The 144,179-nt window shown below is 42.9% G+C and overlaps 1 protein-coding gene across 1 annotated transcript; it reads right to left on the bottom strand.

Moving 5' to 3' along the window:
- Positions 1 to 51,960: 51,960 nt before the first annotated feature.
- On the bottom strand, positions 51,961 to 123,350 carry LOC147417846 (ER lumen protein-retaining receptor-like). Its single transcript, XM_086506972.1, has 6 exons — positions 123,004 to 123,350; positions 81,413 to 81,678; positions 81,197 to 81,312; positions 81,045 to 81,118; positions 52,895 to 52,958; positions 51,961 to 52,464 (listed from the first exon to the last, which is right to left on the bottom strand). The coding sequence occupies exons 1-6, from the start codon at positions 123,092 to 123,094 to the stop codon at positions 52,428 to 52,430; spliced, it is 648 nt and encodes a 215-aa protein (XP_086363098.1). The 5' UTR covers positions 123,095 to 123,350; the 3' UTR covers positions 51,961 to 52,427.
- Positions 123,351 to 144,179: the final 20,829 nt, after the last annotated feature.

Genomic DNA, 144,179 nt, shown 5'->3' with positions numbered 1-144,179 from the left:
TCAAGGGCCTCCCCATCTGGCTGCATGAATATGTTGACTCCATAGCTGCAATGTTGGGCCAGGTTCTTTTCAGTCCTCCAAAACTATAGAAACGAGTCGGAGCGGGCTTAGACATAAAGTGTGCATTTTGTGGAATATGATTGAGGGTATTTGGATTTGATTATGGGAAGTTTTGGCGCTTTTCGACAAGAGTTGGCATTTTATTTGTTTTTGAATGCCTACTACAAATGCCACATAATTGGACACTATTCTAGGGATTGTCATGAGGTGGAATTTGCTGACAATTCATTGATCATGAAAACATGGAGGCGTGTTCTTAGAGAGGTCAGGCCCTCGGGGTCTGACCTAGTCCAGATGTTAAGTAAACATGCTCTTGCTTTCAAACAGGAGGTTGTAGAGACATGTTGCCTGATAGTGGAAATGCAAGAGAAGCCAGTCACGTCAATTAGACCCCCTAGTGGTGAGATGAGCATAGACGCTGGGCTTGTCACCTGAGATGTATGATAAACTAGAGGCATCCATTAATCCACTTTAGAGACACTGAATGTTGCTTGTCAGCTTGACTTGAATACAATTAGAACTCAAGACTTAAAACTTGATCTCATCAGTCATGTAGCTCAAGTGTTATAAAATCTAATATCTAACCAACCCAAATGATTTTCTCATATTAAACTGATCATCTAATATGGTATAATAAACGAGAACCAGGATTAGAATATAGACATGTGCTTACAGATCTATAACAACATGGGGCCAATGGTAAAGGGGTCCAAATGAGAGATGGTCTGTCAAAGAGCAAGGCTAACTAATGGAGCTTAAAAGACCTTAGGGTTAGATTCATTAAAGACCTCCAATGGTTAGTGTTAAAAGTCCATTGACCTTAGGCAAGCTAGGGCTGCGCTTGAGGTGGGAACCGGACCTAAGCTTGAGGTGCGTGTCGTGCTTGATGACTAAGGTGCTTGAGGTGCTTGTCATGCTTGATGAGGAAGGTTCTTGAGAAGCTTCCCATGCATGGGGGGTAAGCTGCTTGAGTCAAAAAGAGACCCTTCAAAGGAGGGGGAAAGACCCAAAGTTAGAGGAATCTTTGACTTAACCTCCCACTCACCCAAAGGGCACCTCTTTTTCTCAAGGGGCACATGGACAAATGACAAACTCTCCCTATGCTTAGCCACATGATGTGCTTGAATGCTATTGGCTGGGCTAAAGAGGGGCCCAATGAGCTTCTAGTTCCATTCAAAAAATATCTAGATATTTTCAGGCTCTCTCTCTCAAAGGCATACGGATGACACTTGTCCAAAGATACCCATGTGCTTGAAATGCATGTTGCATGTGATTGGCTAGGGGGAGAGGGGTCCAATAAGCTTGAAGCTTGAGCAAAAAGGGGGGGGCCTCGCCCAAAGCAAGCAAGGGGTATTCTTGGGGGGTATATACCTCTCACACACTCACGTTTTTGGTACATTCTCACTTGGTGAAAGTAGAGGAACTCCACCTCCTTCTCCAAGCTTGTTGAGAAGTGAGTGCCTACACCAACACTCTTGGCTATGGAATGCAAATCCAACCAAAATCCATGCTTCAATGCTTAAGCTTTCCATCTTCTCCATCTTCATTACTATGCTATTATGAATGCTAGCAAGAAGAGGATGATAAGTGAGGAGCTATTTATTTCTCCTATGCAATGTTTCTTCTTCCTCTCCCTACCCTCATTCCATGCTAGCTCTCTCCACCTTCGGAGGTGTTTGAGGCCTTGGCACTGAGGCTTGGGATAGTTAATGCTTTCTACAAGTTTATGTTATGCTTGTGATGCATGAATCTTTCCATCTTCATTGCATCACTTAAGTCGCAAGGAACACAAAGATTGTATTGTACCAATTCTCTCTTGATGGGAGAAACTATTATACAAATGTGTATTGGAGGGGGGACCGGCTCCGTATGAATCCGGTCCTCAGCTGTTGTCATGTTCTCTAAACTCTCTCTCTTGAAAAAGTATTGTTCATGCCAAGTTAATTGAGTACCATGTTTATGTTGCTATCATCAATTAAGTTCACCTTATATGCTCACAATAGTGCTTTATCTAATTCCCTAATTCTGCTACTCTCAAAGTTCATAGGCCATTTCTATTAGATTGGTATCAAAGCATTTGATTTCTCTTTTCTTACTTAAGGAGAGAGGTCCTTAAGTATCCTATGAATGGTTGATTTGGTAAATATATTAGGGTAAGTGGGACTGGGATCTATTATCGGTTTTGTTGAGCCCATTATGTGGGATACGGTGCACACGTCGAGAGCTTTGGTCTTAGTAATGGAGTCTTTTTAGACTTGCCTACGACTTTATCCTTATTGATCCATAAGAATTCTAAAAGGAGCTATCCCTTGGCAACCTTGCCATGTTAGACCCACTCCATTACTCTCTATAACTAACCAACTCGAGCCGTGGGTGTAAATGCTTAAATATTGATTTTCAAAGGCTAAGAGGAGTAGCAACTAAGGTTTTGAATTGACAAAGCATACACTAAGTAAACACAGAAATTTTGTTAACATGGCTAACAATAACCAAGAGAGTAGAATGAACATTGATAACTTTGATTTTGCACATGAAGGTGCTAATGATGACGCCTCCATGTTTTTTAATTATCTTGTTACTAGGAGCTATGGGAAACCCCTCTTTGCAAGCTTATTGGCAACCCCTCTTTTAGGGGTCTCATCCCTCAAGAGGCCTCCTAATCTCTCTCCCTCTTGGAGAGGAAAGGAAATCCCATAAGCTTGCCAACATGAAGTTCCCTGAAACAAGAATCTACTTCACCTACTACAGGGGAAAGATATGTATATAGATGCTAATGAATCTGGTCGTACTATACCACTTGTAAATCCTATGCTCTTAATGAATCAATGAAGAGCTCAGCTTTTTTTTACATGATTTTTGTCAAAGAGTCCCTAAAATTCCTAATGTTTCATAAAATGTAAATGGTAGGAATCAAGAAGAGTTAGACTTGTCTAACTTTATAAAATGATTCCAAGATGTGTTCATCGATGATATCCCTATGGACTTACCTCCAAAACGAGGGGATGATGACTATCAAATTGAGCTCCTATCAGGAAGCTCATCGCCTAACAAGCCTCCGCATCGAGTTTCCCAAGCTCAACAACAGGAGATTATGAGGCAAGTACAAAAATTGATAGACAAAGGGATGGTGAGGCCTAGCTCCTCTCCCTTTTGTTCTCCAGACCTTTTAGTGCAAAAGAAAGATGGTACATACCGCATGTGTGTGGACTATCGCGCACTAAACCATATCACTATCAAAAACAAATTTCCGTATCTCGGGTAGAAGAACTGTTTGATAAGCTACAGGGCTCTACCTACTTCAGTAGGATTGACCTTAAAATTTGCTACCATTAAATAAGGATAGTGAATGAAGATATCCTAAAGACCACGTTTTGTACAATGTGTGGTCTTTATGAATATCTAGTCATGCCTTTTGGCTTGATTAATGCACCAGCCACGTTCGATCGATTAATGGAGAAAATTTTTAGACCCTGCTGCAAATTAACTGGAGTGTTCTTTGATGATATCATCATCTACTCCAAGTCCTTGGAGGAACACAAGCAACATCTCCAAGTGATTTTTCAAGCATTGAGGGAGAACAAGCTTTTTCTCAATCAAAAGAAAAGCAATTTTTTCCTTCAAGAGATTCAATACTTAGGTCATATTATCTCTCAAGATGGCATTCGTATGGATCCATCAAAGTTGGAGGTAATAAAAGCATGGCCTAATCCAAGGAATCTACATGAGCTAAAAATCTTTATTGGTATGTGTGCATACTATAGATGCTTCACAACAAAATTCTCTCAAATAGCACAACCATTACATGACTTAACAAAGAAGAACGTTAAGTATTCATGGACCGCTAAGGAGAAAAATGCTTTTGACAAGCTCAAAGAGAAGCTTACCTCCCACCATTCTTTATGCTTTAGGATCTCTCAAAGCCATTTGAGGTCCAATGTGATGCTTGTGGTGATTGCCTTGGAGTAGTCTTGCTTCAATAAGGGCATGCCTTAGCATATGAGAGCCGAAGGCTCAATACGTATGAATGGGTCTTAGGAATTTATGAGAAAGAGCTTTTAGCTGTTCTACATGCCTTATACGCATGGAAGCACTATCTATTGGGGACTCCATTCATTTTACGAACTGACCATCAAAGTCTCAAGTACTTCATGACGCAAACAAAGCTTTTCGACAAACAAATGAGGTGGGCAAATTTTCTTTCTCAATTTAATTATCATATTGCTCACATTGCTAGTAGGCACAATCAAGTGGCCGATGCACTATCATGACGACCAAAAGTTAATGATGTATCTATAGCAACTCACAATGATCTATCTTCTATGATAGATAAGTATGTTATTGATCCTGAATAATGTTGACTTTAAAGACATAATGTCAGTCCTTGGTCTGAGGAAGAAAGAGGAACCATTCACCTTGTAGGATGGTTATCTTCTCCATGGAAATAGGCTATGTGTTACCCACTCCCTTTGTGAGAAATTCATGTATGAATCCCATGCTCCTCCCTATGCCAAGCATAGAGGCATTCAACCTACTCTTTGAGGAGTAGAGACGTAATTTTATTGGCCTACCATGAAAGTGGACATACAAGAGTATGTTTCAAAATGTGTGGTATGCCAAAAGACCAAGTATGATAGAGGGAAGCAACCTGGATTACTCCAGTCATTGCCAGGTTTAGCAAGCAAGAACACTTTATTCCTCTCAAAAAGACAATTAACGCACACCAAATGACAACTCTCTTCATATCCTAGATTTTCAAACACCATGGATTGCCAACATCCATCGTGTCAGATAGAGATTCTAGAATGACCAGAATTTTTGAAAAGGTCTCTTTGAAAATCTAGGTACAAGATTGAATTTCTCTTCGGCCTATCACCCAAAAATGAATGGCCAAAGTGAGATAGCCAATCTTACGATTCTTGACCTACTAAAGACCTATGTTATAGAAGTAGATCAACGCTCACAATGGAAAAAGTACTTACCTCTTGTAGAGTATGCATACAATAATACTATCAGTACTTCTACGACAAAATCACCTTTTGAAATCATAGAGGAAAGACCTAAAAGTCCCTTTCTACTTAAAGTACATGGGAAGATCTTCACTGCCGATGAGTATAGCCATGACCTGCAAGAATCTTTTCAAAGGATTAAGGAGGCTATATCCGTCTCTTAACAAAGGCAAAAAGTTGCTACTGATAAGCACATAAGGGCCTTAACATTCAAAGAAAATGATTGGGTCTTACTTAAATCTCCCAAGGCTTGATTGAGGTAAACGATGGGAAAAAATCCTACGGGCCATCAAAAGTTATGCTAAACTAGCAAAAAGATACTATGGTCCTTTTCAAATTTTGAAGCCAATCAATGAAGTGGCTTATCAACTCAAGTTGCCCAACCATTGGCTCATACACAATGCTTTTCATGTGAGCCTACTTAAGCCCTACAAAGGAGAGCCACCAAGTGAACCAATTATTGAAGACACTCCCAAAATCGAAGACCAAGAAGAAGTGCTACAACCCAAAGCTAGCCTTCGGCATGAAGACAAGGTACTAAGACATGGTAAGATTATCCGATGGTATCTTATTAAGTTCAAAAATTATCCTTTTGAAGATGCTAGATGGATGCAAGGAATCCAACTTAAGGATAGTATGAACCTTGTCAATGCTTACAATGCTACATTAGAGTAAGCAAATATACATGTTTCTTTTAAATGATCAACGTTTTTTTTCTTATAAGACTAATTCTCTTTTTATTGTTCAAAAGTTTAAGTAGTATCAATACTTAGAGTCATGTTTGTGATGAAAACATCTCTCAAGCACCAAATAGAATTTGTCACTATGTTTGGGAGAATGATATAGACTAAAGAGCAGGCATGCTTGCGGCAACTGTCTCCCAAGCACCAAATGGATTAGTCATCCATCTTGGAATGATGTCGTAGTGTACAAAGGAATTCTCTACCCGCTAAGAAAAAATTGACTAATGACTAAGGCTTTATCTCTTCTACCTCATAGTCGAGGACGACTATGATTTCACGAGAGAGGTAATATCCTAAAATCTAATATCTACCCAACCTAAATGATTTTCTCATATTAAACTGATCATTTAATATGGGATAATAAACGAGAACAAGGGTGATAATATAGACATGTGCTTATGGATCTATCTCAACACGAGGCAAATGGTAAAGGGGTCCAAATGAGAGGTGGCTTGTCAAAGCGCAAGGCTAACTAATGGATCTTAAAAGACCTTAAGCTTAGATTCATTAAAGACCTCCAATGGTTAGTGTTAAAAGTCCTTTGACCTTAGGCAAGTTAGGGCTGAGCTTGAGGTGGGAACCGGACCTAAGCTTGAGGTGCTTGTCGTGCTTACTGACTAAGGTGCTTGAGGTGCTTGATGACTAAGGTGCTTGAGGTGCTTGTCATGCTTGATGAGGAATGTGCTTTGAGAAGATTCCCATGCATGGGGGATAAGGTGCTTGAGTAAAAAAGAGACCCTAGAAAGGAGGGGAAAAGCCCCAAAGTTAGGGGAATCTTTGACTTAACCTGCCACTCATCCAAAGGGAACCCCCTTTTCTTAAGGGGCACATGGACACATGTCAAACTCTCCCTATGCTTAGCCACATGATGTGCTTGAATGCTATTGGCTAGGCTAAAGAGGGGTCCAATGAGCTTCTAGTTCCATTCAACAAATATCTAGATATTTTTAGGCTCTCTCTCTCAAAGAGATAAAGAGGACACTTGTCCAAAGACTACCCATGTGCTTGAAAATGCATGTTGCATGTGATTGGCTAGGGGGAGAGGGGTCCAATAAGCTTGAAGCTTGAGAAAAAAAGGGGGGGGGGGGGGGGGGGGGGGGAGGGGGGGGGTTCCCAAAGCAAGCAAGGGGTATTCTTGGGGGTTATACACCTCTCACACACTCACTTTTTTGGTACATTCTCACTTGGTGAAAGTAGAGGAACTCCACCTCCTTCTCCAAGCTTGTTCATAAGTGAGAGCCTACACCAACACTCTTGGCTATGAAATGCAAATCCAACCAAGAGCCATGCTTCAATGCTTAAGCTTGCCATCTTCTCCATCTTCATGACTATGCTATTATGAATGCTAGCAAGAAGAGTGATGATAAGTGAATGGAATGTTTCTTCTTCCTCTTCCCTACCCTCATTCCCCGCTAGCTCTCTCCACCTTCAAAGGTGTTTGAGGCCTTGGGACTGAGGCTTGGGATAGTTAATGCTTTCTACAAGTTTATGTTATGTTTGTGATGCATGAATCGTTCCATCTTCATTGATTCACTTAGGAACACAAAGATTGTATTGTACCAAGTCTCTCTTGATGGGAGAAACTATCATACAAATGCAAGTTAAGTGGACCATTTTATTTATTGTATCCATTTTACATTTAACTTGGCGCCAATGTTTAAGTTGTGAGCCAATGGTTCCAACACAAAAGGAGCCAATGGAAGAGGATAACCTGAATGGGAACTCTGGGGGAGAGTTCCTGGAGGTAGAAGAATTTGTCCCCCTTTCCCAATGATGGATACTCTCTCTATTCATTCGTGGAATATGAAGGGACTAAAAACCCGGAAGAAGGGCACTCTCTTCTGGGAGGAAGTGAAGAAAGATAAGGCACTCAATTGCTGGGCCATCCAAGAACACCATTTGGATGCCCGATGCAAGAGAAAACAGGCTGTAGGAAAAAAACTTATCTTCTATGGAGAAGGAAGCAACAGTTTAAGTGGTGTCTTGTCCATTGCTGACAAAGATTTAGAGCCAAAGGTGGTTCTTAACCACCCCTCCGGAAGAGTCCTTGGTGTTAGAATCAGATGGGATAATCAAACTATCACCATTGTAAATGTGTACGGCCCCTGAACGCAAAGGATAGAGCTAAACTGTGGATGCAGCTCAGGGATACTCCGATCAAAGGGGAGTGGTTGATGGCTGGAGATTTCAATATGGTTGAGAAAATCAAGGACAGAACAGGCTCCGCGAGTCTATTGGCTGGCTCAAAAAAGTCTAAATGGCTGAGCTTATGTGAGAAGTGGGCTATGATTGACTTGTGGGAAGTGGGCCCATGAACAGCATGCCTGGATTCACCTACACAAGCCTTTAGTATGCCCGCACTACCTCCCGGCGGGATAGATGCTACTCCTCTCATCAATCCGACTCGATCTCATCGACATTAGAGATGAAGGTAATCTCAACAAAAAGCCTCTCTGATCACATGCCATTACACATACAACTCAAGAAAGAAAAGGGGTGGGGGGGGCAATCCCCGAGAGGGGAGAAAAAGCTTCTGGTTATTACACGGACACACTTGTTCAAAGACCCTCTCTTCAGAAGCATCACCAAAAAAGCGTTGGGAAAGCTCAAGAAAGATGTGGGGATGAATAAACCTAGTGCTTGGAATGTATTTGTTCGGAGTGTACAAAAAGCTGTAAAAACTTCGGGTCCTCATGTAAAAAAAGCTAATGAGGCACATTTCAAACATCTCACAGAGGAGGTAGCACAATTAGCCTCTAGGAAGGTTGCCGGAATGGCTACCAAAGATGAGCACAAGCGATGGCTTGAAGCTAAATCTCATCTGGCCAACGAACAGCTGGAGGAAATCAAGAAGGAGATATTGCTATCTAGGGAAACTTTCCTGCCAACCAGAGCCTTCTAACCAAGCACATTTTTTTAGGGCTCTGAAGGTGAGGAAAAGTTGAGGCTGCGTGCAAGTGCTCGATGATGAGAAAGGGAGTACAATTCAAAACCAAGGTGAGATGGCTGCACTTATGATCAAGTATCTCAGCCAAATTATCGACCAGCCAGAGACCCAATCTTAGGAAGTGGAAGAAGCCCGGGCGTCTTTACTTGGAAGTGTTGAAAAGAAAGTTCCCCAGGAGGAAGCCAACCGCATGGAAAAGGCCTTCTCTGAGGAAGAATGCTCAGTGGCACTAAAAGCTCTTGGCAATGAAAAGTCCCCCGGCTAGGATGGACTGACGGCTGAATTTTTCAGGGAATTTTGGGATGATCTCAAGGGTCCAGTCACACGGATGGCCAATCTAGCTGTTTTCGAAGAGTCGTTGGATGCAAGTGTTAAGAGAGGGCTTATCAAGCCCATCCCCAAACACATTTGCTACTCTCAACTTAAACATTGGCGTCCCATTACGATGATGTCAGTAGCATACAAAATTATTTCCAAGGAGATAGCTCTCAGACTTGCCCCCCTTCTGAGTCGGCGGATCATCTCTCCCCATCAACACGGGTTCATTAAAGGGAGATCTATATATGACAATATCTTGGCAACAATGGTAGGAATAGAGTATGCATCCTTCTCCAAGCAAGAGTGCATCTTGTTGCAGCTCGACCTCGACAAAGCCTGTGATAGGATAGAATGGTCCTATATAGAAGAAGTCATGGGAGCTTTGGGCTTTGGGCCCCGCCTGTGTCGCCTCATACGCACACTAGGCGGTGGCAGCCAATCAGAGCTCTTGTTTAATGACAGAATTGTGGGATCTTTTGAGTTTAAAAGGTCTATTAAGCAAGGATGTCCCATGGCCCCCTTGGTGTTCGCCATCGGGTCGCATCCTCTCATTACAATGCTCGAAGCCAGTGCTGCACGGGGAGAGATTCAAGGTCTGGCATTGTCGGGAAACGACCAGCTACTAGTCAAAATGTTTGCAGATGATTCGCTCCTATTCTTGAAGGTGTGCCCTCAAGTTGTCAGGAGAGCTCTGGAGATTGTGTAAACATTTGCCTTGGCCTCGAGATCCAAGTGCAACATAGAGAATTCAAGACTAATCTCCCTGTCAGAGAACGACTCTTTTGACCCTACAGTCTGGTCACGAGATATTATCTCAAAAGGGAGTATATTTAGACACCTGGGAGCCCCCATAGGGATGGACGTAACCCACAGTCAAAGATTTCAATGGGTCATTGAAAAAATAAGCGCCAAAATGAGAAGGTGGGAGTTTGTTCTCCTACCCTTCCAAAGCCGGATTAGAGTGATCAATGTCCCGTATCTTGCTTTCCTCAGCCCCGTGCTCAAGATGGCTAAGTGTAACTGGAAAGAATTCTTAAAACCAGTGAAAAGGTTTGTTTGAAAGAACAACACGAAATCCTCCCGGCCATGGCAGTGGGCTAGATGGGAGGTAGTTGCTTGCCTGGTAGACCAAGGAGGGCTTGACATTCTTAACCCTATGTCTCATGCTGAGGCCCTTTGTGCCAAATTTATGGTCTCATTGGCTAAACAGGACCAAGCTTGGGCTATCATGACCAAGGAAATGCTTGATGCAGCAAAACGGGATCAAAGGGGGAAAGTGGAAGGGGGTTGTGATGCACAACAAACTTCTTGCCCCAAAATGTCTTATCTTAGATCTGGTGGACTCTCAGAGGAGCTGATGAGGAAGTGCAAAAGTGCTACTGAGGTTCTGGAATGGGGGGAAGTAACCAGATACTTTAAGAACTCCATATTACATTGGTCCCCTTGGCTCTCTAAAATATTGGGGCCGCCGCAAAGCCCTTACTGGATAGAAATGGCCAGGAAGGTGAATAATAAGGGGCTCCTTTGACTAGATTCTGGGATGGCAACAGGAAGTGCTGGAAAACTGCTGACTCTTTAGCCATCCATTTTCACTTGGATGGCTTTGAGATCTTACTAGTCTATAAGGTGATTAAAGATCTTGATAAGGTGGTGATGCCAATTTGTGAATCCAACTTTGAATGGGACGCTTGGAGATGGCCCGGGAGTAGCCTCTTTTGGAAACCACACTCTAAAGGCATTTACCATGCATTAATGCACGAGGCTAATTGGTGTAGCCCACTCAACGAATTATGGAAAAGGCACTGGACAGAAAAGCGATGGGAGGGAGTCATGGAGAACATCTGGAAGCCAAGATGGCCTCAGTATATGAAGATATTCCTGTGGGGGTTGCTCTGCCGGGCGTAAAGATACAAGAAAGAGGTATCGGGTCCGATTGTTGCTCGGGGTGCAGAATAGCCAATGAAGACCTAGTCCACCTTTTCATGGGATGCCAGGCAATCAGGGGTATGGCTGGGAACATATGCAAGTGGATTCAAAGGACATGGAAAATTAAGTTCTTCAAGAATGATATGTTCTTTGGTAGTAACAGGATGGGAAGTCCTGCTCTTCTAGTCTGCACTCAAGTAATCAGGTACTACTTCTTGCACCATATTTGGCAAGCAAGGAACCGCCGCGTGTTTGAGGGGGATCTAGCTATGGCAAGCTTTCGTGAAATCACGCAAGAGAGCAGATTGATGATCCACATGATCGGATGCAAACAAGCCTCAGAGGCCTGGTCTAAAACATATACATAACATCTTGTAATAAGTAAAGCCGGGGAGTAGGAGTGGTTTCTCTGCCAAGCAGATTACTTGTAATCCGTTGACCCTCAAGACTCGGTCTGAGCTTGAGGATTGGTGTATACTTTTGTTCTTAATAGTATCCACTCACAATTGTGAGTTTTGCAAAAAAAAAAAGAAACATTTAACAAGCTCTCTCAAAACCTTACAAGTTATTTTCAAATATTATAACTACACTGTGTAGAAATCCATATTTGATTCGTATTGTGAATTCGTATTTCATTAGTAAACACCAAAATTCTTGAGTAGAATTGTTTAATCTTTTTTGTGAACAATGCCTTGTACATTTCAATCAAGCAAATTCTCGAAATGTCAACTTCAAACATTTTGTGGTAATTTGAAGATCTCAATTTTGTTTCACATATATGTTCAATAATGAAATCCCACGCAGCCTTAATTTTTAATGTTATTGCTATTTTACCATCTAGGGTAAAGGGGCCAATATAAGACCACCTAAGAGAGGGAGCTAGATCTCCGGTCTCTGAACTCAATTATAGACGGTCAATAGCTCATTTGATTCACCTTGTCGAGAGCTTTCCAAAAAAATTGATCTCAACTTTTTTGACGATCGGAGCAAAAAATTACAATTCCATTTGTGCATTCCCGTGTAATAAAAATGAGTGTGGAAAAGAAGACACCCCAATCCCAAAAGAAAGACATGGGTGCCAACAAAGCTTAAAGTCACCCATTGCACAATGAAAAGGTTTTACAAATAAAGTGAACGTTGAGAATCCTTTTGAATTGCACAAAGTGGATCCAGCTTTGTTTTATTATGGGGGTGTCATTGTCGTCTCTTTTGGGGGGCGGGGGGGTTGGTGGTTTTTTATTGGCCCCCTTACCCTAAAGTAAGGTAAGTACGGTTGCCTTAAAAAGAACTACATCTCCCATCCATTTATAGACCAACAAACACAAAAATGAAAGATAATGCAACAACTTCAGGTAGCTTGAATGGACTGCTTAACCACAATCTTTAAACAACAAACTTCTCGTTCTCTATATCTCAATTCTGGAACAACAAACTCCTAATTATTACTCTCAACATGGGGCTCTAATAATTGGCAACATGGATCTTAAACAATTGCTAGTTAAAGTTTTCATGTGCTCCTAGTACCTACCCTCAACCCCCATTTTGTAAGCACTTCATTTCTAAATGCAGGTCACATGCCTTTGTATGAACTTGTCCATCGCTTGGAAAAAAGGTCAAGATGTACATAAAAAGTTTTCTTTTGTTTTTGCAATACTATCTCCAGTACCAAATGGCGTGGCATGTGCTTACACTATGATTTTTGAGCAGCTTGTGACACTCTCCTCCCTCCCTTTCCCCCAAGGTGACAACATGTGCAAACATTCTCTATGCATCGATAAGGTAGTGTCAAATATATTCTTAGATGCTTCATAATTAAACAAGGTCATCTCCAAAGGTATGATAAGGCAACTCTAGCTAGCTATCAATAGTGAGTGACATTTCGTATAGAAAATGGAGGAGATGACATGTGAAACCTCTCAAAAGATAATGCCTCTTATTTCTCTACCTATCATTTTTTGAAAAAAAAGAGGTATTTTGTCTCTTTTGATCACTTTTTTATCAATAAAAATAAAAAAGTGTTTCCATAATTGTAACTTGAACTTACACACAATACGACCCCAAGTCATTGCTACACTCAAATTTTGCTTAGTAATGTGAACATAGCTCAACATAATGCTCACAACTCTCCCCATTTTTATACTAGCCCACTCACTCTTTCCAAGATCCCTTATGAATTTATCTATGAATTTATCTAAACCCTTTCAGACTTCTATGTTAGAGGATCCAAAAGACCATGACATTAGCCACATGTAAACAAGGTGAGATTTCACGATGGCTTTCCAAAAAGGAAATCAAGATATGAGGGAAATAAAAATACGATATATATATATATATATATAGAGAGAGAGAGAGAGAGAGAGAGAGAGAGAGAGTCACAATCGCTTGTTCTTGTGAAAAAAAGCTCTTTACTCTTTAAAATCTTTAAAAATAAAAAGGTACACAAAAAAAGCAACGTAGTCCCATCCTAAGAAAAAAGAACAAGTATAAATTGTGTGTTCATGTTGAAAATAATATAAGATAAGCAAGTACAAAAAAAATAAACAAGGCAAAGTCTTCTTTTAAAAAGCCAAAAACTATATGAGCTTGGTCTACTAACATAGCTAGGTGAACATGAGATTGAGAGTGAAGGAAAGCAACCATCCAACATTCTCATTGACTCTCCAATCTCTCTCTCTCTCTCTCTCTCTCTCTCTCTCTCTCTCTCTATAAATATGTGTGTGTGTGTGTGTGTGTGTGTGTGTGTGTGTGAGAGAGAGAGAGAGAGAGAGAGAGAGGAAGTGAAAACTTAATGACCTTGCAAAATCAGAGATAGTGTTGTAACACGTGGTGGGTGGAACCAAACCTATTCCAAATTCATAAAATTTAAAGCTAAATATGCTCGCAAGAAGAAAATGGGAGCGGTCCCATCATCATCTCATCACTCCAATACCTAAAGTGAAGTAGGAGATCCATGAATTTGGAGCATGAATTTACATACAAAGAAATCATACTTTAAAAGTGACACCCCACCCTTTATCTTCATATCCATATCCTTACTAATGCTTTGATGATGAATGATGAGAGAGTGAGACATTGAATCAAGATAGCCTTAATCATACTATGGTAATGGTTGAAGAGTTCAAACATCAAATTAAATAGTGAAGTTATGACAACTTACAACAATCCAAATTACCACATTGCTATCAATTGCTAAAGCATGTTAATCTCTAAGAGATGATCTATTGAACTTAAATGCTTGAGCCTATGTTCCCATCTATCCTTCACACCTGAGCAATGATCAAAGTTAGCTCCCATTCCATTTGATATGAGACATGGTATTGGGGTTTTCTCCATTTTTGCAAGCTATACCCCATGCAAGTTCTATAGGCTTAGCTTCATACCCTACTTGAGTGCTTGGCTTTTATCACCTTTTAACTTTCTTTTCTCACATTTTTAACCTTCTAGCTACTTCAAGCATGCTCAATTGTCACCCTCGTCTCCATAATCCTCATGCATCGGCTAAAGCCACTAATCATATATACATAAAGCATTTGACATGCTTCATTTAGTCCCATAGGTCATATTATAACCTTTGAGGACTCTCTCTCTCTCTCTCTCTCTCTCTTATGTGTGTGTGTGTGTGTGTGTATGTGTGCCTATGTTTGTATGTATACACACATGTATATCTTTTGATCATCTCTCTTTGCTCCGTGGGAGATGGGAGAAACCTTATATATATTTTTATACTTTTCACTCTAGTTCGCTATATGGGAGCAATCTCTCTCTCTCTCTCTCTCTCTCTCACACACACACACACACACACACACACACATTTTTTTTTGCCTCTATGGGAGCTCAGAGCAACCCTCCCCCTCTCATCCTCTCTCTCTCTCTCTCTCTCTCTCTCTCTTCCATTTTCAGTAATAGTGTTACCATATACATGTGGTAATGATGTGTGTGAACACTCTTAGGACTGTCGGGGCATTTTTCCCTCTCTAGGAGGTTTTTTTCCTTGTGCATTATATATACACCCATTCATTCTAGGGCTATCTATCTTTCCATTGCACACTAGGTAATATACACTTTTTTGTATGCCTTAAGCATCCTTCATCTTCTCCAAGATGTGTGTGTTTTCTTGCAACCCTAATTCCAACAATTGGTGTCAGAGCAGGTCACATCCCTCTCGGGCTAGCTTAGTTGCCAGCAGCTCCAGCACACGCTGCTCACTTTCTCCGATTTCAATGAGCTTTGGTGAGCGGTTGCAGGTCAACAAAAATTTTGGGTGAGCTCATAGAGCTTAGTCTGCTCAGATTTATGATTCGGGCTCATTCCGACCTCTGTTTCCACCACAGCCAGGTCTACAAAGGAAATTTTGTCATTTTGTGCAAATTTTTTGTCAGTGTCAATTACTTCATAACAGGTCCCATACAATCTACTGCGGGTTGTGTTATGTAGCACATGCTAGTCTTACTCAGTTTCTCCTCATTTTGAGCAGTTTTCACATCAGGTGTGAAGGAATTTTCCATGGCTGACAACAACACATATGTGTTCAAGATGTTTGCTGCCGCTGAGAACAGATTGGATGGCAACAATTACCCTATGTGGACTTACATGATGCAACATGTTCTTGTGTCAAAGGGCGTCTAGAATATTATGCAGGGCATTGATGTATGTCGTGGTTCTAAGGATGTAGGCGATGTTGAGGATGTGGCAGGTCTTGTTGCAAGGATTGCTGCTGTTAGAGTTATTTTGCCTACGGCAGAACAAGCTCGTTGGGATATAAAGGATGCGCAGGCTCATGTGTTGATTGCATTGTCTGTGAAGCACACCATTACTTCTCACATTCATTCAACAAAATGTGCAAAACAGGCTTCGGATATTCTAGCTTGTCTTTATGCAAGTAGCATGCGCAATGAGGCATTGCTGCGTAAAGAGCTAGAATCAAAGATTATGCATGAAGAAAATGATATGGACACTTTCCTTGCTGATGTCAAGGATATCAATGAAAAACTTATTTATGCAGGTGAAGTCATTTCAGACAGTTCCCTTGTGCAGACTGTTCTTGATGCCTTGCCAGATTCTTACCAGACTTTTGCAACTAGTACTTGGAGAGTTATAACCCAACAAAATCTTGAAGTTGTCAAGTTTGATGCATTATGCACATTGCTGTTGCAAGAGTCACTTTCCAGAAAAAAACAAGACTAGACAGCGTGCAGTTGAACAGGCTTTTATTGCTTCTCAAAGAAAGGGCGGTAACAACAATGCAACCACTTCTTATGGTTCTTGTGAAAGTGGAAAATCACATGTTCCTAATGTGTCTGCTGGCAGTCATTCGTCTAGAAATCTTCGTGATAAGGGCAAATTAAAAAGAAGATGTTTTGCCTTTATTGTAAAGCTAATGATCACTTACTCAAGGAGTGTCCTAAGTTGAAGGCCAAACATGCAAAGAAGAAAGAGGGTGGTTCCATTGCAAATGCTGGTTCCACTACAAATGCAGCTATTTTGAGTTTTCTATGAAAAGAGATTGTGATGCTGATGTTGATGCAGAATGGGCTTTTAGTGCAGAGTGTACCTATAATCTTGCTTTCCATGATGCATGCATGTAAGTTGCTACAGATTCACATGTGTGGTATTTTGATAGTGGTGCTACAAAGCACATTACCTCACATCGTGATTTGTTCACCTCTCTTGAGTTTGTCCCTCATGGAAATTCAGTTACCTGTGCCAACAATGCCACTTATTCGGTTCAGGGAGTTGGTGGAAAGATCGTGCTTACTGCTGCAAATGGTAGTACTTTCACACTTGTTGATGCACTTTATCTACCTCAGATCAAGAAGAATCTTTTTTCTATATCTGCACTTGCTAGACTTGGTCTTGTTGTCAAATTTGTAGATGACAGATGTACAATAGATGATCTCAATTTTGGTGATGAAATCGTTGCATCTCGCCTTTTGTGCTGTGGGTTGTATAAGCGAGGTATAACCTTACTTTGTATGACAAGTGTGGACAAAATTTTGCAAATGCAGTTGCAGTTTCAAAGGCCGTTTCAGATGCAAAACTGTGGCATGCACATTTTGGGCATTTGAATTTTGCCAGTTTGCTGCATTTGCAGAAATCTGATATGGTTGTTTCTTTGCCACCTCTTGAAGCACCTGTCAAACATGTTTGTGAAGGTTGTATTTTAAGTAAAATGCAGCGTGCTAAGTTTCCAAAGGATGGGTCAGTTCGTGCTACATGCAGATTGCAACTTGTGCATAGTGATGTTTGTGGGCCTACGCAAACTCTGTCCTTGGGAAATTACTTGTACTTCATGACTTTCATTGATGACTACTCTAGGCATGCATGGGTATATCCGTTGAAAGCTAAGTCCAAAGTGTTCATGTGCTTCAAAAAATTTCTGGCTATGGAGGAAAATGTCTCGAAATGTACTATGGGCACCCTCCGTTCTGATCGAGGAGGGGAGTATATGTCTCATGAATTTATTGCATTTTTGGCTAGTTATGGGATTAAACGCCAATGACAGTGCCGTATACGCCTCAACAAAATGGTGTTGCTGAGAGGAAAAATAGGTCTCTTACGGAAATGGCAAGATGTATGGTCAAGAGTCAAGCTTTATCACATTCGTTTTGGCTCGAGGCTGTCATGTGTGCCACTTATGTACTCAATAGCTGTCCTACAAAAACGTTGTAGTCTATGACTCCATATGAAGCATGGCATGATAGAAAGCCACCTATTGAGCACATGCATGTTTTGGCTGTTTGGCTTATGGTTTAGTGCCACAAGCGCAACGTAAAAAATTGGATGATAAGGCTGTCAAATGTATTTTTGTTGATTATAGTGATGAAAGCAAAGGTTACAGGTTGTACCATCCGTAAACAAAGCATATTTTGGTCTCACATGATGTTGTGTTTGTGGAAGATTCTGTTCAGCCTTTGATGTCATGTACTAGAGACAATAATGTAAGCTCACAAGACATTTATGACACTTTGTTGCCTCTTTTCAGTGGTGGAAGTACGAATGTAAATTCCAATGAGGCAAATGTACAACCTATGGAGGTTTCTGAAAATGTTACAGATCAGCCTATTACTAATGCAAATGTACATGATGTACTTGATGAGAAAAGGGCTGAAATGAGCAGGCTAAAGGTATACCTAAATGGATGGTGCATACTTTGTGTGACAATAAATTGGATGCACCTTTGTCTAGTCATACTTGTTCAGGTTCTTGCCATGCATCTTATGCATGAGATTGTTATGCTTTGGCTATGTCTAGCTTACATGATGTTGAGGAACCTCTGTCTTTTGACGAAGAACATAATTTACAAAATTGGATAGCTGCCATGAGATCAAAATATGATTCACTTATAGAAAATGACACATGGACTTTATGTGATTTGCCTCTTGGTAAAAAGGCCATTGGTACGAAGTGGGTTTACAAGTTGAAACGCAAGCCAGATGGTAAGATTGATCGCTATAAGGCTCGACTTGTTGCAAAGGGTTATGCACAACAAAAGGCATAGATTATTAAGAGACTTTTGCTCCCACTTGTCATATGACTACTCTGCGTTTTCTATGTGCATTGGCAGCTCATTTTGGTTGGGATGTACATCAATCAGACATTGTTATTGATTTCTTGAATGGTGACATATTTGAGGAAGTTTATGTAACACAGCCTCGCGGTTTTGTTAAGAAAGGACAAGAGGATAAGGTGTGCAAATGTAACAAAGATTTGTATGGGTTGAAGCAATCTCCTCGTGCTTGGTATGAGAAGGCTGACACTCATTTGGTCAAACAGGGCTTTTGTAACAGTCCAACAGAAAGCACATTGTATGTCAAGCGTGAGGGTGATGAACTACTCATTCTTGTTCTTTATGTGGATGATTTGATGATCATTGGTCCCAATGAGGCACATATTTCTGAATTTAAGGCTGATTTGAATGCTACTTTCAAGATGAAATATTTGGGCATGTTGCATCATTACTTGGGCATACAGTTTAAGTAGTGTGATGGTGGTATTGCCTTGTGTCAGAAAAGTTACATAGAGACATTGCTATGTAAGTTTGGACTTGAGGATTGCAAACCTATTGCCACTCCCATGGAAACAGGTTTGAAGTTAAGTCTACATGATGCTGGTGATCCTGCTAATGTCACTCTTTACCAAAGTGTTGTTGGTTATCTCATTTATGTATGCAACACGAGGCGAGATATTCAGTTTTAGTCCCACATGTCAGAAATTTTATGCATAGCCTAGGGTCTAAGCATTGGCAAGTTGTCAAGAGGATTTTTTGCTATCCTTGAGTGACACTTTACATATTGGCTTGTTTAATCCCAAGGGGGGATCATTGTCACCAGACTTCCCAGGGGATTCACCATGGAAAACTTATCGCACCACGTAAGTGCAGGGGAGGGGTGTTTTTTTACAAGTTACATAAGCGTATAAGTTAGGGACATGCTCCCAATATCTTATCTCCCAAGGTTAAAAATAAGGGAGGGGGTATCATATTTATGGGGGGGGTGGAGAAGTGAGAAAAGGGAAAAATGAGAGGAAGTTTTTGTGTTTCAAAATCATGGATTCCCAAACAAGTCTTCCCTTGAACTTGTGAGTCAATAGCTACAAAGATACATGCAAGAACTAACCCTACTTTGTATCAATTGCTTGTTTTGTGATTATAGTTCATTTGTTGAGGGATGAAAGCTATGAAGAATTTGTATAGATGAAAATTTACATGGAGAACCAAACACAACTTGATAACCATGTTTTTCGAGTAATTTAGAGGGTTCAGAATTGGACAAGTAGCTAGAGTGTAAGTTGAACAAGCACATAGTTTGAAATTCAAACTAAGACACATTGAGGGTAAATCTAGTTATCAACATAAGTGGTTCCTTAGTACGTTGCCATCTACTATGCTACACACTCTTTGACTAGTTTTACTCAGTTATACAATGTGAGACCTAAATTTTATATGTAAGATAGGGTGATGATAGTTTCTGCATTGATTGTCATATAAGTGTAGAAAGGGGGGTCATATTCCCTAAGATGAGTAGTATATAGGGGTTTTATCAAAGTTGTCCACTCGCAGGTGGCGTCCCGTTCTGTATATAGAGTGAATCCCCCGGGCCAGACTTATATGTTTTTTCGGACTCAGATTGGACTGGTTGTTTTGACACGCGAGTGTCCATAAGTGGTTTTTGTTTCATGCTTGGCAGTTCATGTATATCATGGTTGAGCAAGAAGCAACCTATTGTGGCCACTTTTAGTTGTGAGGCTGAGTACACGGCAGTCTTCACAGCTACGGTTGAGTGTGTATGGCTCAGACACCTTATGGTTGATTTGGGTGTTGGACAGGACACTGCCAACACTATCTACACTGACAATCAATGTATTGACAGTTGCGAGGAACCTAGTTTTTCATGCTCGCACAAAGCACATTGAGGTGCGTTACCACTATGTCAAAGAGAGGCTCTCAGTAGGAGAGATCAGCTTGGCTTATGTGTCAACATAGGACAACCTTGCAGATCTTTTCACAAAGGCATTGTCTCGTGAGAAGTTTGAAGCTTTCCCCAAAGCTTTGGGCTTACTCCCCTTTGTGGACTGATCATGCCCTCAGGGCATGGAACTTCCCTTTACTCATGTGCCAATTCTCGTTCACCGCATCACTCCAGGGGGGATTTGTTACCATATACATGCGGTAGTGATGTGCACACTTAGGACTGCCGGGGCATTTTTTTCCCTCTCTAGGAGGTTTTTCCCCCGTGCATTGTATATACGCCCATTCTTCTAGGGCTATCTATCTTTCCATTGCGTACTAAATAATATACTCTCTGTTCTGTGCCTTGAGCTTCCTTCATCTTCTCCAAGCTGTGTGTGTTTTCCTGCAACCCTAATTCCAACAAACAGATCTTGAGTTCAACTTGTCAAATATATCTTTATTAAGATCCTTTGGGATTTTCCTACAACATTAAAAATTCTCCTCATGTGTGTGTGTGTGTGTGTGTGTGTGTGTGAGAGAGAGAGAGAGAGAGAGAGAGAGAGAGAGAGAGAGAGAGAGAGATGTATATATACATATATAGAGACATGTGAACCAAAAAGCTTTCTATCATCCAAAATCCACATTCGAGACTTCAAAGTACATGATTATTGATCCTTGTTATTTGCCCTTGCGATAGCCTTTGTTGGAGCTAGCGGTTGTGAGAACTACGGTGGAAAGTATGCTGCAGAATGAGAGCAGGTCAATGTTGAAGGCTCAGCAAGAGCGTGTGCATATAGTAGACCAAGCGCCAATGGTAGCACGGTGCCTAAGGTTTCAAAGGCACCACTGAATCATTGAGGGTGCCGCATTAGGGGAGAAACAAATCTCTCTCTTCCCACGTCTCTCAAGGAACCATGCGCAAGAAGATCTTGCACCAATTTTTAGTGTCAATGTGGCTCTCAAGCTCCTACATGGCCTAATGACATGGCTTGGATGCTAGAATCCAAGGATTGGCTGGTGAGGACTTCTCCCCAATGCTTGCATGCAAAAGTAGCCATCTGGAGATGGGCCCTTCCTTTTTAATATAGGTATAGATTTCTCAAAATATTTTAGGTAATGTTATGATAAGTATGTATAAATTTACACTTAACCTATAATTTGTTTTTATCATTGATGTGTGTGTGTGCGTGTGTGTGTGTGTGTGTGTGTGTGTGTGTGAGAGAGAGAGAGAGAGAGAGAGAGAGAGAGAGTTTGGCTCTAATTTTAAAAATAAGCATAGTTTTTAAACACAAAACCTCAGTGATGGTGAGGCAACACCTAACCATCGACCCGCACAGAAATGCGATAATCGATCTTAGGGTGTCAAGAGCAAGAGGCTCATCGAAGGGTGGAGAAAATGCAGCTTGAGTAGGTAGTTATGCAGAGCCATACAAGAGGGATAAGAGATATAGTATGTGAGGGCGTAACCCATACAAAGAGGTGGGCATGAGGCCTTCTGAAGAAGTAGAGATTAATTTGTATGGTCACCCACACACATGCATGCAGACACACACACTCCCCACCAAAATTCATAGATCTAGCCCATCCATAGATATGCACATCACACTAAAGGGGTACACTATTGCAAGGCTAGAGTTTATGGTGATGGGAGTGTTTGTCGGAGTCGAATGCGTTCAAAATGCCTAGCACTGGAGTAGAGGAGGAGGTAGGGGGCAAGTAGCCCCCCCCCCCCCCCCCCCCCCCCCCCACCAGAAAAAAAGAAAAAAAAAACCCTTACTTTCCCATGCACACACATACAACCATGCACATATGAGGGATTGCCACTTGGCCACCTTGCATAATTCCACATTTTTTTCCCATTTATACATTCATCAACATCACGACCTAGGGCCATATGGTTCAAAAACCACACAGAGATAGAGGCATGGGCCACGTCCACAAACACCCCATGTAAACACAACACATTCTTGGTTGGCCCTCCATTACACGCAATCAAAGCATTCTAAATAGAAACACCCAGCTCATAACTGAAAAAGAAATTCAAGTTGGTAATGTCTAGGCCTTGTCGAGAGCTCTTGCATTGATGCACCACATCACCTACACCACCAATAGCCCTTTTCTCTTTGCGCTCCTATTCCTCGACTCCACTCACTCTGACTTCCACACGCCTAAGACCCCACATTATTGCTTTTGATCCTTGTATAATCACGCCCATCAAATTAAAATCTCATACAGATGAATTCTCATCTCTCCATACTGATGATGGCTTGGAGAGAGTGGAGTACGGAGGTAAGAGGGAGTAGGCAGAACAACAAGCAGTCGAGGGCATAGGCAAAATTGCAAGCAAGGGAGCAGGTTACAGGGGGAACTGGAGGTGGGGGCCGGGGCTTTAAAAAAACTTACACTATCCTGCACCCTTTGCAAAGGCTAGCAGCCCGTACAACAAGAGTCTTGCCCTTTGCAAGGTGACATCCTGCACGTCAAGACTCTCGCCCTTTGTAGTTAGTGCGCTCTCACAGGCCAAGGTGAGTACTGCGCAATGGTGGCGAGTGACTCCTATTGTTGCACCAAGTTGTATATAGGCCCATGTAGGCTGGCAAGGCAAAGGGCCATCTCGTGCTACAAGCATTTGCAGCCACGTGGAGATGACCCTTGTGTTCTTAAATAGTGTGTGTGTGTGTGTGTGTGTGTGTGTGCGCGTGTGTGTATATATATACACACACGCACACACACACATACATTAGAAATACTCCTCATGGGTGTGTGTGTGTGTGTGTGTGTGGAGAGAGAGAGAGAGAGAGAGAGAGAGAGAGAGAGAGAGAGAGATGTTGCAAGCTATGATTTTGGTAGAAGTGCCTATTATTTTGAGGATGCTATCATACTCTCTACATTTATCTTACCATGCATGTCATTTAGGTTTTTGTTTTTTAAATTTGCCCATGTGTTTAGCTATACTGAGTTGTCACTAGTCCAGTTTGTTGCTTCAATGCCCTCAAAATTCTAGAGAGAGAGAGAGAGAGAGAGAGAGAGAGAGAGAGAGAGAGAGAGAGAGAGAGAGAGATGTGTGGGTGGATGGGTGCACACACACACACACACACACACACACACACACACACACACACACAGATAGAATTAAAAATTCCTTTTATTGCTCAAATGTAGTAGAATGGTGATCCAAATAACCTTCTAAGGAAGATGTACAGAGTCCAAGACTTGGAGATAGAACTATCATCTTCTTTCTCTCTCTCTCTCTCTCTCTCTCTCTCTCTCTCTCTCTCTCTCTCTCTCTCTCTCTCTCTCTCTCTATCTGTGTGTGTGTGTGTGCATATAGTCGATTCACTTTTTCATCGCAAGTAAAACACGTCTATCATCTTTTACAAAAAAGCGAGGATACTGCAACATAAATAGTTGTCCAAAATCAACCCCTCTTTTGATCTCTCTCTCTCTCTCTCTCTCTCTCTCTCTCTCTCTATCTTCTTTTCATTGATTAGTTCCTCTCTAACCTCTCTCATACACACACAAACACATACACAAACCATACCTCTACAATCGTCTTCTTGTTGATCGATGCCCTTCTAATCTCTCTCTCTCTCTCTCTCTCTCTCTCTCTCTCACACACACACACACACACACACACACACACACACACACACACACACACACACACACATCCATGTTGAAAATGGCCTTTCTATGATCCTAGAGGAAATTCACACAAGTGGATGGGCTCTTGCTAAAGCTTGCAATGGATTTCCCACGAACCTCCTCTGTTTGCCAATTCTCTCTCTCTCTCTCTCTCTCTCTCTCTCTCTCTCTCTCTCTCTCTCTCTCTCCACACACACACACACACACACACACACACACACACACGACATACTTTAGGTGCATCTAGAGTTGACCCTTGGATGGACCAACTTTGCCATGAATAGGTAGGCCTCCGTCTCTTCATAGAAACATATTCAATATTTGAGTGTTTGATAGTGTCTCTATTGTGCGCATGCATGTAAGTACACGCATGCACTATAATAGCTTACAAATTGGGGAAGAAGGGGCAGCAGTGGAGGTGTCCAATATTCAACAATATTTTATGCACTTTTAGAAAGAGTATAGAAGTGTCTCTTTATAGTTATTTTCTTAAATTATAAAATATAAACTTGCATAAGGTTTTTTTAAATATGAATAATATTGGTCTCAAAAAAATCTCCTCGAAACAAAAAGATAAATATATCTTTACTAATCAAATTTACTAAAAACAAAACCAAACTTTATTAAATAATAAAATCAAACCAAATATATCTTAGAAATCAAATTTTCATAAAATAATGTATCTTTAGAAATCCAATTTTCATTAAATAACAAAATTTCCATCAAAATTGTCTTTTTTTGGTTATGTAAAGATAGAAATAGAGAGAGGGAGGGATAGAGATAGAAAGAAAGAGGGAATAGAGAATAGAGAGGGTAGAGAACAAAATAGAGGGAGATATAGAGAGGGAGAGAAAGAGGAAAGGGAGAGATAGAGATAGAGAGAATGAGAGAGGGAGCGATAGAGATGGAGAGAATCTGCGTTGGAACATAAGCCAAGCTAATCTCTCCTGTTGAGAGACTCTCCCTGACATAGTGGTAATGCACCTCAATGTGCTTTGTGCGATCATGAAAAATTGGGTTCCTTGCAACTGCCAATGCGCTCTAACTGTCAGTGTAGATAGTGTTGGCAGTGTCCTGTCCAACACCCAAATCATCCATAAGGCATCTGAGCCATACACACTCAACCGTAGCTATAAAGATTACCATGTACTCAGCCACACAACTAGAAGTGGCCACAGTAGGTTGCTTCTTGCTCAACCATGATATACATGAACTGCCAAGCATGAAAAAAAAACCACTTGTGGACACTCACGTGTCAAAACAACTAGCTCAATTTGAGTTCGAAAAAGCATGTAAGTCTGGCAGCAATGATCCCCCCTTGGGATAAAACAAGCCAAGATGTAAAGGGCCACTCAAGTAGCGGAAAATCCTCTTGATAGCCTACCAATGCTTAGACTCTGCGCTATGCATAAATTTGCTGACCTATGAGACTGCAAATTGAATATCCGGCCTCGTGTTGCATACATAAATGAGGCAACCAACAATAGTTTGGTAAAGAGTGACATAAGTAGGATCACCAACATCATGAAGACTCAGTTTCAAACCTATTTCCATGGGAGTGGCAATAGGTTTGCAATCCTCAAGTCCGAACTTACATAGCAATGTCTCTATGTAACTTTTCTGACACAAGGCAATACCACCATCACACTGCTTATATTGTATACCCAAGTAATGATGCAGCCCCAATATTTCATCTTGAAAGTAGCATTCAAATTAGCCTTAAATTTAGCGATATTTCTCTCATTTGGACGAGTGATCAGCAAATCATCCACATAAAGAACCACAGTGAGATAAGTACATCACCCTCACGCTTTACATACAATGTGCTTTCTGTTGGACTCTTATAAAAGCCTTGTTTGATCAAATGAATGTCAGCCTTCTCATACCAAGCATGAGGAGATTGCTTCAACCCATACAAATATTTCTTACATTTGCACACTTTATCCTCTTGTCCTTTCTTGACAAAATCGCGAGGTTGCATTACATAAACTTCCTCAAACATGTCACCATTTAAGAAAGTAGTAACAATGTCGGATTGATGTACATCCCAACCAATATGAGCTGCCAATGGACATAGAAAACGCACAGTAGTCATACGAAAAGTGGGAGCAAAAGACTCTTCATGATCTATGCCTTTTTTATGTGCATAACCTTTTGCAACAAGTTGAGCCTTATGGCAATCAATCTCACCATCCGGCTTGCATTTCAACTTGTAAACCCACTTTGTACCAATGGCCTTTTTGCCAGGAGGCAAATCACATAAAGTCCATGTGTCATTTTCTATAAGTGCATCATATTTTGATTGCATGGTAGCCATCCAATTTTTTTTAAATTTTGTGCTTCATCAAAAGATAGAGGTTCCTCAACATCATGTAAGTAAGACACAACCAAAGCATAACAATCTCATGCATAAGATGCATGGCAAGAACCTGAATGAGTACAACTAGACAAAGGTGCATCCAATTTACTGTCACACCAAGTATGCACCAACCATTTAGGCATACCTCTAGCCTGCTCATTCTCAACCCTTTCTTCATCAAGTACATCATGTACATCTGCATTAATAATAGGCTGATCTGCAACAATTTTAGAGACCCTCATAGAATGTACATTTTCTTTATTCGAATTTACATTTGCACTTCCACCATTGAAAAGAGGCAACAAAGTGTCATAAATGTCCTATGAGTGGACATTACTGTCTCTAGTAAATAACAGCAAGGGCTGAACAAAATCTTCCACAAACACAACATCCCGTAAGACCAAGATACGCTTTGTTTGCGGATGATACAACCTGTAACCTTTGCTTTCAGCACTATAACCAACAAAAATACATTTTACAGCCTTATCATCCAATTTTCTACGCTGTGTTTGTGGCACCAAAGCATATGCTAAACAACCAAAATAGCCTAAGAATCCACAACTATATTTGCAAAATTCTGGCCACACTTGTCATACAAAGTGAGCTTATACAGCCCATGGAATAAAATGCCGGATGCAGCAATTTCATCACCAAAATTGAGATAATGTATTGTACATCTGTCATCCACAAATTTGACTACAAGACCAAGTCTAGCAAGTGCAGATACGGACAAAAGATTCTTCTTGATCCCAGGTACATAAAGTGCATCAACAACTATGAAAGAACTACCGTTTATAGCAGTAAGCATAATCTTTCCAACTCCTTGACCCAGATAAGAGGCATTGTTGGCACAAGTAACTGAATTTCCATGAGGGACAGATTCAAGAGAGGTGAACAAATCACGACATAAGGTAATGTGCTTTGTAGCACCACTGTCAAAATACCACACATGTAAATCTTCAAAAATTGACATGCGTGCATCATGGACAGTAGGATTATAAGTGCACTCTGCACTAAAAGCTCATTCTGCATCAACATCAGCATCACAATCTCCTTTCACCCACAAAAGACTCAACAATAGCTGCATTTGTAGTGAAACCAACATTAGTAAAACAGAACTAGCCTCTTTGGCCTTCAACTTAGGACACTTCTTGATCAAGTGGTCATTAGCTTTGCAATAATGGCAACACATGTTCTTTTTGCCCTTATCACCATAATTTCCATACGACTTGCTGCCAATAGAAGCATTAGGAATAGGTGATTTTCCACTCGCGAAGAACCATAAGAAGTGGTTGCATTGCTGGTATCACCTTTTCTTTGAGAAACAATAAAGGCATGTTCAAATGCACGATGTCTAGTCCTGTTTTTTTAAAAAAGAGACTCTTGCAACAGCAATGTGCATAATGCATCAAACTTGACAACTTCAGGATCTCCTTGGGTCATAAGTCTCCAAGTAGTAGCAAAAGTCTGGTAAGAATCTGGCAAGGCATCAAGAACATGCACAAGGGAACTGTCTGAAATGACTTCTCCTACAGAAATAAGTTTCTCATTCATATCCTTGACACCAGCAAGGAAAGTGTCCATGTCATCTTCCTCATGCATAATCCTTGACTCCAGCTCTTTACGCAACAATGTAATTTTTGCCTCATTGCAACTTGCATAAACACCAACCAGAATATCCCAAGCTTGTTTTGAGGATTTTGTTGAACAAATGTGAGGAGTAATAGTGTGCTTCACAGAAAACACAATCAATGCATGAGCTTGTGCATCTTTTACGTCCCAACGAGCTTGTTCTGTCGTAGGTTAAACAACTCTAACAACAACAATCCTTGCAGCGAGACCTGCAACATCCGCAACATCACCTGTATCCTCAAAACCAGGACGTACATCAATGCCCTACATAACGTTCCAAACGCCCTTCGACACAAGAACATGTTGCATCATATAAGCCCACATAGGGTAACTGTCCTCATCCAATCTGTCCTCAACAACAAACATCTTGAACACATCTATGTTGTTGTCAGCCGGTAAATGTTGCACCTGATGTGAAAACTGCTCGAAAAGAGGAGAAGGAAAGAGAAAACAACATGTGATATATAGCACAAAACGGAGAAGACCATAAGGGACCTAATTGTGCAAAAAATGACACTGACAAAATTTTTGCACAAAATGACGAAATAGCTTGTGCAGTTTTTGCCTGTATAGTGAAAACGAAGGCTGAAACGAGTCCGAATTAGAAATCTGAGTAGAGTTGAACTCTTTAAACCCCCCTGAATATTTGTCGACCTGCGAATGCTCGCCAAAGCTCACTAAAATCGAAGAAAGTGAGCAGGTGTGTGTTGGAGCTACTGGTGACTAAGCCCAGGAGGATGCAACCTGCTCTGATACCAATTATTGGAATTAGGGTTGCAGGAAAACGCACAAAGCTTGGAGAAGATGAAGGAAGCTCAAGGCACACAATAGAGAGGGTATTACTTAGTGTGCAATGGAAAGATGGTTAGCCCTAGAATGATGGGCATATATACAATGCACGGGGGGAAAAAACCTCCTAGTGAGGGGAAAAAAATGCCCCGGTGGTCCTAAGTGTGTTCACACACATCACATATGATAACAGAGTCCTCTAGATCTTGTTCATAGCAACTTGTGCGGACCTATGTCAGTCAAGCCTCTAGGGGGAGCATTATAATTCCTAACATTCATAGATGACTCTACTAGAAAGGTATGGGTTTATCTCTTGAAGCAAAAGAACGACGTCTTTAGTGTATTTCAGAAGTTCTTAGCATTAGTAGAGAACCAACCGGGTAGAAATCTTAAATCTTTGCACAGTGACAAGGGAGGCGAGTACATCTCCTCCGAGTTCAAGAACTTTTGTAGTAAAAGAGGCATTAGAAGACAATTTACCACTCCTTACACACCCGCCCAAAACGGTGTGGCTAAGAGAATGATAGAACCATTCAAGAACGGGTCACTTCTATGTTGTCAACGGCCAACTCAAGAAATTTGGGGAGAAGCTGTTACGATGGCTTATTGCTTAATCAATCGGTCACCTAGTACACCTTTGAAGTACAAGGTTCCGCAAGAGATATGGACAGGCAAAGACCTCTATTGCGTCCACCTTTGCCTTAGCTACATTTCTCTTTGCCTCTAGTTTCTCTTGTTCCACCATCTCCACATTGACGAGACGGGCTTTCAAATCTATGACAACATTCCTCCAGCTTTGGATTTGTTTATTTAAATTAGAAACCTCTTCTTGGGCCACCTCAAGTTGTTGCTTTCTATAGTTAACTTCTTCTTGGGCCACCACAGGTTCTTTCTCTCACCTCCAATTGGTTCTCAAGTTTCTGCACCTTTGCCTCTTCTGCATCCACCTTTGTCTTTGCTGCACCCAACTCTTCCTCCGCCTTCCGTTCTTCTCGTTCCACCCTTGCCTCCAATTCCTCTTTTCTCTCTAATTTCATGAGGGGAACTCTCAAATCAAAGATGACGTTCTCATCTTTGGATTTCATTCTTTGTGTCAGAGAGCTTTTTCCCAACCAACATATCATTAAATTTTTTTTAGAAAGTAGGTCCTAAATCCCCAAACTCCAATAAATTTGGAGTTGATTTGTAGAAGTTACGGCCTCCCCACCGAAGTTGAAATGTGGAGAGAGATTCCATTTATAAGACGGAGTTGTCACATCAAAAAATAGAATCTTCTAGAATATAAAGAATCTAATGGCATGCTATATACCAATGGATAGATCTCGATGAGTACATTCTAAATCCAAAAGATTCGACAAGTTTTGATTTCATTTGTAAAATTTTTACCGTGCCCTCATTTTGAACAAGAGGGAGAAAGTCAAAGTCCTTATAAAGCGATAGAGCCGTTACCCTAGATGGTGTGTTTACCATGATTACTCAAGAGTGAAAAAAAGGTGCACAAATGTTGAACCACACCACTTGGCAAAATTCTATTGGACATAAAGAGCTAAAGACATGGGGACATCACCGTTGGTGAAGAACTAGTGTGCCTTGATTGGTTTACTTGTGTGTGTGTGTGTGTGTGTGTGTGTCTCTCTCTCTTTTCAAAGCTATTTAGAAAATTATACTTACTTGGAACCTGCATAAAGGAGATAAGTGATGTGATGATGTTTTCAACTCGAATGTTTTGATGTTAGGCAACAGTTTTCAAATCTTCATACTCAAGACAAAGGGAAGATAGGAGTTAGAATATAACAAGAAGAAATAGATTTGCATTATTTTTGTTTTGCAATATGCAATTCGCTACACGTATTTTTTGGAAATTTCCAATTGCACCACACATATTCTGGTCTACAAGATACACTTTTTTTTTTTTTGCAAAACTCACAATCGTGAGTGAATCTATACTATAGATGAAGGCGGTAGGAATTCAGGCGGCCACGTGGCAAAAGCTGAATCAACTGGTGAGTGTTCTCTGAGTCTCTCAAGTCAGCCCGGCTACGAGAGAGAGAGAGAGAGAGAGAGAGAGAGAGAGAGAGAGAGAGAGAGAGAGACTTTGACGATGAGGTTTGCAGACCAGCGCTGGGTTGGGCAAGCTTGCGTGCGGGGGAAGTTGAAGAGCCGAGGAGGCGTTGGAAGCCGACCTGAACGTACGTACGTGTGTGTGTGTGTGTGTGTGTGTGTGTGTGTGAGAGAGAGAGAGAGAGAGAGAGAGAGAGAGAGAGGTCTACAAGCCATGTAACGATCAGGTTGCTGCCTTACTGCATGTTTGAGTGTAGCTCCCTCTCGATCAGACACACACACACACACACACACATGTTATCCCAATCAAGACTGATTGTTGTAGTCGACACCATTCTAGCCGCATATTTTTCCAGTTCTTTCATGCCAACACAGCTCTCAGCTCCACCCTGAATCTCTCTCTCTCTCTCTCTCTCTCTCTCTCTCTCTCTCTCACACACACACACACACACACACACACACACACACACACACACATGTTGCACCATTTTACAGAAGGTCACTCTCTCACTGTCCTCGCGATGCCTTCATGCTGGCTCCTTCTCTATGTCTCTTCTTTTTTGTTTGCAGCTTAAGAAAGCAGTTAAAGATTCATTTATTTTGGCCATTATATAGCATGTAGCTATTTTCCTTCGACACAAATCTAGATTCTCATTGCCTTTCAAGTTGATGGCATGCTGTTTATAGTGAAAATTGTCTTGATATGGTAAAGCTACTAATTGTCATTGAGCTCTACTATTGGAAGGTCCTTGGCACTGAGCTTTGCCATTCGTGATTAGTGCAATCTTAATCAGGTGTTTGTAAGAAGTTGAGATGAGCTTTGCATACTCACCTCTACAAACGGGCCAAGCTTGATGTTGGGGTCATTGTCATATTGGTAGGACACATTTTGAAATTTCCAAGGGAGGTCTTCTCCTTTTGGCTCTAATAAATTGGAGAAAAAAAATTATGCAGCTCCCTAAGAAAAAGAGATGCACATATCCCTTGAATGTGTGTGTGTGTGTGTGTGTGTGGGCCCGGGGGGGGGGGGGGGGGGGGGGGGGGGGCGTTGCATTATATTCCCTTAGTCTCCATAACTGTCCATCTAATACATCTATATTATCATATTATGAGAGAGAGAGAGAGAGAGAGAGAGAGAGAGAGTCGAAGCATGAAGAGAAATAGTGCAAAAGCTGCTTGCTTAGAATAGCAAGAGTTGCGCCACCTAGGTGGCCTAATGCTATCTATTTTTATTTAGTCTATAATGAAGAGGAGTATTCAGGCAGTCCCATGTGGCAATAAATAGGAAACTCTAGCCAAGAGGCAACGGCTTGAGCCGAAAATTGACGAAGAAGCGTCGGATTATCACTAGCTCAAAATCAGCGAGGGCTAGCCCATGCATCGTGCCGCTTATAGGTGAGAAAGCGGGGGATGAGGTAGAGAGAGAGAGAGAGAGAGAGAGAGAGAGAGAGAGAGAGAGAGAGAGAGAGAGAGAGAGAGACCACTATTGGAAGAAGCAAAGATGACAATACTTTGCTCTGCTTCCCTTTTTTTAATTGAATTGAGTTTAGTGTTGACACGCAAACATTGAGCAAAGAAGCTATTGTTGGCATGAAGAAGATGGAGTGCATAAGCAAAGAGGACATGTCACATAGCTAAATGGTCTCTCTCTCTCTCTCTCTCTCTCTCTCTCTCTCTCTCTCTCTCTCTCTAGCCCAATTGTTCCCCTCTATCTCTACCTAGCCCTTTCAATCGTCACTCTAGCAAACTACCATTTTCTCGAGCATTTCTCAATGTACTCCTTGCATATAGTCACTCATATCTACTAGATGCACACCAAATAAACTTTGGTAGCACTTTGGTCCATAGTCCCCCACCTAGCTGGGACTCTACAGGTGCCATTATAGGAGCTCTTTTGCCACCGTTGGAATTTTAATCGTAGAACGCACTTATTGAAGGACCTATGTTTTAGTGTGAGTGTTTCTATGTGTGTTCATGAGTTCGAGTTGGTTATGTAGGCTTTGGAGATGAATTGCTTCATTATTTTCAAATATAATTGCCTTTTTTGAAGGATAATTTGTGACAAATTACATGCTAAGTACTCAAAAACAGATCTCAATTGTCGAAAAAGAATAATGATTAGAAAATCTTGATCAGTCCAGTCAAAATAGATACAAGGGTGTTTTGGGGATTTTTTAAATTTCAGGGGTATTTTGGAAATTTCTACAAATTAGAGTAAATTTTTTAATAATATATTAACTTCTTCAAGAGGCCAAAATGACCTATGAGGAACAAACTGGTAAATCTGCTATCATGTTTGGGTACGAAAGAAATATAAAATGAAACAAGAAGTGCTACTAGCTGTGTGTGTGTGTGTGTGTGTGAGAGAGAGAGAGAGAGAGAGAGGGGGGGGGGGGGGGGGGGGGGGGGGGCAAAGAGCAGCAACACAGAGCGCACGAGACAAGAGACAGATTGCACTAAGAGAGAGAGAGAGAGAGAGAGAGAGAGAGAGAGAGAGAGAGAGAGCAAGCTAGATCATCATCATCCTCAACATCATCATTACCCATAGGTTTCCTCTCTCCCCCTCCCTCTCTCTCTCTCTCTCTCTCTATTGTAATCGTTCTAAAAAAATTTAATGGTTTTAGAGAAAAATAATGTTTTTAGTAGATTTGTGATCTTTTCTGATGGTTTTGAAGAGAGGGAGGACCAATTAAGAGAGAGAGAAGTTGGTACCCTCCCGGGCTACGTGGGAGAAACTAAATCAAACGACGAGTGTGCTCTAAGTTTGACAAGTTAGCCTGGCGGGACAGTGAGTGCGACACACACACACACACACAGTGAGTTCCACTGAACGCAACAAGTCGTGACTACAGATGCGTGCACACACTTATAGGGTCCATGTTCGTGATCTATATGAAGCAAGTTGTGAACTGGGTTGCTGCTTGGAGGATATCCAGTTTGGACTTTGTAGAAGTTGTATACATGTTCCAAATTGTGAACTGGGTAGCAGGACAACGGGATCATGTCTCTCTTAGAGAGATAGGGTATCAACGGCCCATAAATGCACTACCTTCCTTTGGATTTGAAGCAGAGAATTGGAAAGTGAGAATGTATGTTGTTGATGATACTCCAAGGTGGCTTGGACGAAGTGTGCGATACATTGGGCCCTGGGTGTTATGAGTGTGAACCCGTGTCTATCGCAAGCTTCGTTTTAAACCTAAATGATGCCTTCTACAATGGGTTTGGTTTGATGGTGATCTCTGTTTGGGCTTGGGATTCCTTTATGTTTTATCCCTTATGTTTCTAATGATTACTCTCTTATCAAGAAGCCTCTTTTTTGTTACAGAACTATTGGCTCCTATTTGGAATGAAAACCATGTTATGCTCTTTTTGTGTGTGTGTGTGTGTGTGTGTGTGTGTGTGCCATGAAAAGAACTAATTAAGATCATACAAGCACAACTTATGAATACCACGTGTGTCATTAATTTAGTTTGTGTCATAGTAAGAGCGAGACCCGCCCGTAGGCGGGTCGCGCAAGCTAGTTGTATTATAATCATCGAAAGAAATACAGAATGGCCTCAAGCTCAAACCGAACCTTGAGGTTTGGAAGATAACCAACTTGTCTACAAGATACAAACTTTACATATTTTTGGATTCTCTCCACACTTTAGCCTACATGCAATGATGCATGTTATTAATATGATTCGATTTTGGCAACCGGATCATAGGTATTTTGTGTTGATGCATTATATTTGACATGCATGGGATGCCCACCCCATGAGGATGTCTTTTTTGTTATGCACAAAGAGATTAACAAGGTCAATTAGCAAAGCATAAGTATCCGTCGCAACATGTAAGGCATACACAAGTGTGCATGAATACACATGTTTTCAAGTTATGAATCTTTGCATGAGAGAGCTTAGGAAATTCTGCATAAGGATGCACACAATATAATGTATTTTGCCTATATCACTTTTCTATTATGTTTTGGGACAGGGATATTTTCTTCTATGTATTGACGTTGCCTCTATGGATGACCAATGACTCAAGTATGATTGAGTCTCATCATTTTTATATTCACGCATTTTATCATTTTCTTTTTGGTATGAGCCATAGCAAACCAATTAGTTGGCATTTATTTTTTCCTATTTCTTATTGGTTGATAGTCGAACATTGTTCTGCTATACTCTACGAGATACATCCAAAGACATACCAAATATTTAGCCATACATGGTGATTTACGATGAGGACAAGGGTCTTGGCTCTCGGGTTATCAATCTTTACAAACTCTTTTGTTTGCAAAAGAGAACATGGATGCTAAAAAGTAGTCTTGCCAAATCTTTTCGTAAGGTTCTCCTTAAGACCTTTCCTTATTAACATTAGTTAACTAGGAAGTGGAACAAAGAGCTAAATTTGGATTACCTCATTGAGAAAGAAATGACAAATTTATTTAGTACAATGAACTGGGCTTGTATTAGACAAGTGTCTTCTTCAATGACTTGCTTGTTATATTAAAAAACATGTGACACATCTTTTGGTAAGGTTTTTCTAACACTAGGGTTTTGTGATCATGAGCCACTTTTGTCGTCGTAAGCAACTTTTTTTGTAAATTCTTGTTCTCATATATCACAAAAAACCTCATCAAAACCTTTCAGGGATTTGTTCTCAAGACCTATAGAAAGTTGAAAAAAATAGAAATACAAAATTTCATATAAAAATTATTATTTTTTAAGAGCCATCATTTAGGTACAATCGAACAAAAATAACTCAAATTTTTTGATATCCCATGTAGACCCTTTGAAAACCTTCAAAGCACATTGAAACTTTTTTGAAAAATACATGGATATGTATACAAGGAGAACATATGCATATACTATTTTCAAAAAAAAAAAAAACTACTGACTTGGTTTAGGCCTCAAAAGCATGTATGATGTTAAATTTAAAAGCCAGTTTGTGGCTTCTTACTATTTTTAGGAAAACATTTTTTAAAATCTACACTTTTTTGGGATAAATGATATACTAGAATTTCCCCCCATGTCATAGACCTCAATGGTGTCCTATGATCATGCTTTATTGAAAAATAGACCGTTGTAGAGCCAATTTTATACAATGGGGTGCCAAGACACAATTGTGGCTCAAGCCACTTTAGTGGCTCAAACACAAACCTAGTGTTAAGACTTTCACTCACGGAAAGTTAGTTAACTAGTTGGTGGTAGATTGAAGTGCAAATTTTCATTGTCTATTAAACACCCAGAATGGAAACTTTCTTGTCCATCTACATGAACAAGTTTGGCGTGGTCTCAGCCTAGTCATGTAAAGGTTCTTGAGAAAAAATTGAACCTAAGCCTTGCCTTGGATAAAACTAATTTGTACTTTTTTTCAAAAAGAATATAATGTTTTTTTTGTTTAAAAAAAGATATAAATTCTAAAGTAATTAAGAAACATTTTTTGTTTCAATATGGTAATAATTAAATAACAAAAGAGATCAAGTGCGTACAATGTGAAAGGGGGGGAATGACATCCTCATGGTATCATTCTATGGACAAGTGGAGTTGATAAATCTACTAAATTGATTTTTATCAAATAGATAGTCTTTGTCTCTTAAATGTAGAAAAAAAGGGCCATTTTTCACTCTAAGGTTATACTTTTAAATAGTTAGGACATTAAGCGAGTTTTCCATAGTTTCAAAAATATTTTTTGTGGGCAATACCTAGCTTATTATTATTGAGCGATAGATATATATATATATATGTATATATATATATATACATATATATATATATACATATATATATATATGTATATATATATATATATGTATGTATATATATATATATATATACATAGTTTCTCTATATATAGTACTTAGATTCCCTCTCTATATATACTCATTCAGTGTTTAAAAAAACCGGGGTCCATTGTATTTTAACCGACTGAAATCCTAAAATCCCGGTTAGGTTTTGAGCTTGTTTTGAAGAAAACCGAGCAATTTGTGTAATTACCGGCAAAAGCTTCAAATTTCAACCTAAAAACCGGAAGAATTTCAAGTTTGCCCTTATTTTCTTTGGTTAGGAAAAATGTTTTTTTCTACCTCTGTTCATTTAGTATGAATATTCTATACACGTTGGGGTTGCACTTTGTGTATCGTGTCTCTTTCTTTCTTTTCAATCATTTTCTTTACTTTATACCTCAAAAAGGTTATCTTTTCACATAATCCCCACCCTAAAAAAAATATGCAATTTATCAAAACCTAAAATGTCAAACAAGTTTTTAGCCCACTAGAAAAATATGCAATTTATCAAAACGTAAAATGTCAAACAATTCTGCTTAAACTTTGTATTTCAAAATTTGAAGAGCCAGTCTTAAGGCTTTGGGATGTTCTAGAGCTTATCGTTTCAAAACATTTGTTGATTTCAAATTGATGATTATTTTTCCTATATTTGAAGGAAAATAATCAAAAGAAAAGTACTCGTGTCTCTATAAACTTCTGTATATTGAATTAGTTCTTGATTATATTTTGCTATAGCCTCTTGTTGTTTATATTTTATGCAGAGGATTAGGTCTCCCCAATCTCAAAAAAATAAAAATATTTGTGCAATACTCTTCCAGATTCCAACTCAAATTGAGATGGTTGTTAAATATGGAAGGTTAGGAGTTTTGAGCGCCACCATCCATAGCAATGTGCTCACCACCGTACTTCTCTCTTGCGTTTCCATCTCTTGAGGCTTGTGTGTGTGTGTGGCGTTTCCCAGCACCTAATGGTAATCTACTAATGAATCTCGTAGTAAAGCCCCTCGATCAGTGAAGCGCTCGTAAAAGAGATTTTATTTATGTCTCTCCATCACAAGCGGAATCACCATCGAATCCCTCATGCAAAAGGTGGATTACACTATGTGCATCCATGCAGTAGTTTAAACGTTATGTAGTAGTATGGCCTTAATCTAAGGTAGAACATGAACGAGAACGGGTATGCATGTGGCACAGCTAGGAGGGGGGACATCTAGTGGTCGTCAACCAATTGAGAGGCAACGAAGGGCGTGAAGGGTAGGCGGCAAGACGACGGGGAGGAGCAGTTGCAAGGTGGCAAGTGGGGGGGGGGGGGGGGGGGGAGGAATGGGTGGCCGAACAAGTACCAAAGAGTTGAAGGAATCTTTGAGTTAGGAACACCTTTTAATTTTTTTGAAGCAGTTAGGAACAACTTTTAATACAGAGAGTTAAATCATGATGACCAGGGCTAGAAAAATACCTTTTTCCTAATCGATCAAAATAAGGGAAAACTCGAAATTCTTTCGATTTTCAAGTAAAAATTTGAAGCTTTTGTCGATAATTACACTAAAAGTTGTGTAAATTTACCGGTTTTCTTAAAGGCAAGCTCAAAATCTAACCGGGATTTTATCATTTCACCCGGTTAAACTACACTAGACCCCGGTTTTTTTTCTAGCATTGATGATGACATAAGCAAGAACTTCCTACTATAAACTCACTTTCAAAATTTCCTATTTATAATAAATTCACTAATTTTACTATTTGTTGTTCGTATGAGACTTGGTTGACATATATATAAGAGAATGACTTGCATAAGAGTAATGATCTTTTTATAATTTACCTTTTCATTGATTTTGTTGAATCTACTAAACTTTCTATTTGGTTCTCATGCATCGTACAAAATTTTCCTTTCATGCATGAGTTTGAATTAAATAGAAGTATTTGGAAAATGGATATTATTTATTATATTCATTTCTCTAATATTTTAATTTATTTTTGTGCATCATGCATATGGATGAATTGATTTGAGACCTGCATGATACTTGTGTATCGTACAAGTCTCATATGCTATAAAATTCTTTTGTCAATATGTTAAATAACGCAACATTGTATAAGATAAGAATTATTAATGTTTGTGGAAGCTAAAAATAATGTATAAGATAAGAATTATTAGCTAAAAATAGTAAAATGTGTTGCATTTTCAAAACTACACACCATGAAAATGTCGTTTTTTTTTCGGTTTATGAAACATTAGTTTAAGTTCAATTTTTTTTACAGATATCGATATATTGTTTCAAAACGTTTGACACGAACATGATGAAGACATGATACAGGCATCATGAAGATTTCTAAACTAAATTTCATGATAGTTAAGGAGAATTATTTAGTTTCAAGAAATTGTGCATGACAAAGATTGTCGAGTGAGCATATATTCTTGATGTTTATGGCACTACAACAAAAAAAGGTGTCATCGACGTATATATCGACGTTTAACGTCGTTATTTGCGTCGTTATCTGCGTCCTTGTAAAACTGACGGAATCTACGTCGATATATGTGTGGAAAGGCTTTATTTGCGACGCAGATAGCGACGTAGATATAGACGCATATATAGACGTGGTTATAGACGCAGATAGCGACGTAGATTCCGATGGATGTATAGACGCAGATATAGACGCATATATCGATGACCATAACAAAAAAAATAAATTCTTGGGCAGAGGACAGGTAGCCTGGCCTGTGCCCAGTGAAAAGATGGACACAGCCACCACAGCCAGACTTCCTGTCCTCTGCCCAAGAAAGCGAGCAACACCAAAATCAACCGTACACCCGCAGAAATTTCGGCAGAGTTCCCTTTGTTTTTACATAAACTTTTCAAAAAAAAAAACCATATCATGTATACGCCTCCTACATGCTATCCATGTAGGATCTCACATGAGATTTAAGGCCAATGAAAAAAATCAAATGAACTTTGTGCAAAACCATAACCGTACCAACTTAAAAGCATAACCATAACGAACTTAATTTGTGCAAAACCATAACCAAATCAAAACCATAACCGGCCATAACCACTTTGATCAAAACCATAATGCAGATAACCATAACCATAAACAAAATTAACAATAACCATAAGCATAACCAGAAAGTTAAACATAACCATAAACAAAACCTGAACCATAACTATGTCTATACAAGAATAGGAGAAATAACCATGTCTATACAATGACAATGACAATAACCATAACCATAAGGAAAACAATAACTGTCTGAACAATAACCATAACCATATATGTCTATACAAAAAAAAGACACAGAAGCGTGTTTGTGTCTCACAAAGCATATATATATGAAATCTGGTCCACTGATGATTAGGCGTCACAACCTGCACATAGGACAACTCACAAAATTAATATTGATATTACTTCGCATATACTTACTTAATTAAATCAACTCACACATATTAACGTCTCACCTCAAGCGATCAGCGAGACTGTAAGGCCTCCCAGTCTACAAGCTCTCCTGACACATCAAGATCATTCAATACTTCATAGATACCTCTGCGATATCCATCTGACTCCTCCTGGCGTGTCGGGGCTCGATGCATCGCAAGATTCTGCGTTTATACAAAAATCAAAGTAATAAGAATATATGATTCATCGCGTTTTAAAAAACACCATAGGTAAGATTAGATTAGAAACTCACAAACTCATAGCGAAAGTGTCGAGCCTCCGCTGCCAAGATGAGATGTTCCCCTGGTCATCTGTCGTATCTGCGCGGCCTCACGCTGCTGTCTGAACAGCGTGTCCGCTATCCGCTCATCCTCCCTGATCTGCAAGCCACGTCTCGTGTGGGATGCCCAAAGGCTTCGGCGAGCCGGTCCTGAAAGCCTTCCGAGATGCATCTCGTTGATGTTTCATAGTGTCCCGTGAAACACCCTTGATCCACCTCCTCGGAACAACGTTTGAACCCGGAGCAGGCTGGTACTCTCTCACGATGGTCTCCACTATGTAACTGACTTTGTCCTCATCCTGCTCAAGCCAAGACGTTAGAATGCTGATCGAAAACTGCGGCTCCGCGAGTTGGTGAATCCGTTGTCTCATCTCAGCCCCGACTCTGTCCATGTCAACAGAACCATCTGTCCGTATAGTATAGAGCTTGGAGGCACTAGGATCGTGTGCCCCCAAGGTGTCCGAGGTGCGCATGAGGTGTGTCGAGAGGTGTGCCTGGGTAGGACGGGGGTCGTGAGCGAGGAGGGATCGAAGCGTCTATGGACCCTCCTCCACAACAACCACCACCTCCACCTGACGATCGCCGAGATCGGCGAGTGCGCATGTGCTGCGGAGATGAGGACGTACCCGCCTCAGCCCCACCCCTAGGTTTCGAAGCGGCCATGATGGGAGAAGCAGGCGTCGTACCCGTAGGCGTCCCCCCCCCCCCCCCCCATAAGTGTCCCCCCCCCAGGCGTCGGACCCTCGGGTGTGAAGCCCGGAGGCGTAGTACCCGTGCCTCTGGCTACCTAGTACTGAGAAGCCTCTGCCATCTGATCAGGCATCATCCGTGTGACGAAGCCCATGAATGCATCTGCACTCATAGAAGCGGGATCTGGAAACTGGTCTACCATACTAAAGTCCTGCACAAAGAAAGTAAAATAATGCGTCAGAACACAGTTGTTTAAATTAACTTTAAGCTTAATTTTAAATCAACGTCTTCACACAAACACTTACAGGCCTAGGTCTCGACGAGTGAGGCATCATCGATAAGATCTTGCACCGTATCATCGTCTATCTCTAATTGCAAACATAACTCTGTCCCAACTCGTTTTGGCAGATTGTCTTTATCCATTGCATCTTCATCTACAAGTGTCAATTCTGCCTCGTCTGCGTCATCCCTCGTATATTTGTCACTTCCTCAGCTTCATCTATCTGTTGTAGTCCAAGCCAACTGAGGTCAATAGTTGCTTTGTGTCTAGCTTGGAGGGGGGCATTTCATTGCCAGCCGGGAAAAGTTGCTCCCGCAACAACCTGTTTAAGCCACATTAAATTAAAAAGCTCTCCAAGAACGTCACCGTTGCAATCGGAAAATCTCTTTTGTAAATTACGTACCTAAACAAAGCAGTGACGCTTGCATCTGACCACCCGTACATTGACTGAAGATTCAAAAACGTCAAAGAAGTACGAAGCGTCGATATTTTGGCGCCTTCAAAAATTGATTGACGTGCCAACTTCCTCAACATGTCTTCAGGAGATAAACGCACAGCTTCTGGTGCTGCTTCGTTAGCGTTCTCCTCTCTTCTCTGGAAGAAGGCATCCAACATCTCCTCCGTGTCGTCGTCTTCTATCTGTAAGTCCTTTTCTGCTTCCATCCTTTGCTCTATATTGGTCGAACCTTCACAAATAATCCTTTTTCTCTCTCTCTCAAATGTAGGTGCTATGTTGCGAAAATCAATGCCCGTTCCGTAGGAGTCGTATCGTAGATTTTGTACGGTTTCTTAAAGCAAACTCTCCGTACTTGTGCACATACTCATTACATATCCTACGCTTGCGCAGGATTTGATACTTGCAGAGCGTGCCCGAGCATGCAATCTTTTCCTCCATGTTAGTTGATGACGTTGCCATCTACAATGATTATGAATGTTGTTTTAATATATATACTCCTCACAATGTAAACTACCTCGCATTCTCTAGTCTTGCCCAATCTTCGTACACCTCGGTCCAGAGGTGTACGGAGATCAGGACCACCGGGTCAAAATCTCGTCTTTATTGGTAAAATCCTATATGGGTAGACACATGCGTGCACTCCCAGGTGTACATGGCAAAAACTATACAGTTAAATGGTTTTCACATATAAAGTGATTGAACATTATCACTACTAGTACGGCCGACCGCCAGCGGCCTCTCTCTCTCCCCCTCTCTCCCTCTTTATCACATGCAAAGAGGTTTTTTTTAGTTTTGAACTTTAGTCTTCATGTCGCAGATTGTGACACGTGTAAAGGGCTCCCCCTTCCACCATATTATGTTAGTAGATGGACTGAAACATGATAGTTTTCTTGATATGAGCTTTGAAAGGCCCAAACTTTATAAATTTTTATTCATAACTCAAAATCGGCATGGAAACTAGGACTTGGGCTTTTATTTTTTATTTTCTATTTACTCATATAATAAATAAACTTTACAAAGTGGAAAAATCAATTTCTTCAAGAAGTTATTAGCAATTTATGATATTTTTGATATAATAGCTTTGGTTCTCTATCAAATTTTCACTTGAAACTTCTCACCAATTTCTTGCCTAAAGAAAAGGTATCTAAATTTTCCACTTTATAAGCTAACTAGAAAGTGTACCGAGATACTTTAGTGTTCAATTACTAAACTAGTGGTTTTTGACATTGTTGGAAATTTGTATGCACTCAAAAACCTTAAGAACAAGTAATTGCAATATTTCAAGATCTTTTTTTTTTTGTTGCAAAACTCACAATTGTGAGTAGATAGTATTAAGAACATCAGAAATATACACCAACCTCAAGCTCAGACCGAGCCTTGAGGGTCAAAGGATTACAAGTTTTCTGCTTGACAGAGAAACTACAACTACTCCTAGGCTTTACTTATTCAAGATGTCATCATGACATGTATTGTTCTAGACCAGTCCTCTAAGGCTTGTTTGCCTTCGATCCTGTGGATTGTCACTCTGCTCTCTTGTATGATTTCACAAAAGCTTGCCACAGCCAGATCTTTAAGTAGGTTGGAGATGTAGCTAACGACATCGAGTTTTTATTACTTGGTAAGCCTAATGAGTTTTTTTTTTTAGCTTTCTTGAACCTGGACGTGGCCGCTTGGCACGATCTCACCCATTTCAGTTGACCCAAATCGCACGGCTAAGGGCGCTTAACCTTGATTACTTCGTTAGCCTAGGAGCCTCTTTTGAAAATCTGGAAGCACCTTCGTCCACGTGGCTGGAATTTTGTAACGGCTTCATCCATTTTATTGACTTTTGCAAGATTTTTTAATCCCAGGCAGTGCTTGCTTTTTAGCGCTAGCTTTATTAATTGCAAGAGGCAGTCGAAATTGAAGCATGTCGTCCGTCACTACCAAGCATGTCGTGCTTGGTATTGTCCTACTCGTTATGAATGCCAAATGTGGTGCAGTTGAGAACACAAAAAGTGCTTAAGGAGCTTCCTGTCCGAAATGTTGCTTCTTGGAATACACTGATTGCGAGATGTGCACAACAAGAGAAGGAAAAAAATTTCTAAGCCATTATCAACTGATGCAAAGCAAGTGTATCTCTCCAAATTCAGTCGCCTATACTTTTGCCTTGAAGGCTATGCTTACATCTTAAAGGTATGTGGCTCTATGCAAGGGCTCGAGGAGCTTCTTGTCCGGAGTGTGGATTCTTGAATGCACTAATTGCAAGATTCTCACAAGGGGGCAGGGTCAGAAAGCTCTAATCTGCTTTTAGCAGAGGCAAAGCGAGGGCGTCTCTCCAGTTGTTTTAGTTGGATGCGAATTGAGGTTTCTCGCTAATGAGGTCTCTTGGAGTGCTCTTATAAGAGGATATGCCCAGCAAGGGGTTGTCCGAGGAAGCTCAGAATTGTTTTTGTTGGGATGAAACACGAAGGCAACTCCCCACAACAACTGTCTTTATCAGTGTGCTCATTGCATGGATTGTTGCTTAGTGGCTCTCAAAAACATGTTATGCTTGCCAATTCTTCGGCTCATATGTATGTTTTGGTGCTCATATGTATGATGTGGTGCCCTTGGTCAACATGTATGTCAAATGTGGGACTCCTTGGAGTCCTTGGCTGTTTCTATAGATGCAAAGTGAGGGCACCTCTCCAGATGCAATCACCTATGCTTTCGTCTTGAAGGCATGTGACACTGCCTTGATGTCTAAAATGTCGTCTCTTCAAGTGCATTTGATTGCGGGATATGCCCAATAGTGACAAGACCAGGGACTTTTGGCTGGGTCGCTATTTTCAAGATGCAAAGCAAGGACATTTCTCCTGATGTAATCACCGATGCTTGCATCTTGAAATCATGTGGCACCACATAGGAGCAAAGATCACGTATGCGAAATGTGTTGTTCTTGGGAAAGCACCAAAGAGTGCTTGAGGAGCTTTCTGACCTGAATGTCAACTCTTAGAATGCACTAATTGCGGGATATGCTTAACATAGAACACTCTCGGTTGTTTTCAGTGGATATGAAGTGAGCGTCTCTCTCCAGGTGTGCAATCACCTATGCTTGCATCTTGAATGCATGTGGCATGTGGTTCTATGCAAGGTGCTGAATTGGGCATAGAAATTCACAATTATATTGTTATTCAGAAGTTGTTGAAAGAAGAAGCCGTGCTTGGTTTTGTCTTGGTCGATATGTGTGCCACTCAGCAGATACAAAGCGAGGGTCTCTCTCCAGATGCAATCACCTATCCAGGATGCTGAAGGCATGAGGATCTATGCAAGGTGCTGGCAGGGCACATAAATTCACAATTATATTGCTAATCAGAGGCTGTTGAAAATAGAAGTCGTGCTTGGCACTGTCTTGGTCGATATGTATGTCAAATGTGGTGCGCTTGAGAAAGCACAAAAAGTGCTTGAGGAGCTTCCTATCCAAAATGTCGCCTCTTGGAATGCATTGTTTGCAGGATGTGTTCACGAGAGCATGGCTAAAAAGCTCTAGGCTATTTTCAGCAGATGCAAAACGAGGACCTCTCTCCGGGTGCAATCACCTACACATGCCTCTTGAAGGCATGTGGCTCTACTCAAGATGTTGATATTGCTGTTCGGAATGTCGCCTCTTGTAAGGCACTGATTGTGGGAATATATTGTTATAGTCAGAGGCTGTTGAAAAAAGATTTCGTGCTTGGCACTGCCTTGGTTGATATGTATGCCAAATGTGGTGTGCTTGAGAAAGCACAAAAAGTGCAAGAGGAGCTTCCTGTTCGGAATGTCACCTCTTCCAAGGAATGCACTAATTGCGGGATTGCGCAACAAGAGCAGAGCCAGAAATCTCGAAGTCCAATTAACTACACAGGCATCTTGAAGGCATGTTGCTCTATGCAGGATGCTGATATGGGCACAAAAATTACATTGTCAAAAAATATGTCGTGCTTGACATTGTCTTGGTCGATATGTATGCCTAATGTTGTGTGCTTGAGGAAGCAAAAACATTGCTTCAAGAGCTTCGTGTTTGGAATGCCAGCACTGATTGTGGGAAGTGTGCAATGAGAGCTGGGCTCGAAAGCTCTAGGCTGTTTTCAGCAGATGCGAAGCGAGGGCCTCACACACAACAAGAGCAGGGTCAGAAAGCTCTCGGCTGTTTTCAGCGGATTCAAAGCGACGGCCTCTCTCCAGCTGCAATCACATACGCATGCATCTTGATGGTATGTGGCTATACGCAAGATGCCAATATGGGCTTTAAAATTCACTCTGATATTGTTAGTCAAGGGTTGTTGCAAAAAATTGTCTTGCTTGGCAATGCCTTGGTCGATACGTATGCTAAATGTGGTGCACTTCAAAAAGCACAAAACGTGCTTGAGAAGCTTCCAGTCCTGAACGCCTCTCTTGGAGTCCATTGACTGCGGGATACGCGCGACAGGAGCAAGATAGAAACCCTCTCAATTGTTTTCAACGGATGCAAAAAGCTCTGGGGTGTTTTAACCAAATACGAAGGGAAAGTCGACCCCGCCTCCAGTATGCACCTACTGTGCTCAAAACCAGTATGCACCTACGCACTCAAAATGGTCCTCTACCACTGTAAAAAAGAGCCCCTCTTGGCGCTTCCATACCAAAGCTTCGTAACGCAACTTTAGACTTTGTAATGTCCACTCCGCCTCCACTATCATGTTTGTTTTGAGCAGTGCTGTTATACGGCAGCTTAAATGCAACCTGCGTGCTTCGAGGATAGTCAATCTATCATACTGTGAGTAACCACTACCTTTTCTTGATTCTTGACACTGAGAACGCAGTTACTGAACTCACGGAAAATGGCACGCTGTCGTGGGAATGGCACGTTCCCTCGTATTATAAAAATTGGGAAGGATTGTGCAAACTCTCCCATACAAGGAGACTTGCATGTTTTCTTTTTTTTCGAATTATAAAAATGGGACAACAAACAATTAATAACAGTAACATCTTGTATGATTACAAATATCGAGCTTGATAAAACTCTAACCCTCCTTGTGGTTTTTTGCGAGGTAAACCTCTGAAAGATAAGGTCGATTTGCTCTAGATTGTCTTTGAGCAGATACAATGTGAGTGTGTTTCGCCAAATGCAGCGACATACATTTATGCATTGTAGCTTGTGCCACAATCAAAGCTACGAGGTTGATTCATGATGAGATTCTAAGGCAGCGGCTTTTGCAAAGCCATATTGTGCTGGGTGATGTGCTCATGGACATGTAAATTTGAAATGTCATCTCCTGGACAATGTCACTCGTGGATGGGAAGGAAAGATATGTCTTCAAATTCAAATCGCCTATACTTGCACCTTCTAACCTTGTTGCCTTACGCAAGAAATCAACATGGTTGAGAGAATTCATGACGAGATCACCGTATGAAGCAGCTTTGGGTGGAGTCTACAAAAACTACTATCCACAAATCAATCAAGAACCATTGCATGCCAAGCTTGCATGCGTGAAAGGTATCAAGCTCTCTCTCTCTCTCTCTCTCTCTCTCCCCCCGAGTGTCTCTCTCTCCATCATAGCTTTTCCCTTCTAGGTTCTAATTACCTCGTTAGTACATAGCGAGATTCAAAAATTTTGTTTTCTCTTACCCTCGGACTAACTTCAATTCAATACAAATGCAGCTAACGAAGCACTCTAGGAAATCGACGGTGAAAAGCAGCGCATGCATACTGCAGAAGCCGACGACGACGACCCGTCGACCTCGTTTCGAAAGCATGCACAGAGCTGGAAGCCAACATCGGCTGTTCTGAAAAATTTCTGGTCATCGTCGACCTCTCCCACCATGAAACTAGTAAGAAAAAAACCATAGCGATGACAGTGACAAGAGAGGGCCGGAGCACGAGACTCTGAGTACGAGCTCTCAATAACACCATGCTTGTCCTGCCTTATGGTGAGCGATGAGGACGTGGTGATTGATGAGCAGGTGGGTTTCTCACCCGCAGCTCAACATCCAGAGTCTCGTGCTCCCAATAACACCATGCTTGCCCGATGAGGACGTGGTGATGAGCAGGTGGGTTTCCATCCGCAACTGCTTATCCGCAACATCGCAGGCTATCAGGCTATGCTCAAAAGTGTCAACGCCAACAAGCTTAATTAGAATGATTTCAACAAATGCAACGTGAGGGAATTCTTCCTTGTGCTGCAATTGGAGCTATCAACACTTGGAAAGCAAATACATGATGAGATTTTGAGGCAAGGGCTCGTGCAACATCATACTATGGTTGTAATGCTCTTGTGGGCATGTATCATGCGAAGTGTGGTACAGCCAGCAAGCCCTAGGATGTTTTCAACAAATGCGAAGCACAAAAAGGGCTTGAAGAGCTTTCTGTCCGGAATGTCATCTCTTAGAACACACTGACTGCGGGATATGCTCAACAACAACAATGGCAGGACCAGAAGGCTCTGGGCTGTTTTCAACAAATGGAAAGCGAGGACATTTCTATCTCCAGATGCAATCACATATGCTTGCATCTTGGAGCCATGTGATACTATGCAGAACATAGAGAATGCCAAACATATAATCAACCATCTCCGTCATGCTTGACATTGCCTTGGTAGACATGTATGCCAAATGTGGCAAAGCCAAGAAGCCCCCTAGCTATCCATAGCAAATACGAAGCGAGGGCATATCTCCAGATGCAATCACCTACACTTCCGTCTTGAAGGCATGTGGCACTGCCTTGGTCGGCATGTATGTCCGGAATGTCATCTCTTGAAATGCATTGATTGCGGGATATGCCCAATAAGGACTAGGCACAAAACTCTAGCTCGTAGTTTTTAGGATGCAAAGCGAGGACACTTCTCGCACTACGTACGACTCCAATATGAGCAACGATGATATTTTTTGACAAGAGCTGCATGCTCTGCACTGCCCTGATATGTATACTAGTTTTGGTGTGCTTGAGGAGCTTTCTGTCTTGAATGTCGTCTCTTGGGGAACAGACTGATTGCGGGATATGCTCTCGGGCAAGAAAGCTTTGGACTGTTTTCAACAAATGCCGAGCTAAGATATTTCTCCATATGCCAAATGTGACACGGCCAACAAGCACTAGGATCTTTTCAGGAAAGGTGAAGCACCAAAAGGGCTTGAGGAGCTTTTTGCCTGGAATATCATCTCTTGGAACACATTGACTATGAGATTTGCTCATTATTACAATAAACCCTACACTGTCTATGATGTAGAACATAAAGTTAGCTTTGCTTCTCTTTAAGTTTAATCTATATCTTGCATCTTTTGTTTTTTCTTTTTACTCATCTTTTTTGTGTGACAGAAAGGACATATATTCACAACATTGGAGGTTTCAATTGCACAACCACGACTCCAGGTCGACAACACTGCAAACGGTCCATTTTTTATATCTAATTCCCCATGTCTATGTGTTTGCTTAGTCGGTGCAAGGCACGGCTTTTATTTCTTATACTTTTTGGAAAGACCACAGTGTCAACTCTCCACTATACTTTTGTATGGTACTTCTACATGACACGAACTCTATAATTAGCACTTTCACTTAGTGTCTAACTGCAAGACAAAATGTTTAACTATTCTTATTGCTTTTATGTAGCTTTTATCTTTCTAATTACATAATTGGACGGCACCCATACACGGTTACCAGGTCGGTAGTACAACTCAATTTTTATGGTGTGTTGATGCTTTCTGTATTTTTTGAGTTTGACGCTTTAGAATGTTTCAATAAATACAACATGAGGAAAATCTTCCTTGAACTTCAATTGGAGATATCAACAAAGAAAATCACATACATGGTGAGAGGCAAGGACTGCTACAACATCATACTATGCTTGGTGGACATGTATGTGGTGTGGTATGCCAGCAAGCTGCCCTAGGATGTCTTCAGCAAATGCGAAGCACAAAAAGGGGTTGAGGAGCTTTCTGTCTACAATGTCATCTATTGGAACACACTGACTGCCAACAACGGTAGGACCAGAAAGCTCTGGGCTAAGTGAAGCGAGAACATTTCTCCATATGCAATCACCAATTCTTGCATCTTGAAGCCATGTGGTCTTGTGCAGAATGTAGAGAATGGCAAATATATAATCAACAATCTACATCATGCTTGACACTACCTTGGTGAAAATGTATGCCAAATGTGGTAGGGCCAAGGTGCCATGGGCTATCCTTAGCAGATACGAAGCAGCACATATCTCCATATGCAATCACCTACGCTTTCGTCTTAAAGGCATGTGGCACTACCTTGGTCGACATGTATGTACGATGTCATCTCTTGAAATGCATTGATTGAGGGATATGCCCGACAAGGATTGGCGATGAAACATTGGCTAGTTGTTTTTAGGATGTGAAGCAAGGGCGCTTCTCGCACTACGTAGGAATCCAATATGAGCAACGGTGATAGTTTTAGACGAGTTGCGTGCTTGGCACTGCCCTAATTGACATGTATGCCACATGTGGTGTGCTTTGAGGAGCTTTCTGTCTAGAATGTTGTTTCTTAGAACATACTGATTGCAAGATATGCTCAACAGTGGGGCAGGGAAAAAATCTTTGGGTTGTTTTCACGAGCAAGGATATTTTTCCAGATGCAACCACCTATGCTTGCATCTTGAAGGCATGTGATACTATGCAAAACGCCAATATGGGAAACATAATTCAAGATGATATTTTTAGTCAGTGGCTATTAAAACAAAACGTCTTGCTTGGCACTATGTGTATGTCAGATGTGTACTTCAGAAAGCCCAAAGAGTTCTTTAGAAGCACCCTATCCAAAATCTTAAGTCTTAGAATGCATTGATTGTGGGGTATGTTGAACAAGGATGGGGCACTTCTACATGATGTGTATTGTATATTTGGCATTATCACTTTGCGCCTAGCTCCAAGATAAAATGTTTAACTATTCGCATTGCTTTTATGAAGCTTAATCAAACATTGTCCTCTTACTTGCACAATTGGAGGACATTCGTACATTTTTACCAAGTTGATAGTGTAGTTCAAATTTTATGGTTTGTTGATGCTTTTGTATTTTTTGAGTTTGTTAATGCTTCCTTACATTTAGTTTACTTCACTAGTACATGACCAATCTTACTCATCAAATTTATATAAACAGACAAGCAATTCTTTTCTCACAATTCGGTGACTGATTTAGAGTAATAAACACACATCCAATTCTTTTTATTAAATTTACCAATGCCATGAAATTGAACCATTTTATAACAACTATAGAGATAATTAATCACCATATATGCAATTCTTTTATAAAAATTCGCCAATGCACTTTGTACTTGGTTCACTCTAAAAATAGACGATATGTTAACACATGAATTGTCTTTATATAGGTAATTAAATTGCCAAAAGTAATACCCTTTGGGACTACAATGGAAGCCACTCAGTTAGTTCATTCTCCGAGTCATTTTGTACAATGGCCTTTAATAGTCTAGAAGCCAAGTGTGCATGCTACGCTTAATTCACTTGGAGATCAATGGACAACCAAAACACACCAACCATACAACAAAAAACTACTCCCTGTTAGCCATATTATATAATGTATGATGTGATGTCAATAAGAATCGGATAGAGGAAGTAGTATAAGACAATTTGTGGAAATCAGGAGTTGATACTTCAATAATAGGTGAAATAGTCCAAACTGAAAGCTTCTTAAGGTTGTGGAAGCATCTTCTTAAGGTGGATCAGAATGTCTATCCCTTACTATTCCACTTATGTTTAGTGACCTGTGGAGCGCAGTTGCATGCGTGCACACAGATTTTGACCTCTTAGGAACAACCTCAAAGATCTATCTGGCGAGTCTTAATTCACACCTGATACTCCAAACGAAATTGGGATAACCAATCTACCACACTTGGGTGGTAGAAAGGTTTCCTTGTCTTACACACATACAAGAGAGATTTTCAAGTCGTGGGAGCAATCCCAAGAGACCTCAAAGATCTAGCCGCACAGTTTTGAGCTCAAGACCTGATATTAGACAAAAATACGATGTATTTCCAAAAGGTAAACTGAAATGAACTGTCACCTTACACCCTACAACTTGCTCCATCTCAACCTAGCTACTTCAGGCTACAAATTCAAACCACCTTATTAAGAGGTGGTCTGCATGTGCTATCTAGACAATCAGGCAAGCACAATCATTGGGCCAAGGTAAAGACCTGCAATTTGAAATTACCCTAAAAAACGATGTAGTTCCAAGATTATCTGCCTCCAACCCATTTGGAAGCTTTACGAGGCTGCTCAGTTAGTGCTCCTAAGATGAATGATTTAGCTCAAACATTTCCGATTTGAGGAAAGCGAAAACAAAAATAAATAGTGATCCTAATGCTCAAGTAAATTTTCTGAGGAGCTGATTGCCGTAGAAGTCATCCTGAAAAGAAATAATTGGAAACTCAACTTCTCAACAACCTGATTCAGTGGACCTTGCAAGGCCTTCACACAAGCATGAAGCGTGCTTTCTTTTCAAATATAAGAACATGCTACTTTTTGCAAGACCGTGCAAGAGATCCTAAAACATTCTCCAAGAGTGCTTGATTTCCTCCCGTGGATGCGTATTGAGAGTGGACTGAAACATCCCTTGCCATACAAATTTTTGCGCCATGCGGCCTCAAGCTGGAAGCTGCAACTTTTCACTGTTTCTCCAGCTGTGCGAAAAACAAACAAAAACATTAATCCCAATGTCTTCAATTTCATTACAAGTAAATGCTACCCGTCCCAACAAGCATAGTACCATAGTCTGTAGTACTTCAAAGCCTTCATATTTTTGAAGCCAGACCAACCCAAATTACCATGCTCTTGTTAAGAAAATGCATGATCCAGAAAGTTCTTCACTATTTAAAGCTCTTCACATGCAATGTGCAAGCATTGAAGGTGTTTGGCATGACTCCAAATGTTTGCACAAGCTTAACCCCTATACATTGTACACCAGCTCAACTTGGTCGCCATCACACATGACAACAAACAGTATAGCAAATTGTTTCTTTCCTCCCAATCTGTTTAAGTTTTTCCTTGATTTTTCAATATGCAGCACAGCGATGACAGGAAAGCAACGATTAACAAAGTAAAGCTGAGTACCTTTTCAAATAATAATAGAAAAAATCTGCATAAAGTGCTGTTTGCACGAGACCAGATATCCAGGCTGCAGTGAAAAAATGATCTCTCTCTCTCTCTCTCTCTCTCTCTCTCTCTCTCTCTCTCTCTCTCTCTCTCTCTCTCTCTCTCTCTCTCTCTCTCTCTCTCTCTCTCTCTGTGTGTGTGTGTGTGTGTGTGTGTGTGTGTCTGTGTGTGTGTGCGCGTGCGTGCGCGCGCGCACAAAAGAAGGGGGGCTTGGTACCCTTATGTAAAAGAATTACACGGCCAAAGGCACTCCAGCAGCCCGTATGCACACAAAATATAACAGATCTGGTAGTGAAAAACCCCCTGACACCACAAACCTTAGGGGGAAAAATACCACTGATACAAAGTTACACAAGATGGGTGATACTACAAAAGCTAGGAGTAGGGGAGTAAGGGAAGAAAGTAGCAAAGAGTTGAAGCAGCAAACTTCGACGAGGAGGGTACTCGAGCTTCCAACACCCGCAAGAGTTTTCTTGCGGTGGCACTTGCGCCAAGGAAGGACCCCACCACTCGACAAGAAGCAAGGATTCCAGATTTGGAGGCCAAGGTTCAAGAACTTATCGAGGGGAATGAAAAACTAAAGGAGTACTTGCGTAAACTTGAAGAAAGAAAGGAATCAGAGAGCCACGCTAAACTTGCTGAAGTAGACAAAGCCAAGGTTTCCCTCACTGAGAGTGTCATGACCATAGAGAAAGGAGCCCATGAGGCATCACATAAGAAGATTAGCACCGAGATACAAGCATCCCTACAAGAATGCCAACTTCAAGAATATCTTGGGCTTTGAAGGTCAAAATTGGGGGGCTTGACTCACCATGGTACACTGATGAAGACACTTTAGAAGGAGCAATCATCAAGCTTAACGACATTCTTCAACCAATTAACATCAAGCCTGAAACTGTGTCCTGGATCAACGACACACACAAGCATGTGCCACCCAAGCAATGTATCCTCACTTTCAAGGATAAAGAAGAGCGGACGAACTCAAGAAGATGCATGAAGCTTGCAAGCAAGAAAAATGGGCAGTCTATCGAGGTGGGAAAGCCATCATCCAAGAATTCTGAAATCCCAAACCAGCTCTCTCCTCACTTGACCCCCCTTAGGTTTTCTTTTCTTTTCTTTTACCTTCTCGATGGACTCTCGATCCTAAACTGATATGTATCTGACGCATTCACTTAGAAGAAGCCATTGTAATGTTTTGTTTTCGGTCTTATGGATCATATCTGACCTCCGTGGACGATAATTCTCTCTCTCTCTCTCTCTCTCTCTCTCTCTCTCTCTCTCTCTCTCTCTCTTTCTGGGCTTCTCGCTCTCTTTCAATTCAAGTTCATCCGGGAGCTATCACCGCTCCGAATCCCCACTTAGCATGTCCCATCATTTGTTGAATGGACTCTGACTTCTTCTCAAGATAGTAGTCTCGAATTTTTGTGGAGAGTCCACAACAAAACCTCTCAATTTGTTCCTTAAAACTGATCTATTGAGAGAAGAGGTCGGAAGAGAAGTATCGCAAAATCTTTCGCAATAATCATCCAAAGTGTCACCCCTGATCATCCGAAGATGGTTCCAATCGATTCTCACAACTCGTTCATACTCTTGAGTGAGCCATGAAGAAATAAAAAGTTTCTTGAATTTCAGTCACTTTGTTGGCGCTTGTTTCCTTAACAAGAGAGTGGACCACCATGTCCGTGCATTGCCTTTCAAAAAGGACGTTGCCCGTCTGATCTTGGAGTGCTCTGTATAGCGGCCTCCAGAAAATGCTATTTTAAACTGTTGGATAAAGGCTACGGCCTTAGGAGCATCTCGAAGTCATGAAAAGGTTTCAAACTTTACCGCTTGTACACCTTTAAATTCCTTGGCCTTCTTGCCCTTGTCGTCAAGAAAATCATACTAGCTCTGTAAAAGTGCTTCCTTTTTTAATAAAACGTATAATCCGCTCGTCGTTTCTTGCCCTTTCTGTCCTCATCACTCGAGTCAAAAAAGGATGAGCTATCCGAGCTGTCACAAGAAGATGAGGTCGAACTGGACAATGCTTTGAAGCGTACACGCTTCTTCTGTTTCTTGCTTTCTCAGAAGAGGATTTTCGGCCCAAGTAACCAAGGAAGTCAGCTCCCTTGTTACGTTTCTTCAATTGCTTTTCCTTTGACCCAAATAGTTGGTTGATTTGTTATTCAATAATGTCTCGAGTTCATCTTCAGTAAGCATCCGTGGGACCGGAGGTTTCTTGATTGCCGGTTTTATTGGTGACTCGATGGCTTTCTACCAATGAGTATGCATTTCATCGATCGGGTGCAGGGTCAAATTTGGCATACTGTGGATCCTTCGCAAACTAAAGCATCTGCTTTGCGCACTCGTCAACCTGCTGTTGACGTTGCATCTCCATGAGTTCATACTATGAAGGCCAAGGTGGCCCGTACTCGTTCCCTGCCAATCCACTTGAATTTTCCCTACCGCCTCTCGCTTCGAAGATGGTTGATGGAGTAGTTTGATTCTTTTCGGAATCCACATGTAATCTGGGATTCTTTATGGCTTTATGCCCTGTAAGACAGAGCGATGAAGACGGGAGAGCGCTCGATGCGCGATGAAGGGTGGAGTGGCTAATAGGTCCGGAGTCGGGTCACGAAGATTCTTCAATAACAACTACCCAAGTGCCCTGTTTGCTCTTTGATAGGACCGGTATGCTTTGAGAAAAGCACACGCCTGATGCTCTGATACCACTGTAACAAACTTGAGCACCCCAAGTCTAGAATCTGTTGCGAGAGAGAGATTCACTGAAAATAATTCACAACTTTAAATCACAGTTCAATTCGAGACGACAGACTGGTGTAGTTCCGTGCCCAGAGGTATGGGCCCCAAAACCTGGCGCCCCTTCCAATATTTCTTGATTTTATTAAATCTTGAGCAAAGTACAACTCCCGTCGAGGTCCTCTGCTCTCACACTCTGCGTCCAGATGCTTTGAGAAGTAAGGCCCCTAAGGGTCCTTTTATTCTTACAAGGGATGCAAAAAGCAAAGCCCCAAAAGCAGTTAAACTTAAAAGCAAATAGTGCCTAAAGCAATTTGTTCCATAAGCAATATAATTAATCCCAAAAATCTGCCCAAAAAAAAAGCATCAAGGCAATTTGCGGAAATTCGTACAACAACAGCCACGTCAGCATGTCAAAGCGATATGCAGAGATCCGTACTGTTGTCCGTACGGTTTCAGCCACGTCAGCACATGTCCATACTGCCACATCTGCACATTTGCTCGTACAGTTTCTGCCCGCCGGTGGTCATGCCACGTCACCATTTTGTGACAATCCCCTGTTAAAACCTCCTGTAGAGCAGCTCACAAAAGCGAACGGACTGTGAAACCCCTAGGTCGTGCCTCCAAAATCATTCGCATCCATTCGAACATGATGAACTCCAAAAAAAGAATGCAAATCTACGACACAACTCAATTGTAAGAGATGCAAGGGGGACCCACTCGCTGTCCACCTCAAAAGCCAAGGAAGGTATCAAAATGCACATCTCTCTACCCAAACCAACTTCCCTAAGGCCACTCTGAATTGACTCTTAAACAAATCTCTCTCTCTCTCTCTCTCTCTCTCTCTCTCTCTCTCTCTCTCTATATATATATATATATATATATATATATATATATATATATATATATATATATATATATATATATATATATATATATATATATATAGAGAGAGAGAGAGAGAGGAGAAGTCTATACAAGCACTTGAATCGAACGTATTACCACGTTTGTTCTAGAATAAGAAGTCGATGGTTTCTGGAAGCCTCAGCTTCCTATTTCTAGGGCAAAACCCTATTCCAAGGAACTTATGTTCCTTATTCCGAATCCTCAAGAACCAAGGTTCTCGCCTCTGGATCTCACCATCTAGACTCAGGGCATGGCATCCCTGCAACTCTTTCCCGACTCGGATTACAGAGTCCTCTTCCTGCAGAATAACTCTGCTTTCTTGGACGCGGAGTCCGTCCTTGAAAATCTCAACTTCTGGATCCCAACTTGAGAGACTACCTCTCTCCGATCCGTGGATCTACTCCCAAGCTCAGGGTGTGAAACCCTTGGGCTGATCTAGCTCTGGTTCCTCAGAGCGCTTTTCTCCTACAAAGGCTCATGCCTTCCTCTGCTCCTACTCCCTCGCAAAGAGGAAGTACACCTGCAAACAAAAACTTAGAGATCAGAACGAGAAAAATGTTACCTTCAAAGCCTCGATGCTCGAAACGCAACTTAGTTCTCCAAAAAGCAACTTCCCGAAGAGTTCTTGTTGCAGAGAATCCTCGTTTCGAATCCTGCACACAGAAGGGATGTGCTCTCGGGTTCCTTCTCGTAGGCTGAAAACAGAGAAAAACAGCAGCTTGTCGCAATGGATTTGATCTTCATAGGCACTTCTTCACGATGGTACCCGCCTACATGGTCTTGGTGACATCTATTCCAAGCCAATTTAGCAACATCATGCATCTCTTGCATAGGGAAGGGGGCTAGTAACTTATGCCACATAACCTCTGTAACCACTAGTTGCACGTGAGACCAAACCTCTTTTCTCGCACTCAAAATATCATCACTCAGCTGATCAGCAGTAAACAAATGCTCAAAATGATATATAGCTATGTCAAGGATCTCATCAAGATCTGTATGTAATTTGTTTGCAGAATTATGTAAGGCTCTAATGGAAGTCCCCTTGGGACGTTCCCGGAAGTGTGCAAAGAAATCCTTATTCATCCTAATCCTATATCATGTCGAGGCCGAAGCATGATAGGCAAATTCAGATTTCTTAGTTTGAATGTGACCAAGTGTCTCCCTGGTGTCAACCTCGCGCTCTCCTAGGAACTCATCTCCTAGAAATTCCTAGAGTTAGTGGCGAATGCAACTGAAACGGTCCTATAACTCTCTCTCCCTACAGAACAAGCCTCGTCGCCTCTGTGCAGATGTCTATCTACAAGCCTCAAAAGACGCTGTGAGCGGGATGAAAACACACACAGCGCCTCTATAACGACCCGACACACACTCTTGGGAAGATACACACACACACTATGGGGCACCACTCGGCTTAGACAACACACCTGGCCGAGACAGGGAACACACCTCTGGAGTGAGAGGAGAGAGACTATCCAATTGCCCACTCCACACAGACACACACATACACACACACACACCCAAAAAACTCAGCTCAAAAGAGGAGAATTTCTAATGTTTAGATACAAATGAGCTTGGGCCAACACCAATGGGGCAAACAGCTCACACAATATGGGTAAAAGATACCAGATACAATCACAAACTAGAGCAGAAACTTCTCTCATAGGAGAAACTTACACAGAAAAAAAGCAGGAAAAGAGTGAGGAATTTGGCAAAATGGACAGCGCCATCGCGTCCGGAACGGCCCAAAACCCTAGTCTACAATGTCAAAGTGCTCAAATCCGACCTCGGATGAGCAGTTTACGGCCAAAACAGGCTCCAAAATGAGCAAAAACACAGCTGCGGCTGTTCCTCCTCTCTTCTCCACGTTTTTTCTGGTCTTCTCTCTGTTTTTTCAGTTCCCACACTTAGATTTATTAGTTGGGCACCCTTGGCCTTTTAGATGACCTCAAACGGACCCCGAACAGGCCAAAAACTGACCTCGCAGTGCATAGTTGTCACCTTTTTGCATCATTCGCACACCTAGCACTCAGCTTTTTTCCAATAATGCGTCCCGCCACCACGTGAAGTGGCCCCAAAAAGTGGTCCTAATGATGACCTTTCTGCATAAGTATCACAAGAAAACACCCACGTCGTGTCTGTACTTCTCCGCGTGCAAGTATTGACCTTGTTCGCCCTCCTGACGCCACTAGATGCCATCTGACGCACCTGCTGACCTCACGTCGTCGGCCCGCGGATAGCTTCCTCGAGAAGTTTTACGCGCTACCAACTCCTCCTTATTGTAGAAAAACACAATGGTACTAGTAACGATGAAAATCGATGCACTATGTACATGGTGTCCTACCTGTACACATGTGGGCCCCACGTAACCACCTGGCTCTAGAAAATGGGCAATACTTTATTTGATGCACCATGCATGGGTATGTACATATGCGCAATCCCTTGCTCCAAAAAACTCCTGACATAATTTGCCCATCCCCTAGCCTGCTAGATCATTCATGATCAGCAGCAGCAAAGAGAGATATGAGACTCGCCGCATCACAAGTCTCCTCATCCTTCACCAACATTTCTTGCTCCACCGACAACTCATCTTGTTCCACCATCATCAATCTAGCATGATACAATTTAAGACGCAATCCATTTACCCTTGACTTATGTAGAACACCATCCAGGTTAGCCAGTTGATATGTGCCATTTGGAAAACACTCTACTACCTTGAAAGGGCCTTCCCACTTAATTTGAAACTTCTTTTGGAAGGTGTTGTCCAGCTTACTGTTGTAGCGCAAAACCAAGTCATGTTGCTTGATACCCTTACTTTTGACCTTTTCATTTAGCTTTGTCAAAGCCTTATCCTGCCTCTGCCCATAATGCTCCAAAGCGCTCATCCTATCCAACTGGACCTCTTGTAACTGCAAGAGCCTCTCTTTGAATGCATCACTAGGCGGCCCAAGCAACTTCTCTAACATCTTGACCGCAGGCAACTCTACCTCCACAGGCAATAGTGCTTCCTTTCCATACACCAAATGAAATGGAGTAAACCCTGTACCTGTCTTCACCGAAGTACGGTAAGCCCATAATGCACTAGGCAATTCCAAATCCCAATTCTTTCCTTGGTGCTCTGTCACTTTCGAAAGAATCTGTACCAACTCACCATTGAATCTTTCATTCAAGCCATTACACTGCGGGTAATAAGGAGTGGTATGCTGGTGCCTAATCTTCATCTTTGCACATAAAAAATCTAGCAGTTTAGCTCTAAAGCCAGGCCCCTTATCTGAAAGTAACTCCAGTGGCACCCCAAACTTGCAACATATTTCATCATACACAAATTTTGCCACATCCTTTGCAGTGATCTGTTTTACTGCTATAGCCTCTGCCCATCTAGAGAGATAGTCCACTGCCGTCAAGATATAGCTTTTGCCCCTGCTTGTGATAGGTAACGGGCCTATTGCATCAATCCCCCACTTTTCAAACACATCAAACGCCATAATGGTTTTTCGTAGCTCTGGCTTCAATACTCTCTTCCCAAATGCTTGACACCTATTGCAAGACCTACACCAATGGTGAACATCCTTGTGCAAACTAGGCCATACATACCCCTCTTGCAAAATCTTATGCAAGGTGATCTTTAGAGCAAAATGGCCACCACATGCGCCTTCGTGATTCTCTTCCAACACTCTGTAAAGCTCCTCCCGCCAAGGTACACGTCTCAACACGAGATCAGCCCCTTTCATGTATAAGACATCACCAATCAATTTGTACCTGTATGCTCTACGCACAAAGCCATACTTCTTAGACTTCTGAATCTCCTTTGGAATGATTCCTGTTAGCAAAAACTCCTCTTCTTGAGCCAAACTTTCCCGGCCATGATAAAGAGGTAAAGTGGTCCTCAACACAAATAGCTCCCCAATCATGCCTTGAGCTGCTTCATGTGCCTCTCCATTTAGAGCACGTTCAATGTGTCTGATACTCCATGCTTCAAACTTTTTTAACAGGCCTTTAATTCTGAAGCACATTTCCTTCAATGAGGTGTTCTTGCTCTTCCACACACCCAACACTTGCTTCACCACTAACAAGGCATCTCCTTTTATGCTCAACCTTCGAACCCCATGCTTCAAACAAATGTGTAATCCGGCTTCCAATGTAGCATATTCAGCCTCATTGTTACTATGAGCATCCAATTTGAACCCTCTCTTGCATACTAGCTTCCCCTCTTGCATACTAGCTTCCCCTCTGGATCATAAAGTGCTATACCCCCTGAAGCTGCATCATGGCTCTTTCTGTATGAACCATCAAAGAACAACACATGTGCATTGCTGATCTGTGGCACTTCTTCAACTACCTTTCTCACCACCTCTTCCTTAACAATAAGGGGATTCTCCTTGTAGGTCAACAAATCAGCTAGGGTAGCCCTTGTACTATCTTCCACTAGAAAAGAGAACTCAAACTCTTGCAGCTCAATTACCCATTTCTTCACCACATTTGACATGTTAATACCATTAATTAACTGTGGCAAAAAGGCATAACTCGTCAAGAAAACAAAAGGCCGTGGTAGCAAGTAATGACGAAATCGTCGACAAGCAAATATTACACTAGCCATCACTAGCTCTACTTCCGATAACTTTCTCTCCGCTACCAACTTCACTCGGCTTGCACAATACACTGGCCTCATATAATGGCTGCCCTTCCCCTTTTGCAATAGCATGGCTCCAATGGCATCATCCCCTACTGATGGATTTACATAAAAAACTTTCTCCCAATCAGGAGCCTGCATGGCTGACAACCCCCCTAACACCTCTTTCACCTCTTGAAACACTTCTTCACACTTGTCATCCCATTGCAATGGATCATACTTTGCCACTTGTTGTAATGGATAAAGAAGCTGCGAAGACAATGGAATAAACCGTGCCATGTACTTCACTTTGTGTATAAAGGTTGCCAATTGCTTCGTACTCATAGGTGATGGAAGAAGAATAATAGACTTCACCTTATCTGGATCAGCCTCAATGCCATTTTCTGACACCATATGGCCCAATAACTTCACCCTTGGCTGTGCTAGATGACATTTCTTTGGATTTAGTTGTCCTCCACATTCATCATATCGAGCCAATACCATCTGCAACTTCTCATGATGCTCAGCCCTACTGCTATAGACACAGAAGTCGTCCATAAAAGCCTTAACACAACTACCAATGAATGGTTCCAGCACCCAATTTGCTCTTTCTTGATAGAAAGATGGTCCATTTGACAACCCAAACGGCAACACTGTGTAGCAATAGCAGCCCCATGGCGTAATAAAAGTTGTCTTTGTGCGGTCTTTAAGAGCAATCTTCAATTGAAAATAGCCTGAAAAACCATCACACACACTGTACCTCTCATAACCTGCCACTGAATCCAAGATCTGATCGATGAATGGAAGAGGATATGGGTTCTTCTTTGTGGCTGCGTTTAAGGGCTTAAAATCTACACAAATCCTCCACTTCCCATCCTTCTTTGGACTGACTACTACTGGACTCACCCATTCTGTGGTCTCCACTGGAACTATGAACCCTGCCTTCAATAACTTGTCCACCTCTACCCGCAAGGCTTCCATTTGCTCTTGACCCATCCTTCTTAGCCTTTGCCGCACTGGCTTAGCACCTTCATTCAGCTCTATATGCATCTCTTCACCCTTGAACCCTCTGATCTCTTCATATGAAGTAATGAACAAATCAGGAAAACTAGCCAGCATATGCAAATATATATCCTTCTCCATAGCTGAGAGGTCTCCACTAATCATTTGCGTCATTAATTCCTGCTTCTTTGACAACTCAACTTTGGTTTGCATCAGCCCTTCAATCACTTCATAAGGCCCTTCACTTTCATCTTCAACTTCCTTCGCAAATGCGACTAAACCAATCTCCTGGATTTCTTTATCCATCAAAAGAAATGCAACATCAACATCCTCATCACTGCTGGTAGTGCTATCACTGTCCTCATCTGTCACCGTGGAAGAGTCTTCATCACTAGACTCATCCTCATCTTCATAAATCTCCTCTAATCGTTTCCTTGTGTCCATATTATAAAGCTTCTTGGTACCTGTCTTTCCATAGAGGCTAATTGTACCATGTCGCCAATCTTGAACAGCTCCCACTGCACGTAACCATGGTCTGCCCAGTATAATAGGATATGCTCCCAACCCTGCTGGCATCACATGAAAATCAACCACTGCCTTTGCATCATATGCCTCCACTTCTAAGCTCTTTACAACACCCAAGCATTTTACTTTTTGATGGTTTGCCAATCTGATCCGAAAACCTGACACCCCAGCCACTGTGAGACCCATCTTCTCAACGCATGAGTGTGTTATGACGCATATTTGGGCTCCGCCATCCACATAACCTTGTCCCAAATTTTTCCTTTTATGCCACACATCTACTATTGGACAAATGTCTGGTAGCTCGTCCATTGCCAACACCTTCACTGAACCTCTCTCTGGCTCTTTCTCCATTGGGTTAACCATCCTCTTCCACTGTCGCTTTAGCTTAGGCACCATCTCTATAAGCTGCCCAAAAGTAACATCTGCCTTCCTGCTCGTCAGATCCTCCTTCAAGTCATAGCTTAATTGCCCATCCCCTAGTGGAAAATCTGAAACATGAAACTTTCGACGAGCTCTCCTTTTCCTCTTGGCCTTGACATCCTCGCCTTCATGGCTCTTTCCTTTCTTCTTACTAGGACCTGGGGCACTTCTTCCTTCCTTATCCTCTGTGGTCCTCTTCCCAATAGGCATCACTAATGTATCCTCTAGCTTTGATGCCTTCTCCAAGGTGACTACACTTAGCACTTTTGTCTTTCCCTTTTCCTCCTGGGTCAGTCCACTGGTTCCTTCGTCTCCCTTAATTTCGATGCCATAATCATTTGATCTAGTTAGCACCTGTCTTGGCAATGGATACATGTCTCCCCCCATCCTTGGTGGCTTATCACATTGCGGGCTGATGTGACCCAACTCTCCACAATTATAACATGTGGGCGTCTGCCTCCAAAACCTACTATTACTTTGTCCAGCACCATTCCTAGGTCTTTCTTCACCTCCTGGCTGATTTGCAAACCGCCCTCGACCTCGATTATTTCCCACTTGACCTAGCATGTTTAGGCTGAGATTCTTCATCAGATCAACCACTTGCCTCATGTCTTGCCTTAGGCCATCATCTTGCACTGCTGTAGTGACCACTGCTGGCATAACCTGAGTAGTAACAGGAACCACTGGTTCATGATGAACCCCTGACATGCGCCCTTGTAAAGACTCTATAGGCTGAAATTCAGACCTCATTGGCAAAGACTCCACCCCTAACTGGCTCATTTTCCTCAGCTTCCACTCTTTGTTCCTTGCTACCTCTAGTGCATCTTCATATGTCCTAGGCTTCTTTAGCTCTACTCTCCAACGTATATTCTCCCAAAGACCAGCCAAGAACCTGTCCTTCTTCATCATGTCAGGCGGGGGTACCTGTGGTGCTAAAGCCTTGCACATTCGCTCCCATGCCAATGAAAACTTACGTATGTACGCATCTACTGGCTCACCTTCCTTTTGCACCAAAGCCTGTACTTCTTGCCACACTTTGTCAGGGTCTTCTATCTTCACAAACTCCACTTCCAATCCATGCCTTAGATTGTCCCAACTCAATCTTATAGGTGGATCAGCCATACGCAACTCCTCTTCAAATGCTTTGGACCAAGCTCGTGCATCACTCTTCAAACAAATTTGGAGAAGGCGTAACATTTGCGTAGGGTCATGAATCTGGTTGCTAATGCAGGCAACCTCCATCTTTTCCAAAAATTCTTCCACATCTTCATCACTTCTTCCATGAAACTCGGGATAAGAGAAAGCCATGGCTACCCAAATTATGATGCTTTGAGAACCCCTTCGAACACACGTGCAAGAACCCAAAACTTTTCACTTCCCAATCCCCAGAAACTTCAATGGAGCTCAACTTTAGATAAGGACAAACACATGCACATCAAATGAGTTTTCATAGTTGATCATCGGAATGACAACAGGCAAAGGACATTCCAGGATCTCTCTCAATCTTCTTGGCCCAAACATAAAGACTATGCGCTGCTGGAAAAAGATCTTCCTGGACACATGAACATTAATCTGAATTCTTTGCGTTAAATGAAAAGGAGTGAACTGAGGGCCATTTTGATCATCCATTAAAGCCAACCATGAAGCTCCCAAGAAGGCACACCTGACTCAACCTCTGATTTTGCCAAAATTTCAGCAGCATAACAGCATAAATGGCTCAAAATACCAAAAAACCAGCCATCATAACTTGGGAAAATTTCGACAGAGTTTCCCCAGAAGTAGAGCAGTAGGAACCCAAAATATAGACTGTCTATGTATGCATAAACTGTCAACAATAGAACCCGAGCATCAAGTAGGACTCACTAGTACATAGCCTATGGCGAGGTCACGAAAAGGGTGCTCCAGCTACCTGTATCACCGAAAGGATCTCCACATTTGAGAATCCCCCAGCTCAATAAAAACCTCACGCTATCGACCCTCACACGAAAGCTAATGCAAATCGCGTATAGTCAAGTCTCAGAAATGACTATCTTCCAGACCAAGTCTCAAAAATGGCTGGGACTGCCAAATAAAACCATATATGGCTCCACAAAGGCGTACAATGGCAGTTTCCACAAGTAACGTACAATCCAACAGACAATGCGCTCAAATAGGCGCCAAGTGATGCATTCCCACAACAACTGCAAGTGACATCACTGCTAGTATATCACTGTACTCCAGCTACCTGTACCTGTGTGAATCACCTGTACTTGTACCTGTCCCTGTTCCTGTAACCTGTAACCTGTAACCTGTAACCTGCAACCTGTAATCTGCAACCTGTAATCCCGAAGCTCGAAGCTCGAAGCAGAAGGTACTCGAAGAAGATCCTCCGTGGGGGCACCAAAAGAATGTGAGCGGGATGAAAACACACACAGCGCCTCTATAACGACCCGACACACACTCTTGGGAAGATACACACACACACTATGGGGCACCACTCGGCTTAGACAACACACCTGGCCGAGACAGGGAACACACCTCTGGAGTGAGAGGAGAGAGACTATCCAATTGCCCACTCCACACAGACACACACATACACACACACACACCCAAAAAACTCAGCTCAAAAGAGGAGAATTTCTAATGTTTAGATACAAATGAGCTTGGGCCAACACCAATGGGGCAAACAGCTCACACAATATGGGTAAAAGATACCAGATACAATCACAAACTAGAGCAGAAACTTCTCTCATAGGAGAAACTTACACAGAAAAAAAGCAGGAAAAGAGTGAGGAATTTGGCAAAATGGACAGCGCCATCGCGTCCGGAACGGCCCAAAACCCTAGTCTACAATGTCAAAGTGCTCAAATCCGACCTCGGATGAGCAGTTTACGGCCAAAACAGGCTCCAAAATGAGCAAAAACACAGCTGCGGCTGTTCCTCCTCTCTTCTCCACGTTTTTTCTGGTCTTCTCTCTGTTTTTTCAGTTCCCACACTTAGATTTATTAGTTGGGCACCCTTGGCCTTTTAGATGACCTCAAACGGACCCCGAACAGGCCAAAAACTGACCTCGCAGTGCATAGTTGTCACCTTTTTGCATCATTCGCACACCTAGCACTCAGCTTTTTTCCAATAATGCGTCCCGCCACCACGTGAAGTGGCCCCAAAAAGTGGTCCTAATGATGACCTTTCTGCATAAGTATCACAAGAAAACACCCACGTCGTGTCTGTACTTCTCCGCGTGCAAGTATTGACCTTGTTCGCCCTCCTGACGCCACTAGATGCCATCTGACGCACCTGCTGACCTCACGTCGTCGGCCCGCGGATAGCTTCCTCGAGAAGTTTTACGCGCTACCAACTCCTCCTTATTGTAGAAAAACACAATGGTACTAGTAACGATGAAAATCGATGCACTATGTACATGGTGTCCTACCTGTACACATGTGGGCCCCACGTAACCACCTGGCTCTAGAAAATGGGCAATACTTTATTTGATGCACCATGCATGGGTATGTACATATGCGCAATCCCTTGCTCCAAAAAACTCCTGACAACGCCATGATGCATGTAACCAAATGGGATGCAGGGTCAACAAAACTAGTGCGTGTCCAAACATCTTGAATCAACTGAGACAATGAAGCATCATGTAACACTAGGTCAGGTATGTGCAATCCTCGTCTAGGCATCGAGGAGGTCTCAAATGCAAAGAAATCGGGGCATGATCAGAGAGCATTGTGCCAGGCCAAATTGTAAGTGTCCTACCATGAGATGCTCCACAAGGGCCCACATAAAATCTATCTAGTCGCTCGAGTAGACGATCGGACTACCTTCTAAACCCCACAAAAACTGCAATGTCTGTGGAGTGCGAGCCGGAGATGAAGTATGGCAAGCCTCTCTACCAGAAACTGCAAAAAGGAATTTGTCCCAAGCATCTCTCTCACATAGTGCTACATATATGGCTCGCCAGTCCTCAGTGGCCTCTACATCATTGAAATCACTACCAACAACCCATGAATCCAGAGTAGGCAATACATTTACAATTTGCTACCAAAACTCGGCTCTCTCATGAGTTGAAGTGAGGGCTTAGATGCACATCACACCCACCAGGTTCTTTAGAGTAATCCAAATCGCTCTACCATGTACTAAAGTACCATGGTCATGTACACAATGTCCCCAACGGGGTCCCATAGAAATGCATACACCACTGCTAGAATATTGTTGTCCAATCGTAGTTTCCCAAAATGTATGAGAATCCCCGAGTAACAACTTGCCACAACTACAATAACTGTCTATACATAACATGTGGTCCTGCACAAGGAGTATACCTTCATAAGTTCAGAATAGTCTGAACTCACGAATTATAAGAGGGAATAAAGCACTCATAAAACTAAAAAAGAAAGGGACGCAAGAAAAGAAAAGAAAAAAGAAAATGAAAAACAAAAACAAACAAACTAAATCACTTTGTTTGCTACGAAACAAAACTAGATAAAACAAAACATTATTAACTTAAAAATGTTTTTAGAAAAGGCATGCGTAAAATAAGTTGACGCAACTTACTTAGCTTAAAACACGTACTCAATTTTAAGCAAAAAAGGATAAGACATCTTCAAAACTTAATCCTAGAAATCAAACTTCACACAACAACTTCTAAAGGAACACATTTTTAAGTCCTCGGGTAAGCTAAATACAAAATCAAAAAATGAATGCTACTACAAACCTACGAAGAGCAAAGATCCAAACTTGACAATATATGACCTCAACTTCACTGCTTGTCCAAAAGGAAGAATAAGATTATCACCTTTATCATGCATAGCTTGGATAACAGCTATGACATCCCTACTCACGTCATTAGTGCCAAGAGTAGGTGAGAAGGTTTGTATAGAGGTCATTCATGCTTTGAACGTACTCTACAAAACCAACGAGCTGAGTTTCTATCACCCTCCGGAGGTAATGGGCATACTCAGCCACGATAAAGGCTAGCATTTGTCAAGCTATAGTAAAAATACTAGCAACGCTAGAGATCAAAACAACAACATAAGGTGTTATTAAGTCAAACAGTAAGTGGGCTTTTTAGCTCCCCACTTCTATTGAATTTACTACTGATTATCTTGAACATTCCAAAGAAAGACACATTAAAAATAAACTTACTACGATGCAAAAATGAATGAACGTTTTTCATGATTCTTTTGAATGAATATCCTTTTTCAACTAGTAAAGAAATAAGATGGCAAGATTGAACAACAAAAGCAGATTTACTCTATAGAACAAAGACAAGAAAATCTATATAGTTGAGAGCAAATGACGCCGTACTTAGCTAAAAGAGAAATGTTTGAAGATATGTGAGGCATACGGATAATATTTAGATTGGCATATTCTGGTTCAAGGTGCTTATCATATTCTAATCCCAAGGTAGTCAGAAAAATCTTAAGGTCTAAAAAGACACAACAATCACTATTTGTGGTACAGTTAAGTTCACAAAACTCCTTAGGATAGATTCCTCCGCCTACAGAACTCGAAGTCAAGTACATAAAATCTTGAAAAGAAGGAACGTCAAGAACAAAAAGATCATTTGCAAATCGTCTTACATTGCATAACTTGTGCAAAAATATTGGGCAAGTGTTAGCAAGGACAAGACGCTCCATAAAATCAAACTCATAAGTAAAAAGATAGAAATTAGCAAGAAAAACAGCACAATTGGTGCCCATAGGGATACCAATTATTTGCTTGAAAAGAGTGTTGCCGATGGTTATATATAAATTGTCCAAAAGAAAATCTAACCAAGATATGATGTCAATGTCATCTACGATCCTGGTGAATCTCTTTCTTCCTTTGTCTACATCTACATTCTTACTTTTCAGCCATAAGAAGTCAAAGTTCAAGGCTGACTTTTCTACTAGCAATGCCTTGTACCTATCCTTCTCAAGCTTGTACGCAAAAACTTTTGAAATAAGACACTTGACTCTAAATTTAAGGTCCTCCAAATTTAGCTTCGTGTATAGCGTTGTAAAGTCAAAAAGTTTGAAGACATAAAGGAGAAGATTTCTCCTTAAGGCTTCTTGAAGATTCCAAAAACTTTATAACAGGAATCACACCTACTGAATCATTTAAAATCCAACTTGAATCGGTAGGTACGTCTGTTTTCTTTAGCATATTTTTCCACAATTCATTTACGCTAGGTAAAATGGCTTTGAAACAATAACTAAGCCATTTGGAAACCTCGGTCAAAGAGGTGTTACAAGAAGCACCTATAAATCTAGGCTTTATAGGGTTCTTGTGGAACTTCCAAACGGTATATAAAAAAGGTAATTTAGGCTAGCACTTGAAACCAAAAGACTTACAAAAGTCTTGATGTTTCAAGATAACCTCTTGCACCGAAAGATCACAATCATTGTAAGTCTGAGAGTTTACTTCACCTAACAAGCATTCTACATAGAACTTTTTGCACTAACAACAAAGTTATTAGAGCACTTATCTCCGTAAGAGATTACAAAATCAAGATGACATTTCCTAAGAGCATCGCGATCAGAAGAAGATAAGGTATTCCTTCTTGAAGAAACGTTCCTAGAGCAAGATGCTAATTTCAAAGACGCTTTCTTGAGGACTCCAGACTTCCAATGGATAAAAACACCTTGAACTCCTAAAGACTCCTCAAACTTTACTACGAAACTAGAAATTCCTTTCTCTATGGCTTTGAGTAGGCAAGAGTCATTTGAGGAAGGGAGTCTACATTTAGTACCTCTTGAGAAAAGGTCTTTCAAGGAATCCAAAGGAAGAATAGAACAATTGGCAGTAACTACATGACCCAAAGCTCCATTTATGTAAGAAGAAAAGATAGTTTTATTACAAGTGTGAGGATTCTAGGTACTAATCCTTAATTAAGTACTTAAACTCATGATTAAGACTTAAGAAACTTGAACTGTACTCGAGACAAGACTTAGAAGACTCTTTGTTTGATTGATCGAATGATTGTTAAAAACTGAGTACAATAGGCTCCTTATATAGGAGATGAAGAGACACAAATGAAAAGACACATCTCTTGGTGAAGAGACATGACTTTAGATGTAAAGACACATCCTTTCGGCAAAGAGCTGCACCCATTGGGCGAAGAGTCCTGGGCGAAGAGTCCCACCCGTAGAGCGAAGGGGTGTGACCAATCGTCGAAGGAGTGTGGCTTTTGGCGAAGAGGCGCGTCTCTTGGGCGAAGGGGTGTGACCATCCAAGTGAAGGGGTCCTCCTTGGCATGGCACTTTGCGTATCTGCAACTAGGAGTAGATGTATTGCCGTTAACATAGTCACAATCGTGACATTCCCTCCCATTTAAAATGAGAGCTCGTGTCAAAGAAATGACTTCTGATGTTGATAGAACTCTGGAAAAGCATTGAATCTTCAAAAATCTTCAATCTTTGAGTTATCGGAAACCTTTGTCTTGAACCTTTGCTTCTTGTGAAACCTTTTTGCTTTAACTGCTGCTAAATCCCATGTCATTGCATTATTCAAAGACTTTTTAGAGGAATCTGGCATAATCAGGTTGACTGCAACAAGAGATTGATCTTCAAAATTCTTCATGTGATGTAAGATTTCTGATTCAAAATCTTCCAGTAACTGCGAACTATTTGGGGAAGAGGAAATCTTCTCAAGGTACTCTTCAGATGGGGTGACTTCAACTTTAGTAATCACTGGAGAGGACTTTGGCTTGAGACTGTAATCATCTTCCAAGAATGAATCCCAAAATTCTTCAGAATCATCTCAGGAACTGTCACTTCATGACTTGCAATTGGCATATCATCGTCATCCAGTAAAGAATCAAAGAAAGCATAGTCGTCTTCAGACTCGGAATCTGCAACTATATATTTATTTTTGTCTTCATCAATTGATTCAGGAGAAGTTGATGAATTCAAAAATTCATCAATAATAATATCTGCATCTGCATTGGGGATCATATTCGTTTCATAATCCACTGTATCATGTTGTTTGACTTGTACACGTGAGGCTCGAATCACTCTTTCCACATGAGAAAGCCCGTGTAAAGTCAATTCACGTCCCTCTGTGAACAAATTGATAGTATGTCCTCGAAAGCTAATTGCTGGATCATATTGGAATAGTCAATGCTGACCAAGAATCATGTCGTAATAAGATAAAGGCATGACTTCAAAATCCAGTTGATCTGCATAAGTTTGAATCTTGAACTGCAACTGTCGAACTGTCTGACCACAAGTCAAAATTGATCCATCTGCTAATTCCACATCATATAAGTGAGATGTCTTCTGAGTTGGTAAGCCAAGCTATTGAACTATCTAAGTGCTGACGAAATTATTCGAGCATCCGCTGTCCACCAAAATATTGATGGAGCGACCATTGAGTGTTCTAAAAGGCTCAAGACTTGCTTTGAGAGAGGCTCCGAAACTGAAGAATTGTACTGAGCATGCTTCATAAGAATAGTCGTATCCTTTGAGATACGAATCGTATTGACCATAAATTTTCCTTTATCCTTAGCAGAATCTGGTTGTTCAAAATTTAATGATGTTTCCGCGTTGGAATTTCTTTCGAATTAGACGGATTTGGTCTCTTTGGACATTGATACCATCTATGGTCACAGCTGCAAATTGTACATAATCCTTCCTTCTTTGAAGTCGAAGATCCATTTGACGAAGAGCCTTGCTGAGTATTGGAATGCAGATCTTGAGAAAAATCACGTCCTTTACCACGATCAAATGGAGGAACATGTGAAGAAGATCTGCTTTCAGATTGTCGATCTTGAGAATAGAACCTTGAAGTTGAATAAGGTTGCATTGCTTGCTGTCTGAACTCAGACTGATGTTGCTGACTTTGGCTATAGCTGTCTCTGCGAGCGCGCTGTGAAAAGCGAGCGCTGTTTGAAGATCTATCACCAGGGAGAAAATTCCGTGTAGGGTGCCGATTATCGCCAAGACGCTCCACAGGCAATTGCAGCATCCAAGGTGGTAGGGTTGTATTTGTGCACATCGTCCTTCAGATTGGGTTCGAGTTCGTCGATAAAGCTGTGAAGTTTATCAAAGGGACTAAGAGTCTCTATCTCTAGAGTTAGCCTTTGGAACTCTGTGATGTACGTGGCCAAGGAACTTGTCTGGCTCAGGCGGCGAAGAAAGGACCGGGTATGAAAATCCGCATTGGCAGGTTCGAACGCCTTGCGAATAGCACGCCGGAATTTATCCCAAGAAGGTGTGTGTTTACCATCAGCAACCCGTCGTTGCCACCAAAGAAATGTTGTGTCTTTGAGTAGAGAACTTGCAAGTGCAACTTTTTTACTCTCGACTAAGTCCGTGTTCAATAAGTAAATCTCCATTTTAAACAGCCATTGGTCCAGCACGCGCTTGTCGCTGCGACCAGTGTATGGTTCCGGCAATTTAACATCAAGCTTCTTCTTCTGTGCAGCATTAAAAATTTTGTAAAGTAATTGAAGTTCGCGATTGTCTACCTCTTCAGTTGGGTCTGGTTCGTTTGGTTCGTCCACTGAAGCTTCAGAAGAATGTGTTGAAGATGCTGCATTAGTAGTTCGAGAAACAGCAGGTCGACTTCGAGAAGTGTTTTCCGTGTGCATCTCATCTAAGCGAGTGTGAAGTGGTACGAGGCTTATGGAAAGTGTGGCCATCTGCTCCTTGATAAGAGTAAGGGCATCGTCAGATTGACCACCTCCGTCCTGAGAATTTGGCATGGTTACGCCTCAAAAGGAACTCGAACAGGTGCAAGTTGTAGGTTGGGAACAGGTTCTGGGACGGGTTCTGGACAGTCCGGAATAATAATAATCTCTGGTGTGGGTACGGCCAATTGTGCAGGCTCTGGAGTATCCAAAATAAGAATTATCTCTAGTACCGGGAGCGGGTGCGCCGGCAAAATTGCGTCGGGAATCTCGTCTATGTACGAGAGATAGGGGACTGGAACATCGAAAGCATCGTCGGCCATGATGGCGAAGAATCCCGCGCGCACACCAGGCGAAGGCCAGACTGTGTAGCGCAGAGAATTGGCAGAAGAGGGGGCGGCAGAAGTTGCTCACGCTAGTGGCGATTTCTCATGGCGCTGGCTGTTTCGCTGGCCTGTAGTCTTTTTTTTTTATAAAATATTTGGTACCCAATGGGTGCCCACTTAATTATTTGGGCGGCCGGCCAATGCCCTTTAAAATTTTGACGGGTGGCCCTATTATATAACTTCAGCGCTGGCTATTAAAAACGTACGCTGGCTGGGCAGGAATTTCAACGCAGCTTTGCTTATTGCCTTGCGTAGCGTTTTTTTAAGAAGGGTTGCCATCGTTGGCTGGCTGTGCTGAGTATGCCCCTTGAGACGGGTGCCCTTTGGGTGAGTTGTACCATGCGGAGGGTCACCAACGAAGAGACACTGGCGAAGGGGTGCAAAGCAGCCCGCATAAATTTCAGCCCATCGGAGCAGGAAGTCCGCCAAGGGGTGCTCACGGGTACTCAAAGGTACACCTTATCACTTGAAAAGGCACACACTTTTGCTCTTATCCATGCAGCAGCACGCGAATCACGTATGCACACAGCCATGCTACTGTTTCTGGTTGACTGTATTATATATTTTTATACGAGAACATAAGTAATTTATGTTACCTCATGTCGAGATGTGTGCGTAGGCCACCATTCTTCCGATTCCATACAACACTGGGAAAGGGGGGGTAGAGTGTAGCGTCAAGGGTGAGAGGCTCACTACCGTAGGGTCTCGGGAAAAATTTTGCTCTGATACCACTGTGAGGATTCTAGGTACTAATCCTTAATTAAGTACTTAAACTCATGATTAAGACTTAAGAAACTTGAACCGTACTCGAGACAAGACTTAGAAGACTCTGTGTTTGATTGATCGAATGATTGTTAAAAACTGAGTACAATAGGCTCCTTATATAGGAGACGAAGAGACACAAATGAAAAGACACATCTCTTGGTGAAGAGACATGACTTTAGATGTAAAGACACATCCTTTCGGCAAAGAGCTGCAACCATTGGGCGAAGAGTCCCACCCATAGAGCGAAGGGGTGTGACCAGTCGTCGAAGGAGTGTGGCTTTTGGCGAAGAGTATGTCTCTTGGGCGAAGGGGTGTGACCATCCAAGCGCAGGGATCCTCCTTGGCATGGCACTTTGCGTATCTGCAACTAGGAGTAGATGTATTGCTGTTAACATAGTCACAATCGTGACAACAAGGGCAATCAATACTTGAGATTGCTAGCCTTTCTTGCTTTTATAGATTACGTCCGATGTCACTATAGTTGAACGCTTTTTGTCCTAAAGTTTTCACATATTTGAAAGCTACAACGGGATGGTTCCATACCTTTCTCACACGAGGGAGAGCATCCAAAGCTTCTTGAGATCTCAAAATAGAGCTTAATCCAATCTTGTCTAAGTCAGGTGAGGTAAAGATTATCAACAAATCTTTCTTTCCAACCAAGGGGTTTTTCAGATTAGGACACTTGGACTTCAGAAATTTGCCTAAATAGTAGTCGAAGTTGAGTACTATGAGACTCTCTTAGCTCCAAAATCTTCATAAGAGTAGTTCTCAAGGGTATACAAGAGCTTAAATAGGATCCTTATATTATACCTTTCAAATAATTTCTAAGAAAAAAAACCCAACTCCATGGCTCTAGATAGGTAAATCAATCTCCGTTTGAAATCCCTATAAGCAAAAATTCTATGGTTAGAAGGGTCATCACTCTCAATTCTAGAGATTGAAGCCCTAGGGAGACCTTGAACTTGTTGGGGTATAGGTGTCTGTGCCTTGCCCGACCGCCCAGAGTCTGGGCGCCCACTGACTTCTATACCTTATACATAGCATAAGTGTATAGGGGGCTGCTCACTCTTTGAGTCTCCCCACCCATATCTGTGTGTCGTGTCTCCTTCTCTCTCTCTCACTCTCCATCTGTGGTGCTCCCCGATCCCCTTCAATTGGTATCAGAGCTATGGTGACCGCGGAGAGCACGACGGCTTTGAGAGCTTCGAGGCGATAGCTCGCTCGCTCTCGACGGTAGAGAGATTAAGAAAGCTTGGAAGCTTTGTGAGAATGCAATGGGAGCTTGTGAGCTCAGTTGAGAGTGATGTATGCTCTTGTGGAAGCTCAGAAAAGAGTGGAAGATTGTGTGTAAGTGAAGGTGCTGCCCTAAAACTGTGTGCGCAGCAACACTGTTTTCAGATTCGTTTTTCTCCTTGTAGAATGCAGATCTGAGAATTCTGTCCGCCATGCCCATCCGTTTCGACGTGGTCTACAACTTTGCAGAAGAAACTTTTTGCAAATTCCTCACCGTTTTGCTGATATTCAGCTCAGACTGACTGTATACAGAAATTCCAGATTTTCTGTTGTCGCATTGTGTGCGAGTTTGATGCACTTTTGGAAGCACGGGAGATGCTTGAAGTTGAGTGCATAAATTCCGAGCTGAAGATGCAATTGCAGCTTGTGTTAAGCTTGTGGTTTGAGGGTTTTTTGGTAGACTTGGGCAACGAAGTACGGAGGCGTTTACACACCACCGAGGCGGTCTCTTGAGAGACGCAGTTTTTTGGAGCACACAGGTGGAGCTTCTTTCACTGGTTTTCACAGAATACTTTGACAGTGATTTTGTGCTTGGATTCATGGTCTTTGCGGATGGTTTGCATATGGTTATGGCGCATGGTTGATGCCCATTATACATGCATTTTGGCGAGCACTTTCAAGTGCCGGTGAGCTCTCTTGAGAGCATTGTTTTCGCATTGATCAAGTTTCCGGATTGCAAATCTTTTGGCGCTTGCTTATGCGCGGTCACTCCGTTGATGTACGTTGAGTGCGGATTGCCATTGTATGTGAAAATGTGGAGCCATTTTGGCATTTCTACTCATTGGCATTGAGTAGTGTTATGGTTTATGGTAGAGATTGTACTTGAGTTTTTTGCTCAGTTTTTAGGGAAAATTCTGTCAGATTTTTCCGAGATTCTCGCCATAGTTTGTGATCGAGTGTTTACTCTCACTTTGACAGGTTTTGTCAGTTTGAACACAGTTTTGTGTTTTTTGTATCCACTCTCGCAAGAGTGGGGAGTTGTGTATCTTTCTTTGCTTGAGACAGTGGTTTGCTCTCAGGTGGGAGAGTCTTGTGATCTCGAGCATTGTTTGCCATAGTTTTGCAGAGCTTATGCATGTATGTTGAATGTAGTTTGATGCGCATTGATTGCTCATTGTATTGAGCTTGCAGGACAATGGTTATTTTGTGTTGATAGCCATTGTACGTCGAAACTCCGGCGAAATTTTCCCAGGAGTTTTATGCGTATTATTTATGCGATCTAGGTAGAGATTGCGGGTTGCACTCAGCATTTGCGTGCGGTGTTCTCTGCAGGTGGGAGATTTGTGCGTGTGTATGCATCGATATCGCACAGTGTGGGCTTGGTGATTAGCTCACCGATTGTAGTGTGATACTAGAGCATGCGAGGCTTGTATTGACATTGCGGGAGCTCTATTTTGGAGTGTGTCTCACAGGTTTTACATTGTGTTTCTGGCCATATTGGTAGACAGTTTCCAAGTGTTGTTGGTGAGGTGGTTTTGCTTTCTAGTTTGCTACATTGTGCTCATGGCAGAGACAGGTGATCGATCAGATTGTGACCTCTCACATATGCGCGTGTTTGATGGGTCAGACTTTGCGGCATGGAGAGAGTGTAAGCTTGACGCATTGACACAGCGAGGGTTGCATGGACCATTGAGTGGTGATGCAGGTAGACCTTCAAACATGTCTGACGATCAGTGGCAGGAGCTAGAGGAGATGGCACTATCTACGCTCTCTTTGCACCTTGCGGAATCTGTATATGCTCTTGTTATGTATGAGACTACTTCGAGAGCACTTTGGCACAGATTACATGATATGTATGATAGATCTGAGTCATCACGGACTCGTGTGAGACATGTACATTCACGAGCACGCCGACAGGTGACATGTTGGTATTGTGGTCATTCTGGACACGTTAGACGGCGTTGTTTTCGTCGTATGCGACATCGTAGGAGACATGGCAGTCTCAGAGATGTATGTAGTGATGCCATGGACTCAGTTGCTTTGACAGTTGAGGCACATGTAGTGTCGGAGTATACTAGTGACGGGGATGTCACTTTTACCTCGAGCTATGCACGAGATGCTATACATGTGGATAGTGCACTCCCTTCGCAGTGGTTGCTAGACGCAGATGCTATGTTTCATGTCACGCAGCATCGTGCATGGTTTTGTAGCTATTCTAGCGAGATGCTTGGCAGTGTACGTTTGACCGATGGATCGGTGTATGCGATAGCAGGTGCAGGAGATGTGAGACTGTCATTACCGAGTGGTGCATCTTACTTGTTACGACATGTGCGCTATGTACCAGATTTGATAGAGAGTTTGATCTCGATTGGTCAGCTTAGAGATTGTGGATGTCAGATTTCGCTACGAGAGCGAGATTTTGTGATGCATTTGGGTTCGCTAGTGATTGCGAGAGGTGCCAGGAGTGGTACAGGTTACCCATTGCATGTGGATCACGCGAGAGACGGTGTTGTCTCTGTGATCACGCAGCCAGGTAGAGAGCGAGAGAGCAGGCGAGTCTCTTTTGCTCATGGGTTGCAGAGTAGTGAGCTCGTTGTGCACACAGTTGGGGCACGACTTGAGCCGTCACACAGAGAGGTGACAGAGTCATACATGCATGCTTTGCTAGTGACTGAGCAAAGCAGAGAGTCAGTTGTGCGAGATACTTCTATGCAAGATAGACAGGTAGAGCGGTCTTGCTCTAGTGAGTCACGACAGGAGGACGTTGTGCAAGAGTCTATGCATACGGAGTTAGAGCATGAGAGCTCTAGCGAGTCACAACAGATTGAGTGGTCATGTTTGCAGTGGATGATTGCAGAGGAGACTGAGATGTCAGCGATTATGCAGTCATTCCTTTCTATGCTCGACACTGAGCATGGGGATATAGTTGTGCAGGATATGTCTTCCAACGGACACCTAGAGCAGCTGGTTTGCTCTGAGGTTGCACGACAGGTTGATGCGTCTTTTGTGGACAGTCAGGAGATGCATGTGGCTGACACGCCTTGTCAGTCAGAGATGCCTATTGCCAGGGATATATATGTTGATGCATGCTCTGTAGAGCTAGCAGGGCCCGCTAGCATTGCATCGGCATTCGGTGGTCTCATGTATGAGATGCTGATCTTGAGACCGGATATCGCAGCTGCAGTGGGAGCATTTGCAGTTGGGGTTGTCAGTCGTTTGTTGACTGATGATGGCATAGTGCACGAGGGAGATATGCAGGTATTGCGTACATACTTGCAGTACGTGTGCGGTACGTCTGGTGGTGTATGGACTTACACGGGAGCAGGTCAGCCGGATGCACACGATCACAGCCAACCAGTGGGCATCGGTTGAGAGCGGTTTTCTCTCACCTTTTGTAGTCTTTAGACTAGGTTCCCTTGCTTAAAGGCACAGTCGCCTTTAAGTGGGAGGTTGTTGGGGTATAGGTGTCTGTGCCTTACCCGACCGCCCAGAGTCTGGGCGCCCACTGACTTCTATACCTTATATATAGCATAAGTGTATAGGGGGCTGCTCACTCTTTGAGTCTCCCCACCCATATCTGTGTGTCGTGTCTCCTTCTCTCTCTCTCACTCTCCGTCTGTGGTACTCCCCAATCCCCTTCAGAACTCTACTAGAAATAGTGTTGTGCAAGACAATTGGATTGATTTTAGGGATAGAAGGTGGATCTGAACAAGAACCTTTAGGAATCCAAGTTCTTTTAAACTGACTTGAAGGGAGAACTAACTCGGGTTTGGGATGCCTTCACCAAAGCATAGGTTTCTTATGATTGTCATATTTTTACGTAAAGAAGACTTTCCTTCCAAGTTGAAACCTTTAGGGAAAAAAGTATGCAAAGTTCTCATCCAAAACAACTCTCGAGGCCACGCTGAATAACCTCTCATTCTACATGAGAACGCAAATCTCTACTAAGTAAATTATGTTTGGGACCACCGATGCTAGTGTGATGCAAGCCATTGACATTCCAAGTAACAATGTGTAAATCCAAGTGTCAACCAATAATGAGTCTAGAACCTCAAAGACATACATCAATTAAGTCAATGGCTACAAGACTAATGCCGAGCTCTCTTAATCCCTAGCCGAAGCCTTGGAACAAGAGCCAAAGGAAGCGCATCCTCATCATGTGGTATTGGTCGCAAAAGCTGGCCTGGGGCAAAGGAGCCAGCAACTGTAAACCAAGAGCCAAAGTAGTCAGAAGGGCATCCTAGTGTAGAGACTATTGCCAACTCCGACCATACTCGCATGGTACGAGGGATCGGGATAGTATGGTCCACCAACATAACCAATGGTAAACAATAGCAGTCCTTTGTGTGTAGCTCCTACGCTTTGTGCCAATTTGTCTCTAGCAATGAATGATGAAACGCAGCCTGCGCAAATCGGGATAGCCTACAAGGTGTGTCGAATAACAAACTCCATCATTGAAACCGCTGTACATGTCTCCATGCCAGCAAGGTAGGGAGGAGAGCATGGGACTCTGCCAACTACCTAGGAGAGAGCGTGCCTTTTGTGCACGCCGTAAAATGTACAAGAGAACCAATAACGGACCAGTGCTATCACCGTTCTACTCAGCTCTAGAAAACTGCCAAGCTGGCGGCACAGAAGCTATGAAGAATCGAGAAACAGGAGGGGGTGGTGCGGCGCATAGAAGAGGTGGGGAGGGTGGTGTACCACGTGGGGGTGGGTGTCATGGGATGGAGCTGCGGTGTCCGGGGATGGGGGCAGAATGGGAGAAGGGGCTGGTGAAGATGGCAGAGGTGGGAAGTAAGTCTCCACAGCTAAATGTGAGGTAGCTTTGGGCGGATGGCGCGACGTAGAGGGTATGTCTGGTATCAGCTAAATCGGCGAAGTAGTTGAAACCTGTGAGATTGTCGGGGAGACAAGGTGGTGGGTGTGGCACTGCACCGGGCGGCACCCGCCGAAAAGTATGGCGACAAGGGGCCTTTTGCCAACCCTCTGCTACGTCCTGAGGTGGGGGATTCTGTGGCTTAGGGCGATGAGGAGGGTGGGAAGGCCAGTCTCTCACCATGTGCCCAAACTGATGGCATTTGAGACACTGGTCCGGACCTGTTCTATGGTGGGATCACGAAGTCGTACTGTATCGGGGAAATGGGAGTCTCCCAGTGCGTAAACCTGTATCCGTGGTGTGGCAAGCGTGAAGGGGAGAGGGCCAAGGCCCACCATGCGCCCAACCAATGTTCAGCCCAGGTACACGGACCTGCTCTATGATGGGATCACGAAGTCGTACTGTATCCGGGAAATGGGTGTCTCCTAGTGCGTAAACCTGTATCCGTGGTGTGGCAAGCGTGAAGGGGAGAGGGCCGAGGCCCACCATGCACCCAACCAATGTCTAGTGGCCGCCTCGATACTCGCTAGGTCCTCCATGATCAAGTCATATGTCTAGGTGAAGGGTGCATGGACAGTCGTCCTGACGCCTGATGCAGGTGTGGTGGCCGCCATGGAGCAAGAACTGACCAAAGGGTAGAAGTCGAAGAAGTCGACCCACTCTCTCTCTCTGGAAAAGCAGAGAAAGTGTCGTGAGACCATGGCCTCCAAAGCGAAGAAGCCGATGAATCGACTTGAACACTCAAAACCAGACACGGTAGCTATGAGCTCAACCGAGGGCACCTCTGGTAACAAGGTAGAACCGTGGTGTAGAGGAGTGCAAGTTTCACACAAAAGGATAAGCTAATTAATTATGTTGAACCACCCTTTAAACATCAAATGCAAGCAAATAAATTGCTCCAAATTCCAACAATCTCAGCACGTTGTTCAATGCTAGTGGCGGGTTCTGCAGAAGTGCCCAACAGGTGCTCAATGTAGGCTAGTGCGTGACACTCAGAATATTATAAAAGGTCAGCCAAAAGCAAACAATTTTGAAAAGAATTGTATACTTACTAATCCATCTCCGGTAATGACTCTCCGTAAAATAGCGATATATCCAATTCAAGAGGTAAAAGCCTCTATACGCCCTGGAACCTCCAAAACCGTCAGCTAAAGCAAGCATTAGAATTGACAATTCAACAATGAGATACAGTCTATATGGTTACCCAAGGAAAAAGACATAGTGTCCCGTCATATTGTCTACATTCTTTGTTCTTTGAAGTAATACAAGTTGTGGGAGGATAGCAACCGCTTCAAGGTACAAAGAGAATGTCCATAGCACCTGCAATAAATCAGAAACTGTAAGTCCACTGGAAGTAGCTGTCATAAAGGACTTAATGCTTGGAAAAAGAAAACCTCATTGTAAAGCATTGTGATTGTACCTCACGGAATGTGGACTTATCATGTACAAGTAAAGCCAATACGAGGCATGGCAATATCAAAAAATAGTGCCGGAATGTGTCTTGCTCCTTGTCGTAAGACCGTTGAACCACTTTGTGGTACCTCATATACCATACGATTGAGAACGAGCTCCACAAAAAGAAAAGCTTCATCATTGTGTTGTATAACGATATGAAGTCGGTGAAAATGTCCAGATAACGGGTGGCAAAAACTATTGCATAAAGCTCCTGAGTCTTCAAAGAAATACCTGTAGTAGATACTTTGATTGAATATGCACATTCTACCAACCAGTAACGACATGAGATCATATTTTCTAGCAAAATGATGTCACAATCTATAGAAGCAAGTTTTAAGTATTCTGTTGCAATCAGCATGTACAACTAGATCCAGTGCCTTTGGAGGAAAGGTCCTTGACACTTGGTCCTCACTACAACAAAACCCAAAACAATGTCCCACAAGATTCCTTGGAGTAATCAAGAAATTCCAGAGAACTAGACTTTACAATGTGAAGGCTCTCATTCTAGAGTGCGATATTCCAGGATGGTCTCTATGAGGCCATTCAACAGAAAAGAGCTGCTAGCAAAAACCTACTTTCAACGTTCAGGAAAGGTGAACATTCTCTTGTGGATTGAAAAAGGCAAGAAATAAGAATGTAAAATGTCAAGAGCATGTATTTTAGCATAAGGCAAGAGATATCACGCTGTAGTACTTCCAATAAGCTTACAACTACCCATTTAGTATGGTCGTACAATGGACAACTAAATGACACAATTTTAACCTTATAAAGCACTTGCAAAACTCGTCAAATATGCACACTGTTATGGTTATTTTACCATTTACACATGTGCTTGATTGTTTTCTCCCAATTGATTGCTTTTTTTCCTGATTATTTCTTATGCCTTTATTATAGTGTACATAAGCCATAACCCTTGTATGTACAAACTCTAACAATACTTTCTTTTCCCACACACCATAATCTATTCAATTTGAAATAAGATTCACCCATACTTGCCCACCCAACACCTATTGTACTTGTATAGGATCCAACTATACCATAAGATCTTAGAACCCTGTCGGTGGAAAGTTAGGTAGTGTCCGGTACGTAATCTATATGTAAGTTACGTACTTTTGTACTGATAAAATAAAATGGTATGTATCACTACATACCATTTTTTAAAACAACCAATTCATACAAGAGCTATACACATTGCATAGGATGTGATTCCAGGTTTCACACTTTTAAAACCCCCACTTTACCACATATAAAACACCAAACCCCCTGCCAAGCACTGTATGGCAGAAAGGGTTACTATGTTGTTTGATTCTGGAAGTTCTCATGATGTCATAAGTGAATCTCTTGTGAAATGTGTACGTCTTCAGAATTCTCCTATCCCCACCCTCCTGGTGCAGCGGTTCGAGGCATGGACGCTTCGATCTCGCAAGAATATAATGATGTCAAATTGGTCATTCAACAAACCCAGTTGACTCGTCGCTTTGTAGTCTCTAAACTTGCACGATGTGATATCATTTTGGGCATTAAGTGGTTTCGCATGTTTAAGCCCATTGTCGATTGGGAGAAGTTTGCGCTTCTCATCAATGGCAATGTGTCGCAACCCATCCTCATTCGAGGCGAGAGCGGCATTCCCTCTCTCCCTCTCATCTCTCATGTCCAGGCTAAAAGAAAGCTACGTCGAGGAACCCAAGCGGCAGTCATCTATGTCAACGCCACATCAAGGAGCTTGGGTATTCCTGACAGGTATGGTGAGTTGTTTGCCAAGTTTGAGCACTTGTTTCTCCAAGATGATCTTCCCCCTACACTCCCTCCCAAGCGACCTCAGAATCATGTCATCAACCTAGTGGACGGAGCACAACCTGTAAGTAAGTTTCCATATCGTTTGAACAAGGCTAATGAGGTGTCACGTGCACATCTAACCCTATGTGCATGTGGACAAGCTGTCTCAGGTTCAGGTTAGCCTAGGAAGTGTTCTGGCACCTTTGTGAGCCTGTGCGCAGGCCGTGCATGTCCAGGCACTTAGATTAGTTGCATATCCTCTAATTACACACAGGATAATCATTAGCATGGCATTCAGTACCCATCATGAGCATTTTACAAAGCATAGAACCCTTCATCCCAAAATACACATTTTTCACTTATTTATTTAAGTGACTTTTGTTGGAAAAGTAAGTAGGGAAAATTGCTACTACGGAGAAACCCAGTGGTCACTCAATAGAAGCAAAAGAAGCAACAGAAGGAGCTCAGGCAACTTGCAGTGCATCTTCTCAGCAAGACCGGCAGAAACCATCAGCGTTTTCAGCCTTCAGTACCCATCGTTTTTTGCACCAGCAAATTAGCCTTGGCGTTTTTGCAATTCAGCAGATCAGCCCTAGCGTTTTCTAAACTTGCGGATTAGACCAACGTTTTCAGTTTTCAGCATTCCGCTTCAGTAAAGCCAGCCAGCATTTTCAGTTTTCAGCCCTCTGCATCAGCAGATCAGCCCTTAGCCTCGCAAATCTCCACCTCAGTAGCAGATCCTCGCCGGGTCGCAGAATTCAGCCAGCGTTTTCCAAATCAGCCAGCGTTTCAGAATTAAGCAGATCAGTCCTTTCATTTCCAGATTTCAGCCCGTCTGTAACAAACTGCTGACGTGTCAAAGCCTAAAGAAGGGAGCCAACTTATAGATGCCGGCCGAGGGGCCTAAACCCTAAGAAGAGCAAGTAATAAAAGAAGTCCTACAAACTTATGGGGACCCCGTCCGATGGGACCCCAAGTGACATAAAGGATTAAAATAAAGCAGGACCCGCACACACACAAATACTGATGACGTGGCAGATTTCCGAAAATTGCGTTGGCATAATGACGTGGCAGGCTGTACTGATTTCCGCGTTTTGCACTGGCTGATGACGTGGTAGTTGTACGGATTTCCGTGATTTACGCTGGCAGCTTTTTGGTATTTTTTTTGCACCAGATGCTTTTGAGTTAAAAGGCTTTTCATGAAAAACTGCTTTTCAGGAGGTTAGGGCTCATTCTCTCGCATGCTTCCTGGAGAAGGTGCAAAGTCTTGAGTACCGGCTTGTACTAGGTTGATGCAATATAAAGAAATACCAAAAGGGGCACCAAGGTTTGGGGCCAATACTCTCTGGGGTGGAATTCTGCCACTCCGTGTCGCGTGTCGTCTCTCTCTATTTCAGTTCAGTTGTTATTGAAGTGCTAAAAGTCTATTCAGTCTGTTCTTTTCTATTGGCACGTGGTGCCCGTCTTGTGACACCATCCTCGTCGTCGTCGTCATAGTCGTCGACATCATCGGCAAGTCAATTGCATCTAGACCATTGTACCAGATTTGTCCAATCTATAGTATAGACCTCTCTCGCCATAGAGAGAGGGGCCCTTGGAGGAGGGTTTGAGAACCGTCTGGTGTCGTATTCTTCTCTCTCTTTCTCTCACTCTCAGCACTTTTATTCACAGTAGCGTTCACTTTGTTTGTGATCATTGCACTCTCTCTCTAAAGGAACGGAAGGCTCTCCCTTCCGTAAGTAAAAGGAACCCTTGAGCTCTCTTTGGAGCACTCATCTTGACCAATGGCAACTTTCACTTCCGCTGCACCTTACGTTGGTATCAGAGCTTTTTGGCAGTGTTCTGTATCACTCAAGGAAAGAACCATAAGAAATTTTTTGCTTGTTTCGGTCGCACGTAACCCAAGTCCACTTGGGCGTGTCGATTCCTAATTGTGTTTTTGAAGAGTAACAGGTAATCCAAGAAAGAAGGGCTTGTCGAGCCTCCCCTTGTTCCTCTTTTCACTCATTGAGAGCGGACCGTGCACTTAGCGGCCGGCCAATCGACGTGAGGTGGAAAAAAGCAACTTTGGTGTGAGCGCAAGACCGCCAAGGGGTGCCCCCGTAGGGAAGAGTCGAGCTCAGGTAAGAGAAAAGCCTTCTCAAACACCGATTGCAAGCTAAAGAACTAAGAACCTCAAGAACTCAAGAACTCAAGAACTCAAGAACTCAAGAACCCAAGTTCCTCACAAACTTAAGTACCCAAGATCTCAGTGTATGGTCATCACCCAAAGCGGAATGGATACTTTGTGTGAAGGTGATGAGAGTGGAGTTGGTGAAGAAGAAGTTTCTACACCGGGATGATTGTTTCCCGATCCTCCCCCATCCCCATCTATGCCACGGATTGCACCAAATCCTATGGAAGCTTTGGTCAAGTCGGTGATGGACATGATGCTACAACAAGAGGCGCAACGCGCCGCCATGGAGCAAACACACGAAGTTTAATGCATAGCGGCCGAAGAAAGGTGAGCGGCTACGGAGTTAGAGCGTGAGGCACAGAGAGACTAACGCATGCAAGAGTTGGTTCTACAGGTACTCACCTCGAGATCCGAGCCAGTCAAGGATGTGGGCAGTTCATCAGGTAGCGAAGTTACAGATGCGGACTCCAACAATCCAGTCACTGAGAAGTTGACGTTCAGTAAGTATGACGGTACGATGGATGCTAATGTTATTCATTCTTGGTTGCATCAATTAAATGCTTACTTTACAACAACTAAGAAAACAGGGAATAGCAAGGTTTTAACCACAGCCATGTATCTTGCCGGTGATGCCATTAATTGATATCAAGCGACTTCCAAAACAAGCTCAAGGCGCGGTTTATGCCACCTTAGTACCTAGCCCGGTTGAAAGAAGATTTGCGCAGTCTCAAGAAAAATGGTATCCCAGTTATATCTGTCTCTGACCGTGTTTTGCAGCTCGGCACCCAATTACGCAAATCGGATGATTAACGCAAAGAGGCATTTCTTTTCGGGTTGGACGAGTATATCAAGTTTGATGTTGAAGTACTCAACCCTATGGATCTCAACAAGGCGGTAGGGATTGCTCTCGCACATGAGATGAAGCACATAAAGGAAAGCCTAAGAAGAACAAGTCTTCTCACAGTACCTCTTAGACTCCTCAGAACCCACATACCGGTAAGAACGGTAAGAATGGTGACTCTTCTAGCCCATCTTCCTCTAATCCTACGCAAAAGAACTCTCAAAATGAATCTCACGATACCTCTCAGACTCCTCAGAACCCACATAACGGTGAGAACGGTAAGAATGGTAACTCTTCTCGCTCATCTTCCTCTAATCCTTCGGAAAAGAACTCTCAAAATGAATCTAAGGGTAAAGCCAAAACACCTGTTCAACCTAAGCTCACCCCAGATGACAAAGCTACACAAGGAATTATAGGAGGATTGTAAGGTGCAGCGGAATGAATGTTGAACTTTGCTCAAGATGAGTGCTCCGAACTGTGCTCAAGGTTCCTTTTACTTACGGAAGGGAGAGCCTTCCGTTCCTTTAGTGAGAGAGTGCAATGGACACAAACAAGTGATTGGACACTGTGCGTGAAGGTACATGAGACTGAGAGATAGAGAAGAGAATACGACACCAGAGACGTAAAACCCTCCTTCGAAGGCCCCACTCTCTATGGCGAGAGTGGTCTACTATTGATTGCACAATCTGATACAATGATGCTGATGCCAATCTAATGGCTATGTCGAGGCCGACGATGATGGCGACGGGATCGAGACTATGGCTGAAAACTGAATGCTTCGACGCTGACTATGGCTGGATTCTGCTGCTTCCAAAACGCTGTTGTACTGCTGTCCAAATACGCTACCTTCAAACTCTGTTGTACTGCTGAATTTGCCATGCTGAAAACGCAGGTTTGGCAATGCAAAAACACTGATTAGCTGGATTCAAAAACGCTGGCTAGGCTGCTTGAAAAACGCCAATGGCTGTGGTTTAAAAACGCTAAGTTTGCTGGGTCTTCCCTGCTGCATTGTGCTGCTGCAACCACTGCTGAAAACGCTGGTTCAAGAGCCTGAAAATGCTGGTTCAAGGACCTGAAAACGCTGGCTTTTTAGGGCTGAAAACGCTGATCTTGCTGGGCACCTGCTTGCTGAAAACGCCAGGCTAAGGGCTGATCCAAACGCTGATATGCTGCTGAAATTCACCAAGGGTTGAGGGGAAAACGCTAGCATGAAGGGGAGGTTGTCTTGCTGAGAGGGGTTCTTGTTCTTGTTGAGACTTGTCCTGTTGAGCACTGCTCCTACTACCTCCTCTGCCATAAGTGCTAGCTTTGGTTTGCTTATATATTATCTTAGCAACATTGCCCTACCTAGTTCTCAACAAAAGTCACTTAATAAGTAAGTGAAAAATGTCAAAAATAGGGAAAATAGGTTTAATGCACTGGAAAATTCCCCTGATGGATTCTGATGGGAATGTTAATGATCATGTTGTGTGCAACCGGAGGATATGCATCTAATCTAAGTGACTGGTCATGCACGGTTTGCGAACAGACTCACAAAAGTGCCAGATCACTTCCTATTCTAGACTGACTTGACGGAACTGAATCCCGGTCATGTTGTAGCTTGTCCGCGGACACATAGGGTTGGATGTGTCACGTGACATCCCCTCCCTTTCAAAGTGAGGTACTGGTACCGAATTGTATGGCGTCGAGGGAGATCGCCAACAACATCCGGAATCCTCGAAAGGACTCTTTTCTGAGATGGTGCGATACTTGAACTTCATAAAGGTCAACAAAGTCTTCTTCTTTGGGCCGTCAACTTCAATGCTTCCACTTCGTCGAGAGTCATACGTCTACCTTCTTCAAGAATCACCGAGACTGAAAATTCATGAAACCACTTCCAACACAAAAACATGAGCATACCCATTCCATGTAAAGTGACTGGAAAAAATCTCGTCTTCCTCAAAGACTGTGCATGCAATGTAGATGAACATAGAGACGGAGTGCCAAACCGTTCATCAAACACATGCAAACAATGAGATCGAATCTTGTGTTTCTGATCTAAATCAATCAACTATGGCAAAACAAAATGGAAATGCCGATGCTTGATGCTCAATCTTTCTTGTGTTCTTTCGGATACTGTGTCATGCCAAGGAAGAGACATGGAATGTAAATTCCTTGAATGCATACATTTCAACTTTTCATGAGAAATCCGCATACATCAGTGCTCATTCATGAGTGAAACGTGCTCAACGCAATATGTCATGCCTAGGAAAAGGGATCACATAAAGACGCTGATTGAAATACAGGACACGATCACGAATGAAAACACTCGAACAATGCGTGCGGACTAATCATTCAAATACATAGTACTTCTTGTGGGGGTTCTTTGGACCTAGGCTCGAGAGCCAAGATCGGTTCTTCCTGAGGGGGCTCTTTGGACCTTGACTTGAGAGCGAAGATCGGTTCTTCGTGATTGATCGAATCTGCAATGAGGTTAGCTTCACTAGAGAAAGTATCAACTAACATATCATCCTTGGGAACAATCCCGTCTTGATCACACAAATCATCATGCTTGTGAGAAATCACATCTTCATCATGCAAATTATCACGCTTGTCATCGTCATAAAAATCATCATGCTATCATTATCAATCAATTCATCATGCTTATCATCATGCAAATCCTGTGTGTCATGCTTTGGAGAAGACGAGACTGAGAGAGTCTCCTTTTCCTGATTCTGTGCAAACTACGCCTGCACAATAGAAAAGAGTCGCAAGAACTCTTTCATGTGTTGGTCGCTCTTTTCTTTTCTTGCTTTGTTCTCGCGATCAAATTCTGCTTGTCTTTCCAGGCGTGCTTGCTCGTGCTCACGCTCTATGGCTTCCATTCTTGCTTCGTATTCACGATCTATGGCTACCCTTCTTTCTGCGGATTCACGATCTATGCTGCCATTCTTTCTGTGTTTCTTGCTTTGCGTTCTAACTCCCTGTTCATCATCCTCTTGTCGAAAGCCTCCATAGGAGTTTGTGCAATCCTTGTCGTAGAGGGGGAGGGTCGGAAAAACCTACTGGTGGGGAAAATTCTTCGTCACCTCTCTCATGCTCATCACCTCCAAGCGAAGTATCCATTCCGCTTCGAGTGATGACCATCCAATGAAGTCGTGGGTTCTGAAGTTCACGAGGAACTTGGGTTCTTGGGGGTCTTGAGGGTCTTGAGGTTCTTCTTTCGCTTGCAATCTGTGTTAGAGAAGGATCTTCTCTTCACCCGAGTTCTACTCTTTTCCGCGGGCGCACCCCTTAGCACTTGCGCTCACACCAAGGTTGCTTTTTCCCAACTCACATCGATTGGCCGGCCGCTAAGTGCACGGTCCGCTCTTAATGAGTGAAAAGAGACACGAGAGGAGGCTGGACAAGCCCTTCTTTCTTGGGTTTCCTCTCACTCTTCAAAAACACAATTAGGAATCGACACGCCCAAGTAGACTTGGGTTACGTGCGACCGCAACAAGCAAAAAAAATTATGTGGTTCTTGTGGTTCTTTCCTTGAGTGATACAGAACACTGTCAAAGCTTTGATACCAATGTAAGGTGCAGCAGAATGAATGTTGAACTTTGCTCAAGATGAGTGCTTCGAACTGTGCTCAAGGTTCCTTTTACTTACGGAAGGGAGAGCCTTCCATTCCTTTGGTGAGAGAGTGCAATGGACACAAACAAAGTGATTGGACACTGTGCGTGAAGGTACATGATACTGAGAGATAGAGAAGAGAATACGACACCAGAGATGTTGTAAAACCCTCCTCCGAAGGCCCCACTCTCGATGGCGAGAGTGGTCTACTATTGATTGCACAATCTGATACAATGATGCTGATGCCAATCTAATGGCTATGTCGAGGCCGACCATGATGGCGATGGGACCGAGACTATGGTTGAAAACTGAATGCTTTGACGTTGATTATGGCTGGATTCTGTTGCTTCCAAAACGCTGTGTACTGCTGTCCAAATACGCTAAGGTTGGCTGATTTCTGCTGCCTTCAAACTCTGTTGTACTGCTGAATTTGCCTTGCTAAAAACGCAGGTTTGGCAATGCAAAAACGTTGATTGGCTGGATTCAAAAATGCTGGCTGGGCTGCTTGAAAAACGCCAATGGCTGTGGTTTAAAAACGCTAAGTTTGTTGGGTCTTCCCAGCTGAATTGTGCTGCTACAACCACTGCTGAAAACGCTGGTTCAAAGGCCTGAAAACGTTGGTTCAAGGACCTGAAAACGCTGGCTTTTTAGGGCTGAAAACGCTGATCTTGCTGGGCACTTGCTTGCTGAAGAGCCTTGTTGAAAACGCCAAGCTAAGGGCTGATCCAAACGCTGATATGCTGCTGAAATTCACCAAGGGCTGAGGGAAAAACGCTAGCATGAAGGGGAGGTTGTCTTGCTGAGAGGGGTTCTTGTTCTTGTTGAGACTTGGCTTGTTGAGCACTGCTCCTACTGCCTCCTCTGCCAGAAAGTGCTAGCTTTGGTTTTCTTATATATTATCTTTAGCAAAATTGCCCTACCTAGTTCCCAACAAAAGTCACTTAATAAATAAGTGAAAAATGTCAAAAATAGGGAAAATAGATTTAATGCACTCGAAAATTCCCTTGATGGATTCTAATGGATTCTGATGGGAATACTGATGATCATGCTCTATGCAACCGGAGGATATGCATCTAATCTAAGTGACTGGTCATGCACGGTCTGCGAACAGACTCACAAAAGTGTCAAATCACCTCCTATTCTAGACTGACTTGACGGAACTGAACCCTAGTCATGCTGTAGCTTGTCCACGGACGCATAGGGTTGGATGTGTCACGTGACAAGGATACATAACGCCAGAAGAACAAATCATTTATGCTAAAGAAGGTCGATGTTATCAATGTCACGTCAAGGGTCATATAAAGAAGGCATGTCCTAAAACAGCACCACCTAAAGAACCCAAAGCACCGGCAACTACCACAAGCACTTTAGTAAACCACTCTGATTCTCCGCATGTCTCTGACACACATTAATGAGTCTCTCTTTAAATTTTATGGTCATGTGAAGGGTCAGTGTTTTGTCATATTGTTTGATTCAGGCAGTATGCATGACGTGATTGGTGACTCTCTTGTAGAGAGAGCCCGCCTAGAGGTTAGCTCGACGACAACTCTCGAGGTGTCGGGCTTCGCTCCCAATATGGACTCTCTCATTACGCAAGAGTGCCTTTGTGTTATTCACTGTTCAGCAAGCTTCCTCCATAGAAAATTTGTTGTGTCTCCTCTCTCAGGATATGATATGATTCTGGACATTAGATGGTTTCGTGAGCATAACCCTCTCATTGATTGGGCAGACAATACGCTCACTCTAAATGCCAAAAGTGACTGTCCCATGATCGTTCGTGGTGAGGGTCTTCATTCTTTATCTCTCATTTCTCATGTGCAGGCCAAGCGTGAATTACAACGAGGAGCACAAGCGGCATTCATCTATGCCTCTCCAGTTACTCAAAGGTCCAGCCTCCAGACAAGTATTCAGCGTTGTTTACCAAGTATGAGCACCTCTTTTTGCAGGATGATCTTCCATCCCATCTCCCTCCCGAGCCGCCGAAGGACCATCGCATCGAACTCACGGAAGGGGCACAGTCAGTCAGTAAGCTCCCTACCGTTTGAACAAGACTCAAGAAGAAGAGTTAGAACGGCAACTCAAGGAGTTGGTGTCCAAAGGATTCATACGCCCTAGTGTAAGTCCTTTTGCTGCTCCTATCTTATTTGTCCGCAAGAAGGATGGTTCATCTCGTTTGTGTGTTGATTACAGGGCTTTGAACAAGATGACCGTCAAGAATAAGTTTCCAATACCTCGCATTGAGTATATCCTCGATAGGCTCAATGGGGCAAAGGTTTTCAGCAAGGTCGATCTCAAAAGTGGATACCATCAAGTAAGGGTATTCAAAGGCGATATCTACAAGACTGCCTTTCGCACAGATCGAGCAATGGGAGTATGTGCTTATGCCTTTTGGGTTGACAAGTGTCGTGGGTATATTCAACCGTCTCATGGTAGGCCGTTTTGGCGATATGATTGGCGTGTGTGTGTTTATCTTTCTTGATGATATTCTCATTTTCTCTGCATCGTGGGAACAACATGAAAAGGATATAGAAAGGATTTTAGCCCGTTTGGATCGGTGTCAGTTGTATATTGCACCTAAGAAATTTGAGTTTTTTCTCACTCAAGTTACTTATTTGAGTTATATCATTTCTACAGAAGGTGTCAAGCTCGATCCCGCGAAGGTAGAACAGGTTCGTGATTGGGATTTGCCCAAAACTGCATATGATGATGTGCATTCTTTTCGTGGTTTATGTCAAGCATATAGTTCGCACATAGAGAATTTTGCACACATTGCCGCACCCATGAAAGATGTTTTGAAAGGGGTAAAAACTCACTGATAGTACATGGTTTTGCCTGAGGCAGCCATTGAGGCTTTCGCAGCTCTCAAGATTGCGGTGACAGAAGCGCCGTGTCTCATCCTTGCCTCTTGGGACGACCCCTTTGAGGTATGGACAGATGCGAGCAATGTCGCCATAGGTGCTGTGCTTCAACAGCATGGCCGTCCCGTTGCATTTCTTAGTCGAAAGTTAAAAAGTGCCGAAAAGAATAATTCAGTTTATGACAAAGAACTTCTGTCTGTTATTCACTCTCTCAAGGATTGGAAGCATTTTTTGTTTGGTAGAGAGTTCAAAGTTCGCACAGATCATCAAGCCCTCAAGTGGCTCCAGTCTATACTTAGTGCACATTGGAGTGATCGCCAAGCACAGTGGTCACAATTTTTTGAGCAATTTGGTGGTTTGATTGAGTATGTGCCTGGTAAATCTAACCCTGTTGCAGATGCGTAAAGTCGCAAAGGACAGATCCTGAAAGATCCATAGTTACTATTCAGGGTGTCTCTTTTGACATCATGAAGAACCAGTATGCAGATTCCGAGTTTGGTAAGCAATGGTTGTAGGCTCTTGCTTCTCAAGGGCCCAACAACTATCTCATTCGTGAAGGTTTGTTGTATTTTTGTCACCGTCTATGTGTGTTGCCCTCTCTCAGGATAGCCATATTGCACATTCATAACTCTCTCACGGGTGGGCACAGGGGAATGAACACGACTTTGGAAAAAAACAGAAAGATTCTTTTATTGGTCTAAAATGCAAAAATATATGTTTCGTTATGTCACACAGTGCACCATTTCTCAAAAGGTGAAAGCTCATCGGGGTAAGCAGCAAGGCCTCTTGCTACTGCTGCCTATTCCTGACGGCCTTTTGAGGACATTTCCATGGATTTTGTGACTAACCTTCCATCTAGTTTGCATTCAAGGAACACTCAATGTTTGATGGTCAAGCAAAAATTTACAATCAATTGGCTTTTGATGTATTGAAGTCATATGTGCATGATCAATAGTCTCATTGAGAGCTCTATCTCCCATTGGTCCAAGCAATTTTGAATGACTCTTATTCCTCTACCATTGGTAGAACTCCGTATGAGGCAGCTTTTGGCCGTCAATTGTAGTCACTTTTGACTCGCTTGGTCGTCAAATGCCTGATGCTAATGTTGAAAGTCAGTCGTTGGATGAGATTTCTGAGAGTGTGAAGCTTCGGCTAAGCAAGGCTCAGGAGTCTTACACGCGATAGGCTAACAGGCATCGTGTCACAAAGTGATGACGTGGCGGACAGCAGAAACCCTAAAATTCTTGCAAACCCTAATTTCTACCAAAAACCCTAATTTTCGAAAATCGTGGAGGCTTTTTTTTTTTTTTTTGAAATGATGAGCGACACGAATTTTGCTTTTTTTTATATAAAAAAAGAAAAGACTCTCTAAAGAGAGAGAGAGGACTACTGCTTTTGATTTTAAAAGCTTTTGGGGCTCTACTTTTGGGCATCCCTTGTAACCTTTAAATTAGTGGTGAGGGCCTCACTTCTCAGAGCATCTGGACGCAGAGTCTGAGAGTGAAACCCTAACCGCTCTCTTGTACTTTGATGATTGATTAATACAAAAGAAATACCGAAAGGGGCGCCAGTCTTTGGGGCCAATATCTCTAGGCACGGAACTCCGCCGGGCCAGTGCAAATCTATTGTGATCTGTGAATTGTTTTGAAGTGGTTATTTGGTGCTGTCGCGGTTGATTCTTGACTTGGAGTGTCCAAGTCTGTTACAGTGGTATCAGAGCACAGCCGATTTCTCTTCTACGGGAAATCCGATCCCCGAAAATTTTTTTTCCGCGGCACCTATGGCTTCAGGCAATGATCAATCGACTCCCTCTGCATCTGGAGATGCGCGCTGGGATCACAACGAAGATTCAGACAGGGTATGGCCCGCCTCTGCCTACTCAGGCGGAGCAAAGAGAGATGGAGCGTCGTCAATTGATTGGCGATGCAACAAAGATGATGCTCAATTTTGCCAAGGACCCGACGATGGCAAAATATATGAACCAGACCTCTTTGGAAGAGGTACAGATGGAGTGGCAGAGAACCACAACACCACTCCCGAAACCAGCTCTCAAGAAACCTTCTGCCTCCAAGAAAATATACGGAGAAGGAACTGGAGAACGTGGTTGATGCACGGATTGCTCAGCTTTTCGACGTGCAAAAGGACAAAAAGCACGGCAAAAAGCAGAAGAAAGGCACTGACTTCCCGGGATATTTTGGTCGTCGGTCGACATTTGACAAGGCAATGAAACAAAAGAAGCGTGTTCGATTTGAAGGAGTACCCAGTTCTTCTTCTTCTTCTTCTTTTGACAGTTCTTCTAGCTCTTCAGATTCAAGTGAAGAAGACAGAAAAGGTACAAAGCGAAGCAAGAAACAAAGCTTCGGAAAGGGCAAGAAGAAGGCTACATCTCGCCCAGAGACTGACAGTTCTACTGAGGACTCGTCTACAGACAGCTCAGATTCTGATGACGGAAAGTTTTATGCGAACAAGAAGAATTTTTACAAAGCCAACCAGTATGACTTTCTCGAAGATAAAAGCAAGAAAGTCCGAGAGTTTAAGGAAGGTGGCCACTCGATCAAGTTTGATACTTTTTCAGGATACTCAGATGCTTCGAAGACTTTGTCTTTTATACAACAGTTTGACATCGCTTTCGCGGGAGGACGCTATTCAGAGCACTCCAAGATTCGGAGAGCTGCCTCTTATTTTAAGGGGAATGCTCGTACTTGGTGGTCCACTCTTCTATTAAGCAAGACTGTGCCAGTTACATGGCTGAAATTCAAGAGGCTTTTTATTTCTTCTTGGTTGACTCAAGAGTTTGAGCGAGATATACGAGCTGCTTGGAACCATCTCCGGATGACCAAGAGCGATACAGTGAATTCTTATTGTGAAAGATTCTGGAGCTCTTTTCTACCCGCCTCTTCATTCAAGAAGACCTCGTTCAGAGAACAGATTGAGCGGTTTACCTTGGGTCTACCTACAGAGATCCGAGATCACTGCTTGGAACAGAAGTCAGCTTCTATTCAGGAGTTTATGAGTCATGCGAAGCGGGGCTTTGCCATTCACTCTGGCAGTCTGACCTACCCCACAAATGAGGCCATGACACAACAAGCCGAACAGACTTCTGGGAATGAAAGTAGAAAGAAAAAAGAGCAACCAAGAGAAAAATGATGCACAACCCAAGCTTACTCCTGAGGAGAGAGCTCGCTTCATCAGAGAGGGGAAGTGCTTTTGATGCGGGGAACATGGACATATCTCCGCGAAGTGCTCTAAAAAGGCACAGAAAGAACAGAATGATAAGAACGACGACAGGCCTCAGAGTTCGAGAGCAGTTGAGGAACATGGCAGAAAAGGCAAATAGAAAAGCAGAACCGGTACCACATAGCGTGGGACCTGCACCGAATCTAATGATGAAAGTACAAACTTTGGCACTTTTGGGGCAAAGTGAAGGATCAGGAAGCTCTTTTGAAGGAGCCAAGGCCAACTTCTTTTCACTTGGAATTGGCGGCTCGATTTGGAATTACGCCCGACAGACTGACGCCACAGGCAGAGGTAGTTCACCTGGCACCCGGATGGGATATTGCCATTACACCAAGCATTGGCAAACTTTGTTTGCAATGACAAGGGTGTTCAGGGCACGCGAGTGACGTTCTACTCAGGATCCCTTGGTACCACAAGAACTACGCCATGGTTGACTACCGGGCCGAGAAAGCGACTTTGATAAATGAAGGGCTTAGAGATTGTACTTGATGAACTTCAGTTTCTTACTTATTCTTTTGGAAGAGAACTGAACGATGGATAAAGGTTGAATATGTTTTGACCTGATCAAAAGAACGCCAAGATTTTTCTCCACACTCATGCCGATTGCTTTTCAGAGGGCCTGAAGATCAAACCATTGATCTGATACCTGGAAGCACGCCACCGAATCGGCCACCTTACCGTGTGAGCCGAGTACAGAATGAAAAGATTATGAACCCAATGAAAGACCTCTTGGAAAAGGGTCTTGTCCAGCCTAGTACTTCACCGTATTGCTCTCCAGTGTTGTTGGTTTTGAAGGAAGACGGATCTTGGAGAATGTGCATCGATTATAGCACTCTCAACGAAATCACCATCAAGAACAGATTTCCGATTCCTAGGATCGATGATATACTCGACAGGTTACAGGGATCCTCGTGCTTTAGCAGGATTGACTTGAAGAGTGGATATCATCAGATCAGGATAGCGCCAGGAGATGTCTACAAGACAGCTTTTCGGACGACTTTTGGGTTATTTGAGTTTTTGGTGATGCCTTTTGGCTTAACCAATGCTCCTGCAACATTTAACCGGATGATGGACAGGATTTTTCGAGAGTACAAGCTATTTGTTGGCACTTTCTTTGACGACATCATTGTTTTCTCCAAGAATGAGGCAGAACACAGAGATCATCTGCTTCAAGTCTTTCAGGCATTACGAGATCACACGTTAGTGATTAATGCAAAGAAAAGTGAATTTTTCCTACCAGAGATGCATTTTTTGGGACACATTGTGTCAGCAGCAGGAGTGTAAATGGACCCGGCCAAGATAGAGACTATCCGTGATTAGCCCGATTTGAGGAATGTCCATGAAGTTAGAAGCTTCTTGGGACTGTGTTCGTACTACAGACAGTTTATACGAAAGTTTGCAGAGGTTGCTTCCCCTTTGCATATCTTGACACAGAAAGGAGTACCTTTTTCGTGGGGACCCACAGAGGTGACTGCCTTTTAGACATTGAAAGAGAAATTGACTACGGGACCTATTTTGACTTTGTCGGACTTGCAGAAGTCATTCGAAGTATATTGTGATGCTTGTGGTCGTAGTCTGGGTGCGGTCTTGATGCAAGAAGGCCATGTCATAGCTTACGAGAGCCACTTGTTCTCTAGGCCGGACATGACAGCACAAATTTATGAGAAAGAGCTATTGGTGGTTATCCATGCTCTTACTCAGTGGCGGCATTACCTACTCGGAGCGGATTTTACTGTCTTTACAGACCATCAGAGTTTGCCCTACTTCTTGTCACAGAAGCAGCTTTCGGAAAAAGCAGATGCGGTGGGCGAACATCTTGTCACAGTTCCACTTCCAGATTGTCCATGTGCAGGGATAGAAGAATGTGGTGGCAGATGCTTTGTCTCGGAAACCGTTGGTTCTGGCTATTTCCGCGATACATCATAAGAGCTTCGAGGATATGGTCGATCAGTATGCCACAGACACAGATTTTGCAGATATTTTCACACGGATACGGGATGGGGAGACAGTAGCTGGATACTCCCTTCGGGAAGGCTACTTGATGAAAAAGACTATGTTGTGCGTTACACAACCGTTGAGGGAAAAGGTTATGACTGAATGCCACTGTCCACCTTTTACGGGTCACCACGGCATTGCTACCACCATGAAGGGGGTAGAGAAATACTTCTTTGGGCCGAGACTCAAAAAGGATGTGGAAGAGTTAATGCGCAGTTGCTTGGTATGCCAGAAGGTCAAGTTTGACAGGCATAAGGCACAGGGATTGTTACAGCCTTTACCCGTACCCACCCACCCCTGGGAAAGTATTGCAATGGATTTCATTTTTGATCTCCCGAGTACACAGAAAGATCACGATGATTTTCCAATACATGGCACGTCTGAGATGATTGTCTCCGACAGAGACCCCAGATTTATGAGTTTGTTTTGGAAGGCAATTTGGAAGAACATTGGCACGCAGTTGCAGTTCTCGTCATCGTTCCACTTGCAGACTGACGGGCAATTTGAGATTGCCAATTCAGTGATTTTAGATTTATTGAAGTCTTGTATCTCGGATCAGAAGACTCAATGGGAAAAGAACTTACCTTTGGTGGAATTTGCCTACAATAACACGATACACTCTTCGACGGGGAAGACGCCATGTGAGATTGTTGAAAGTGCTGCGAAGGTTCCATCCTTCCTGAGCACGAAAGATTAGAAATTTGAAGCGGATGAATATTCGCGAGATTTGGATACGGCTTTTGCTCAGGTTCGCGAGACTTTGCAAAAGTCTCAAGAACGACAGAAAAAGGCAACGGATCGCCATCGTCGCGACTTGAAACTGAAGGAGGATGATTGGGTGCTCTTACGTTTTGAGAAGGCACGCCTACGAAAGAAAAAGGGAAGGGAGAGGCTTTTCCAAAGCTTAGTATGCGATACTACGGACCTTTCCAGATCACTGACAAGATAAATGATGTCTCCTTCCGATTGAAACTGCCAGATACTTGGAGGATTCACAATGCATTGCATGTGAGTCTCTTGAACCCTGTTAAGGGTGATGTGCCTGATGATGGGGAGCCTAATGAGCAACCCGCAGTGGACGAAAACGAGGAGATTCTTGTTCCTGAACAGATTTTGGCACATAATGATACGAAGAAAGGTAAAGTCCGAAGGCGGTTCTTGGTTAAGTTCAAGAACTTTCCTGCATTTGATGCGAAGTGGATGGAGGAGGAGGACCTAGCAGATACTCCTCGGATTGTGAAACTTTACCTCGATGTTTTGGTTTAGCATAGTCTACTCCAAACGGAACCCAGAAACTCAGCTTGGCCGAAGATCTGGTGCAGTGGGATGCACAAGAGGGGAGTTACTCCGCTCCTTTGTCAACAGATGCCTCGATTTTGATACTAAAGTCACTGATGTCTCTTTGAGCTTCAGGGATACTGAGAGCTGACAGTATTCTGCTGGATGACTTTATGAAATGGAATTCCTGATAATGATATTGATTTGTTCTTGACTTCTTGTGAGTGCAGGAACTGATAGACGAAATGACTGCAGCATTTTGGTCTACTTGATCTCGAATAGACATGGTTGCAGTAGGGGTTAGTCAATCGGACATCGATGAGGTCCCGATTGGACCTAGATGTGATTGCTAGCTACATTGCCGATAAATCATGGTCTAAGATCCGAATGAATGTTGAATGTCATGTGATGTCCTGTGATGTCTGGTGATGTTCTGTGATGTCGTGTGATGTGACTGTCGATTTCGTACATGTGCTAGATGTGTGTTCCTAGTACGTAGGTACTAACAGTCAGTGTCTGCTAAGACGGTTTATGGCTTTTGTCGGTTTTGCAGGCGTAATCGCGATCGATTACAATGATTTCAAGAGGGGGGTATGTCACAAAGTGATGACGTGGCGGACAGCAAAAACCCTAATTTATGCCAGAAACCCTAAAATTCCTGCAAACCCTAATTTCTACCATAAACCCTAATTTCTGGAAATCGCGGAGGCTTTTCTTTTTTTTTGAAATGATGAGCGACGCGAATTTTGCTTCTTTTTATATGAAAAAAGAAAAGACTCTCTAAAGAGAGAGAGAGGACTACTGCTTTTGATTTTAAAAGCTTTTGGGGCTCTGCTTTTGGACATCCCTTGTAACCTTTAAATTAGTGGTGAGGGCCTCACTTCTCAGAGCATCTGGACGCAGAGTCTAAGAGTGAAGCCCTAACCGCTCTCTTGTACTTTGATGATTGATTAATACAAAAAGAAATACCGAAAGGGGCGCCAGTCTTTGGGGCCAATATCTCTAGGCACGTAACTCCGCCGGGCCAGTGCAAATCTATTGTGATCTGTGAATTGTTTTGAAGTGGTTATTTGGTGCTGTCGCGGTTGATTCTTGACTTGGAGTGTCCAAGTCTGTTACACATCGTCAGGATGTCTTTCAGAATGTATGGTCCATTTCTTGTCATTAAAAAAATCAATGAGGTTTCTATGAAATTAGAATTGCCTAACTCATGGTCAATGCACAACGTTTTCCATGTTTCTTGGTTGAAAGTGTTTTAGGGTACACCTCTTAAGCAAGTTGGAAAGAAGTGTCCTAAGTTGTCTTTCAGAATGTATGGTCCATTTCTTGTCATTAAAAAGATCAATGAGGTTTCTATGTAATTAGATTTGCCTAACTCATGGTCAATGCACAACGTTTTCCATGTTTCTTGGTTGAAAGTGTTTTAGGGTACACCTCCAAAGCACATTTCCGAAGAAGAACCAGAGATCATTGACAAAGCTGAAGTCGTGGAGCCTGAACAAATGTTGTTCCATCGGTTTCGCCATGGCTCAAAGAAGCAAGTGCGACAGTACTTTTTGAAGTTCAAGGATCAAGGAACCCACGAGGCAGTGTGGGTCGATGAAGAATTTTTCAGAGATTATCCAGAGTTGTTGACAAATTACAAGGAAGCCATGCAACACGGTACCAGTACCTCACTTTAAAAAGGAGGGGATGTCACGTGCACATCTAACCCTATGTGCATGTGGACAAGCTGTCTCAAGCCCAGGGTACAGGTTAGCCTAGGAAGTGTTATGGCACCTTTGTGAGCCTGTGTGCAGGCCGTGCATGTCCAGGTACTTAGATTAGTTGCACGTCCTCGGATTGCACACAACATAATCATTAGCATGGCATTCAATACCCATCATGAGTATTTTACGGAGCATAGAACCCTTTTTCCCAAAATACACATTTTCACTTATTTATTAATAGTGACTTTTGTTGGAAAAGTAAGTAGGGCAAATTGCTAAGGAAATATAAAAGAAACCCAATGGTCACTCAATAGACGCAGAAGAAGGAGCTCAAGCAACTTGCAGTGCATCTTCTCAACAAGACTGGCAGGAAACCATCAGTGCTTTCAGCCTTCAATACCTAGTGTTTTTTGCACCAGCAGATCAGCCCTGGCGTTTTCCAATTGCAGATCAGCTTGGCAATTTTGCAATTCAGTAGATCAGCTCTAGCGTTTTCGAAACTTGCAGATTAGGCCAGCTTTTCAGTTTTCAGCATTCCGCTTCAGTAAAGCCAGCCAGCGTTTTCAGTTTTCAGCCCTCTGCATCAGCGGATCAGCCCTTAGCCTCGCAGATGTCCACCTCGGTAGCAGATCCTCGTCGCGTCGCCGAATTCAGCCAGCGTTTTTCAAATCAGCCAGCGTTTCAGAATTCAGCAGATCAGTCCTTTCATTTCCAGATTTCAGCCGTTGTCGTCATAGTCGTTGACATCGTCGGCAAGTCCATTGCATCTAGACCATTGTCCCAGATTTGTGCAATCTATAGCATAGACCTCTCTCGCCATAGAGAGAGGGGCCCTCGGAGGAGGGTTTGAGAACCGTCTGGTGTCGTATTCTTCTCTCTCTCTCTCTCTCTCTCTCTCTCTCTCTCTCTCTCTCTCTCTCTCTCTCTCTCTCTCTCAACACTTTCATTCTCTCTCTCAGTCTCAGCACTTCCATTCACAGTAGCATTCACTTTGTTTGTGATCATTGCACTCTCTCTCTAAAGGAACGGAAGGCTCTCCCTGCCGTAAGTAAAAGGAACCCTTGAGCACAGTTCGGAGGACTCATCTTGAGCAATAGCAACTCACTTCCGTTGCACCTTACATGAGGAGGAGCTTGAGCGCCAACTACGTGAGTTGTTGGATAGGGATTTTATACGTCCCACTGTAAGTCCCTTTCTTGCTCCAATTTTTTTGTTCGTAAGAGAGATGGTTCATCGCAGTTATGTGTGGATTACAGGGCCCTCAATAAGATGATGGTTAAGAACAAGTTTCCATTGTCACAAACGGTAGCCCGGACAAATGATCAACAAGCTAAAAATAGATAGAGTTTCAACCAAAAGAGACGAGGAAGAAGATCGACACAGTATTGGGGACCAGAAGATGGGCTACTCCCCGCACAAGAATCTTTTTACAAGCACAAGAATTGGAGTAACCCCTCCATTCTAAATCTCGAACTTGATTGTCAATTCCTTCCCATGCGGGAAAATTCGAGGTGAGCTCTCAATTCCGTCTACACACGGAGTGTGAAACTCCGTAGGCCGTTCCTAATTCCGTTTCCGAAATCCCTGAGCATAGGTCGAGGTCTCCTTGCTCCTTCTCCGTAACACAGCACCTGCAAAAACATAAATATGAGAAAGCTTGTAGAGCCTATTCAAAATCGGTACCTGTCGCTCCAAGTGCGGAAAAGCGACCTTTGCACGCTGGCTTCACACAATCACCTGCAGCCGACGACAGAGCCTACAATTTCTAGCGCTGGCAATTCTGGTAGCAGAGAAGAAAATGTTGGCTGAATTTATAGACACTTCAGACCAGCAAGAATAACCGGTGTTGTGCCGGCAATAATAGCAGTAGAGGGAGCACTAGAGAGAGGGAGAGCTGGCCGGCAGATTTGGTGAGGCATGAGAGAGACAGAGAGAGATCGCACGTATATTTTCGGCTTCAGCCTGGAGGTAGCGCTGGTTTTTTTTATTGCTTTATTTTTATAATTGGCTGTCCACTTTTTAAGTGGGTTGCCGATCATCTTTTAAAATATGTGAAACTATTAAAAACTTAATAAAACTCAGTGAGCTGAAAACTGATGCCGCATAACACTTCCCAGGTGTCCCTCAATGCAATTCTCAACCATAGATGCAATGCTGACACAGATTCCTTGCGGGAAAGCATTTGCTATTCCCGGAAAGCACTTAAAAATATTTTGTTTTATAGAAAAAGCTTCTCAAAACCCATCTTTATTCTTGTGACTGGGCCTATACGCGTATTCCTTTTTCCAGTTCAGATTTCCTACCAGACCAATGGAATATTCCCTTTCGATGTTTCCGTCACCCATCATGTGACGCATCAGGAATATCCACTTCTCGGTCTCTCCCACCGAACTAACGATACAACTCATTTGCAATGCTTAATGTCACCCATCATACGACACATCAGAGTTGTCAGTTCCTGAAGGCTTTTATCAGTTCTAGTAGATCTACAGTTCCTAACTTTACAGTTCAAAGTGTACACATTTAAATATCCTAATTTCAATAAATAGAAATTATTCAGAAAAATAAGAAAGTCCATTTAGCAAAAGCTATAGTGTTTTCAGAGATCGACTTGAAGAGTGGCTACCACCTGGTAAGAATCACAAAGCGAGATATCTACAAGACCGTCTTTAGGACCGAGCGCGGACATTACGAGTTCATTGTTATGCCGTTTGGTCTAACGGGTGTATCTGGTACATTTGATCATATGATGAGGTGTATCTTCATTGACTTGGTCGGTACGTACGTGTTAACTTTTCTTGGATGACATTCTCATTTTCTCCACATCTTCAGAGCAACATAAATGTAGAAAAATTTTTGCCCGATTGGATACTAATCGTTTTTATATTGCAACAAAGAAGTCGGAATTTTTTCTGACTATTGTGTGCTATTTGGGCTACATCATCTCTTCCAACGGCATTCAACTTGATCCCCAAAAGATAAGTGAGGTAAGAAACTGGCATATGCTTGAGACAGCATTATGATGTTCACTATAACAGAATTGGACACTCCAAGTCGAGAATCTACCGCGACACCACAAACAATCACTTCAAAACAGTTCACAATTCACAATTTATTCGACACTGGCCCGGCGGAGTTCCGTACCTAGAGATATTGGCCCCAAAGACTAGCGCTCCTTTCAGATACACACCTAGTGGCTATTTTGTTTTGTCTTTCCAAGGCTCAAAATATTCTTTAGATTCTTAAATTATTCCCCAGACTTACGTGCACATCGTTGGTGTCAATTACAAAAATGGCCCGAATGACCCCAACCGTTGTATTAATCTATGTTCAAAGTACAAGAGTGCAGGCAGGCGCTCACTCTCAGACTCTACGTCCAGATGCTCTGAGTTGTAAGGCCCTGCCCACATATTTAAAGATTACAAGGGATGCTAAAAACAAAGCCCCAAAAGCTGTCCCAAAAGCTTCAAATAAAAAGCACTTGAAAAAAATAAAGCAAGACAACTCTTTTTCTCTCTCTCTCTTGCTTAATGTAAAAATAAAGCAATCCCAAAAAGCTCCAACCTAAGCTTTCAGCCAGAAATTGCGTAGCCAAAAACAGCCCTCAGCTTTCCGTAAAACACGGAGGTCCGTACATGCTACCACGTGTCAACTTTTCCGCAAATTGCGAGCCTTTCCGTACTGTACCGCCACGTCAGCAATTCAGCGAGCTGTATTCCCAGCCATGTCAGCATTCCGGGGTGTGTGTGGGTCTAGTGGTCAGCCACGTCATCAATTTGTGACATACCCCCCTCTTGAAAGCATTGTAATCGTTCTCAATTACGCCCGCAAAACAGACAGAGGCCATAAACTGTCTTAGCCGACACTAACTATTAGTACCAACGCACTAGGAACACACATCTAGCACATGTACCAATCGACAGTCACATCACACGACATCACGGAACATCATTTGACATCACAGGATATCACATGACAAATCACATTCAACATTCATTCGGATCTTAGACCATGATTTATCGGCAATGCCGTTAGCAATCGCATCTAGATCCACTCAGACCTCATAGATGCCCAATTGACTAACCCCTATTGCAACCATGTCTATTCAAGATCATTTAAACCAAAATGCTGCAGTCATTTCGTCTATCAATCATTTCGTTTATCAGTTCCTGCACTTAAACAAGTCAAGAACAAATCAATTTCATATTAATCCGGAATTCCATTTCATAAAGTCATACTGTCAGCTCTCAGTATCCCTGAACCTCAAAGAGATATCAATGACTCTAGTATTCAAAAATGGAGGCATCTATTGACAAAGGAGCGGAGTAATTGTCACAAAGTGATGACGTGACTGCCCGAGATCAGAAACCCTAACCCTAATTTCTGCCAAACCCTAATTCTGGAAACCCTAGCCCTAACACCTGCAAACCCTAATTTCTGTCAGAAACCCTAACTGCTGAAACCCTAATTTCTAGCAGCAGTGACACGTGGCATTTTTTTGAAAATTGTGTTGTTTTGCTGACGTAGCAGGTCCATACGGACAGTCCCGTGATTTGCGCTGGCTGGATTTACGGCAGCTTTTTGGCTCGCTTTTATCTACGCAAATTGAAGGAGAGAGAGTGAACTCTTTTTGCTTTATTTTGATAAAGCATAAGAGAGAGAAAGAAAGAGCCTCTGTTTTATTTTTAGGCTTCTGATTTTAAGCTTTTGGGGCTCTGCTTTTCGCAACCCTTGTAAACTTTAAATAAGTGGTTTGGGCTCCCACTCTGCAGAGCATTTGGACGCACAGTCTAAGAGCGAGACTCGAACCACTCTTGTACTTTGAACTGATTAGTACATAAAGAAATACCGAAAGGGGCGCCAGTCTTTGGGGCCAATATCTCTAGGCACGGAACTCAGCCGAGCCAATGCAAATCTATTGTGGACTGTGAACTGTTTTGAAGTGGTTACTTGGTGCTGTCGTGATTGATTCTTGACTTGGAGTGTCCAAGTCTGTTTACAGTGGTATCAGAGCACAGCCGATTTCTCTTCTATGGGAAATCTGATCCCAAATTTTTTTTCCGCGGCACCTATGGCTTCACGCAAGGATCAATCCACTCCCTCTGCATCCGGAGATGCGGACAGGGATCACAACGAAGATTCCGGTAGAGAGTATGGCCCGCCTCGGCCTAGTCAGACGGAGCAACGAGAGATGAAGCGTCGTCATTGATTGGCTATGCAACAAAGATGATGCTCAATTTTGCGAAGGACCCAAAAAAGGAGTTACAGTAAAAAGCCTTTAAAACTCAAAATCTTCCGTTCCAAAAGCAAAGCCAAAAGCTGCCAGCGTAAATCATGGAAATCCGTACAACCTGCCACATCATCAGCCAGCGCAAAATGCGCAATTCCGTACAGCTTGCCACATCATCATGACAGCGCAATTTTCGGAAAACCTGCCACGTCATCAGTTTTTGCGTGTGTACGGATCCTGCTTTATTTTAATCCTTTATGTCACTTGGGGCCCCATCAGACGGGGTCCCCATAAGTTGGTAGGACTTCTTCAGTTACCTGCCCTTCTTAGGGTTTAGGCCCCTCGACCGGCATCTGTAAGTTGCCTCCATTCTTTAGACTTTGACACGTCAGCAGTTTGTGACATCTCCCCTTCTTCAAAGAGAGTAATCGTCCGTGATTACAACATATTTGCAAAACAACTCAAGTTAGCTCAAGAATTTCCGAGGGTCATTCCGACGACATTCCGAGGGACAATCAATTTGCTCTTTTTTTGTTAAGGAGTTAGCTTCTCCTTTCTGCTCTTTTGATCAAGGAGTTAGCTTCTCCATTCTACTCTTTTGATCAAGGAGTTAGCTTCTCCTTTCGTCCAAATCGGAACTCTTGATATTCCGGCGTAGTAAAATTAGCCATCACACCCAGACCGTACTGATCTTCCACGGGTGTCTTGATGCACTAAAATTGCATACCCAGGCAATCTCATCCAATTAGGAATATTCAGTAATTGGCACATCACAATGCAACACAGACGCTTACAAAGGAACGCTCCGCAGGCATCGGCCTGCGCCGTTCCTAGGTTTTCAAACATACAACGAAACGCTCCCCAGGCATCGGCTTGCATCGTTCCGAGGTGCAAACAATACCAAAACAGTATTTCTCACTTCTCCACCCGAGAGTAAAATCACCAATCATCGAAACCAGTATCTAAAACCAGAGTCAAACAATTCAAATCGGCACCAAGACAGGTTTAAAACAAATAGCATCCATTTCAAACAAATTCCAAACAGGATCACCAAACAAGATCAAACAGAACTCAAACTTAAAAAGCAATCTCGATATCAGTCGAGCTCGAAAAGTCGATTGACTTTCCATCTTGAAACCTGCATTAAAAATTAGGATTAGGTTCCTTCCATGAGGTCGTAGTTGTGCACAGCATGGTCCATCAGCTCTTGGACAGACAGTGTTTCTTTGGCGGCGATGGTAGTCCCAAGAGATAGCAATCACACCGAACCTCCAAGGTCATATGCTCGTGAAGAGAGAGGTGTCGAGAAATTTCAAGTTATAATCTGCTAGGGTTTCCATGGCAAGCATTTCAAGATACCCCACTCTGCTAGAAGTTGCACTCTGAAGGAAGATGTCAGAAACCATTTAACTTCGGGTAAATTTTTTTTCTTGAAAGCTTGCCAAGTACTTGGAGTATGCTGCTTGGTAGCTGTAGTCATCAACATCTGCATGGCACTGCTTCTGAGAAAAACAGTGACTTGAAACAAATCTGGATCCTTCTCTTGCAAGTGATCTTAATTGGCTTATGCCTTGTAAGACATGAGCGGTGAAGAAGGGAGCGTGCCCAATGCGCGATGGAGTAAGGGTGGGAGTGGCTAATAAGTCCGGGTTGGAGGACAAAGATACCACTATCTGCTCTTTTGTAGGACCGGTATGCTTTCAAAAAAGCACACGCCTGATGCTCTAATACCACTGTCACAAGGCGGGCACCGCGTGCCAATAGAAAAGAACAGATTGAACAGATTTTTAGCACTTCAAAGAGAGAGAGAGAAAGAGAGAGAGAGAGAGAGACGACGCGCAACACGGAGTGGCGGAATTCCACCCCAGAGAGTATTGGCCCCAAACCTTGGCGCCCCTTTCGGTATTTCTTTATACTGCATCAACACAGTACAAGCCGGTACTCCAAACTCTGCACCTTCTCCAGGAAGCATGCCAGAGAATGAGCCCTAACCTCATATTTAAAGGCCCTTGGCCTGAAAAGCGGTTACAATAAAAAGCCTTTAAAACTCAAAAGCTTATGTTCCAAAAGCAAAGCCAAAAAGCTGCCAGCGTAAATCATGGAAATCCGTACAGCCTGCCACATCATCAGTCAGCGCAAAATGCGGAATTCCGTACAGCTTGCCACGTCATCATGACAGCGCAATTTTCGAAAAATATGCCACGTCATCAGTTTTTGCGTGTGTGCGGGTCCTGCTTTATTTTAATCCTTTATGTCACTTGGGGCCCCATCGGACGGGGTCCCCATAAGTTGGTAGGACTTCTTCTGTTACTTGCTCTTCTTAGGGTTTAGGCCCCTCGGCCGGCATTTGTAAGTTGGCTCTATTCTTTAGGCTTTGACACGTCAACAGTTTGTGACATCTCCCCTTCTTGAAAGAGAATAATCGTCCACGATTACAGCATATCTGCAAAACAACTCAAGTTAGCTCAAGAATTTTCGAGGGTCACTCCGAGGGACAATCAATTTGCTCTTTTGATCAAGGAGTTAGCTTTTCCTTTCAGCTATTTTGATCAAGGAGTTAGCTTCTCCTTTCTGCTCTTTTAATCAAGGAGTTAGCTTCTCTTTTTGTCCAGATCGGAACTCTTGATATTCCGGCGTAGTAAAATTAGCCATCACACCCAGACCGTACTAATATTCCACGGGTGTCTTGATGCACTAAAATTACATACCCAGGCAATCTCATCCAATTAGGAATATTCAGTAATTGGCACATCACAATGCAACACAAATGCTTACATATACATGTTATAAGACACAACGTCTACGTCTACCTCGTCACTCCCCCGCAAATAACCTAAAAAGGTCCGGGCCATGAGCTCAGAGAACTGTACAACCAAACGCTCCCCATACTGCAATGTGCATCGCTTGGAGGTTCAAGCATACAACCAAACGCTCCCGAGGCATTGGCTTGCGTTGTTCGGAGGTTTTCTAGCATACAACGGAACGCTCCCCAGGGATCGGCCTGCGTCGTTCCGAGGTTTTCAAACATACAACGAAACACTCCCCAGGCATCGGCTGCGTCGTTCCGAGGTTCAAACAATACCAAAACAGTATTTCTCACTTCTCCACCGGGAGTAAAATCACCAATCATTGAAACCAGTATCTAAAACCAGAGTCAAACAATTCAAATCGGCACCAAGACAGGTTTAAAACAAATAGCATCCATTTCAAACAAATTCCAAACACGATCACCAAACAAGATCAAACACAACTCAAACTTAAAAAGCAATCTCGACATCAGTCAAGCTCGAAAAGTCGATTGACTTTCCGTCTTGAAACTTGCATTAAATATTAGGGTTAGGTCCCTTCCATGAGGTCGTAGCCGAGCACAGCATGGTCCATCAGCTCTTGGACAAACAGTGTTTCTTTGGCGGCGATGATAGTCCCAAGAGATAGCAATCACACCGAACCTCCAAGGTCATATGCTCGTGAAGAGAGAGATGTCAAGAAATTTCAAGTTATAATCTGCTAGGGTTTCCATGGCAAGCATTTCAAGATACCCCACTCTGCTAGAAGTTGCACTCCGAAGGAAGATGTCAGAAACCATTTAACTTCGGGCAAAATTTTTTTCTTGAAAGCTTGCCAAGTACTTGGAATATGCTGCTTGGTAGCTGTAGTCATCAACAATTGCATGGCACTGCTTCTGAGAAAAACAGTGACTTGAAACAAATCTGGATCCTTCTCTTGCAAGTGATCTTAATTGGCTTATGCCCTGTAAGACATGAGCGGTGAAGACGGGAGCGTGCCCAATGCACGATGGAGTAAGGGTGGAGTGGCTAATAAGTCCGGGTTGGAGGGCGAAGATACCACTGTCTGCTCTTTTGTAGGACCGGTATGCTTTCAGAAAAGCACACGCCTGATGCTCTAATACCACTGCCACAAGGCGGGCACCGCGTGCCAATAGAAAAGAACAGATTGAACAGATTTTTAGCACTTCAGTAAAAGCAAAACTCTGAGAGAGAGAGAGAGAGAGAGAGAGAGACGACACGCAACACGGAGTGGCGGAATTCCACCCCAGAGAGTATTGGCCCCAAACCTTGGCGCCCCTTTCGGTATTTCTTTATATTGCATCAACATAGTACAAGCTGGTACTCCAGACTCTACACCTTCTCCAGGAAGCATGCCAGAGAATAAGCCCTAACCTCATATTTAAAGGCCCTTGGCCTGAAAAGCAGTTACAGTAAAAAGCCTTTAAAACTCAAAAGCTTCTCTTCCAAAAGCAAAGCCAAAAAGCTGTCAGCGTAAATCACGAAAATCCGTACAGCCTGCCACGTCATTAGCCAGCGCAAAACGCGGAATTCCGTACAGCTTGCCACGTCATCATGACAGTGCAATTTTCAAAAAATATGCCACGTCATCAGTTTTTGCGTGTGTGCGGGTCCTGCTTTATTTTAATCCTTTATGTCACTTGGGGCCCCATCGGACGGTGTCCCCATAAGTTGGTAGGACTTCTTCTATTACTTGCTCTTCTTAGGGTTTAGGCCCCTCGGCCGGCATTTGTAAGTTGGCTCCATTGTTTAGGCTTTGACATGTCAGCAGCGTAACCGCGAAACACGTTTCAGCAGGCATGAAACGCGAAACGGGTGAAACGGCCGAAACGTTTCACCTGCAAGGTGAAACGCCTAGAGTGAAACGCCTAAAATGAAAAATTGCCTTTAGAGAATTTAGCCATTAAATAGTTATCTATTTATTATGTATATGCTATTTCAACGTTAACATAGCATGTGTCTCTACTCACTGCACTGTGAACACTTATTTTGTCGGTACATAACTCTATATATACACAAAATTGGCGTTTCGGTCAAATGTTTCAGTGAGGCCTTAGCCCAGGGTGAAACTTTTCAAGGTGAAACGTCAGGTGAAACGTTTCGGGTCTGAAACGTTTCGCAGTTACGCTACATGTCAGCAGTTTGTGACATCAAAACAGTTCACAGTTCACAATTGATTCGACACTAGCCTGGCGGAGTTCCGTGCCTAGAGATATTGGCCCCAAAGACTGGCATCCCTTTCGGTATTTCTTTTTGTATTAATATGTGTTCAAAGTATAAGAGTGCAAGCAGGCGCTCACTCTCAGACTCTGCGTCCAGATGCTCTGAGTTGTGAGGCCCTGCCCACATATTTAAAGATTACAAGGGATGCTAAAAGCATAGCCCCAAAAGCTATCCCAAGAGCTTCAAATAAAAAGCACTTGAAAAAGATAAAGCAAGAGAACTCTTTTTCTCTCTCTTGCTTAATGTAAAAATAAAACAATCCCAGAAAGCTCCAGCGTAAGCTTTCAGCCAGAAATTGCGTAGCCAAAAACAGCCCTCAGCTTTCCGTAAAACGCGGAGGTCCGTACATGCTGCCACGTGTCAGCTTTTCCGCAAATTGCGGGCGTGTCCGCACTGCAGCGCCACGTCAGCAATTCAGCGAGCTGTATTCCCTGCCACGTCAGCATTACGGGGGGGGTGTGGGTCTAGTGGGCAACCACGTCATCAATTTGTGACATTCGCTCATTTTGAATGTTTGTGTCAAGCACACGGTTCTCATATCAAGCACTTTGCACATATTGCCGCACCATTTTCTCATTTGTTGAAGGTGTCAAGACTCGTCGTCAGCACGTAGTCATGACCGATGTCGCTAAGAGTGTGTTTGATGCGCTCAAAGTAGCAGTCACAGAGGCACCATGCCTCGTCCTTGCCTCAATAGAGGTAGTTCACTTTCTCGACAAATTATTTTGTCAAGCAACTTTCCTCACTGTTTTGCAGATTTGGTCAAGCCTATGAAAAACCTAAACAAAGCATGCTATGTATGGAAGATCCAATCACTCAAGATTGTAAAAGCCCAAATAGCCTCAAACCATAAATTTGCACAAATTTGTTTTTGCATTTTGTATTGTATCAGCATTGTGCAAGACTAAAGAAAGTACTTGCTCTGGAAACAGAGCAAGGTGGCCCTTGAGGGTTTGGGACCCGCCATTCGGTGTCGTCTCTCTCTCTCTCTCTCTCTCTCTCTCTCTCTCTCTCTCTCTCTCTCTCTCTCTCTCTCATTTTCATTCAATTCAGTTGAGTTCTTTCAACTGAAGTAAAGTGGCCCTTTGTTTGTGTGGAGTACTAGATCTGAGCTAAATCCTTAAACATTTCCATTGCACCTGACATCAAGTCCTCCCATTGTTGCCCATCATCAGCATCATCAAGATCTGCGTTTTCAGTGTAACAGACTTGGACACTCCAAGTCAAGAATCAATCGCGACAGCACCAAATAACCACTTCAAAACAATTCACAGATCACAATAGATTTGCACTGGCCCGGCGGAGTTCCGTGCCTAGAGATATTGGCCCCAAAGACTGGCGCCCCTTTCGGTATTTCTTTTTGTATTAATCAATTCAAAGTACAAGAGAGTGGCTCGGGATTCACTCTCAGACTCTGCGTCCAGATCCTCTGAGAAGTGAGGCCCTCACCACTAATTTAAAGGTTACAAGGGATGCCCAAAAGCAGAGCCCCAAAAGCTTGAAAGCAAAAGCAAATTCTCTCTCTCTCTCAATGAGAGTTAAAATAAAGCAATTCAACTCTCTCTCATCCAAAAATCTTGCGTAGCAAAAAGCTAGGATTTGCGTCGCTCATTAAAAATAAAATTATAAAAAAATATATTAAAAAATCCGCCTCCGCGATTTTTGGAAATTAGGGTTTCTGGCAGAAATTAGGGTTTCTGGCAGAAATTAGGGTTTCTGCTGTCCGTAGCCACGTCATCACTTTGTGACATACCCCCCTCTTGAAAGCATTGTAATCGACCGCGATTACGCCTGCAAAACCGACAAAAGCCATAAACCGTCTTAGCAGACACTGGCTGTTAGTACCTACGTACTAGGAACACACATCTAGCACATGTACAAAATCGACAGTCACATCACACGACATCACACGACATTCAACATTCATTCGGATCTTAGACCATGATTTATCGGCAATGTAGCTAGCAATCACATCTAGGTCCAATCGGGACCTCATCGATGTCCGATTGACTAACCCCTATTGCAACCATGTCTATTCGAGATCAATCAGACCAAAATGCTGCAGTCATTTCGTCTATCAGTTCCTGCACTCAAAAGAAGTCAAGAACAGATCAGTATCATTATCAGGAATTCCATTTCATAAAGTCATCCAGCAGAATACTGTCAGCTCTCAATATCCCTGAAGCTCAAAGAGACATCAGCGACTTTAGTATCAAAATCAAGACATCTGTTCACAAAGGAGCGGAGTAACTCCCCTCTTGTGCATCCCACTACACCAGATCTTCGGCCAAGATGAATTTCTAGGTTCCGTTTGGAGTAGACCATGCTAAACCAAAACATCGAGGTAAAGTTTCATGATCCGAGGAGTATCTGCTAGGTCCTCCTCCTCCATCCACTTCGCATCAAATGAAGGAAAGTTCTTGAACTTAACCAAGAACCGCCTTCGGACTTTACCTTTCTTCGTATCCTTATGTGCCAAATCTGTTCAGGAACAAGGATCTCCTCGTTTTCTTCCACTTAGGGTTGCTCATCAGGCTTCCCATCATCAGGCACATGACCTTTAAAAGGTTTCAAGAGACTCACATGGAATGCATTGTGAATCCTCCAAGTTTCAATCAGGAGGAGACATCATTTATCTTTTCAGTGATCTGGAAAGGTCCGTAGTATCGCATACTAAGCTTTGGAAAAAGCCTCTCCTTTCCCTTTTTCTTTCGTAGGCGTGCCTTCTCAAAACATAAGAGCACCCAATCATCCTCCTTCAATTTCATGTCGCGACGATGGCAATCCGCAACCTTTTTCTGTCGTTCTTGAGACTTCTGCAAAGTCTCGCGAACCTTGGCAAAAGCCGTATCCAAATCTCGCGAATATTCATCCACTTCAAAAATCTAATCTTTCCTGCTCAGGAAGGATGGAACCTCGCAGCACTTTCAACAATCTCAAATGGCATCTTCCCCGTCGAAGAGTGTATCTTGTTATTGTAGGAAAATTCCACCAAAGGTAAGTTCTTTTCCCATTGAGTCTTCTGATCCAAGATACAAGACTTCAATAAATCTAAAACCACTGAATTGGGAATCTCAGATTGCCCGTCAGTCTGCAAGTGGAACGATGACGAGAACTGCAACCGCGTGCCAATGTTCTCCCAAATTGCCTTCCAAAACGAACTCATAAATCTGGGGTCTCTGTCGGAGACAATCGTCTCGGACATGCCATGTAATCGGAAAATCATCGTGATCATTCTGTGTTCTCGGGAGATCAAAAATGAAATCCATTTCAATATTTTCCCAGGGGCCGGTGGGTATGGGTAAAGGCTGTAACAATTCCTGTGCCTTATGCCTGTAAAACTTGACCTTCTGGCATACTGCGCACAAAGTCTTCCACATCCTTTTTGAGTCTCGGCCAAAAGAAGTATCTCTCTACCCCTTCATGGTGGTAGCAATGCCGCGGTGACCCGTAAAAGGTGGACAGTGGCATTCAGTCATAACCTTTTCCCGCACCGGCTGTGTAACGCACAACATAAGTCTTTCTCATCAAGTAGCCTTCCCGAAGGGAGTATCCAGCTACTGTCTCCCCATCCCGTATCCGTGTGAAAATATCTGCAAAATCTGTATCTGTGGCATACTAATCGCCCATATCCTCGAAGCTCCTATGATGTATCGCGGAAATAGCCAGAACCAACGGCTTCCGAGACAAAGCATCTGCCACCACATTCTTCTGTCCCTGCACATGGACATCTGGAAGTGAAACTGTGACAAGATGTTTGCCCACCGCATCTGCTTTTTCAAAAGCTGCTTATGTGGCAAGAAGTAACGCAAACTCTAATGGTTTGTAAAGACAGTTAAATCCGCTCCGAGTAGGTAATGCCGCCACTGAATAAGAGCATGGATAACCACCAAAAGCTCTTTCTCATAAATCTGTACTGTCATCTCCGGCCTAGAGAATAATCGGCTCTCGTAAGCTGTCACCAGCGTGTGACTACTATCTATCCTTTTTGTTGATTTCTTTCTTATTATCTATTTACTTTCACCTTTTGGAAACACCCCTCAAGAAATCTAACTGCCCTGCATTGCATAGCTAGTGTGGAACTGTCCAGAGGGAGTCCAGGCCTGAGGGCAAGAGAGCACTAAGGTTGGACAAGGACTATGGTTAGCCAAGTGGGGTCATTGACTAGCCAAAGTGGAATCCTTTGCTACAGAGGCTACATTTCAATTTTGGATGTGGCCGCACTGTACAAAGAGGGTCGGATGACCTAGAAAGATACAATGGCAGCATCTCCTAAAATTTAGGGAACTGCTATTTTGGGACCTGAAAATGTGTTGGCGTCATTACCTCCGGAATGACAAGGGGAACATTTTCTTGCTCTGCTGCAAAGTCAACTGACGCACCAATTGAGATATTTTTAGCCGGGAATGCCCAAAGTCGGAAAATGTGCCATGTGGCACTCTGTGAGCATTCTGCTACTCCTGGCCAGAGAGGGGGCGCCTAAAATGAGAGAGGAGGCTGATTTTCAGATTTTGTCACAGGTTAAGAGCTATGGAGTTCTTGCTTTCCCTCCTATGTACAGTGCGGTGCCAGGAGTGATGCCCTGCACGCTACGCACTGCCCTCTCTCTCCCCTTTGGCAGTATGTTATGCCCCTCTAGTGGGCTCTTCATTTGACCAATGTACAATTGTGTGGGTTCATGCGCGATTGCCGAGGCAAGAGCCTCTTGCACAGGTACTTGATTAGCTAGCGGCTAATCCCCCCGCAGGTACAGGTGAATTCGGAGAGGTTTCACGCCAGAAATCTCGTCCGATTCAAAGGGCAAGTAGCCCTACAGGTGCGGGAGCTCGAGGACTTGCTACGGATGTGACCGGCACGCGAAATGGAGCTCGAAACAGTAAATTACAGCCTGCTGTGTATTTTTGCAGGTTTAGGGTTTTGGCCCTAAACGGACCCTAATACCCCCAGTAGGTTCGGGGACGCAAGGGGACCGCTGTACAGGCGATCTAGCGCATTTTCGGGGCTGAAAACAGAGAATTCAGCGTGCTGCAGATTCTCGCCAGGTCTTGCAAAGTGCCCGTATGCGTCGGGAAAGTCACTCAATGCGTGGGAATACTGACTGTGAAGGGTCCTAGTACAGTTATGCTGCCGAAATCGGGCTGGAACAGTTGAAATTCAGCCAAGTTTGTGCGGGGCAGCTTGTAGGGATCCACAGCGTTTAGTCCCTCTTTGGAAGAATAAAGAAATACCGAAAGGGGCGCCTAAGTTAGGGGCCAATCTGGTGTCGGTCTTCTCATACAGGTGCATTCTAGCATCTGTATCCCATTCCCCTCTCTTGTGTCACTATAGCGCAGGTATAATAGACGACTAATAATGGGTGAAAGCTAAATCAAGGTTTGAAGTAAAGTCTACCGCCCTTTTTGGATTGAACAGGCCGGTTACATAAGCAATGACATGGCCTTCTTGCATCAAGACCGCACCCAGACTATGACCATAAGCATCACAAAATACTTCAAATGACTTCTGCAAGTCCAGCAAAGTCAAATCTAGTCCTGTAGTCAATTTTCTCTTTCAATGTCTGAAAGGCAATCACCTCTGTGGATCCCCACGAGAAAGGGACTCCTTTCTGTATCAAGATATGCAAAGGGGAAGCAACCTCTGCAAACTTCCGAATGAACCGTCTGTAGTACGAACACAGTCCCAAGAAGCTTTCAACTTCATGGATATTCTTCAAATCAGGCCAATCACGGATAGTGTCTATCTTGGCCGGATCCATTTGCACTCCTGTTTGCTGAGACAAAGTGTCCCAAAAAAAATGTATCTCTGAAGCATATGATCTCTGTGTTCTGCTTCATTCTTGGAGAAAACAATGATATCATCAAAGAAAGTGTCAACAAATAGCTTGTACTCTTGAAAAATCTTGTCCATCATCCGGTTAAATGTCACAGGAGCATTGGGTAAGCCAAAAGGCATCACCAAAAACTCAAATAACCCAAAAGTCGTCCGAAAGGCTGTCTTGTAGACGTCTCCCGGCGCGATCCGGATCTAATGATATCCACTCTTCAAGTCAATCCTGCTAAAGCACGAGGATCCCTGTAACCTGTCGAGTATATCATCGATCCTAGGAATCGGAAATCTGTTCTTGATGATGATTTTGTTGAGAGCGCTATAATCGATGCACATTCTCCAAGATCCGTCTTTCTTCAAATCCAACAATAGTGGAGAGCAATACGGTGAAGTACTATGTTGGACAAGACCCTTTTCCAAGAGGTCTTTCATTGAGTTCATAATCTTTTCATTCTGTACTCGGCTCACACGGTAAGGTGGCCGGTTCGGTGGCGTGCTTCCAGGTATCAGATCAATGGTTTGATCTTCAGGCCCTCTAAAAAGCAATCGCCATGAGTGTGGAGAAAGATCTTTGCGTTCTTTTGATCAGGTCAAAACATATTCAACCTTTATCCATGTTCAGTTCTCTCCCAAAAGAATGAGTAAGAAATTGAAGTTCATCAAGTACAATCTCTAAGCCCTTCATTTATCAAAGTCGCTTTCTCGGCTCAGTAGTCAACCACGGCGTAGTTCTTGTGGTACCAAGGGATCCTGAGTAGAACGTCACTCGCGTGCCCTGAACACCCCTGTCATTGCAAACGAATTTTGCCAATGCTCGGTGTAATGGTAACAGCCCATCCGGGCGCCAATCGAACTACCTCCGCCTCTGGCGTCAGTCTGTCGAGCGTAATTTCCCAATCGAGCCGCCAATTCCAAGTGAAAAGAAGTTGGCCTTGGCTCCTTCAAAAGAGCTTCCTGATCCTTCACTTTGCCCCAAAAGCGGCAAAGTTTGTACTTTCATTCATTAGATTCGGTGCAGGTCCCACGCCATGTGGTACCAGTTCTGCTTTTCTATCTGCCTTTTCCTCAGCTACTCTCGAACTCTCAGGCCTGTCGTCGTCTTTATCATTCTGTTTTTTCTGTGCCTTTTTAGGGCACTTCGTGGAGATATGTCCCTGTTCTCCGCATCCAAAGCACTTCCCCTCTCTGATGAAGCGAGCTCTCTCCTCAGGAGTAAGCTTGGGTCGTGCATCCTTTTTCTTTGGATTGCTCTTTTTCTTTCTACTTTCATTCCCAGAAATCTGTTCAGCTCGTTGTGTCATGTTCTCATCTGTGGGGTAAGTCAGACTGCAAGAGTGAATGGCAAAGCCCCGCTTCGCATGACTCATCAACTCCTGAATAGAAGCTGACTTCTGCTCCAAGCAATGATCTCGGATCTCTGTAGGTAGACCCAAGGTGAACCGCTCAATCTGTTCTCTGAACGTGATCTTCTTGAATGAAGAGGCGGGTAGAAAAGAGCTCCAGAATCTTTCACAATAAGCATTGATTGTATCTTTCTTGGTCATCCGAAGATGGTTCCAAGCAGCTCGTATATCTCGTTCATATTCTTGCATCAACCAAGAAGAAATAAAAAGCTTTTTGAATTTCAGCCATTTAACTGGCGCAGTCTTGTTTAAAAGAAGCGTGGACCACCAAGTACGAGCATTCCCCTTTAGGTAAGAGGTAGCCCTCCGAATCTTGGAGTGCTCTAAATAGCGTCCTCCCGCGAAAGCGATGTCAAACTGCTATATAAAAGACAAAGCCTTCGAAGCATCTGAGTATCCTGAAAAAGTATCAAACTTGATCGAGTGGCCACCTTTCTTAAACTCTCGGACTTTCTTGCTTTTATCTTCGAGAAAGTCATACCGGTTGGCTTTATAAAAATTCTTCTTGTTCGCATAAAAGTTTCCATCATCAGAATTTGAGCTGTCTGTAGACGAGTCCTCAATAGAACTGTCACGCTCTGGGCAAGATTTAGCCTTCTTTGCCTTTTTCTTGCCCTTTCCGAAGCTTTGTTTCTTGCTTTGCTTTTTACCTTTTCTGTCTTCTTCGCTCGAATCTGAAGAGCTAGAAGAACTGTCAGAAGAAGAAGAAGAAGAACTGGGTACTCCTTCAAATAGAACACGCTTCTTCTGTTTCTTTGCCTTATCAAAAGTTGACTGACGACCCAAATATCCACGGGAGTCAGTGCCTTTCTTCTGCTTTTTGCCGTGCTTTTTGGCTTTCTTTTGCGCGTCAAAAAGCTGGGCGATCCGTGCATCAACCACCTCTCCTAATTCCTTCTCTGAATATTTCCTGTGAGCAGAAGGTTTCTTGAGAGTAGGTGTAGTGGTTTTCTGCCAATGCTCATGCACTTCCTGAAAAGAAGTCTCGCTCATATATTTTGCAAATTTTGGGTCCTTCGCAAAATTGAGCATCATCTTCGTTGCATCGCCGATCAACTGGCGACGCTCCATCTCTCGCCGCTCCGCCTGAGTAGGCCGAGGTGGGCCATACTCTCTGTCGGAATCTTCGTTGTGATCCCTGTCCGCATCTCCAAATGCAGAGGGAGTCGACTGATCCTTGAAGCCATAGGTGCCGCGGAAAAAAAATTGGGGATCGGAGTTCCCGTAGAAGAGAAATCGGCCATGCTCTATACCACTGTAACAGACTTGGACACTCCAAGTCAAGAATCAATCGCGACAGCACCTCATAACCACTTCAAAACAATCCACAGATCACAATAGATTTGCACTGGCCCAGCGGAGTTCCGTGCCTAGAGATATTGGCCCCAAAGACTGGCGCCCCTTTCGGTATTTCTTTTTGTATTAATCAATTCAAAGTACAAGAGAGTGGCTCAGGATTCACTCTCAGACTCTGCGTCCAGATCCTCTGAGAAGTGAGGCCCTCACCACTAATTTAAAGGTTACAAGGGATGCCCAAAAGCAGAGCCCCGAAAGCTTGAAAGCAAAAGCAAATTCTCTCTCTCTCTCTCTCTCTCTCTCTCTCTCTCTCTCTCTCTCTCTCTCTCTCTCTCTCTCTCAATGAGAGTTAAAATAAAGCAATTCAACTCTTTCTCTCATCCAAAATCCTTGCATAGCAAAAAGCTAGGATTTGCGTCGCTCATTAAAATTTATTATATAAAAAAAAAAATCCGCCTCCGCGATTTCCGGAAATTAGGGTTTCTGGCAAAAATTAGGGTTTGCATGAATTTTAGGGTTTCTGGCAAAAATTAAGGTTTCTGCTGTCCGTAGCCACGTCATCACTTTGTGACATTCAACCCTTTCATTCCTCTCACGTCGAGAGCGCAATTGAGCCCCAGATCTACCCCTTGGTGGCCATCTACAATCCCACATCGAGAAGGATCCAAAGGTGCATCAAATCAACCCCGGAGATGCTTATTTTGAAGAGTTTTGACATTCCCCATTCGGGTCAAAAGAGTATGCACTTGAGTTATTGCATGTGAGTACATTCCATCTACACAATCAAAAGCAAATACCACATCCGCAGCCATCGGGTCTCTCTCTCTCTCTCTCTCTCTCTCTCTCTCTCTCTCTCTCTCTCTCTCTCTCTCTCTCTCTCTCTCTTTTCAGGGAGATAAAAGGAACCATCATTGAAGCTAAAAGCAATCATTAAAACAAGGAAAGAAGTAAGAAATTTTGGAAGCGTAAAACCAATGCGTTTTGGAAACGCAACAGGTGGGGTATTCTCTTCAAAGCAGAGCCTTGAAAGGCTACAGGTTAAGAAGATCATCCTTAGGAGGGAGAGTCCTACTGGCAACGTTTTGAAATGCTCTAAGCAACAAGAGGTCCCACTGGCAGTCTGCAGCACTGCTGGTGGGTAAAGAGAGGTGATTCGCCAACGTTTTGAAACGTTGCAGCAGGAGAAGGCTCCATCAGAGGATAAGCTTGCGATGACAATTTGAAGGGGCGGATTGACTGGCATTTTGAGAGGCATTGCCCCCTCTAGCTTGCGGTCCATGTCTCCAACCGACTTGCATTTTGAAATGCTTTGGGGCAAGAGATCTTGGTGCTAGTAGCTTACGACTATCTTCTGAAATGCACAAATTTCCGGTGCCGGCTTCACCTCATTCTCTCCGGCGTTTTGAAAAGCATGTCTAAAAGGGAGCGGCCATGGACACCTTTGGGCCAACGTTTTTGAGATGCAAGGCGCCTTAGGGACTATTTTCCATTGCCAAGTTTGTGACAAGTCTCGCAAGCTTGCTCCCATGGTGCCACTTTGGCAAAGGTGAACCAATATCAACTCTCAGCTATTGGATAGTGCTCACACTAGTACTCAACGGCATTCGGGCTTTTGAAGTTGCCATGGGAGTACGAGATGGCGGTCAGGCCATTACTCTTGCAAATCACAAAGGAAAGGCGGGAGAGTGATGATCTCAGATATTTTCTCATGGAAGTGCAAGTTGTATTAGTCTCCAAGGGCAAGATTCGAGTGTCAAGAAAGGACAACGGCAAAGGCAAACTAAATGACGAAAGCAGAGGTAGTGTTTGCATTGAGGAGACCAGCACGCAACACATGGTGGAGGCCACAATGGCCACAATGCCAAATTTCTTGTCACGTGGTAGTTGTCACAACATGCTTTAGCCAGAGAGAGGCTTGTTAGAAGCAGAGAGGGATAAACAATGCTCCCTACAAATGATTTGGACCGGAGTTCAAGTTATCGAAGTTTGAACCCGTGGGTCAGAGTTCACGTCAGAGTTCACGGCACATGCATTTGGCAAGAACCGATGCGACGTATACAAAACACTATGGATGCATTTTAGACAATCTATTGTTGTTGGCCAGATTATGGACAGGATGTGTTTCCAAAGTTCATTGTCTAGGAAAGCTTGGACGTGATGTGTTCACAGATCACAAATCGGAATTCTTGGACGTACTGTGGTCTACACGTCAATTTTTTGTGAGGCGACCAGTGCTCAAGATGGCTTCTCAGATAACAAGCTAGCGATGCAAATTCAAGGTGTATCCAATATCCGACGAATGGGAATTCTTGGACGAATGGGAATTCTTGGATGTAACATAGTGTGGTCTACAGTTCAACTTTCTATGAGGCAATTGGTGCTCAAGATGGCGATGCAAATCTGAGGTGTATCCAATATCCCAGCCAGTGCTGGAGTGTCCATGGTAGCTTCTTCATCGGCAGGTGTTAAAGTTATAGCATCTCAAGTGAATGGTCCAATGTGATCCCAATATTTATTTTGGTTTTAGGTATTTATTTTACTTATTTGTCAAAGTTCTCAGAAGGGTAATTTGTTGAGGAGGGTACTTAAGGCCCCAAGCCAGTATATAAGAAGCACCCGTGGGGCCAGTATATAAGAAGCACCCGACCCCCATTGGACAATCAATTAATTCATTGCCCAGTTGGTTGGTTCAACACTCTCTCTCTCTCTCTCTCTCTCTCTCTCTCTCTCTCTCTCTCTCTCTCTCTCTCTGCCAGTATATAAGAAGCACCCGACCCCCATTGGACAATCAATTAATTCATTGCCCAATTGGTTGGTTCAACTCTCTCTCTCTCTCTCTCTCTCTCTCTCTCTCTCTCTCTCATTGTATGCTTCTGCATCATGGACTGACACATTCGTCTCATTATGACCTTCACTAAAATTTCGCAGCAACTAGCATTTGACCCTAGGGAGCAAGAGCTATTGAACTATCTCCTTAATGCTGATTGTATAAACAATAAAACAGAAAAAGCACATGGAATGTGGTTGCAACCCATTAAAACTCTTCCTTTGCATGATAAGGACATTTGGGAACATTGAAGATCCTTCCTAGTCCAAGACAGAAATAATGCCAACTGAATAGCTCGTAGATCTCCTCCATACGACTCACATTAACAACTGCAATCGCAACTTCTTAAGGAAAGGCCATTTGCCAAAATCCTCAACACCATGCAACTAAGGTGATACAATGTAAGCATGAAGACTACAAAATTAGGCATGACCTCGAAAAATTTGGAGCAATGTGTGGAGACAAGAGGGGGCAAACCTGCACAGGATTTGATGGTGTGAATCTTAAGGAGAAGCAAGAGGATGCTGAAGAGATGAGACATGTCGCCAATGAAGCGAAAGGCGTTCATTTTCGAAGCCCAGATAAGGAATTCTGCTCTACGATCTTGGAGTGTCAGAGCAATCTGCTGAAGCCCTAATCTTGAGAATTAGGGATTGCTTGCAGGGATCTTCCTCCTCCTTTACCAGATCGCGAGCATGCAATGCACATAAACAGAGCGCACCGAAGCAGCGTAGAGCTCCCGGCACGCACAATTGGCAGCCTAAGAACAGCCCAGATGGACACCAGCACACTAATTGAACTTTTGTTGTTCCTCAAGCTCTGGTTGGTTAGGTGTCACTTCGCAAAAAGCGCCCTATTGTGAAATTTGACGAGCAAGGCCCGTCAAAAGGGCTTTTTGCAATAGAGATAGGGGAGATATGCCACTTGGCATGAGTTGATTTGAGACTTGAGAGGCATGTACACAAAGCCTCTACAGGCGAGCTTGTAAAGCTAATTTTGGAGCAGGAAATCCAGGCAAAGTGAGGTTAGGATGTGCATGCTTGCTCTTCTCCTCCCTTCTGTGAAATGGGTCTCGTTCTCTTCTCCTCTCGGCATCGCCTTATGAAGATGGGGCCAAGCTTTATAATCAGCAACAAGCTTGTGCTCTACAATGTGGGCATTGGTAACATGATAAGGTGGCTTGTGTAGCAACATGCATTGCCCGTTTGGGCGCCACTCTCCTGTGATTTATTTTGAAGCTACAATTCCTCTGTTGAGATTGTGATTGTTGTGCATACAAAGGCACCCTTGACAATCAAGAAGGAAATTTTTAGCCCACAAGATAATGGCTCAGTGTCGTGCAGAGAGAAGAAACAACCCAAGTGCTATGGATTTTTACCCTCCACACCAAGCTATACAATCCCAGCACGAATGTGCACAAGTACCCTCATTCGCCAAGTTATAGTAATAATACTGCATCGACTTCTTCATCTAGAAACGCCAGCCGTAATCACTCCTCGTAGAGCTTCCACGAAGAGCCATCTGCTAGTAGTAGACCTTCATTTGGTGGAAGTTTTCGTGAGAGTGCCGAATTGAAGTCTTCAAGCAACAGAAGCTATATGGGATGCTTCTACAAGGACACCTCAAGAGAGTCATGGTAATGATGCCAATCTTGTGTAGCTGCCTTCACTGGCTTGCATGAACAACACTCTTCAATGGATGACAAGTCTACAACCAAGTGCATGTCTTACCTTAGCAATGAAGTGATCGCATCATCCACAACCAAGGTAAGCAATCTTAACAGTGTCAAAATAGAGAAAGAGGACTCTCTTGGGTGTCGTAGACAAAATGCAACTCATAATTTGCAGTACACAGTGAATGAAACATGTAAATTTGACAAGCTTGCATAACCATGCCCTTGTTATGGGTGCTGCAGGTGGAGGTCAATCTCGCCCTGGAAATGTAGGTGACATTAGCCAAAAGCTTACTTTGGCAGTGAAGCCCAATCACGACCAGCCTATTACCAATTTTCCTTGGTGCCATAAGTCTACAAAATTGGGTGCTTCCTTTGCTATCAAAGGCAGTTGGAAAGTATGCAACATGGATGCATGTAGTAGACTTCACAAGTCAGGAGAAAAAATTGCTACTACGGTCACTCTGGCTTCTGGAAATCTGAAAGAGAGTCCAACAGGAGGCCTCCTTGTGAGCAGTCAGAAAGCACTCAAGAGCTTTCTTTTTCCTAATCCCTCAATTACCAACAATAAGTTTTAGACTTCTACTCCAATTGTCGTGCTTTGATTGCCCTCAAGATCTTTGAAAAATTTCCCTTTGTTTGCTCTCGAAGATTCTCCTAACTAAAAGAATGATTTTCCTTAAAGGCCCGCCTTAGTTGAGAGAAGAGGGAGCATGGCCAGCATGCCCTATATTCCCTTGGTAATCCCTATTCCCGAGAGAGAGAGAGAGAGAGAGAGAGAGAGAGAGAGAGAGAGAGAGAGAGAGAGAGAGAGAGAGAGAGAGAGAGAGAGATCTTCCATTTCTTCAAGGTTGAAAGAGAGATAGAAAAGCTTCTTTTCGTCAAGCTGCGAGAGAGGATTTAGTGGAGATATATAGGCTTCAAGCAACCCAAGATAGGGAGAGAGAGATCTTGCTCCCTTCATTCCCCGGTTCCTCCGGCTTAATCCTTTTTCATGCTTGTACTCGCTTTCCCTACTTCACCCCATAATTATCCTTCTCTTCTTGCCCTTCCTCATGCCCCTCTCTTGTTTGCTTGTGCCTCCTCTCTATAAGGGGGGGGGGGAGAGAGAGAGAGAGAGAGAGAGAGAGAGAGAGAGAGAGAGAGAGAGAGAGAGAGAGAGAGAGAGAGAGAGATCATTGTTGGGTATGCAAGCCCAATTGTGGTCCAGTGTGTCAAGTGTGAACCCTGTGGGAATGACCTCTTAGGGCATGCAATAGAACCAGTGTGCATGGGGCATCTTTTCACTCTATATATTGTAAAGGGTTGTTAACTAAATATATACAACGTGACTTTTGTCGACTCTCTCTCTCTCTCTCTCTCTCTCTCTCTCTCTCTCTCTCTCTCTCTCTGTCTCTTGTTTCTGTATCTGCACCCTTCTCGCCATGGCTGCATGCCACCATGCACTCTAGTGACACCATCAATTGGTATCAGAGCGTTGCCCGATCTCGACTCAACCCAGCTTGCAAGAACTGCTGCCTGTAGAGGGGAAAACGAAGGTGGTCGACCTGTGAAACTCTGAGCAAAACCGGCATCAAACAGATCAACCTAGCTTGAGAAGCATTGTTGGACACTATAGCTCCTGCAATTGTTGCCTCCTTAGCTTATTGCAAGTGCAAGTCATCATCCATGCCGTCCGCGTCAACTGTCTGCAATAGAAATTGTTAAAGCTTGTGTTCATGCTATATTTAAAAGGGTCACCCCATTTGGTCTTAGGCCTCTAAGTAAGTGGGTATTCACACCCTCGACAAGGTGTAAGAAACCTTCCGTGCTCGGCTCCGTAGTATATTGGCTAGTAAAATTTGAAGGCGTCTTTTCAAGCTCAGGAATAGTAAATTGCAGTGATATGGCTGAATCTTGCCAAACCCTTCAGCTTCTAAAGAATTTTTGTGCAGTATCTTAATACGTCCATGCAAAGATAGTTGAAGACGAAGACAACCTCTCTGAAAGTTAAGCCGGTGCAATAACCAATAACACACTCTTTTTATCAGGCTTCTTAAAGACTTCAACATGGCATCAAAAATAAACAAATTTAACGGATCTGGCTTCCACACCTGGCAAATCAAAGTGAAGGGATATCTGATGTGCAAGAATCTATGGAGCGTCTCAAGCCACTATCAACTAACAAAGCAGGCACATCCGCTGTAGCTACCAGAGCGTTATTTGTCGAGCAACATTGCAAGGATGAACACAGATTAGGTATTATTATGACATCTCTCGAAGATGATTTTATTCATTATCTGGATGACATGCAATTATCAAACACTGCTTGGATGGAACTAGAGAAAGTGTTTGGTCCTAAAGCCAAATACTCCAAAATGAGCCTTAAAATGGACCTGTATTCTCTTTCAATGCGTGAGGATGAAAATATTGCAGCTTTAGCTAACAGACTAAAAAGCATCCGCACTCAAGTAATTTATGTTGAAGCTCCTATCTCAGATGAAGATCTTATAGCCGTTTTTTTGAATAGCCTACATGCAGAATTTTGTCATATTGTAACTATTTTAAAGGAGAAGGATCTGCTGCCTTCTTTGGATGGTATTGTTAATTCATTGCAGGAAGAAGAGAAACGAGTACCACGTATTAGTTCTTTGGTACCGACTACATATGTAGCTCGTGGTTGCACTTCGATTGCAAATTCAACCATGATTGCAACTTCAACCAGGCCTACTACCGGCACTAGACCTTGTGCAATATATGGATGCAACAATCATCAAAACAAGGATTGTTTCAACAAAAATCCTTGCATCTACTATGGAAAGACCAATCATCCTTTGGATAAATGTTTTAAGAAGAATAAGTGACAAATCAACATGGTTGAAAGTGATGAAGATGGTGAAGCACCAACACTTTTCATAGATAGTGATGTAATGTAGTTTTTCTTCTATTTTATGTTTCCTTTTATGTCAATCATTTGTCAATAAAATGTACGGGTTATAGACACTGCCACACATCAGTGGTAAGATCTCCCTTTTATGTTTGGTTCTGCGTTCTGGTTTGTCTCACACTGATAGTTGTTTGAGAGAAGTGCACACACACACCTATGTTATTGTCAAGGGGGGAACTTCTACTCATAATTTCAGGTGATTGAACTCTACCTTGGTCTGTCTCGAGTCCATTGTCAGTGGTTTGGGCTTGGGGGGGTTGTTGGGTATGCAAACCCAATTGTGGTCTAGTGTGTCAAGTGTCAACCTTGTGGGAATGACCTCTTAGGGCATGCAGTAGAACCTCAGTGTGCATGGCGCATCTTTTCACTCTATATATTGTAAAGGGTTGTTATTTAAATATATACAACGTGACTTTTGTTGAGACTCTCTCTCTCTCTCTCTCTCTCTCTCTCTCTCTCTCTCTCTCTCTCTCTCTCTCTCTCTCTCTCTCTCTCTCTCTCTCTCGCGCGCGTTTCTGCACCTGCAGCCTTCTCACCATGGATGCACGCCACCATCCACCCTAGTTGACACCACCAAGCGTATCCCTCCTTCAAGCTTCTTGCCAAGAGCCTTGCTTTCTCTTCTCCTTGCTCGTCCAAGACTGCTCTCGAGTGAGCTCGCTTATTTCTCCGGCCTCCTTCCTGCTTATGGCTGAGAGGGAGCGAGAGCGAGAGAGAGAGCTCTTCTATGCTTTTGATCTCCCCCAAGCTTGACTCCTTCCTCCTCCGTGATGCCCCTTGCTTAAGCAACGTGAGAGAGAGAGTTCCCCCGTCTTGCTCATGCCACAACCTAGTTCCCTTTTTTCTCCCTCAATACTACCTCACAATACTATTCCCTTCTCTTCAAGCACGAGAGAGACCATGCAACAACTCATTTTTTCTTCTCCCCCCCATTTTTCAATAAATAACCTCCCTTATAATTAGCTTCCTCCCTCCCTTAGCAACGATAGTGACGTCGTTGCTAGGGAGCATAAAAACTATCCCCTAATGATGTGGCAACGGGTAGGATGACCAACACAAAATTCAAAAGGAGCGGACCAAAACTGTGCACGTTGGCGAACTGGATGTTTTCTCCTTCTTGCTTGCCATCATCCAACACCTTCTTTGGCCAGCAAGAATGATTTTCTCTCTATCGCATGCGTTCCTCATTGCCTGCACTGGTCGACGCCATCTTCTTATTTTCTCTCCCCTTCACACTCTATTTCCCTTATTGGTTGGGTGGCCATTGCCTCTTGGGTGGGTGGCCCTCAAATGGCATTACATTTGGCATGCACTTCAACTAATACATGGCATTGCAAATGAAGGCATCACATTTGGCGTGCATTTTGACCAAAGCATTGATAAGCACATCATTCAATAGGCATTCCCTTCGCACTCGGTGAAAATAGCCCACAGCTCCTTGCCACAGCCGTGTTGGGCATTCCCTGCAATCATTGCATTCCAAGAGGCAACATTTCGGACAGGAAGCTCTTCAAAAACCTTATGTGCTTCCATACGACACCACATTTGGAATATAATTCACCCAAGCCATTTCCTTGCAAACCATTGGACTGGGTATCAATTAACATTATAAGTTCAGATCAAAGCATTGCGAAGCATAGTGATGACACAGATATTGACTAAAGTAGTGCTGAGTTCAAATCCTCTCGCATATATAATTATTAGTGCACCGCAAAAGATAATGTTCCGAAACTTCCAAAGTCAAAAATTCAAAGATGGCACTACGACCGAGCCGACCAGACTGGTACGGAATCGGCCATCGATGAATCTTAAATGGCCAATATCTTGGCAGAGCAGAAACCACGATTGTTGATCTGAAAGGACCTCCACAAAGTGAGCACTTTAGGCCTATGCATTCATTTCAATTCTTTCCCCTCAGCTGTAGTTGCCCAATCTGGTACGGATCTGTAGTTGACTCAAACTTCAAACTTCAAACTTCAAACTTCAAACTGCCATAACTTTTTCAACATAGCTCCAATCGACGAGCCGTAAAGACACGCTGGTAGAGCACTTCAAGACTACAATTCTAGATCATAATCATTTCGAGAATTCTCCTTTTTATCATCATTAAGGCATCTATTGGTCCTTTAAAGCCGCATCTAGCATATATTAATCGTAAAACTAGCTTGTTAGCGAGCCCTGAACACTGATCATTCATCAGGTAAGTTTCAAGTAAGCTTGATGTGCATATTCCTAGTATCTTTCTTAGCATGGGAGCGAAGCTGCATGACATCCACCCCCTCTGAATGTGCATAGCCCCCGGTCTATGCCAACTGCACTTCAATGTGCATCTGCTATAGGTACCTTAAGCTCTTTGCCATCGTCAGACTTGCGTAACTGGTAATCATATGGAAATTAATATCAGGCTTATACCCTATCATCAATGTTCTAGCTTAATCATGAGGTAACTACCCAGCAAAAATCTTCGAATCGTATTTGCCCTATCTTCAAAGAATTCAATTATAAAAAACCTATTTAGTGAACCCCGCCAGACTCAATTGCTCTAGTTAATGATGCACACGGCTTGACCATCAAACTTGCTTTAGGGAACCCTGTCAAGCTCAAGTATGCCTTACTTTGTTTGCACACGGAATGGCCATCAAGTCATTTACTTCAAGTTTTGGTAGCAAAACCAACTCAAAAGATGTGAAGATACTTTAGCAATTGTCCAAAGAAGTCAACTAGAAGCCAACCATGTAATCTTATTGACGCATAACCAAAAACTCTTCTAACTTAGCATAATCTAGAAACCAAAACCTTGTACTATGCAACCTGCTACAACAGATAACTACTTGTACTCTTCAAATTTGCAACTTGCACTTTAGTAGCCCCCAAGATCAAATGGGAAACCAATCATTTGCTCCACTATGAGCATTCCTTTAAAATATTTGCAGCATCCTCCAGGATCATATAGGGAAAATACAAGAATTGCCAATCAATAGAGCATAAACATAAATTAACCCACAAATCTTCATGAAAACTGCTTGAATCATATGGCACATAGGTCAATTTCCCCAACCAATGCATGTATCTGTCACCTCCTGGGTCAAAAGCTAGCTCAAAATCTCCTACATCATAGGGTAACATCAGATCCCATATAGCATCAGGTATCACTAGTACTGCCATATCCCGTGTGCAACTGGCTCATCTAGCTCTTGATCATCAATCACAAGTAAAATCATTGGTAGTGCACCCTCACTCTCACTAGTATTAGAATCCCAATCATGCATATATGAATACATCAAGTCTCTAGTAAAAATCTCTTCATTAGGCTCGCAAGATGCATCAAAAAACAATTCTCTATCTTGTAGAGGTTCAAAATCAAGTAGAGCATCATCCAACAACTGCATAAGGTCACCATCAGCTGCATCTGAACAAACTTGCTCATGCATGAATCTAGATAGATTGGTATGCTTAGCATCTATATTTGAGAATCCTTCCTAAGCTTTGTCCAATAAGCACATAAGGTCTAGGCCCACCGCTTCAGAAGGTTCCTCCATCTTGCACATCTCAGGCTCTGTTCTAAACTAAGATTTCCACATATGACATGCATACTAAACACACCTGCTGTAAACTGCTCTTCAAGTCTTTCACCCTTATCCAAATGTCTTTGCACTTATGTAGCACAAAGTTCAACATGCAGATTGAAATACTTCCCTGTCTGTACCATTGGCATAATGAAACAAATCATATTCAACACCAAGAGATTGCATTTCACTATGCACCCCCTCTGAATGAACAACATCAAGTTTATGATCATTTTGCCATAGTGAGCCCTGTGTCACAAAAGCTTGATAAAGAAGAAGTTTGCTCCCCTCTAAATCATCAGCAAATTCAGGATCAGTTTGCCACATTGGTAGCTCAAGGTCACAGAAACTTGTCAATGAAGGAGTCTGCACCTCCTTTGAATCAGCAACATGAAGTTCATGATCATTCTGCCATAGTGTGAGCCTCGTGTCACAAAATCTTGATAAAGAAGAAGTCTGCACCCCCTCTAAATCATCACCAAATTCAGGATTAATTTGCCACATCAGTAGCTTTGGGCCACAAAAACTTGTCAATGAAGGAGTCTGTACCCCCTTTGAATCAACGACATCAAGTTCATGATTATTCTGCCATATTGTGAGCCTCGTGTCACAAAATCTTGATAAAGAAGAAGGCTGCACCCCCTCTAAATCATCACCAAATTCAGGATTAGTTTGCCACATCGATACCTCTGGGTCACAGAAACTTGTCAAAGAAGGAGTCTACACCCCCTCTAAATCAACGTTTTGCAAATCTTTAAACACATACTCTTGCTTAACCAAGTCCTCAAAATCTGGTATATCCAAATTTGGTAAATCTGGTAGAACCAAATCCATGGTTCTGACGCTCTCACTTGCAACATTTCTTTGAGAATTAACATCTGTATCATCAATCAACTCTATGGTAGAATCTGTATTAGCATCATCAATCAACTCTATAGAAGAATCTGTACCAAAAAACATTTTCTCTAATTCTAAGTCAGTAGCAAAAGTATCAGTTGTAACCAAATCTTCATGCATGTATACTTGAATATGTCTGCACTCATTCACCTGCACAATTTCTTCTTGAGCTTTAGCCACTTCATTGTTTTGATCCCTTGATTTATTTTCCTAGTGTACTGCATATATAGGTTCTTTACAAAATTCAACCTATGTATCTTGAGGCTGTAGAGCCTTACCCTCAAAGACTTCTACTTCATGTAAGGCATCTACTAAACCTAGCTTATCATTAGCCTATAAGAAGGTTTCATCTTGTAAAATACACTCATCAATCACAACTTGTAATTTTGATCGTACTTGTCCTCAAATATCTGCGTAGTTTGGTAGACTTGGACTTTGTTCTTGATAGCTTCCATAATTCTCATAACTTACTTGTACAATAGCTTCTTTAAAGTATTCCCAATTGTCATTGCAAGATTTGGTAACCTCTTGAATTTTCTCCTTCAAATTTGAACTCGCTAAGTGCTCAAAGGATCTGATTATTAACTCTTCTGGTATCCCTCTTAACTTGGTTTCCAAGTCATAATACTCTAGGTAGCCTTTTGGATCATATCCATCAAACACTCGTCTCTCATCATATACCGCATCAAAGGCTGCATCCAAAGGTTCATTCATTGAATTCTTCTTCTTCATGATCTCCATTTCCAGAAGAGATCCTTGAACCAATTGAAGCATCTTTGAAAAATCTGGAATTGTTTACTTATCATCAAAACCATTTGCACTTAACTCTTTGATCAACTTCATCATTGCTCTTAATTCTCCATCTGCACCCCACCCCGGCTCGTTTCACGTCGGGTTCACCAAGTATGTCGAGGGATATGTGTTTGAAACGTGAGTCGGGAAGGCACTAGGCCTTGGGTTGTGAGAGGAGTGAGAGAGAATAAGAACAGTAGGTGAAAAAGGCTATGGAAATCACTGTAATCATCAATTAATTGAAAAATGCTTTGAGTAAACTTAATCCTTAGCCAAGGCGGACTGTTAACAACATCATCACTTAGATCATCTGATAACTAGGAGTTTAAGCTTTGCTTTTGCAGGATCAACCTTGTCATTAACAACATCGAGCTTAACATGATGATTAATCAATCCCTAGCTGATGACAGTAATGGAAATTCTCTTTCGTCACTTTATGTGCTTCAACTACCCCTTGGATTCTGCAAATCTTCTCTTTTTGTCGATCTTTCCCTGCTTCAGTAGCACTCAAGAGCTTTCTTTTTCCTACTGCCTTGATTACCAACAATAAGTTTTAGACTTTTGCTCCAATTGCCGTGCTTTGATTACCCTCAAGACCTCTGAAAAATTTCCCCTTTGTTTGCTCTCCATGATTCTCCTAACTGAAAGAATGATTTTCCTTAAAGTCCCTCCTTAGTCGAGAGAAGAGGGAGCATGGTCAGCATGCCCTTGTAATCACCCTTCCCGAGCTCGAGAGAGAGAAAGAAAATCTTCCACTTCTTCAAGGTCACAAGAGAGATAGAAAAGCTTCTTTTCTTCAAGCCGTGAGAGAGGATTTAGTGGAGAGATATAGGCTTCAAGCACCCCAAGATAGGGAGAGAGAGATCTCGCTCCCTTCATGCCCCGGTTCCTCCGACTTAATCCTTCTTCATGCTCGTACTCACTTTCCGTGCTTCACCCCATAATTATCTTTCTCTTCTTGCCCTTCCTCATGCCCCTCTCTTGTTTGCTTGTCCCTCCTATCTTTAAGGGGAGAGAGAGAGAGAGAGAGAGAGAGAGAGAGAGAGAGAGAGAGAGAGAGAGAGAGAGAGAGAGAGATAGCTTTTCTATGCTTTTGATCTCCCCCAAGCTCGACTCCTTCCTCCTCCATGATGCCCCTTGCTTAAGCAACATGAGAGAGAGAGAGTTCCCTCGTCTTGCTCATGCCACGGCCTAGTTCCCTTTTTTCTCCCTCAATACTACCTCACAATACGCTTCCCTTCTCTTCAATCATGAGAGAGACCATGCAACTGCTTGTTTTTTCTTCTCCCCCCCATTTTTCTATAAATAACCTCCCTTCTAATATTAGCTCCCCCCCCCCCCCCCCTTAGGAACGACGGTGCCGGCGTTGCTAGGGAGCATGAAAACTATCCCTTGATGATGTGGCAGTGGGTAGGATGACCAACACAAAATTCAACAGGAGCGGTGCCAAAATCATGCACGCAGGCGAGCTAGATATTTTCTCCTTCTTGCTTGGCGTCATCTGACACCTTTTCTGTCTAGGGTGAACAATTTTCTCTCTCTCCCCTGTGTTTCTTACTGTCTGTATTGGTTGATGCCATCTTCTTATTTTCTCTCCCCTTCACACTCTATTTCCCTTATTGGGCGGGTGACCCTCAAAGGGCACCACATTTGGCATGCACTTTAAGCAAGACATGGCATCAAAAATGAAGGCATCACATTTGGTGTGCATTTCCACCAAAGCATTGATAAGCACATAATTCTAGAGCTCCTTGCCGCACCCGTGTTGGGCATTCCCCGCAATTATTGCATTCCAAGAGATGACATTCCAGACATAAAACTCTTCAAAAATCTTATGTGCTTCTGTATGGCACCACATTTGGCATGTAATTCACCCAAGGCATTTCCTTGCAAACCATTGGATTGCGTATCAATCAACATTATAAGTTGAGATCAAAGCATTGCCAAGCACAGTGATGACATAGATATTGACCAAAGTAGGGCCGAGTTCAAATCGTCTTGCATATATAATTATTAGTGCACCACAAAAGATAACGTTCCAAAACTTGGTTGAAGTAAAAAATTCCCAGATGGCAGTCCGACCGAGCCCTGGGGGATTCACCATGGAAAACTTACTGCACCACGTAAGTGCAAGGGAGGGGTGTTTTTCTACAAGTTACATAAGTGTGTAAGCTAGGGGAAGGCCCCCAATAATTTATCTCCCAAGCTTAAAAAATAAGGGAGGGGGGTATCATATTTATGGGGGGGGTGGGGGGGGGGGGGGGGGGGGGCTGACCCAGGTTGATTACTTGTAACGATTGGTCGCTGGTGTGCACTAGAACTTGGATGAGTTTTGGGGAATTTTTTCACCAAGTCACACATTAAATTTTGCATCAAGCCGGTCATAGTAGATAAGGGCTGATTTGGAGCACGTCAAGGGTTGATTTATACCAACTTTGGATGGGTCAGAATTGGACAAGTAGGCAGAGTGCAGGTTGATCAGACACATAATTTGAAATTCAAACTAAGACACATTGAGAATACATCTAGTTATCAACATAAGTGGTTCCTTAGGACATTGCAAGTCACTATGCTACACACTCTTTGACTAGCTTTAGTCAGTTAGATCATGTGAGACCTAAATTTTATATGTCATATATAGGGGTTTTATCAAAGTTTTCTGCTCAGGTGGCGTCCTGTGTTGTATATAGAGTGAATCCCTCGGGGACCGAGCTGACCAGACTGGTATCGAACCGGCCCCCATTAAATCTTTAACGACCAATATCTTGGCAACGAGAACTCGAATCGCTGATCATAAAAGACCATAGTGCTCCACAAAGTGAGAACTTCAGGCCCATGCATTCATTTAATTTTTTCCCCTTGAGCTGCAGCTGCCAAATTTGGTACAGATCTGCAATTGATTGAAACTTCAGACTGCCATAACTTTTTCACCGTAGCTCAAATCAACGAGCCTAAAGACAAGCCGGTAGAGCGCTTTAAGCACTATAGTTCTAGATCATAATCTCCCATCTATAATCACTTCAAGAATTCTCCTTTTTAGCATCATTAAGGCATCTGCTGGCCCTTACAGACGCATCTAGCATACATTAATCGTAAAATTAGCTTGTTAGCAAGCCCTGGACACTGATCATTCATCAGGTAAGGTGCAATTAAGCTCAATGTGCATCTTCCTGGTATCTTTCTTAGCATGGGAGTGGAGCTGCACGACATCCACCCCCTTTGAACCTGCACAGCCTCCGATCTGTGCCAACTGCACTTCAATGTGCATCTGCTATAGGTGCCTTAAGCTCTTTGCCATCATGAGACTCACGTAACTAGTAATCATATGGAAATTAATATAAGGCTTGTTGGAATTAGGGTTGCAGAGAAACACACACAGCTTGGAGAAGACGAAGGAAGCTCAAGGCACACAATAGAGAGTGTGTTACTTAGTGTGCAATGGAAAGATAGATAGCCCTAGAGTGATGGGCGTATATACAATGCACGGGGGAAAAAACCTCCTAATGAGGGAAAGAATTCCCCGACGGTCCTAATGTGTTCACACACATCACTACCACATGTATATGGTAACAAATCCCCCCTGGAGTGATGCGGTGAACAAGAGCTGGCACATGAGTAAAGGGAAGTGCCATGCCCTGAGGACAGGATCAGTCCACAAAGGGGAGTAAGCCCAAAGCTTTGCGGAAAGCTTCAAGCTTCTCACAAGACTGGGTTCCTCGCAACTGCCAATGCGCTCTGACTGTCAGTGTAGATAGTGTTGGCAGTGTCCTGTCCAACACCCAAATCAGCCATAAGGCGTTTGAGCCATACACACTCAACCGTAGCTATGAAGACTACCCTGTACTCAGCCTCACAACTCGAAGTGGCCACAGTAGGTTGCTTCTTGCTCAACCACGATATACATGAACTGCCAAGCATGAAACAAAAACCACTTGTGGACACTCGCGTGTCAAAACAACCAGCCCAATCTGAGTTCAAAAAAGCATGCAAGTCTGGCGGCAATGATCCCCCCTTGGGATAAAACAAGCCAAGATGTAAAGTGCCACTAAGGTAGTGGAAAATCCTCTTGACAGCCTACCAATGCTTAGACCCTGGGCTGTGCATAAATCTGCTGACCTGTGAGACTGCAAACTGAATATCCGGCCTCGTGTTGCATACATAAATGAGGCAGCCAACAGCAGTTTGGTAAAGAGTGACATCAACAAGATCACCAGCATCATGTAGACTCAACTTCAAACCTGTTTCCATGGGAGTGGCAATAGGTTTGCAATCCTCAAGTCCAAACTTACATAGCAATGTCTCTATGTAACTTTTCTGACACAAGGCAATACCACCATCACACTGCTTAAACTGTATACCCAAATAATGATGCAACAGCCCCAAATCTTTCATCTTGAAAGTAGCATTCAAATCAGCCTTAAATTCAGCAATATGTCTCTCGTTTGGTCCAGTGATCAACAAATCATCAACATAAAGAACCACAATGAGAAGTACATCACCCTCACGCTTTACATACAATGTGCTTTCTGTTGGACTGTTACGAAAGCCTTATTTGACCAAATGAGTGTCAGCTTTCTCATACCAAGCACGAGGAGATTGCTTCAACCCATACAAAGCCTTGTTACATTTGCACACTTTGTCCTCTTGTCCTTTTATGACAAAACCGCGAGGCTGTGTTACATAAACTTCCTCAAATATGTCACCATTCAAGAAAGCAGTAACAATGTCTGATTGATGTACATCCCAACCAAAATGAGTTGCCAATGCACATAGAAAACGCACAGTAGTCATACGACAAGTGGGAGCAAAAGTCTCTTCATAATCAATGCCTTTTTGCTGTGCATAACCCTTTGCAACAAGTCGAGCCTTATGGCGATCGATCTTACCATCCGGCTTGCGTTTCAACTTGTAAACCCACTTCGTACCAATAGCCTTTTTGCCAGGAGGCAAATCACATAAAGTCCATGTGTCATTTTCTATAAGTGCATCATATTTTGATTGCATGGCAGCCATCCAATTTTCTGAATTCTGTGCTTCATCAAAAGACAGAGGCTCCTCAACATCATGTAAACTAGACATAGCCAAAGCATAACAATCTGATGCATAAGATGCATGGAGAGAGCCTGAACGAGTACGACTAGACAAAGGTGCATCCAATTTACTGTCACACAAAGTGTGCACCAGCCATTTTGGCATACCTCTAGCCTGCTCATTTTCAGCCCTTTCCTCATCAAGTACATCATGTACATTTGCATCAGTAATAGGCTGATCTGAAACATTTTCAGAAACCCCCATAGGCTGTACATTTGCCTCATTGGAACTTACATTCGTATTTCCACCACTGAAAAGAGGCAACAAAGTGTCATAAATGTCCTGTGAGCTTACATTACTGTCTCTAGTACATGACAGCAAGGGCTGAACAGAATCTTCCACAAACACTACATCCCGAGAAACCAGAATACGTTTTGTTTGCGGATGATACAACCTGTAACCTTTGCTTTCAGCACTATAACCAACAAAAATACATTTGACAGCCTTATCATCCAATTTTCTGCGCTGCACTTGTGGCACCAAAGCATATGCCAAATAGCCAAAAACACGCATGTGCTCAATAGAAGGTTTTCTATCATGCCATGCTTCATATGGAGTAATAGACTGCAAAGCTTTCGTAGGACACTTGTTAAGTACATAAGTGGAACACATAATGGCCTCAAGCCAAAAAGAATGCGGCAAAGCTTGACTTTTTACCATACATTGTGCCATTTCCGTCAGTGACCTATTTTTCCTCTCAGCAACACCATTTTGCTGAGGTGTATAAGGCACTGTACATTGGTGTTTTATCCCACGACTAGCCAGAAATGCATTAAATTCATGAGACATATAATCCCCTCCTCGATCGGAACGGAGGGTGCCCACAGTACATTTCGAGACATTTTCAGCCATAGCCAGAAATTGTTTGAAGCACATAAAAACTTCGGACTTCGCTTTAAGCGAAAATACCCATGCATGCCTGGAGTAATCATCAATGAAAGTCATGAAGTACAGGTAATTGCCCAAGGACGGAGTTTGCATGGGCCCACCATCTTTTGGAAATTTAGAACGCTGCATCTTACCCAAAATACAGCCTTCACAAACATGTTTGACAGGTGCTTCAAGAGGCGGCAAAGAAGCAACCATATCAGATTCTGCAAACACATCAAACTGGCAAAATTCAGATGACCAAAACGTGCATGCCAAAGTTTTGCATCTGAAATAGCCCTTGAATCTGCAACGTCATTTGCAAAATTTTGTCCACACTTGTCATACAAAGTGAGCTAATATAGCCCACGGCACAAAAGGATAGATGCAACAATTTCATCACCAAAACTGAGATCATGAACTGTACATCTGTCATCCACAAATTTGACTACAAGTCCAAGTCTAGCAAGTGCGGATACAGACAAGAGATTCTTCTTGATAAGTGCATCAACAAGTGTGAAGGAACTGCCATTAGCAGCAGTGAGCACAATCTTTCCAACTCCTTGAATTGGATAAGAGGTGTTGTTGGCAAAAGTGACTGAATTCCCATGAGGGACAGACTCGAGAGAGGTAAACAATTCACAATTTGAGGTAATGTGCTTTGTAGCACCACTGTCGAAATACCATACATGTGAATCTGCAGCAACTGACAAGCATGCATCATGGACAGCAGGATTGTAAGTGCAGTCTGCGCTAAAAGCCCATTCTGCATCAACATCAGCAACACAGTCTCCTTTCACAGAAGACTCAACAATGGCTGCATTTGTAGTGGAACCAGCATTTACAGTGAAACCACCCTCTTTCTTCTTAGCCTCTTTGGCCTTCAACTTAGGACACGACTTGATCAAGTGATCATTAGCTTTATAATAATGGCAACGCATGTTCTTTTTGCCATTATCACCAGAATTGCCAGATGAAGTGCTGCCAACAGAAGCATTAGGAACATAATTTTTGCCACTCGTAGCAGAACCATAAGAAGTGGCTGCATTACTGTTACCACCCTTTCTTTGAGAAGTAATAAAAGCCTGTTCAACTGCACGCTGCCTAGTCCTGTTTTTTCTGGAAAGTGACTCTTGCAACAGCAATGTGCATAATGCATCAAACTTGACAACTTCAGGATTTCCTTGGGTCATCAGTCTCCAAGTACTAGCAAAAGTTTGGTAGGAATCTGGTAAGGCATCAAGAACAGTCTGCACAAGGGAACTGTCTGAAATGACTTCACCTGCAGAAATAAGTTGCTCATTGATATCGACACTAGCAAGGAAAGTGTCCATATCATCTTCCTCATGCATAATCTTCGACTCCAGCTCTTTACGCAACAAAGAAATTTTAGCCTCATTACGGCTTGCATAAAGACCTGCTAGAATATCCCAAGCCTGTTTTGCAGATTTTGCTGAACGGATGTGAGGAACAATGGTGCACTTCACAGAAAACGCAATCAATGCATGAGCCTGCGCATCCTTAACATCCCAACTTGTTCTGCCGTAGGCAAAACAACTCTAACAGCAGCAAGACCTGCAACATCCTCAACATCGCCTACATCCTCAGAACCAGGACGTACATCAATGCCCTGCACAATGTTCCAGACACCCTTTGACACAAGAACATGTTGCATCATATAAGCCCACATAGGGTAGCTGTCCCCATCTAACCTGTCCTCAGCAGCAAACATCTTGAACACATCTGTGTTGTTGTTGTCAGCCATGGTAAATGCTGCACCTAATGTGAAAACTGCCCGAAAATAGGAGAAACGGAGCGGGAACAACCTGTGCTATATAGCACAAACCGTAGAAGACTATAAGGCACATGTTATGCAGAAAACGGCACTGACAGAAATTTTGCACAAAATGACGAAATAGCCTGTGCAGTACTGCACGTAGTGGAAACGGAGGCCGAAATGAGGCCAAATCAAAAGTCTGAGCAGACCAAGCTTTTCGAGCTCTCCCAGAATTTTTGTCGACCTGCGAACGCTCGCCAAAGCTCACTGAAATCGGAGAAAGTGAGCAGGCGAGTGATGGAGCAGCTGTGGTGACTAAGCCCGGGAGTCCGTGACCTGCTCTGATACCAATTGTTGGAATTAGGGTTGTAGAGAAACACACACAGCTTGGAGAAGACGAAGGAAGCTCAACGCACACAATAGAGAGTGTGTTACTTAGTGTGCAATGGAAAGATAGATAGCCCTAGAGTGATGGGCGTATATACAATGCACGGGGGAAGAAACCTCCTAAAGAGGGAAAAAATGCTTCAGCGGTCCTAGTGTGTTCACACACATCACTACCACATGTATATGGTAACAAGGCTTATACCCTATCAACAATGTTCTAGCTTAATCATTAGATAGTTGCCCATCAGAAATCTTTGAACCGTATCTGTCGTATCTTCAAAGCATTAAATTATGGAAAACCTATTTAGTGAACCCCGCGAGACTCAATTGCTCCAGTTAATGATGCACACGACTTGACCATCAAACTGGCTTTAGGGAACCCCGTCAAGCTCAAGTATGCCTTACTTTGTTTGCACACGGACTGGCCGTCAAGTCATTTACTTCAGGTTCACCTAATAGAACCAACTCAAAAGATGTTAAGATACTTCAGCAATTGTCGAAAGAAGTCAACTAGAAGCCAACCATGTAATCTTATTGAACGAATAACCAAAAAATCTTCTGAAGCATAATCTAGAAACCAAAACCTTGTACTATGCAACCTGATACAACAGATAACTACTAGTACTCTTCAAATCTGCAACTTGCACTTTACTAGCCCCAAGATCAAATGGGAAACCAATCATTTGCTCCACTATGAGCATTCCTTTAAAATATTTGTAGCATCCTCCAGGATCATATAGGGAAAATACAAGAATTTCCAATCAATAGAGCATAAACATAAATTAACCCACAAATCTTCATGAAAAATGCTCGAACCATATGGCACATAGGTCAATTGCCCCAGCCAATGCATGTATCCATCACCTCCTAGGACAAAATCTAGCTCAAAATCTCCTACATCATAGGGTAACATCAGATCCCATATAGCATCAGGTATCACTAGATACTACCATATCCCCTGTGCAACTGGCTCATTTACCTGTTGGTCATCAATCACAGGTAAAACCATTGGTAGTGCACCACCCTCACTCTCACTAGTATTAGAATTCCAATCATGCATATATGAATACATCAAGTCTGTGGCAAAACTCTCTTCATTAGGCTCGCAAGATGCATCAGAAAACAATTCTCTATCTTGTACATGTTCAAAATCAAGTAGAGCATCATCCAACAACTGCATAAGATCATCAACAGCTGCATCTAAACAAACTTGCTCATGCATGAATCTAGATTGATTGGTATTCTTAGCATCTATATTTGAGAATCCTTCCAAAGCTTTGTCCAATAATCACATAAGGTCTAGGTACACCGCTTCAGAAGGTTTCTCCATCCTACACATCTCAGGCTGTTCTAAACTAAGATTTCCACATATGACATGCATACTAAACACACCTACTATAAACTGCTCTTCAAGTCTTTCACCCTCATCCAAATATCTTTGCACTTTTGTAGCACAAAGTTCATCATGCACATTGAAAATTTCATCTACTGCACTATGTGTATCATCAGCACAATGAAACAAATCATATTCAAGACCAAGAGATTGCACTTTGTTATGCACCCCCTCTGAATCAGCAACATCAAGTTCATGATCGTTCTGCCATAGTGTGAGCCATGTGTCACAAAATCTTGATAAAGAAGAAAGTTGCCACCCCTCTAATTTATCACCAAATTTAGGATCAGTTTGCCACATCGGTAGCTCAAGGTCATAGAAACTTGTCAAAGAAGGAGTCTGCACCCCCTCTGAATCAACGTTTTGCAAATCTTTAAACACATACTCGTGCTTAACCAAGTCCTTGAAATCTGGTATAACCAAATTTGGTGAATCTAGTAGAACAAAATCCATGGTTCTGCTGCTCTCAATTGTTGCCTTGCTTTGATCAATAGCATATGTATCATCAATCAACTCTATGGTAGAATCTGTACCAAAAAACATTTGCTCTAATTCTGAGTCAGTAGCAAAAGTATCAGTTATAACCGAATCTTCATTCATGTATACTTGAATATGGTTGCACTGATTCACCTGCACAAATTCTTCTTGAGCTTTAGCCACTTCAGTGTTTTGATCCTCTGATTTCTTTTCCTCTTGTACTACATGTATAGGTTCTTTACAAAATTCAACCTGTGTATCTTGAGGCTGTAGAGCCTCACCCTCAAAGACTTCTACTTCATGTAAGGCATCTACTAAACCTAGCTTCTCATACACAGCTTCAACTATATCTTCATCATTAGCCTGTAAGAAGGTAGTGAAAAGCGCAAGTGCAAAACAAACTCCAGCGGCCTCTACGCCAGGCCCGTGCATGCAAAACTCATCACAGGGAGTGGAAAGGGGCACCACCTAGCTTTGAGTGGCTAGGACGTGGACAACATCGATTCAAATAACACTAACACAATGCACTGCACACACACACACACACACACACACACACACACACACACACACACACACACACAGAGAGAGAGAGAGAGAGAGAGAGAGAGAGAGAGAGAGAGAGAGAGAGAGAGAGAGAGAGAGAGAGAGAGAGAGAGATGGAGACGTAGATGGACGAGATGAAAACCCTCTGAAATGTGAGGGCAAACTTGATTCAAGATGGTATTTACAAAACCCTTCGTTTTGGCGAGATGGAAACATCGGTGTGTGTGTGTGTGTGTGTGTGTGTGTGTGTGTGTGTGTGAGAGAGAGAGAGAGAGAGAGAGAGAGAGAGAGAGCCTATAGTGCATTCTCTAGGGAAATCGTAGCGGAGATCCTACTCCTGTGCGCAGAGGACCCTTGGAGTCAGTGTGTGTGTATGAATTCTCTTTAGTGCCGGCTGTCTTGATAATGACCTCTCATTGCTCTTGTATAGGTGCAGGCTACTTAGTTTAGTATAAAATAATTAGGTTTAGGGTCCTAAGCTAGAGAGACAAAGCAAGCAGCCGGGTTCCGGGCGGTGAGTGGTGCTTTGTTTTGGGGAAATCAGAAAATGATATTCTCTTAGGTGGGCCTTTGTGACCATCACTTAGAGAGAGGTGGAATATACAAATGTTTTTTTCTTTTTTACAAAGTTTAGCTCGGAAAATGAAAAATGAATTATGCTACAGCCGTTATTGAGGAAGTGCGTCGTGGATGAGATGCTGGCAAATTGCAGGCTTCATTGGTGTGTTGGTGTAGCACGCTCGTCAATTTCGATGCCGACCGGGGCATCCCTTTGGCATCATTCTTTGTTCGGCATCATTCTTTGATTTGCTGTTGCCATTGCATGTTTTTTACATCGTCCTTCTTCATTTGTCGATGTGTCGATGTCAATCTTCTTTGCCTCCTTCCTTCTTGTGTGTGCCGTGTGTGTGCGTATGTGATTATGTTCGTGTGCTTATGCGTGTAGTGTTTGTAGGTGTGTGGATATGTACGTGTTTGTGAGTGTGTGTGTGTATGGAAAGAGAGAGAGAGAGAGAGAGAGAGAGAGAGAGAGAGAGAGAGAGAGAGAGAGAGAGAGAGAGAGAGAGAGAGAGAGATTTTTGGTCGTTTTTACTGTTTGGGCGGGCTATGAGGGTGAGGTTAGAGTGAGGGAGAGAGTGAACAAGCATAGTGCAGGGGGGTGGTGTGAGGTGTGTGGGTGTGGGGGTAAGTAATGGTGGGCAGATTCTGAGAGGGGGAGAGAGAGTGAGAGGGGGAGGGTGAGTGTGTGTGTGTGGGGTGTG

The sequence above is a fragment of the Adiantum capillus-veneris genome, chromosome 30 (genome assembly GCF_014529385.1).
Source record: "Adiantum capillus-veneris isolate H3 chromosome 30, ASM1452938v2, whole genome shotgun sequence".
Classification (NCBI taxonomy): Eukaryota; Viridiplantae; Streptophyta; class Polypodiopsida; order Polypodiales; family Pteridaceae; genus Adiantum; species Adiantum capillus-veneris.
The sequence above is the reverse complement of the archived record's forward strand: the minus strand, read 5'-3'. Positions and strand labels throughout refer to the sequence as shown.

Excerpts from the sequence above, each read along its gene's own strand:
- LOC147417846 (XM_086506972.1), bottom strand. The coding sequence starts at position 123,094 with ATGAACGCCTTTCGCTTCATTGGCGACATGTCTCATCTCTTCAGCATC. Across the intron at positions 81,679-123,003 it reads CACCATCAAATCCTGTGCAG|GTATTTCTTTGAAGACTCAG; the intron begins GTTTGCCCCCTC and ends TATCTACTACAG. Across the intron at positions 52,465-52,894 it reads TTCTATTATTATTTGAAAAG|CTGGAGAAACAGTGAAAAGT; the intron begins GTACTCAGCTTT and ends TTTTTCGCACAG.